Consider the following 144179-nt stretch of genomic DNA (forward strand, 5'->3'; position numbering starts at 1 on the left):
TATTAATGTGATAGGCAAAATTACAGAGAGTACTAAGACCCATCCCCCCCCCACACACACAGAGTGCACGCATGAGAGATAAAGAGAGAGAGAGAGAGAGAGAATCTTCCAACTGCTGGTTCACTCTCCAAATGGACATAATTGCCAGAACTGAGAGAATTATTCTCCATCTATTGATGTGTTGTAGGGAATTTGACACAAAACATGGCAGCAAACCTCTTTCTTGCCTCACATGAAAGAAGAATTTTCATGCAGACAATTGTAGTTTGCAAAGCTATGGGACCCCCTCTTGATCTGTGATAAGAGACCATGTGGCCACCTGTCTTTTTTTTTTTTAAGAGGTTATCCAGGGTGCTCCCAGGTCCTGCTGAAAATCTTGAGCTTTTTCATAATGTCTAGGGCAGTTAAGAATCTGTCACTTATAATCACCTGTTCTTCTCTACACAGTTAGGATCTAATAGAGTATACTTAAAGTCTTCCTCAGACATCCTGGGAAAGATGTTTGTTCAACTCAAAATCAAAAAAATTTAGTTTAGCAATCTTTATTCATGAATGTTTTTATCTATAGGCCAATTAAAATATACTACATAGCTTGCCACATAGACATGTACATGTATTTTAAGTAGTACATATTATAGAACAATAAAACAGTTTTAATAATAGCTTTTTAAAAAAAGATATATTTTATTGTATAGTCAGACTTACAGAGAGAGATACTGAAAGCTTTCATCTGTTCACTCCCCAGGTGGCCACAACAGCCCTAGCCGAGTTGATCCAAAGCCAGGAGCCAGGAATCCTCCAGATCTTCCACGCTGGTACAGCTCCCAAGTGGAGGCAGCTGCGTTTATAATTGGTGCCCATATCGGATCCTGACACATCCAAGGTGAGAACTTAAGCCACTAGGCTATTGTGCCTGGCCCTTTAGTAATAGCTTTTTAAAATCTCTTGAGTGGCTTAAAATTACCAATTATTTAGAATTATATCTTGCTCCTAGTAAACTGAATTAGAATACTTTCTGTTGGAGCCTATAGCTTACTGGTAAGCTTTATCTGCAATGAATACAATAGGTCTGTTGGAACCTAGCAGATGGAGCATCCATGATTGAAGTTATAAAATATCAATCAGCAAGCAGAGATATTTATATTTCGCACAGCACTGTGAAACCACCTGTAGGATTTTACGCATCCTAGTGATTTTTAGGCCGTTAGGTCTTGTTCATTAAGACAACAATTATGACTAATAACACAGCAGGGTCATTATACTTTTGTGGCTTTTGAACCAGCAACAGTTTGGTATTTCAACATTTTTTATAACTAAAATTTATACCACTTTACATCTTGATAGTATCTTTAATATAATCAAATATCCAATATATATCCAAATGATCATCTCTACAAAATGAGTGATAAATGCTTTGACATTTCTAGGATGCCTCACTGGAAATGTCAAGTTTCACAAATTTGGAAGTTTTTGTTTTTAAATGATTGTCAAGAATACCAAGAGGGCACAATATGGATCAATTAACTGACACAAAGTTATCATGCAAATATTTCCAACAATTATGCTACTTTTGCTATTTCTAAAAAAAAACTCAATGAAAGACAGAAAATGCAGATTTCCTCAATAGGGCGCAAAACTATATCTTTTTTTCATCAAAATAAAAAAGCTTGAATATGAACTAGCACATTAATTTGTCTCATATTTTAAGACAACATAACAGAGTCAGAACTAGAACTTACTGGAGTTAGCTAAAAGATTTTATCACCAATAAGATGAAAATCACTTAAAAGGTGACGATAAACTGTATTGCTTTAATAGAGGATCACAGTTTGGTTCCATGTAACAAAGATAAATATTTAGAAAATGCTGTAAACAATATGATCAATTATAGGTCACATCCTTTAAGAAACTGCTATTTTTCTGTAGAACAAAATGTCTTACAAACAATGCTCTTCAAGCAGGTAAGAACACATGTGATCATCCCACGACTTGGAACATTTTTATAAAGAGAAGAATCTTGATCAGCAAACATAGGCACTAGTATATATTAGCCGCTTTTGAAACTTTACCAAAGACCTATCTAACCATGTGAATAGTTGCTCCCTTTGGTAGAACATACAAGCTCATGGGTAGAATTCGCTTCTCTTTATAAAACAACTTTAGGTAAAAGCAGTGACAATAGATAACATACATTTGGCATAATTTTATAATCTTACAATGTACTTTGCATGGTCTAATTTAACCCAAATGACCACCATAGCATACAGGTTGAGTCTCATTCTTTGAGAGTTCTAGGGATCCTACTGGCATCCTCAACATTAGAAGACCTGGTTTAGAAATTTGAAGAATTAAGAGGTCCAAATCATTTGATCAAAATAAAATACAGTTAGCTGAGCATGTTAAGAAACGCTACAGGCCAGATCTGATCAGTTATGAAAATATTAGAAATAGGTAGATAACTAATTTTCTCTAGGATCATTAATGGTAAAAAAAAGCTTTGCAAGACACATGAAAGCTCAGTTCTGAGGTCAGTTACAATAGCATGAAAGGACCTTGATTCAGCGCAAAAACACATTATATTAATGAGATACATCATGAGACACAAAGGCATAACATTACCACCTCCTATAGTCAGGAGCCAGAGGAAATTGCAGAGAAAGGGGAAAAAGCTTCTCCCAGGCTAGAAAGGGTTACTGGATTCAAGCCTCTGCCCTACTGTGGTGGAGGAGTCTGGTCTGGCCAGCTGTAATTAGCAGCACTCTCTTTTGTCCTTGAGATCAGGGACCAAGGATAGACAAAGTGAACTTCTGTCTCCTATTAGATATTTCTGACAATGTCTGCAAGGGTGCAGTCAAGAGACTTTGGCTAAAAACAAGATAGAATGGAGAAGGGCCGAGGTGAATTCAGAAAGCCAGTAGTGTGGTCCTCCATAGAGATAGGATTGGTGCAACAGCAAAATTAACCCAATAAAGTTTTGCAAAGTGGGCTTGTTTAGGTTAATTCTCCCCGTTCTTTAGCTTACTAGCAGGGCAGGCTGTGGTGTAGAAAAAGAATCAGGCATTTTCTCTTTAGATTCTGAAAGTCAAAGAAATAAATCCCAAGGGGGTATTTTGTGGCAGATGGCTTGTTTCACATCTGAAATGAGAGAATAAAAACAGAAATGTCTCTTGAGCTGTAACTAGCCTGAGATGTTCAGGTGTGCACTGAAGGCCACAGGGAAGGGAGGACTAGACCCATGATCGCTCAGCCTTCTACAATATCTCTGTCAAAACACCATGTGCTAGGAGTGATCAAATCCTGTTTCCTGTGTCATTCTAAATCTGGGGCCCTTGCCAGGTCAAGTATATCCTTGCTTTGCTCTGTGGATATGATATACTCATTGGATCAGCAAGTGTTGGGAGTGATCAGTTTCCATGTTCTGTACCATGATGAATCTGGAACTTTTGCCTGGTTAAGCATATCTTGCATTTATTCTGGATATATACAAAGCAGAACAGTATGTGCTAGGAATGTTCCCATTTCTTGAGCCATGCTAGTGCTGGGACTCCTGTCTGGTCAAGCATATACTTGCTTTGTCTCTGATCAAAAGTTGTTCTAACCTTAAGCTGACAATAAGCCTGATTTCAATTAGCCTAATTTCAGCAACAGCGTATGCTCTGGGATTTCCCCTCCCCCAACTGATTTCCCCTATATGATTATTACAATAGTATAATCCTCCAAAAATGGTCATAAATCCATGATTCTGCTAACATTTAATCGTATCCTGGCATTGTAGGTATGGGCAGTAGCAAAATCCAACATCCTATTGTCAAGCTATATCCAAATATCTTATTGGGATTCCATCTTTGATTCGGAAGTAGAGGCATATCATATCACACCTTCAATCTTGATATGACAGTTTCTATTATATACCTCCTCTAGATGACTAAATGCACATTCACATTTGCCTATATATATATTGATCTTGTATTTTGTAGGAAGGTTGCCTTATATCAGAAAGCATGTATGATATTTATGCTTTGGGTATTGGCTTAGTTCGCTGAGTATAATGATCTCTAGTTGGGATCATTTTGTTCCACATCATAGAATTTCATTCTTTTTAACGGCAGAGTGGTATTCCATAGGGTAGTTTTTACCACAGATTATTTTTCCACTCCTTTTTTTGCACAGATATCTGGTTTGTTTCCATGTCTTTGCTATTATAGATTGTGCTGCTGTATAGGATTACAGGTTATTTTGTCATATGCAGATTTCATTTTCTTTGGATATATTCTCAGACGTAGGATAGCTGAGTCATATGGCAGATCAATTTTCAGATCTCTTAGCTCTCACCATACTGAACTCCATAGTGTTTGTACTAGCCTACTTTCCCCCACATCCACACTAGCAGGTATTGTTAGTAAGTAGATTTTTCAGTGTAGGCCAGGCTCACTGGAGTTAGGTGGAACCTCAATGTAGTTTCATTTGTATTTCCCTGATAGCTAGGGAGCCTGAGCATTTTTTCATGTCTATTTTAAAAGAAGGCATAATGTTTTTCCTTCCCTGTCACAATGAGTTACTTAATATAATGATTATCAAAGCACGTTGTAGGGAATTTTGAAAATACCTAAAATTGTTTTACAAGGTAAAAAAACTGATCAAAATAATTTTCTTTTTCATTACACATATTTATTTTTATATTATCCTTTTACATTTAAAAAATGTTGAATTTTATGCTATAATTCCATAGGGTCTGAGTTTCCCCCCCCCCTCCCCACTCCAAATATCCATTCCCTTGCTGATTTTCCCCATATTATTACAATAGTACAGTCCTTCATAAGCAGTCATAAGTCCATCAGTCTGTTATTTAAGTGTGCCCTGACATTGCCGGCACAGACAATTTCAGACAGTCTAGCATTCATTGTCTAGATAGGTCCAACAGTTTCACTGGGAGTCCATTTTTATTTGGAAGTAGGGATGCATACTGCATGGTATCTTCACATTTGAATATGATAGTCTCTGTTATGCCATCACTATATATTCCCTTAAATGAGAAGCCAAGAAAAAAAGATTAAAATCATTTTCAAAGTAATCCTAGGAAAGTATTAGTTGTCTTCATTAGGTTGTATTTGCAAAGAGGCTGTAATGGCTGTACCAGGAATAAGTGCTGGTGCTTCACAATGGACCACGTTGGTGAAAACAAACTGTTCTAAGGTTCTTCACTGCCATGCAATTACAGGGAAACATCAGTTTTATTTCTAAAACATCTTGGATAAAGAATTAAAATTAGTCATTTTATTTATTCTCAATCTGTAAGTATGCCGTTTCAATATTATGCAAAGTGAGGTAGAACAATATACATAAAGGACTTCTACTATATTGAAAGTGCATTGAAAGTATGATAACCTTTAATAGGTTCAGTTGTTGGGAGCAGATTTACCTCTTTTCTTATGAGGTGCTATTTTAGTTTAAAAAACTGTGTTATTCAGACCTGAGATTTTGGCAGCTATTTTCTTGAGAAATGGTGAAGTGAACCTGTCACTTATATGAAACCAAGTGACAGCATTTGTGGTCAATAAAAAAATTTTGAGCCTTCAAATTAAAATCAGAATTTTGAAAATGTGTATTATGACAGCTTCTCAATCTCAAAAGACAGGTTCAGATGCCTAATTTTACTGCTTGTGGCAAAATGAAAACAGGAGGTTTCTGGTTCAAAAAGCAGGAAATCATGTCATCGAGGACCTAAAATATTCAACTTTTCTTTTTCTTCCAGGGTCTCTTTCTTACTGCGACATTGTGATTTTTTTATTTGATAGTACTGTGTTAAACAAAATAAAATAGTAAATTGTTGGCTTGAATTTACCATTTGTCTTCATATTGTGTGGTGACAGGTTTACATGCAGTGTAAGAATATTTGATTTATAGGCATAATGTCCAATATTGCAATTTGTACTTCATAGCTCATAGATGTATATATTTGCTTTTTTTGCCATAAAAATGGTACGGATGCACAATCATATTCATTTGCTTGTATCATTGTTTACTTCCTTGGCTCTTGCAGGTCTACCAACATCATCTCCAGCTTACTTTTGATTAAGAACTGAAAGGTAAAGGCACTATGAATTGCCTTTTTTTTTTTTTTTTTTTTTTTTTTTGGTCCTTATTTTTTGTGGTAACTGTTGGTTATTACAGAAAGCACTGCCACACTGCCACAAAGAAGGATATTATTAGATTTCTTGATAGTACCTTCCTTCCGTTTTTTTAATATGTGTTTTCTCAGAATTGTTAGCCTTTTCTGTAAGCACAGCTTTCAGTTGTTACATTTTAATTTTCCCAAACATGCTGAAAACTAGATGACTTCCTAGCAGAATTAAGTGGCAGAACTCTACGAGCTAATCATGAGAATTCTGCTTTGATGAATAAAGCCTTTGCAAAAAGAAAAAAGTTGCTTTCCAAACTTGGGAGTAGGTTATTCTTCCCATGTTCTCTGTTTTTCCTTCTTTACCTGTCAACCATCCACTGACTCAGTGACAGCACTTTGCTTGAGGCTCCCGCATTAATCTTGGACTTAAAGTCACCATAATGGTCAAACAATAAATTTTTGTTCATTACAGTTCGTCCAGTGTGTGGCATTCAGTTAGAGCAGCAAAAAATGGACCAAGACACGTTATACTTTGTACCTTGAGGAACTCCCACACGTTATGAGTTACCAGACTTTTTGACTTGGGACATTGTAAACAATACATGCCAACAAGGTACCCAGCAAATACCCAGGAGAGAAAATGTATACTACAAAATCTCTTTTGCTTCATTGTCACACTGGGTTCTACTTATGCAACACAAATTATGAAAATTTTATGACAACAAAAGCAGAATGTTAGACTAAGCATGGAAGGCTTTTGAAAAGGTTATAGAGGATTTTTTCCTTCTATTTTGCATTTTCCAAATGCACATGTATGTTGCTAGACTTACCTCAGATATGTCAGCAGAAATATCATATCTCAATAAATTAATTACAGAAGCTGTTATGAGGATCCTGGTATCCTGTATTGTGTCATACATAAGGAAATGTTCAAAACATAAAACAAAACCATTATAATGAATATTTTTGCAATAAAGATACACTAAATGAGAGGATACACTTAAATAGCGAAATAATGGACTGTTGTTGAAGGATTTTACTATTGTAATATTATAGGGGAAATCAGTGGGTGGAGAGAATGGAAAATCCCTGGGCCTGTGCAATTGTGTCATTAAATAAATAAATAAATAAATAAATAAATAAATAACCTAAATAAACTCTTTCTAAATATAAAAAAGTACATTAAATGGAAAATGTTATTTAGATTAGCATACAATGGACTTGGTTTACATGAATGCAAAAATTAAACATTTGACAACCTCTGTTTTTATTTGGAATAGAGAAAAATGAAAAAGTCATAACTCAGGTAAGGAAAAAGTAGCTTTTTTGAACTGAGTGTTCAGGAAACATTCAGGAGTCTTGAAACCAAGAGTTTCAGAACCTCTTATCTGGTAGATTTCAGAACACATCATGAAATTGTTAAAATAATACTGAAACTGATAAAAAAATCAATGATTGGCATTTTTAAGAGCCAGCAGATATGTTACCCATCAAATAGCTTAATGGAGTGTTAGAGTAGTGTTTTTATAACAGAGCTGAAAAAAGTGGTATCAGCAAACAATCATGAAATTAACACTATCATAGACTTCACTAAGATATTCGTCACAACCTTTCAAGACATTCAGTGAGTTATTGTTCATTTCACCTTCATCCTAAATTTTAAAATTTCTCCCGATTTTAAAATAATGCATTTAGTATATAGAAAATGTACAGATACAAAACCTACCAACCTACTGACTTCTCTCACTTACAAGGTCTTTACTCCTTCTTTTTATTTTTATTCTCTACAATATGACAACAACGATTGTTAAAAACTTATGACAAAATGTGATATTGATCAATTTTTTATTTAATAACAAACTTCTGTTTTATGAGGTCTTTGTTAGGTTGTCATAAAAGATCTACTTATTGAAAGTATGCATTATATATTGAATAATGGATGACTTGGAACAAATTCATTACTTGGCTGACTGGTTGTTGTTTGTATGTTGCTCAGTACCTTCGTGGATGAGCCTTTCCATTATGAGTTTAATCATGATCAGTTAATAGCAATTTATTAATAAATTTACAATCTTTATTTATTACAAGGTGAAACATGTAGATGGTTTAAAATGAGCAATACCTAGTTTCTGATCTAAATACATGCAATCATATAGGAAAAATATAATTTATACGCATAACCATAATATTAGTGTGCCACATCCAATAACAACAAGCAAAAAGTGAGTCAGTATTTCAGGAACAAAATTAAACGATTAAAAAAGACCTTTGATAGGGCCCGGTGCAGTGGCCTAGCGACTAGCATTGTTGCATTGAATGTGCCAGAATCCCGTACGAGTGCGGGTTCTAATCCCAGCAGCTCTGCTACCCATTCATCTCCCTGCTTGTTGCCTGGGAAAGGAGTTGGGGATGACCCAATACCTTGAGATCCTACACCCATGTGGGAGACCTGGAAGAAGTTCCTGGCTCCTGGCTTTGGATTGGCACAGCTCTGATTGTTGCAGTTACTTGGGGAGCGAATCATCAGGTAGAACATCTTCTCTGTCCCTCCTGCTCTCTGTATATCTGACTTTGCAATAAAAATAAATAAATCTTTATAAGAAAAGGCCTTTGGTAGAAAATTTTAGCAATTTTCTAATTTTATTTGCAGAATAAAAATTTGGGGAGGTGCTTGCATCATGACTTGCCAGTGCTAACATGTAAGGTTAAATAAAAAATGTGATTGTGATTCAGTTCATGTTTTAATAACAGTTGTGGAAGACATGCTTTTTTGTATCTTTAGGAACAATATCTATAATTTGTGAATAAATATTTTTTTCTACCAGTCAGGATACCAATCTCTCCTTAGAATATTTGACATGAGACTGAATGAGATTAGATATTTACACAGGAGTAGAAAACTCACTACAAATCAAATTATTCAAATTAAAACATATCTCTGTCTTAATATGAAGTTGTGTTAAAGACTATTTCCCCACTTTTGCAGACATTGGAGCAAACCTGGTCAGTCATATACTGTACTTTCCTCCCATTCTTTTAGAGAAAGAAGCTTTGATTGATGTAAAGAGCTGTGAAAATATTCCTATTCATAGTACAAGAGTCTAGTGGAAACTTATCATGAAGAACTATTCAAACAGAAAGTAATGTATATAATAGTAAAGATATGTAAAATCATGGTAATGTGTTCAATAGTCAAATGATAGAAGCGAACAAACACTGAAGCTAGAATTGTATAAAAGTATGAATACTCTCTATAAATATCACTGGAGATTACACAGAAAATGTAAAGTTATGCTCGGGCAATAAGATTTTATTTAATTGTTTCCATTTTGTGCAACATTCTTTAGTATTGTTTTTTCTTGGCAAAACAAACACTTAACAACAACAATAACTACTATTACAATAATAATAATGATAATAATAAAACCTCAAGAAGGTTCCTGAAGCAATTACAGTATAATGAATTGTGCTTCAAATTCAGATACAGATTGGCAAACTGGCTGCCTCAACTATATATGTCGGACTGGAGATAAGTAATCTAGATTGGTGAATCTTTGTTTCATCGTCATAATTTAAATGCAGACTACTAGTCTGTATACAGCGTTGAGATTTATTAAATTTATGTATGTAAAATGTCCTGTTAAGTTCTTGACACAGAATTCGGCATGGCTTAGATGATTCTGAAAACAGAGTTAGGTTTTTTTTTTCCTTCCAGTCATTTTAGAATGTTAACAAACTTTGCCAAAAGTCTTAGCCTCCTGGCCTAGATAAGGTTACACACTTGGGGAATTTTACTTAATAACTGAACTTATTATTTCCAGGAGTTTTGTCTGCAAGTGCTTGAATAATTTTTAGGCAGCAAATTTCATCTTACATCCAGAGATTGTTTACTGTCCTACCTGAAATGATGAAATGAGAGTCAAATGTTTAGTCCAAGCAAAACGGTTTTCTTTATCAAAATCCAACTAACCTGCAATGGATTTAAGTAAGAGGATTTTCTATTTCAAATTTTGAAAATATTTTGCATTTTGTAAATAGTTACAAGGATTACAATTTTCTCAATGTATTTGACTTCAGCATTCTGTTGGAGTGTTGAGAAACCACATTCTGGTGTAGTGCAAATAGCATCAGAGTGGGAATGAGAAAGGCACATTGCTGTAAATTCAGCTTCATCTCTTCCCTCCTCAATCTGCAAAACCAGGGGTTGTGTTACTAATTATTTAAGATCATTTTCATTTCTCAAATTCTGTTATCTTAGGATTTCCTGCATTATCTATATCTGCTTATGTATTGAATCGTGATTTGTCTGACTAGCTAATGGTAGTTCTTTTTATGATGAAATATGCATTTATTTGAAAGAAAGAGTGGCTGACATGCAGAGAGAGAAAGAGGGAGTCTGAGACGGATTACCCATCTTCTGGTTCACTCTCCAAAAGGCTGTGATGAGTAATGCTGTGCCAGGCTTAAGCCAGGAGCTCAGAACTGCATCCAGGCCTCCTACATGTTGACAGGGGTTCAAGCACTTGGGCCATCTTCCTCTGATTTAACAGGTGGTTTGGAAACAGTATACCTGAAACTAGAATACTATTCTAATATGAGATACTGGCCTTTTAAGTGGTGGCATAACTTATTGCACCATAGCGTTGGCCACATTATACATTTTCAGTGTAGCGTTCATATTTAATAAGAGGTGGTGATTGCGTTAATTATTGACCTACAGTATACCCACATCTGGCAAAATATCAGGAATTAACCCTGTTAATAATTGCTGAATGATTACTTCATCTGGTGGTCTTTTTTGTTTTTGATTTATTTGTTTATTTGAAAGGCACAGTGACAGATCAAGAGGAGAGTCAGGCACAGAAATCTTCCTTCTGCTGATTCACTTCTCAAATGCCCATAACAAATGGGAATGGGGCTGGCTGAAGTCAGAAACCAAGAATGCCAACCAGGTTATCCATGTAGATGTTAGGAATGCAAGTGTTTGGGCCGGCACATTCTCAGATTCATTGGCAAGAAGCTGAATTGTTAGCATGGAGTAGCGGAAAATTGAACTAGGGATTCAGTATGCGTTGATAGTGTCTCAAGCAAGTTGTTAAGCCATTGTGCCACAATGCCCAATGCCACACCATAGGCAGCTGCATGCAACTGAGATAGAAAAAAAAAAAGACTCAGAGAAAAGATTAGATCTAAAGCAGTTGGCTGGAGCAACTTCTCCCAAGAAGCTGAAGGAGAGAACAGTTCTCAGCTTTTCCCAGCAGCTTTCATTCTCAGGGAAAGTGTTGCCAGCATGAACATTGATGCGTCTTCTGGACCACTGGGAGATTACTGTGGAACACAAGAAAGGAGAGAGATAGGATGGACCTCAGAGTGTGCAAACTCTTTGAGCTTGATGTCTTGAAAACGCTCACCTCCCTACATCCTGACTTTGTCAACTGAAGACTTTGTCAGAGATGACATGGCCTTGTGGGCTAGACTTTGCTAACAACAGACTGTTTCGTGGAGTTACTCTGGGAAGCTTCTGTTCCAAGACTCCGAGTTCACATCCTTCTCGTTACACTTCTACATAAATAGTTTCCTGATGACATTCAGCACCCACCACTGAATATGGCTAAATTTCCTGGACAGAAAGAGTGAGAGGGAGAGATAATGAGAAAGAAGAGAAAGAAAGAGAGAGAGAGAGAGAGAGAGAGAGAGAGAGAACCATCCATTCCTACTCTCCAAATAGCTACAGCAGGCTAGGACTGGGTCAGACAGAATCCAGGGGCTATGAGTTTTTTTCAGTGCTCTCCAACAAAGGTGACAGGAACTTACACACTTTGGCCATCTTCAACAGATTTTCCCAGGTCATTAGGAAAGAACTGGGTTAGAAGTGAAGAGGCTGAGAGTCGAACATGCACTCATGTGTGATGCTGGCAACACAGTTGGTTGCTTAATCTTCTTCACCATGATGTTGCCCAAAATATCCAACTCATTGTTATAGCAAGGTCCATGATACTGTAGCACAGTAGCATAGTCAACAAACCAACTTTGTAGAGATAACTAATTCCTTGCATTCTAGGTTTGTTTTTAGATATGTTACATACATTTTTGTATTTCAGAGTCAAAGTATTATCCCAGGCAAGCACTAATAAATACATAAGAAACACAAATTTTTCCTTTATTCACAGAACTAAATAGTAAAACTAGGTCAGAAATCTAGGTACAGCCTCATACACCTGAGTTCTGTAGTGTGGTGTCGTGCCTTAGGTGAGTTACTCAACTAATGATACTTTCCCTAAATTCCATTCATTCATAATCACACATATAAATATTCATAAGTGACTATTTTAAAAAAGAAGTTGAAATATATATTTCATGTTTCAGAATCCCAAGTTTTGCCAATGAAGGGAGGAAACAGAGAGGAAAGGAAGTTTTATGTCCATATATCAAAAGGCGGTAGAAATGGCAACATCTATACTAAAATGAGAAATTGGAGCAAAGGAGAAGATGCGGAGATAAGACAACGGGGATGTGATTGAGAACATGTGCTTGTTGAATTATTAGACAGGATTGGGCAAGAAGAAAAAAGGATGTTTCCACTAATGATGACTGATAGTTGGGAAAGATATTTCTGAAACAAGATAACACATTCTCCACATATCAAGTGACAAGGGCAAATCCAAATTTTAAGAGAAAATGTGCCCATGATAGAGTGTACTTGTATGAACATCACAGACATAGCTCTGTCAATTGATGCTTCCTGCAACTAAAGCAAGATATTACTGAAGCTGCACGTTCATCACTTTCTAAACTAGATGTCAGAGATCTTAAAACACTCCAGAAGGAAGAGTTCCATCTTTTATATTGTGAAAGAGATAAAGCACACAGCAGGGCTGTTCTCTTGAGGATACTTCCCAGCTGATTTCACAAGGCATAGCATTTCTTGTGTGATCTTACACAGATATCCTTCACAGAAATTTTAGCTTTTGGGTCCAATTAAAACCATAATTCATTATGCTAAAGTCACAAGGATAAAGTAGGTTGAACAACTTAGCATTGCTGTGAACTTGAAGCTTTGTGGCAAGTCAGATGTCAATCAGCAGTGTGCAATTAAGCCAATGATCATGTGCCATGGAGTATGGGACTTTGAAAAGAGGTCCATGGCCACAGATTTGGTCCACTTGTATGACAATCTTGTGAATCTTATGACTGTATGATAAACCCCTGCATCTTTCCTAAGTGTTGGTGTTGGAATTTTCTTCCTGACCTCAGAGCCTGATTGTCAGATTTCTCATTATCTCCTATGGGGAGATGAGAGAACATCACTTTTTTCTCAACTCTGACTATGATTTCATTTTAAGCACTCTCCTTTAGTCATACTCTTTTTGTTGCTGTTGTTCATATACATTGCTTGCTGCTTGAAATTTTACTTTCTTATTTGATAGTGACTGAAAAGAGAGATAGAGTAGTTACGTATTTCTTATGTTACTACAAAATTTTGTTTTGTCAAAGAACATAATAATCAATATTCTGAGTGATTTATCTGGGTGGTTTTGGTTTGGAATTTCAGAAAAGGTTGTAATAAAGGTACAAACTAGGTCTGACGTCATTTCAAGCTCACTTTGAGTGACTCCTTCCCAGGCTATACTTGTTGCTGTGCCCAAGCATCAAGAGCCACCTTCAGTGTCACACACAGCATAGCAGCTGGCTTCCTCAAATGCAAGCAATATGAAAGGGAAAAGCAAAAATAGCTGTTGAAAGTGAAAAGGTTATGATAAACCTTGTAATCATCTAATGAAAAAGACATATTTACATTTAGAATATCATTTCAAATTTTATGCTCTTCGTCTGTTGTCATAGATTCATAGTGTCAGAATGTGAATATCAAATTTTTGAAACATCAAAAATGGCAACCGAAATGCTTTTTTATTGAGTATCAAAAATATAGAAAAAGTTTATTCCGAATTACTCTTGTTAAAAAGTAAGCTATTCAACAGAATGTGTGTAAATATTTAGAAATTAATATGTAAAATATAAATTGGCAACATAAGTGCATTTATGAAAGCACATGACTAAGAACCCTAGAAATATGTCAACCAGGTATTTAGAACAGAAAATTAGAAGAAAAAAAACACACTGTGCAAAGAACAGAAGGGTAATAAAGATAAAAGCAGAATTCTATAAGACACAAGGAATCAGTGGATATTTGCTAACTTTCTGAAATACAAGTATTGTTTCCTAAATAAGAAAAAAAGCCAAAACTATGTGTAATAATAACTTTTATAGAAACATAAGTATTATACATTTCTGCTATGTAAGATTAAGTCGTGGTATGCATCTATAAAATTACCCTGTATTACTTAGCAATAATGGTTTGGAAGATTGTCATTTCATATGAAAACAATGTGTGTCAAAGCTTTTGCTGAAGTATATATATTTGATTAATGACACTAAGAGTTGATTATTTGCCTTGCTAAAATTATGTGACTTGCAAAAATTAATCAATTGAATGAATAATTTTGTTACAGCTAAGTCATTGGGTGGTCTGCTTTTAAAAAATATTTATTTATTTTTATTGGAAAAACAGATTTACAGAGAGGAGAGACAAGGAGAAAGATAGTCCATCTGCTTGTTCACTCCCCCAAGTGACCACAATGGCCAGAACTGAGTGGATCTAAAGCCAGGAGTCAGGAGCATCTGTTGGGTCTCTCACATGGGTTCAGGTTTCCAAGGTCATGGCAGAAAGCTAGATGGGAAGTGGAACAGCCTGGACACAAACTGGCACCCAACTATTGCACTGGGCCCATTTGCTCTCTTCTTATAGTGATTTCTTTCTTTTGTTTTTAAATTATGAGCTTGAGACTTCTACCTTCTGTAATGGTATGCTTAGGAGAACTGAAAATCTAGCCTTGAAGTTGAATTGAATTCTGAAAATATATAAAAACTTTGGTTGAAAGCAATAGGAAAATTGCATGAAGAATTGTTGGGTTAGTATACATGGGAATTTTACATGGGAGTGAATAGCATCCATGTATCTGAAGTGTCTTGTATGATAAGGCAGTTTGATATAAAAAAATCTAAATGTTTGGGGGAGGGATAATGCTATCTTAGCATACAAACTACTTTTACAAGCAACTTTTGAAATTATCTAATGAATTAATTAATTTATAGTTGAAGGCCTGATAGCCAGAATTTTTCATCTGAGGATTCACTCCCTAATGCTCTTAAGAGCCAGAATGTGGCCAGACCATAACTAGGAGCTTGAAACTTAGTCCATGCTTCTGATGGCTGTGCAAAGTACCTAAATATCTCATTCATCATTCCCACCTTCTTTGTTGCACATTGACAGGAAGCTTGAGCTGATAGCATTCCAGACACTTGAATTCAGGTACTCCAATATGGAATGTAGGGACCCCAATCAGTATCTTAACCCTCTGCCAAACACCTACCTTTACAAAGATTTCACAATTGGGACAAAATAAAAAGCTACCCATAAGTAGCACACACACACACACACACACACACACACACACACACACACAAAAGAAAAAAGAAAAGAAAGAAAAATATGAGTAACAACTGTCAGTAATGACAACAGTAGAAATAGATGGTTTGGAAATACTTGGACTGCAGAGAGTGGTATTATTAAGTCCAGGGGTTAAAATAAGTATGCTTATTGTCTTCAAGGAGTAGGGATAGGAATAACATTTTAAATTAGAAATGGGAAATAACCACATGGGGAGTATAACTGAAAAGCTAAACATCAAAACTAGAAAATTATCAGAACTTATAGCATGCCCACCAAGGAAAAAATTTTAGATAAAATTTAAGGTCAAAAATTAACTCCCGGCAGTGCCACGTTAGCCGTCGGTCTGGTGGACGTGTGCCGTGTGGGGCCGTAGGCGGGAAGCAGCGCCCAGGTTCTATTGTCTGTGATTGCCTGCGGGGTTTGGTCCGGAGCCCTCCGTAGCTGTCCCGGGGGTAGCCAAGCAGAGGCCACCCCACCCGTCCCTTCTGCCCCCGGCCCGGGGAGGGACCGAGCCCGCGTCACGCCCCTCAAGCGCTCGCCGTTCCCCGTCTATTGGTTGCGTCCGCCTTGTGTTCCCCGGAATCAGACGGTACCCCATAGATGGCCAGCTTTTCCCCGAGGGTCAACGAGAAAAAGATCGTGAGATCACGTACTATAGGCGAACTTTTAGCTCCAGCAGCGCCTTTTGACAAGAAATGTGGTGGTGAGAACTGGACTGTTGCTTTTGCTCCAGATGGTTCGTACTTTGCTTGGTCACAAGGACATCGTACAGTAAAGCTTGTTCCTTGGTCCCAGTGCCTGAAGAACTTTCTCCTGCATGGCACCAAGAATGTTACCAATCCAAGCAGTGTAAGATTGTCAAGACAAAATAGTGATGGTAGTCAGAAAAACAAGCCTCGTGAGCATATTATAGACTGTGGAGATATAGCCTGGAGTCTTGCTTTTGGGTCTTCAGTTCCAGAAAAACAGAGTCGCTGTGTAAACATAGAATGGCATCGGTTCAGATTTGGGCAAGATCAGCTACTCCTTGCTACAGGGTTAAGCAATGGACGTATCAAGATATGGGATGTATATACAGGAAAACTCCTCCTTAACTTGGTTGATCATACTGAAGTGGTCAGAGATTTAACTTTTGCTCCAGATGGGAGCTTAATCTTAGTGTCAGCTTCGAGAGACAAAACTTTCAGAGTGTGGGACCTGAAAGATGATGGAAACATAATGAAAGTGTTGAGGGGACATCAGAACTGGGTGTACAACTGTGCATTTTCTCCGGACTCTTCTATGCTGTGTTCAGTTGGAGCCAGTAAAGCAGTTTTTCTTTGGAATATGGATACATATACCATGATACGGAAACTAGAAGGACATTACCATGATGTTGTAGCTTGTGATTTTTTTCCTGATGGAGCATTGCTGGCTACGGCATCTTATGATACTCGAGTGTATATCTGGGATCCTTATATTGGAGAAATTCTGATGGAATTTGGGCACCTGTTTCCCCCTCCCACTCCAATATTTGCTGGAGGAGCAAATGACCGATGGGTGCGATCTGTGTCTTTTAGTCATGATGGACTGCATATTGCAAGCCTTGCTGATGACAAAATGGTGAGGTTCTGGCGAATTGATGAAGATCATCCAGTTCAAGTTGCCCCTTTGAACAATGGTCTTTGTTGTGCCTTTTCTACTGATGGCAGTGTTTTAGCTGCTGGGACACAGGATGGAAGTGTGTATTTCTGGGCCACTCCCAGGCAGGTCCCTAGCCTTCAACATTTGTGTCGCATGTCAGCCCGAAGAGTGATGTCCACTCATGAAGTCCAGGAGCTGCCCATTCCTCTCAAAGTTCTGGAGTTTCTCTCCTATCAGAGTTAGAGACTCTGCCTTCCCTACTCCAGGGCCTGGCAAAGTACACTTTACGCCAACCTCAAGCTTTACTTCAGTATCTGTTTTGGTGCATTTTTGTACTGCATTTTGATGAGTTTAAAATATTATTTATAGGGGACCGATTTCTGAACATATCAAATATAAATTTTTAAAGGTATAACTGTGAAAACTTGTATGCATACATGTACGTATTTAGATGTAAGCTACTGCGAGTGGAGTGGACTCTGGCTTTTCTTATTTCTAGTTCTGATTGTGGATACAGTGCTTCAGTAGAGCCACAGTGCGTGGCTTTGCTGTAAAGGAGAAATTAGATTTTTTAAATACTGAATTAGGAAAATTGTATTGCTTTACAGAAAATGTGTATGATTGTGGGTGCCAGGTGCCTGGCTGACCTGTGAGTGAGAGTCGTTTTTGTGTAGGAAAGGATTTTTTTCCCCTTAGGAATGGCAGCTGAGAGGTAGGGTTTAACATGCATAGTTGAGAGATAACCAAGAATGGTTTCTTTCCCCTGCTTCCAGTGCTGCTGTGGGCTTAATTTTGGAAAGCAGCTTGCTTTTTTACCCCTATGGTATAAAGTATTATACATTTTAGTCAATTTGAAAAATTCATTTACTCTGTTACTAAGTATTTTGTGTTTTGCTAAGGGACAGTTATTTTAAGGCCATGGATTTTTTGTTTTTTTAACAGTTTTTTTCTAAGTTGCTGAAGGCTCTGGTGTCAGTGATTTGCCAGTAGAAACAGTGCAGTCTGTGTGTTTTGGTCTGTTATTTATCTTACCTATAGATACCAAGAATGTATGCATTATGTAAAATGCTTGATTATATATTTTTGTTCAGTTTTTAAATAAAGTCTTGGAAAAAAAATTAACTCCCCAGTATGAAACAAAATTATACAAATGCAAAACAATACAAAAGAGAAAACGAAAAACAAGAGGAAATAGCATATAGGTCTGTGTAAATATAATTTAGTTCTAGAATATAAGAAGAGAGTGAATGAGGCAGAAATAATGTTTGAATGGATAATCACTAAAAATTTCCAAAACTGAAGAAAGGCATTAAGCCTCAAACTCTAAAAATCCTAAATCACTCAAGTATAAATGCTTAAAAGAAAGACTCATGTAAGTTTATAATATCACTAGTGAAATTTGATGGGTAAAGAGAATATTTAACACAATCCAGAGTAATACAGCTATGGCACTGCTGAAAGATAAAACATTTAAAAATGAGAGCTGAAATATAAACAGAAATATTGAGCACATGAAGACCAAAGAATGTTGAAAAAGTTATAAAGGGGTGTGGGGATCAAGACGGCTGAACACGGAAGGCTGGTGTAGCTGAGTGTGCAGAAAGATAGAAACAGGATTCAGTGGAGCAGAGAGCTAGAGTTGCTGGGAAAGGTGTCCAAATGCTCTGAAGTCTGCCGGATCAAGGTAGATGCCACTCAGATAAGGAAAAGCTGTGAAAAATGTGCAAGACTGTAACCTGCAGCCTGAGAAGGTGAAGGCAGATACCATCCAGGGCAAACAAATATTCCAACAAAACCTGGTGAGTTACAAACTGACACAGGGAGAATCTCGGCGGGAGTCTTCCTCTGCCCCTAGGACACAGAAGGAGGCAGAAGGATCCATAGGGCGGGACCTTGATGAAAGAAAGCCAGCTGGAGGAAAAATCCACAGGCACGGAACCAGGCAATCCCTACTGGACGAGGGGATGTCACTGGGGAGAGGGAAACTGGGGAGTGGACCATATGAGACAGAGACATGTGGGGCAAGGTCTGAACCCACCCACACTCAAAGGATCTGAAGCCTGAGCTCCCAGAGGGACACCAGAATCACCTGAGATGGAGATGTAGAACCCTTGGGACAGAGGTTTCTCTTGGTTGTCAAGGGGCGAAAATGCGGATTCCAGGAGCGAAATTAGTGGCAGGTGAAGCAAAGTCCCCAGCCCACCACTTATCCTTTGGGACTAAAGGATTCTCAGATGCGAGTGGTCAGAGTGCAGTCCCGGGAGTGTATAAAAGTGGTGGCTGAAACACACTCTCATTGCTGCTTTCCCGTTGGGGGCAAGGGAAAGCACGGGGTCCCCAGAGCCAGGCAGCGAGTAGTGGAGAGTGCACCTATTACTAGCACACAGGGCAACGGCTGAGACTCAGACACACTAAGAAGCCACCCAGCGGGCAGTTCGGCAGTTCGGATGTAAGGCAAATTCAGATCCTGGGACTGAACAAAAGCAGCAGCTGAAACACACTCCTGTTGCGCCTTACTCATCCCGGGTGAGAGAAGATGTGGGGTAACCAGATCCAGGCAGCAAGTAGTGAAGAGTGCACCTACTGCATGCACACAGAACAATGGCTGGGACACCGGTGCACTGAGTATCCACCTGGTAGTCCCAGGCTGCAGAATTATTTCCACTACATACCCGCTGGGTACAGGGCGAGCCAAGGGCCCTCAAGTGTAGAGGAAAGTGAATGCACCGGTCACCCAAAAAGCGGCAGGAGATGGCAAGCATTCTGGTTGCTTACCTGACTGGCGAGTGAGGATTGAAAAGCATTCTCATGACCCATCTGCTGCTTGAAGAAGGCGGGTCAGAGAGAAACCCTCACATCCAGTCCCAAGCAAGGACACAGCATGTGTATTCTCTGCCTTAGCAACCCCCAGGTCATCAGGCAGATACGGTTGTCTCAGAAAACTCAAGCAACACATTGGATAGTAAAAACTCAAAGTGACAAGAAAGCACACAGATATGGGACAGGCAGAAGAAAAAGAAATAATTCGGATGAAGGAACCAGCACTTCCTGCAAAATGATAAAAAGATCACATCAATCTCAGAGTTGCAAGATGAAGACATTGAGGAACTGCCAGATAAGAAATACAAAAAAGTCATATTTAAACTCTTCAGAGACAATAAAAAAAGTTGGGAAGAACTCAAGGAATTCAAGAATAACATCATCACAGAAATAAAACAGGTCCAAAATGAAATACTAGGGTTAAAGAACACAGTGGAGAGCCTGACCAACAGAGTGAGTGCTGCAGAAGAAAGAATATCAGAAATAGAAGATAACTAATACAAGAACACACAAGTAATTAAATACTGGAAGAAAATCTGAAAAAAGTCAAGAAATCTATACAAGAAATGAATGACACCATCAAAAATCAAATATCACAATTATATTAATTATGGAAGGTGTGGAAAGAGAGGCAGGATTGCAAGAGGTATTCAATGAAGCTATAAAGGAGAACTTGCCAAATATGGGGAACATAAGGGCAAGCCAAATTTAGGAAGGACAGAGAATCCCAAACCGATTCAACCCCAAAAGACCCTCACCCAGACATGTTATTATAAAGCTCCCATCAAATGAATATAAAGAAACAATATAAAAACAAGCACAAAGAAAAGACAAGGTAACGTTTAGAGGAAAAAAAACATTTAGAATCACTGCTGTCTTCTCAAGAGACCCTTATAGTAAGAAGAGCATGGAGAAGCATTTTTCACATCCTAAAGCAGAGCAACTGTCAAGCAAGGACAATATACCCAGCAAATCTCACATTTGTATTTGAAAATAAAATAAAATACCTCCATTGTAAAGAGAAGTTAGAAAATTGCATCAATACTAAGCCAGCCCTGGAAACACTCCTCTAAAATGTGCTGAAGTCAGAAAGAAAGCAAATAAATCATAATTGAAGATGGAAAGGAGGGAGATTTTCTTAGTAAAGCCCATAAAAGAAAACAAAATCAGAGACATCAACACACACACACACACACACACACACACACACACACTACAGGGCTAAGTCACAACCTATCAATTATTATTTCTGAACACAAAGGGCCTAAGCCCATCAATCAAAAGACATAAATTAACAAAATGGATCCAAAATCAGGACCCAACTTCTGTTGCCTACAAGAGAAACATCTAATGAAGAAAGATGCAAAGGAAGTAAAGTGTAAGGACAGAAAAGGACATTCCACGCCAATGGAAAGGGAAAAAGAGCTGTGTAGCTGTTATAATATCAGATGATATAGATTTCACCAGGAAAAACATTAAAACAGATAAAGATGAGCACTATATAATGATAAAGTGGGCCATTCACCAAGAAGAAACAACAACAATAAACGTTTACACGCCAATCACAAGAGCATCTATCTATATGAAACAATTATTGACAGACTTAAAGGGAGACATAGACATAAGGGGAGACATATAGATGCCAATACAATAATGGTTGGGGATCTTGACACCCATTAACACCAATAATATATCAGTGAGACAGAAACTCAGCAAATAAACAACAGAGCTTACACAAACAATAGAACAGATGGACATAATAGATACATGCAGAACCTTCCATCCCATGGACACGGAATAAGCAATTTTTTCAGCAGTACATGGCACCTTCTCCACGATTGACCACATGATAAGGCACAAAACAAGTCTCGCTGACTTCAAAAAATTGAAATCATACCGTGAATCTTCTCAGACCACCACTGAGTGAAACTAGAGATCAATAAATTAAAATACTCCAGGAAATGTGTAAACTCTTAGAAGATGAACAGCATGCTTCTAAATGATCAGTGGGTTAGAGAATAAATCAAGGAAATAAAAACAATTTCTTGAAATCAATGAAACTCAAACACAACATAGCAAAAGTTGTGGGATGGATACCGCCAGAGCAGTGCTAAGAGGTAAATTTACTTCAGTTAGTGCCTATATCAAGAAACAAAGACACTAGCAAAATAATCCCAATAATAACAACAGCAGAATAATTCCAAAAAGAACAGAAAGCAAGAAATAATCAGAATAATAAGAGAAGAAATAAACCAAATAGAAACCAAAAGAACAATACACAAAATCAATGAATGAAAAAGTTGGTTCTTTGAAAAAGTAAACAAAATAGACACCCCGCTGGCCCAACTGACCAAAAATCAAAAGCTGCGTCATAAACAAAATAATAATAAAAATTCTATAGAAATAACTGTCCATCCAGAATTGCAGTGATTTCACAATATACTTCAAAGAATGTAAGTAACATGAAGAAATTTTCTGACAAAATATGAGAGAGTTTTCAGTATAACAACATTAAAGAAAGTACCTTGATTTTAAAAATAACAATAATCCTAGCTAGAAATTCAGAATTATAAAATGAGATACAGTTCATTAGGAAAAGTATATAGGAATGTGGACAACAGTTCATCTACAAAGTATGGCACAGGAAGATCCATATTTTGTGGATCATAAAATGGAAATAAGCAAATTGAGTGGCTTAGTGGCATATAGTTCTGGAGGTGGGCAACTGGATTTAAGTACTGATATCTTCGAGGTAAGTAATTCTAAACTAAATAGCATCCTATGGAAGAAAATAAAGCAATTATTGAGATTTGGGCTTCTGATCTGGAGGAGTGAGTGCCTAATTAGAGGATTTCTCTCACAAATAAGGTATAAAAATTGAATAATGAAACAGTAACAGAGCTAAATCTAAGCTCTGCAAACTGGGCCCAGCACAGTAGCCTCATTGCTACAGTACTTGCCTTGTGTGCATCAGGATCCCATATGGACACTGGTTTGTGTTCCAGCTGCTCCAGTTCCCTTCCAGCTCCCCGCTTGTGGCCTGGGAAAGCAGAGGAGGATGGCCCAAAGCCTTGAGACCCTGTACCCGCATGGGAGAGCTGGAAGAAGCTCCTGGCTCCTGGCTTTGGGTCTGTTCGGCTGAGCTCTGGCTGTTGCTAGCACTTGGCAAGTGAACCAGAAAGTGGAGCATCTTTCTGTCTCTCCATTTCTCCGTAGATCTGTCTTTCCAATAAAAAACAAACAACAAACGAAACTCTGTTGGCTGAACAAAGGTGGGGTGGGTGGCTAGATAGTGAATTGGAGAAGAACCTTGCCACAGCATGCACAGAGAAGGAGTTACCCCAGATTTTGTGGATTTTCCTTGAAAGTGGCCACAGTCACTGCCCTGGCACTGGAAGCACTGAATGTTCAATCCTGTGATATAGAATGCTTGGTAAGAAGAGCCAGTCCCCAGGCCCGGCGGAGTGGCCTAGCGGCTAAAGTCCTCGCCTTGAAAGCCCCGGGATCCCATATGGGCGCCGGTTCTAATCCCTGCAGCTCCACTTCCCTTCCAGCTCCCTGCTTGTGGCCTGGGAAAGCATTCGAGGATGCCCCAATGCATTGGGACCCTGCACCCGTGTGGGAGACCCGGAAGAGGTTCCTGGTTCCCGGCTTCGGATCGGCGCACCGGCCCGTGGCGGCTCACTTGGGGAGTGAATCATCGGACGGAAGATCTTCCTCTCTGTCTCTCCTCCTCTGTGTATATCTGGCTGTAATAAAATGAATAAATCTTTAAAAAAAAAAAAAAGAAAAGAAGAGCCAGTCCCCAAAACACAAATGTTAGACATGCTCCTTCATCCATTATATTGCATCCAAAGAGTACAAAAGACATAATCTATACAAGGGAGATTGATGTTTTGAGATTTATTATTTGCAACCTTTGTCTTTACTCTGGAGGAATAGCAGAGTTTCGTTCATTCTTTTTCATTTTTTACTTGCTCTGTGTTCAAATCTGTTGTTAGCAAATATTATGTTAATGCTAATTAACATTGTGAGGTGAAATGGAAGTCTGCCAACAATAAAATTAAACAAACAACAAGAAAAAAGTAAAGAAGGAGGGGGTGAGCACAGAATGCAGGCATGAGGGAGAGCAGGATGGAAATAATCGCTGTCCTCTTAAATACATATCGAAATACATGCAATATGTTTGCTCCATATGAAAAGTCACCAAAAGAAAAAAATCCAAATAATTTTGGTCAGAGGTACTTATATTACCAAACTAGAAACAACAGTGACACAAAAGAATGTGGAGCATTTCAGAAAAGAGTTATAGAGAAAAGCAAACCTCATGGCTTGTGTTTTAAGTCTTAGCCTTTCTCTTCATAATTCCTGAAGCAGTTACGCATGGGGCTAACTGAACACATCTTGCATCCAACAATTAAATTTTTTCTCTCCATTGCAGACCATTTCTTACATGAGATATGAGAGTTGAAAATGATTTTAACCTAGGTAATTGCCAGGAACATTGTATTAAACAATATAATAAAATTCACAGTTTATACAAAATAACATAACTACCAAGATAAAATTTGAAAGTATTTGATTGTGTGTGTGTGAAGATAATATAACCTCCATTTTGAAGAAAAAGAAAAATAATAGATGACAAATTAGGAAGGACCTAGATATTGAAATTACATGACGGATGAAGGCTAGGTAGACCTGTAAACTTCCCTAGATTTATGCAGCATTATACTATGCTAATGCTAGTATACTATTTTTTTATACTAAAAAGCTGCAATCTGAATTACCACAAATAAACTAAAAGGCAAGAATGAAGTGACAGAAGAGGAAAGACTACACACACAACATAATAAAATAGACTAAAATCTAACCTGATATTCATATTTCATTTATTATTCAAATGATAGATGTTTTAAAAGGAAAAGATTTTTGCAATTGCAATGTTTCATAGTGTTTCCTATGTTTTCCTCTGATAGTGTGAAGATTTCTGGGTATAGATTTAGGTCCATAACCCACATAGTGCTGATTTTTGTATAATGTGAAAGGTAGGGGGTCTTGCTTTTTACTTCTGCAGGCTGCTATATAATTGTCCTAACAGCATTTATTGAATAGACCAGATTTTTTCTCTCTCATTACATTTTGATTTTTATTTATCTGATGAATAATGATATTGAGTAATTTATCATTTGTATGTCTTCCTTCAAGAAATATGTTTACATGTGTTGCTCATTTTTTAAACTGGATTACTACTCTGTTTCTGGGTTTGAGTTCATTGCACTTATTTCTTATTTACGATTTGGAATTTTTGTCATGCTATAGGTTATCTTTTCACCATGGTGCTTGCTCTGTTGTTTATTATTTTTTGTATGCTGCTGTCCAGTTGTCCCAACAGCATTTATTGAAGAGACCAAACTTTTTTCCTAGATTATTTTCAGTTCTCTTATTAAAGATTAGTTAAATGTGTATGTGTGGGATCTTTTCTGGGGCATTTTGCATCTTGCACCAAAATAATCTTGTCATTAAAAATCATCTATCTATCTATCTATCTATCTATCTATCTATCTATCTAAGAGGTAGGATGACAATTGACTGAGAGAGAGAAGACAATGCTCACCAGTTCATTTAATCTTCTGTGTCTGCAATTGTGAAGACCTAGTCAAAAGTGGCAACTGACAACATGGGTGGCAGAAATGCAATTGCTTTAGTCACCACCTGTTGCTACCCAGGGTGAACACCATCATGGAGCTAGAAATGAGAACAGAACTTGGACTAACACTACAGTGTGAGATGATGGAGTCCCAAGTGACATCCTAGCAACCTGGTCAAGTAAGTGCTTTTAAATTTACCATTTAATTCCATTTCCTATAAGAGTTTAGAAAATATATATTTCTACAATAATTTATTAAACAAATTGAATTAATAGTTATGGTATTCCAATGAAGAGAACTTCAGCCAAGTTGACTTCATTGGTGAATTTAAACAAGGATGTCCAGAAAAAAGTGAATTCAACTAATACACGTCATTTTAGAATATGCGACAGAATATTCCCACATCCACATTGGAGACAACATTAACACAAATAGTAAAACTAAGCAAGAATACCGAAGATATGAAAAGCACAGAGCAATGTCTTTGTCAAACAGTTACAAAAATCTTCAAACAAAATATTGCCGAGCAGTAGCAGCAATAGGTAACAATTTTGATATATAACAACATATTCTTTACATGAAGGAGAAACAATTTGTCATGTGAAAATCAGTTTATTTTTTTCATAATCACTTCATAGGGGAAAAGAAACCTGGTAGGATCACTTCAATCAATATGAAAAAACAGTATGAAAATCTACCTATCAAGGTTAGGGGTTGACACTGTGGTGCAAAGGGTTAAGCTGACACTTATGGCCTCAATGTCCCATATGAGTGATAGCTAGAATGTAGGTTGCTCATTTTCTGATGCACTTCCATGATAATCTACCTAGGAAAGCACCATAATACAGCTTAGGTAGCATATGGGAACCCTACTTGTTCCAGGCTCCCAGGCTTGGCCTAGCCCAGCCTTGACTCTTGCTGTCATTTGGGGATTGAAACAATGAATGGAGGATATCTTTTATTCTCTGTCTTTCCTTAGTCTGTGACTCTGCCTTTCAGAGTCAATACATTTAAAAGAAAATGAAGAAGAAATGAGGTACTGCTTGATCTGATAAACATGCCTACAAATTTTAGAGATAACATAATGCTATTGATATAATAGTATATACATTCTTCCTAAATTTTTAAAAAAGATTTGTTTAGTTTTTTTTTTTTCCCATGGTAGGAAATAGCTTTTTTTTTTTTTTAATTATTTATTATTTAACTTCAGTAATTACATTGTATTATGTGACACAGTTACATAGATACTTGGGTTCTCCCCACCCCTCCCCAAACCCTCCCACCATGGTGGATTCCTCCACCTTGTTGCATAACCACAGCTCAAGTTCAGTTGAGATTTCCCCATTGCAAGCGTATACCAAACATAGAGTTTTATTGCAAAGTCAGATATACAGAGAGGAGGAGAGACAGAGAGGAAGACCTCCCATCCGATGATTCACTCTGCAAGTGACCACGACGCCAGTGCTGCGCTGATCCAAAACCAGGAGCCAGAACTTCCTCCAGGTCTCCCATGTAGGTGCAGAGTCCCAAATCTTTGGGCTGTCCTCTACTGTTTTCCCAGGCCACAAGCAAGGAGCTGGATGGGAAGTGGAGAAGCTGGGATTAGAATCGGTGCCCATATGGGATTTCGGCGCGCTCAAGGTGAGGACTTCAGCCGCTAGGCTGCCATGCCGGGCCCTCTTGCTAACTTGAAGTATTAATTCTCATTTAGATTGAGCTATGAATAGTAGATATTTCAGTAAGACAAACAAAGCAGTTGCATTCAAAATGAGTGGAAAGACTGAACAAAACTGCTCATTTATCAAGATGGTAGGACGTGGGGTAGAAAGTGCTTAGGAATCTACATAGCAATTATTGGAACTAAGGACTGAATTTAGGGAGGTCATAACAAGGGAAACGTGCAAAAATTAAAAAAAAAAAAACTAGAGCAGGTAACAATTAAGAAATAGAAATTCCAAAGATTCTCTTAAAATACAGCCAAAAGCATAATATCCTTTGAAATAATGTCAACATAGCATATGTAAGGTTTTCTCATTAGTAACAAATGAAGATTTGAACGCAAAATTAAAGAAATACAAATAATGACAAAATAGACACCTGTTCAACAGTATTATTCATCAGATCATTAGAACCACAATGGGAAACCACTGTAAATCCACTTGATAGAGTGATCAAAAACAACTATTAATAATATGAAGCGTTGATGAAAATAAACAACTATAGATCACATGCAGAATATCTTAAAACTTTCTTTTCACCATTGCTAGTGAAAGTGTGCAGCAGTGTAGCCATTCTGGTCCTCATAAACATTGTTGAAGAGTTTGCAGCTGACAAACACGTGTATACCTTTCATTGGATTGATCTCTGCTGTGACTTGGGCAAGCGGCTTCACACCTTTGGATGCAAGCTCTCCCTGTCTGAAAACATAGATGCAGGTACTATTTGCCTCACAATCAATGAAACTGCCTATTTTCACTGATTCATTAACAAAAGTAAAATTCTGAAGACTAGAAATATGTGATGTGGAATACATTCTTTGGGCATTTTAAAATTCTACATTTATGTGATCTGACAGAAGCACATGTGTTTTGACACCTACCAAACACATAATTCTATTTTAAACATTCTCCTTGTCTCAGCACCTTTAGCGTTAAATGCTATGCTCCTGGCAATTTTTAATTTGTGATCACAGAATGTATTGCTTTAACCTCATGTCTCAAAGTATGTTTTTTTTTTGGTGGAAAACTAACCCTGTTCATAAATTACTCCTGTTTCCTCCACACTGTGCCATTGAACATTTGCTAAAGGTCATTGCTCAGGTTTCAGGATCAGGTGGCTGATTTTTCTGTTGTTTTTGCACTGTCAGGAGAAGGGAACATTCTGCAAAGGTTTGCTGGTCTCCTCTGTTCCCACTGGAGAATAAACAGAAAGCTGATGCCTTAAGCTTCAGAATCTTTCAGCTGCCTTCAGATTCTTATTTAGATATTAGCCCGTGTGATTTTCAGAGATCCAAAGAATATTAGAGAAAAATGACTGAGGGGTTATAAATACATTTTCAGAGGCTACAGTTTCTACTTACAAAACGAGAATGAAAAAGTATTGTTCCCACCTCTGAATACCATATTCCCCCCTCAGTATGCATCCAGTTTCTTTGAAAGCAATGTTCATGCTCATATTAGCATATTAGCTGGAATCTGGTGTCAGAGTCTCCGAGGATGAAGCCTAGCATCAGAAATCATGAGTAAAAAAGGCCACTGACATTTACCCAACACTGCATATGCTTTAACTTATGCCTCTCAATTCCATGAGGCAAATAGTACCAACATTCATGTTTTTAAACAGGAAGAGCTTGCACCCAAAGTTGTGAGGTGACCTGAACAAGTTACAGTAAAGATGAAGCTGACGAAAGGTATACACACGGTTGTCGGTTGCCAACTTTTCGGCTATTTTTGGATTATTTTGTTTTTGCTTTATTGTCTTAAGAATCTTTACCTTGGTGCTGATTTTTAGCTAATTAAAGTATTGTTCTTCATGAAATTAAATGTAGCCTTGCAATCGCTCTGCCCTGAAAAATGTTGAAGGCAGAGGTTGGATCTGACTTCAATTAATGGAAGCAGATCAGAGCCTCAAACCCTCAGTGGGTGTATGCTGTCAATAACATAAGCATGAGACATCAATTTGTCCAGTGATTGTTTCATCCACTCTGGGGGCTTTTAGCTGAATCCATAAGAAGTAGGTAAAGTGTTGTTCAGTTTAATTGATTCTGTAGACTACATTCTTTTAAGTAAATATTGTATGGGCTATAAAGTGAAAGTAAATAGAGCAACTGATACAAAAAGAGTATGCAATTCAATTTGTCATCTATTTCTCTGAAATATTGACATATTAATGATACTATGCCCATAATACGAATGAATTCTTTTAAAGAAAATTTCTGTGAATACTACACATCTACACTGTCTAGTCACTCCTACCAGTGCTTGTATCAGCACAGGAATTAAATAGAAAGTTGCAGTCCTGATTCCTGGTTCTGTCTATAATTTCTTGTGAGACATTGTTCAAGTTATTTAACCTTTTTGGGATTTTTATTTCTACATCTTTGAAACGGACGTTGTACTATTGACCTCACTGTGTAATTTGGCAAATAAAATGTTTAAAGGTACATGAGAACGCATTGTTAGCCATATGTGCAATTAGTTATTTTACACTCCCTGCTCATTTGAAACATGATATAATTTCTATATAACGATTTACCAGTAGTTCTTAAAGCACATTCCATAGAAATGTATTACCTCTAATGTTCTTTGGAAAAGTAGATTGAGATTTTTTTTTACTGAAAGTATCTTTTCCAACAATAATCATTTCTATATTCTGAATGTGTCACCATCAATCCCTAATGCAATTGTGTTGGGTGCAGGATCCTTTGGCAGCTGTGTTTTGGTCAGTAGTTCTCTACTTTCATGAATGAATTAATAATGTGATAAAAGCAGATTGTGAGTGCGGTTTCTCTTCTGCTCTTCCATCATGTGAGAATGCACTGTTCATCCTCTCCTCTCTTCTGCCTCCCACAGTGGGAAGATAAAACTAAAAGGTCAATACCAGAAACTGGTGGCTTCATCTTGGACCTCTCAGAATCCAGAACTGTGAAAAATAAATCCTTATTACTTACACATTACTCAGCCTGTGATACTTTGTTAAAGCAATGCAATGGACTAAGACAGTTGCTGAACCTTGCTAGATATTCTGTCAGTCAACAATGGAATAAAGCTCCTAATTATGTGCTTTATAGGATCATTGTCATACAACATGGTACTATTTTGTTTTGTACTCAAGTCCAAGTTTCTAAAGTATTTGTGCAGCCGTTTCTTGTATGCATCATTCACATTTCCCTTTGTTCTGCACTTTTGTCTCTTAAGCCTCTGTCTATCCACATCTCTCTCTTTTAGCTTTACACAGAATAAGAATGGATGAGCATAACATAATGGAGGAGAAGCATGTTAGCTTTTTCTTAGTCTCAAAAAAAGAAGCAAAAAGATTAACTAAAGCTGTGTTCTATTGATTTGTTTTTTATCCAAACAGCTTGGTCTATTGTTTGATTCTTCTTTATAACATTTCCAATAATTTTTCCAAAGTTGTTCACAAGAGAATTTTCTAACTTCCTTTATTTTCCCAGATCTGTCAATCTGAAATGTAACACTGTGAGTTTAAAAATCATTTATCTTCCATGTAAAGATCTGTTTTCTTCTTTTAGAAATATATGCTTGCTTCTGAAACAAACCTGACAATCTTACAGGGACAGAAAAAAACTTAAAGGCCAGGAAAAATGGTTTTCATTTTTGTATTGAAAATTCAATACTTCGGTTTGAACTTCCTGTGGATAAGTCACAGTTTAATGTTCTGGGACTGAATTACATAGCTTTGCTGCTATGCGTAATGTCAGAGCCAACATTCCAAACAGGTTCCACCCGGGACAACTCTATTGCTTGGAACAAGCTCCAAGTCTCATTGGCTTACAGCAGGAAATGTGTTACATTTTTGGAAGACCTTTCAATGCCTTTCCTCTGACAGCCTCTGAAGTTTTAGAGAAACAATCTACTGTGATCATGATTACCAAGCTGGGAACTCAGGACACTTGATACTAGGTTCAGTTTAAATATGGATCAACAGAAGCCAGATCATATAGTGATCCCTTGTTTCAATTATCTGCTTCACTCAATTATTTAATTTTATAAAGTATTCTGAAACCATTTTATGGACAATGCTAGAGGGATTTGATTATATACAGCTAAATGGCCTAGTTGTTGCAAAGTGAGGACCCTTGGGTCTTCCCTTGCTGCCACAGCAGAATCATGCTTTGCACTGTCTCTCCCGAGATCTCCTCTGAATTTTCTTCAGCATAACCTTCTGTGGCCGGTACATTTCTTCTGAGCAGATGTGCAACATATATGCACTGAATACCTCTGAACTGACCAGTAATGACAGTAATATCTTAGCGTTATGTACCCGTTAGAAGTGAGAATGTTGTAAATATCATTCTTTACAGAAATCTGAAAGGCATATACAAGATTCATTCATTTCCTTAAAAATGAGAGAACTGAGACTCAGAGAAGTTAAATACCTTAACCCTAGTCATGTTTCTGGCAGCTAGTACAGCTGGAGTTGAACCCATGTGATAAAAGTCTAGAACAAAAGCCCTGTGAGATAATATTGGGAAAGATTTTTAGATGTGAAGTTATCAATGAAGATTCTATAGTCCACTTTTCGGTGACACTGGTGAAAATTTGGTTGATCTAAAAATCTTGAGTTCTTTGTTTCCAAGTCATATTCAAGGTTAGACAGCTTAATAATTATAATGAGAATAGATGAATTCTGTCACATGGGTTGAAGGAAGATGAAAACGAGCAAACTGGTTAATACCTACAGAGGAATTATATACAAGGACATTCAATTGTATAATTTTACTTCATTCCTGTAGTAAACAGGAAAAGAGTGCAGCTTTTGTAACTTTGTACTGCTTTAAGAAATAAAATGATTTTCGGACATTAGTGGTGTGTTTGGATGGAGACCTTTTCCCCATTGGGTTGAAGTGAAGAAGAAGCTACATAGTAGAAACGTATGTCATGACTTTTCATGACCACTGTTAATGATGATCATCTTTCTCCTTTTGCCAGAAGCCTTTGTGCCTGTAGCACATAGAATTTCTAGATGAAGAAAAAAATTGATGCTATAATCTCTCATTTACATTTTCATAGCAGTTGAAACTTTCATATGATTTATCAGATTCTGCCAAAATGTACTGGTTAGTAACACCTTGAGCATATTGGTATGCAGAAGGAGAGAAAATAGTCATATTAAATTAATACATTCTTGATTATGCCAAAAGTTGGCACTGTAGTAAGGGCTTCTCAGGCTGAAGACACAATGAAAGACTCCAATGTAGAAATATGTGTAGGAGACAGCATGCAGATGCAGTGATACGAACTGTGCAGTATTTTGTGATTGAATAGAAAGAAGAGGCTCAGTGTGTGATTTTTACTTAAGTGTGCTGCAAAATTATGCCTCATTTCAGTCTAATATCATTTTGAGAAATTGGCTTCCTTCTGCCAGGCCCTGGAAGAACTTTGGGAATAAGTTCAGGAAATGACTTCATATTGATAATCATGTCTTTGTTACTTCAAGACCATGGATGATTTTGTGGTGTAATGAGTAAAGCACTGTTTTCCACAGCTGCATGCCATATCATTGCTGTTTTGTGTATCAACTGCTCAATTTTTAATCCAGTACACTGGTAGTAACCTAGGAAGGCAGCAGGAAATGGTTCAAATAATTGGACGCAGCCAAGTAAGATACTTGGATGGGGTTCCTGGTTCTTGACTACTACTATTTCAATGGATATAATCTTTATCTCTTTGTCATTCACTTCTCTCTTTGTGACTCTTTCAAATAAACAAATAATGAATAAGTACAGCCATACATATATAAATGAGTAAACCAATCCTTAAGGAAAGATTATGGAATGACAGGTTTATGAGCTTTTCTGATGGCTGATTTTAAAATGAGTAAATACAAAAGGTGGTTTAGAAAAGAAAAAAAATTCATGATCACGCAAATCGTTAATCACAAAAATTGTTTCTGCTGATGGACTCTCAATGATTCCCACTGGTGGTGGAAGTGTGAGTGAATGGGTGCTCAAATAACAATAAAATCACCAAAGAAAATTAAATCAAACAATGGAGAACTCAGTGCTTAACTACAGGACCGAATACTACCTGTCACTACTAGCACTGAATGCAAATGGTTTAAATTCACTAATCAAAAGATATAAATCAGAAGACTGGATTAAAAAACAGGATTAAAAACTGAATTAGGAAACACATCTCATCATCAAAGATATATGGAAACTGAAAGTGAAAGGCTGGAAAAGGATTTTCAGGTTAATGAGAAGGAAAAATGAGCTGGTGCATTCATTCTAACATCAGATAATGCAGACTTTAATGTGACAAGTTTAAAAGAGACAAAGAAGAATACCACATGATGATTAGTGTTCCACTCAAGAAGAAGAAATAATCATAATAAATGTGTATACACAGAATACCAGTACATCTTGTTATGTGAAGCAAACATTATTGGATTTAAAGGGATAAATAGACTCCAATGCTATAGTCATGGGGGATCTGAACACTCCACTAACTACAACGGACAGATCAACTAGACAGGAACTCAGGAAGCAAAAAACAGAGCTAAACCAGAGAAAGAGCAAATAGACTTAACTGATACCTACAGAATCTTCCATCCTACAGATACAGAACACACTTTTTTCCATCAGTACATGCAGCCTTCTCCAGGGTTGATCACATTATAGGTCACAAAACAAGCTTCAGCAAATTTCCGAAAATCGAAATCATACATGCATCTTCTTAGACCATTATGGGATGAAACTAGAAATCAGCAGGTCAAAGTATCCCAGAAAATATGAAAATGTTTGGAGATTGAACAACATGCTGCTAAATGAACCTTGAATTATAGGAAAAAATCAGAGGAAATTTTAAAAAATCCTTGAAACATATTAAGACATAACCACAATGTATTAAAACTTGTGGAACAGAGAGTCAAAGCAGTGCTAAGAGGAAAATTTATTAAAATCAGGGCCTATGTCAAGAAACTAGAAAGGCTGCAGGTAAAAGAGCTAACCATATATCTGAATGAGTTAGAAAAACAACAGCAAAATAATCCCAAGATAATAATAATAATAATAATAATAATAAACACAAATAAAATAGAAACAAAAAAGCATAAGATCAATGAATCAAAGAGATGTTTTATTTATTGTTTTTTTTTTTTAACAAAATCAATGAATAGATACTCCACTAGCCCAACTAGTCAAATGAGAGAGAAAGATAGGAGAAAAAGAGAGAGAGAGAGAAGACACAAATCAATAGGATCAGGAAAGATCAGGGAAGAAAATGGAACTATAACAGTGGATCTCTTGGACATACATAGAATAATCAGGAACTATTACAAATAACTGTATGACAACAATTCAAGAGATCTAGAGGAAATGGATAGATGCCAACAACATTCTTCTCAGAAATAGAAAATATAATACAAGAATTCATCCGGCAACACAAGTGATCACAAATAGCCAAAGCCGTCTTGAACAATAAAAGTAAAGTTGATGAAATCACAATTCCTGACCTCAAGACTTACTACAAGGCAGCGGTAATCAAAACATTTTCATGCTGGTACAAAACAAGAGATCAATGAGACAGAATAGAAACCCGAGAAGGGAGCCCACACATGTACAGCAACTAATTTTCAGCCAGAGAACTAAAAATAACCCAGGGAAAAAGGTAGGTCTTTTCAACAAATGCTGTTGGTAAAATTGGGTATCAGCTTGCAGAGATAAGCAACAAAGGCCTCCCCTGTTTCCTCATACAAAAAGTATTTCTAGGCTTTGGGATTCCCCCAACCTCTCCTGTACCCTCCCTCCATGGTAGATTCCTCCACCTTGTTGCAGTATTACAGTTCAAATCCAGTCAAGATTCTTTCCTTGCAAGAATCCCAGAGCCTATGAAACTGTGTCACATAATTCAATGTAATTAATAATAATAAAAAAAGCATTTCTAAATGGATCAAGGACCTAAATCTGCATCCAGAAACCTTCCGACCACAAAGGGAAACACAGGAGCATTATCAGGAAGGTTAGCTTAAAAGCATATAGGTAATTCTAGGTCTATATTCTAGTGGTACTCTGATAGAATACCATTGTATTAAGTTAAATGTCTGTTATCTTCATTGTCCCTGGATCTGCCTTTTATAATCAGTGGGAAGTTGATTGCATCTTCTATCAATTAGCTTCCTCATTTGAGAGATAATTTCATTTGAAGATGCTGAACTTGGGCCTGGCACGATAAGCGTAATGGTTAAGGTCCTCGTCTTAAGCTCGCTGGTATCCCATATGGGCTCCGGTTCGAATTCCAGCTGCTCCACTTCCAATCCAGCTCCTTGCTTGTGGCCTGGGAAAGTAGTCGAGGACGGCCCAAAGCCTTGGGACCCTGCACCTGCATGGGAGACCCGGAAAGAAGTTCCTGGCTCCTGGCTTTGGATCGGTGCAGAACCAGCCTTTGCGCTCACTTGGGGAGTGAATCATCGGACGGAAGATCTTCCTCTCTTTCTCTCTTCCTCTTTGTACGTCTGCCTTTCCAATAAAATAAATAAATCTCTAAAAAAAAAAAAAGAGGATGCTGAACTTGAATTCAGCAGAGAATGAATTTGCAGATAATTAGGGACGTCTCTGAGTCCATAAATTCTCACTACAAGATAAGGATTAGGGAAGAATTCAAAATAGAATACTCTACAGTCTGATTGTTGGCTCTTGGGGTCTTTAGTTTTGATATTACTTGATAGTCCTGCCTCTCCATGTATTTATTTTCTTGATATTTCTACAAAATTAGAAATTTATTTTCTCCCACATTTTGTTCCAAGATCTTGACTTTGGGGGAAATGACATTATATAAATGTGAATGGGATTTATTGCTGAGCTTATCTTGTTCCAATATATTATATTATAGCTAGGACTACATAGAGTCTCCTCATAACAGTTTTCTATATATCCCTGCATGAAAATTTACTTAGCTCAATAATTTGTTCAAGCCAGAAAAGTACTTCTCTAAAATCCTACTTCCTTAATAAGAACGACTTAAGCTTTAAGAATATGCCTTTCTGGGGCACTTACCTCATCTTTTTCTTTGATTGGTGATATTCAGTATTTTCTACTCTAGAGGTCAGTATAATGTTAAGAATGGAATTCCTTTTTTCCATGATAAAAATCTTAAAAAATAACATCCTTAAAACAGAATCTCAAATGAGGCAAAAAAAAAAAAAAAAAAAAAAAAAAAGAAATCTCTAGCCACAAAAAGCACTTGTATGATGATGACAAATGAAAACAGAAAGTTCAATGAAAATTAAACAGCTAATTAAGTATACAGAATACTCACACACTGTTGTGTAACCTTGGAAAAAAACAATATGTGATGAGAGAAAGGTAAGAAATAACATATGATAATGAGAAAACAAAACTATGATAAAGCATAAGATAGGGTGTGAACAAATATGTAAGGAAGTCACTTTGCAAAATCTAGAGATGCCTCCATATGTTTAAATGATAGTGACAAGAAAATAGGAAAGAAAAGGCTGTCTCTGCATTTCAAGTGTATTACACTTCTCCCAAATTGCAAATCCTCAAATCCTCATTTCACATCTACCTTCCAACTTTTAGACAATGGCCCTGTCACTTCCTTATCTGAAAACCTAAGTCCTAGCTGTGACAACATGCATGTCTTTTCTTTATTTTGCCCTACCAGCTAAGTTATAGTTTCCATCAAACTCATCAGTATCAGGAGAAAAGATGCTTTACTTTTCAAATTGCAACTCTCCCTCTGTGAACTCATCCTTTCCCATCTTGGTAAGTCTTGCTTCACTGAATAACTTCCTCAGTTAGTATATTTCATCATCTCATCTTTCCCACTCATGCTCCCTAGCCTGTTTTCCTCAACCCACAAACATGCTTGAGCAATTACTCCAAAAAGCAAAAAGAAAAATTAAAAAGGAACAGCCTTTTTTTTTGTCTGCATCTTCAGTGAGCACATGTCCAACTTTTCATATTGGGCCTTCCAAATCTCTCATAAAGTTAATTCGTCATTTCTCCAATTCATGCTTCAACCCATTACATTGTAATGCTTTGCCTCATTATTCCTGAGAACTTGGCCTTTATTGGTCATGACTGATCTTTTTTTGTTTGTTTGCTTTAAAAAAACAAGACTAACTTACTTACTTATTGCAAGGTAGAGTGACAGAGAGGGAGAGAGGCCAAGAAGAGACTTTCCATTTGCAGGTTAACTCCTGAAATGTCTATGTTGACCGGGACTGAGTCGGTCTAGAGCTGGGAGCATGGTACTCCATCTGATTTTCCCAAGTAGGTGGCAGGGCCCAGGTACTTGTACTCTATTCTGCTGCTTTCCTAGACACACTAGCAGGGAACTGAATCCTATATGAAATGTCCAGATCAGAAGCAGCAGCTTAGCCTGCTGTGCCACGTTGCTAGATCCAGCAATGATCTCTCTGAAGGTCTCTCATGTGCACAAATTTCAATATTTCATACCAAAGTACAGAGATTTTTTGGAATATTTATTTTGAAGGCAGTGTTATGAGAGAAACAGAGACAGAGACAACAGGAGAGAGACAGAAATGAGAGAGAGAGAAAGAGTCTTGCATCTGTTGGTTCACTCCTTAAATGATCACAATGTCTGGGTAGACCAGGTAGAATCCAGGAGCCTAGATCTTCATAACTTTCTAGATGTCCTATGTGAGTGAAAAAAATCCACTTGCTTTTAATATAAATAGTAATCAACTTTTAAAAAATAAGTCAGGGTGTTTTTGGTAATATTTATTGGGCTTTTCTCTTCTGAATGTCTCTCAGCACTCATGTAGAGATGATGTTTCCCCCCTTTTATTTTTTAATCCTTCAGCATTCCCCTGTTTTTCTAGAAAGCAACTTACTGGATATTTAATGGGATATGGGCAAAAAGGAAACCACATGAATACATTTTTGCATTAGAGTAATGGCATGCTTAACAACAATTTCTCTCCACTAAATGGTTGTGCTTTACATTTAAAATAATAATGTTAAATTTTATCACATTTTAAATGTTTTATGATGGCTTTAACCTTTAAGAATAAGTTTACTAATGTATTTAAACAAGAACATTATCTGGAAAAATGGAATGACAGGGCCCGGCGGCGTGGCCTAGCGGCTAAAGTCCTCGCCTTGAAAGCCCCGGGATCCCATATGGGCGCCGGTTCTAATCCCGGCAGCTCCACTTCCAATCCAGCTCCCTGCTTGTGGCCTGGGAAAGCAGTTGAGGACGACCCAATGCATTGGGACACTGCACCCGCGTGGGAGACCCGGAAGAGGTTCCAGGTTCCCGGCTTCGGATCGGCGCACTGGCCTGTTGCGGCTCACTTGGGGAGTGAGTCATCGGACGGAAGATCTTCCTCTCTGTCTCTCCTCCTCTGTGTATATCTGGCTGTAATAAAAATGAATAAATCTTTAAAAAAAAAAAAAAAAGAAAAATGGAATGACAACATGTCTTCCCGAGTGCCAGCTGAGCTCCCATGGACCTTGTTAGGGACCAGGCCTTTGGTCCAGCTTCCCCTTGCTTTATTGTCTCTGACTTCTCCTTACCTCCCTTAGCCAATTGCACAACTGTCCAACTCACTTTTAAATCCTCAGAACAGTAACTGCTTAAAGACAAAACCATGATCTCAATAATACAGTGTTACACAGAACTTTCTTCCCTGAAGTTACAGACACTGTAGGAATTCTGCTCAGGCATGGTTCCCATCTGTCACTGGAAAAAAAAAAAAAAGAAAAACATAAGAAAAAAGAAAATTCATTATGCTAAAAAGTGCATCGGGGTTAAGATAAATGATTTTGGTATCTGTATAAGAAACTTAACCCTCAAGCCTAAGCATCAACTATTCCTATCTAGCAGCCCAGAAACTTCATACAGATGTTTGTATATTTGGTCACTGTATGTCTTGCCACACTTATGACTCAGAATTTATCACTGGTATTGTAAGTTCCAGCCACTCACACGCCACTTCATACCACCAGGCCCTTTCCTAGCCTGTTATTCTCTGCCTTCTACTCATTCTTGTCTCTTTGTATCCTTTTTCATGTGGGTAACACACACTTCTCCAGAGCTTCCTCTGATTGCCATATTGTACTCCTTCAAATGACTTAGCTCTGCTTTCAATATTTCATCACACTATATGTACAAGTATTATTGGTTAACTAAGCTAGCTTTCCCACAGCCTGTGAATTTGAAGGACATATATATTTCTTTTATTTCTAAGTACCTAAATATAAACATAGAGCTCACACAAAGCTCAAGACTTGTTATTTGTAACCTCTATGCTTTCCCACTTTTATATAAATAATACATTCAGGCAGGCAACTACTATATTATTGCATTAGTGATCCTTTCATTATTGACAATACGGAAGCCATTGGTTCAAATTTACTCACTAGTTGGTTGTTTTTAGTGGGGGGGGGGGAGCAAGCCACTTATTTTCCCTGTAGATAAGTCTAAATGAAAATAACACTTACCTTGGCTTAAAGGTAGATGCCTTTTTGATAATTATTTATTTAAACAGTAAATTACATGCAAATGCAAGGTGCTTCCATTGATTCATTGATTTTTTTTCTCTGTTTTTGTCATCTTTCTTGAAAGCAGAATTGGAGAATTGCTGTGAAAGACATTCCTTTGGTGCTGAGGAAGTCTTGAAGTTAAATCTGCCCATCTCCAAGATACAAGAATTGAGAATCAGTGCAACAGTGGCCTTTCTAGAGTCATTTGAGCAGACCTCGCTGACACATTTTGTGGCCAGATCTTAGCCACCAAAAATAGCTGGTTGTCTTCTCCAGCAAGGCTGGTGATGAGTTCTGACCAAAGAAATGCTGTGGAAGTGATGCTGATTCTATATTTGCTAGCTAATTTCCAACGATAGAAATCTGGGATTGAGATAAGAAAGCCGTCTTGTGGAAGAATCTAAAAAGGGGCAACCTTCCGGCCAAGAGGGATCTTTATTCATCAGACTGTGTTCCCTGAGGATAGCCACTAAATGGTCTGCCATGGGGGAAAAAAGAAGCAAAATCCTAATTTCTCCAGTGCTCCACTCCTCATTCTTCATGTTTATATTGCAGGGGTGGAGACAGAGCCAGGACTCGCTGGGAGTCCTGTGAGATGCAGATTTCATCCTGGCTTCCCAGCCAGCTTCCATCTAGTCAAAGGTATTCTATTTAAAGTGTTTCGAAGGCGCCTATCTTTGCAGTGCTCAATTAGATCTGGCCGAGTCTTTGTAGCATATCAGTGTGCACTGCTGAACAGCTGCTGTATTCCAACAGAGGGTGAAGTCATTTCTATATATAGAGCATGGCATACAACAGAGAATTTAAACTGGCAAAAGCACACCTGAGCTGTAAGTCAGTACCTGTCCAGTGTGACGGAAGGATCTGAAAAAAATCACTATTTCCATATGTTAGAACTAGCAAATCAATCAATAAGTAAGAAGACCACAACATCTTTTCTTAAAACAAACAAACAAAAACCATGATTGTTTGTTGTAGTTGTTCTAAAAATTACAGCTTCTTCAAAATTTTTTTCCTGTCAACTCCATAAATGGTAAACTAAATTCACTTTCTGCAGAGCTAACATTATTTTCTTGCATAGTTGTATTTTCTTTGAACAACTTATGGTTTGTTTATTGATAAGAAGTTCATCACATATTAGCTGTTATTCAGCATATGCTTATTTGTCAAACAGCACTTTTAGAATAAAATCATTGTGTGTTCAGTCATTTAATGTTTATCTTCCCTGTTAGGTTTTATGTGTCTTGCCCTGACTCAAAATATTTGAATAAATACTTAAGCACTAGGTGTTATAACAATCAATAATCCATGATGAAATATGATGCTTTCTACTTAACCAAAAAGCACAATTAATACCATTTCCAAAATGTTTTGGAAAAAATGTGAAAACACATTTTTTAATGTCTTTAGTTGAGTTTCAGAGCCTTTTACTACCAATGCAGCTACTTATCCCTGCTTTCAGCAGAATGTCAGCTGAACCTCTAGATCTCCACCTCATTTGACTGTGTCCAGGTTGCCTTTATTTGGAGGTAGGGATGGAACAACTAGCTTATAGTGCAAAGAAGCTCAATAACACAAATAATATGGACTTGGCATCTGAGGCTCCATAACTTGATTCTGGCTCAAAAACTTACTAGCTGTACTACTCTGGGAAATCCACCAAAGGCCAATGGCTTCCAGTTCTGTCAACTGAAAAACAGAGATAATAATACCTCCCGTTCTTTCACAATAGGAGTGTGAGAATAGTCTCTTGCAGAAATGCACTTACAAACGCTTTGCAAATTGCACCATACTTAGACGTGAAAGGCATATTCTTATTTTTGTTGCCTTTTGCTCCTGTATCAACCACAAATCAGGTAGCCATATGAGCATTGTGTTTGGATTGCTGCAGCGAACAGCTTCATTCCTTCCATTTCTCCTTTAGTTGTCTGCCATGATGTGTCAAGAGAGCAGTTGGCTTCCACACTTCCAGATATTACAAATTACTTGAGAACATAGAGATGAAGGTTTGTTTGTTTGTTTGTTTGGCTAGCCCTACTTCATTCTGCCTTTCAGTATTTCACAAAATCAGAAAGAAAAAACGAAGAAACAAACAGACAAAAACTCCTTGGTGAAAAATATCTGAAGAGAATAATTCATTTTTGGTCAGTGCCCTCCTTATCTCTGCTGCTGCCTTAACTGCTATTAAACCTAAAGCCTGTTTTGGAGAAGATAAGTTACCTCCTGAGCATCTTGGCTGTCCTTGATATCAGAACTCAGATCTTCTAATGAAGAATTCATAACATGAACTTTGATTTCTGTGAGGCAAGTTAGATGCACACTTTTATCTAGTGCTGATTTGTGGTGCATATCCAGTTTTTCACCATTTAGTCATTGAAAAATATCAGAGTGATGTGCTAAGAGCAATGTGAAGTAAGAAACCCAGAGCAATGAATCGGGTGAATGACTTCCTGAAACTGGTTATGAAATTCTGCCATGGGATATGAACACCTATTTTCAGTGATGGAATAACCCCATATAAGCAAATGCCTTACAAATGCAAACTCTTCGTTACCTCCAGGATCCTTGTAGCTATGGATGGCACATCTCACTCCCTATTGCCTTTTAATTTTTTTCTTACTTACCTCTATAGAAATTCAGTTTGTGTATGTTCTTCTACATTACTGAAATTGCTGGTCTGGTAACTCTACTCAAAGGCAGGATGGAGCGAAACAAAACTGATTACCTATTGACTTCTGCCTGAATTAAATAGATTCCAATATTGCTTTAAAATTTGTAGTTCTCTCTTAGGCATCCCTCCTGGGTTTTCATGGTTTCTATATAAATAAAGGCAATATGACAAATTTCTTTCCAAAGGCTTGGATGTTGGGAACTCCGAGTTTTTATTTAATCATGATGCTGAGTTACTGTCTGGCCTTGGATATGCTATTTTACATTTCAAATACTCCATCTGTAAAGGATGAATAATAATTCTTACTGATCTCACAGGGAGCTTGGAGATGATAGATTATAATTTTAGAGAGCTTTGGACATACCCATTGCTAAACAATTGGTATTATTAGATTTTCTCTGAACTGGCTATGGGTTCTAGGATAAACTAAAGCTGAAGAATTGGCCAGCTGACCTGTTGCCTTACCAAGTCTCTTGAGATGACTCTCTGTCACTCACTGAGGGACGGCTTTCTATATGTTTGGTAGTAAAAGGAATCTGGGCCATTAAGTGCATTTCCAAATACTGTAGTTCTTCATTCCTTGTCCTATTTTATGAAGACACAGATCTAAACATCACATCAGTATATATTCCTTTATATAACATATGTGCATCCAAAACTATTTTTATCATGGATGGTATTATGTTTTATCTGGAAATAGACTGGTAATTAGGGTAAGAGGCCTGTTGCAAAGTTTTGCAGACTGACTCTATCTTTGAGTTTTACCGCTTCAGTGATGCTGACTGAATGCTAGGATTTAATGAGGAACCTTGGCAACTTGCTGTATTTTGTAGAGAGTTTTCATTTGTTGACACATATTGCATTTCTGCCATGAGTCAGTTTCTCATTAGAAGTTAAAATAAATATCCATATCACACATATTGACTCTATTGCAGAAGAGTTCATAACACTGGGAAATGATATATATTTATTGATAAGTGAAATGCAAATAGAATATAAACAAAATACTATATACACATGAATAAGGATTACTATTTCCTTGGGGATACAGAAAAGTTTCTTAGACATTGAGGAGCTTTCAGTAGGAAACTGAAAGTAAGATCTTCCAGACATTTAAATAGAAAGGATATAAAGTGTAGTTCTTTCTTGTAGAAACTGTAGCATGTATTTTAAATGTCTATTAGATTTAACTATCAAGTTTCATTTAGCATTCGGGAAGGGAATCTTTTAAGTTCATTGATCACAAATTAACATCTTTTGAAGGAAGAGTTCTTTTTTAGGAATATCCTGCAACACAAGACAATTTGGCTTTTCTGATGCATACAGTAAGAAAGCAGAGGTTGAGAGCTGCATTCCCCACAACTACACATAATTGCTTTCTCTGGGCCCTTGCACCTTCAAGTATTGGAAAGGCTCACAAGGAACCCTTTGTAACGCATGGCTGCTCCTCACCAAGCCCACACTGTCTCCAGCTTAGAGTGCTGTGTGCACTACCGCAAGCTGCCAGGGGTGTTTTGGGGTTTAGGGAGCATAAACTATGAGGGATTTGGCAGAGCTGCATCATTATATGTGTGATTCTCCATGCTGCATTAATCTTCAAGGGTTGGATATTGCACAGGGTCTTAAGATTATGAATACAAATAAACGTTCCACCTAAATCTTTTGTTGTACTTACTATGCAAGTTATTGCATTAGGTATTTTTCATATACGTAGCTATTTCAAAAGTTCATGGATAATACAACTAAATTGGTTCACATAAATTCAGTATCATTAGGTGTTAAATGTTGATTCTGTAATCTTGTAAATTTTTTTAAAAGATTTATTTATTTGAAATGTGGAAATACAGAGAATAAGAGAGATACCCAGGGCCCGGCGGCGTGGCCTAGCGACTAAAGTCCTCGCCTTGAAAGCCCCGGGATCCCATATGGGCGCCGGTTCTAATCCCGGCAGCTCCACTTCCCAACCAGCTCCCTGCTTGTGGCCTGGGAAAGCAGTCTAGGACGGCCCAATGCATTGGGACACTACACCCGTGTGGGAGACCCGGAAGAGATTCCTGGTTCCCGGCATCGGATTGGCACGCACCAGCCCGTTGCGGCTCACTTGGGGAGTGAAACATCGGATGGAAGATCTTCCTCTCTGTCTCTCCTCCTCTCTGTATATCCAGCTTTCCAATAACAATAAATCTTAAAAAAAAAAGAGAGATATCCAATCCACAGCTTTACTCTCAAAATCACTATGATAGCCAGGGGTAGCTCATGCTGAAGCCAAGAACCTTAAACTCCATCTGGGTCTCCCACATGGGTGCCATGGTCCAAAGTATTTTGACTATCCTCCATTACCTTTCTAGGTGTGTTAGTAGGGAGCTGGATCAGAAATGGAGCAGGCAGGACTTGAATTAGAGAAAATCAACTTTTGGAGGACAAAATGGTATCAAATATATTGATGATATAAACTAGCTGATAAATAGACTGAATTTTAAAAATGACAAAAATACCTCCAATATTTATCAGAATCATGCTTGTTTCTGATATTTTCTGCAAGGAGTTGGAGGAAATAATACCTCATGAGGAACAAAGCAATCCTTTAATCCAATTAAAGCTATGGTAAAAATAGGGGCCATCAAAGAAAATTGATATGGACACTTGTCCTTGAGGATATCGAAGAGAAATTAGGGTTGTCTTAAAATTGCAAATTATTTAAGATATGTGAGGCTTTTCAGGAAAACAGAGGAAATGATGTGTTTGGGGAAGGACACAAGTGGGCTGCTGTCTTGGGAGTGTTCACAGGGATGGGAGGCTCAGGTAGTTTTGGAAGCTGGAGAAGAAGGATATCTGGTTTTGTGTAATAGAGAGGTCTGTTTCTTATAGCTCCAAGAACTTATATCTCATGAAAAAGAAAACGTCTTGAAAGGCAATGCTTTTAAGGATAATGAGTGTGAATAGTTGGATTTCCCAGAAAATGAGTAAAGAATGAGGAAAACAAATCCAAAAGAGAATGAAGATTCTTCATAGACTTGGAGGATCAATGGTCATGAAGGAAAGAGATAGCTTGTCAGAAGTGAAACTGAGATTAAGGTATTAGGAGGAATCTGCTCAAACCACATATACTCAGAGAGGATGAAGACAGCTTAATGCTCTTTTGTAAATGTCAAATCCAAAAGGACACCATTGGTGTTTAGGCCAGTGGGCTTCAAGAAAAATATCTCTAGCTAAGAAATTGAAAAGCATTTTGCTTTGCTAACGCTGTAGTTGTTGAATGACATAACTTTTGAAAGGGCGTAGCAGCAAAGGAAAAGGGAGTTGTCGGTGATGTAAAACTTGGATCTTTTTGTACTATCAAGGGTTAATTTATGCATTGTTGTCCCCTAAGTTTTCATCAATTGCCATAAGTAACTCATTACTGAAGCTTAGCACATATGTCGTGGCTTAGCACATAAGGCTGCCACCAGTGGTGATGCCATCACCTGTGAATATTGATTCAGGTTTAGGCTGCTCCAGTTCTGATTGAGTTGCCTGTTAACGGCCTGGAACACACAGCAGGAGTTGACATAAGTGCTAGGACCCCTGCCACCTAAATGGGAAATCCAAGTGAAGATCCTGGCTTCTGGCTTTATCCTGGCTTATCCCTGGACATGTCGGGATTGAACCAGTGAATGGGAGACCTTTATCACTTCGTCTTCCCCTTTCTCTTTCTGTAGCTTTGACTTTTAAATCAGTGAATAGACAAACAAATCTTCAAAAATGGAGAAACTGGTTACTGAAGAATGAATGACAGAATCCTATTCTTTTCTGAAGGTGTGGCCACTTGGCATCGGACTGGTTAAAATGAAAAGAAACCTGCTAGGAGGTGTTTTTGATGTTTTTGACATAATTTCCATGATTTCCTGGAATCTTGGGGGGAAAACACCTTTAATCTATTTTCCAGTTGTCTTCTTTATTTATTTAATAGGGGATATATAACTTTAACTTGCTGCAATGGTACTTGTTCTAGGATGTTTGAGGACGTTTATGACATTGAATTATAGACCTGTGTGCCTCTTTCTCTCCCCAAGAGCTCCATGAAATTAAGAAGCATGTTATTTTATACTGGTTTCAGCATTTACCATTTATGTGTTGGCAACAAATATTTTCCAAATGGGTAGGTATTTTCAGCATATCAGCATTATGTAAGTCTAGCTCTTTCAAGTCATGAAACTCCTATCAAAATAATTCAGTAAACAATTATCCTACTCTGAGTAGATGGAGCAGTATAAAGATGGTTAGAGACAGAGAATCTAAGGATCTTACTAAGGATTGCATCTAGATTTAAACACAAGGTTCAAAGAATTTTAAAAAATGAGTAATTTTAAAGGTTTATAATAATTAGAAGCATTGCCGTGTTGTATTAGCCTTGGCATCTCATATGGGCACCAGATCAATTTCTGGCTGTTCCACCCCTATTCAGGCTCCCTGGTTATTGTATGGGGCTTATTGTGTGGGAAAGCAGTAGAGGATGGCTCAAATCCTTTGGACTTTGTACCTATGTGGAATAACCAGAGAAGGTTGCCGAATCCTGGTTTCGGTCTTAGCTCCAGCTGTTGTGGCCTTTTGGGGAGTGAATCAGCAGATGGAACCTCTCTCGTTCTCTCTTTCTCTCTCCTGCTATGTGTAACTCTGCCTTTCACAAACACACACAGAGAAAATGTTTATATATATAAACATTGAAAATTTGTTGTTACTGGATTCAGCAGCCACATGACTACAGGCTATTGAGATTAACAAACATTGAATTTACCGCTAGAGATTTCAGTTGCAGGACCTAAGCCCTGTTCAGCATATGCTCCTAATCTAAAGAAAGAGAAAGAAATACCAACAGGGATTTTCTAGATAATGAGTGAAATACTAACAGAGGTGAATACAGAGGGCCATTTGCAAATAGGGGAAAGGACTCACTCAGCCTAGTGTCAGAATTGTTAGGTGAGGCTAGCAAAAACATTGCAATTTGTGCCCCTTAGACAAAACAACACAACACAAAACAAATAAACAAACAAAAATGCTTTTCTCATTTTTGAATGACATCTGTTGATACTAGTATGGATACTGCAACCAGATATTGTATGGAGAAAATGTGACAACTAATTTTCTCAAATTTTCTGTATCTCTTCACGGGAGAGGCACAGATGTCCCCAGTGTTACCCCATTACTCTGCCAGGCACACGAAACACTGATTCCTCCCTCCTCTTATTTTGTTCATAAGCTCTGCCTTTTCACACTGCTGTACTAGACCCCCAACTTTTGTTGTTTCAGCTAATTTTCATGTCACTCAGGATGGCTCATTTTACTACTTCAATCTCATTCGAAGCTTTAGGTGTTGGTAAATCCAGAGGTAAAAGTAAAAAATGTGAGAAGGCAGCCCATGAGCCAAGAACAGGAAGTGAAAACACAGGGAATGAAACATGGTGGAACCAAAGTAGCTTCAGTTATGGAAAGAAAGGCTTTAGGAGTCAGGACTTGTGGATTCACTACAAGTCCAGCGGAAAGCAAAAGGGCGGGATTCTGGCTGGCTGCCAGATGTATTCTCTGTTTTGTGTAACTGTACTTTTGTTCCATATGGGACACAGGGCAGGCACAGAGAGGAATGAGTGAATTTCACTATATTAGTGGATTAATTCATTAAGCTGTAACTGGCATATTTAGTGTTTAACTTTCCATTGATTTGTAATTTCCCTTTTAAAAATAAAATTTTAGAAGAAAACATTTAAATGAGATATGAAAACCCAATGATTAAATTATAAAAGTGGCTGACGAACTGAGGGAGATAGGAATGAGGGAGACAATATGCACACATCATCAGACCATAGCCTACATTTACAGATTGCGTTATTTCTCAGTAGTAGAGGTCTACAAACTAGCCTCTTGAGCCTTACTGAATTTCTGAACATTTTCTTTAAAACTCCATTCCTAAGAACTATTTCTGTATTTCTGAAGAGTAGTAAAACACATGCACACAGACACAAGCACCACAGGAAAGGTGGGGTAGACACTTTACGTTACATGAACATTCTAAAATGAACTCTCACCTTTTACACAGGGAGCTGGACGACCTGGGTCTATAAAACAGCCCTTGCAAAGATCCCCTATTTATCCTCGGCTCCCTCCTGTCAGACTTGTTGGAAGCCATTGCATTTCGGGGCTTTTTTCTGCTCCTACCTTGCTGTACAGCATTGCTTGACAACCTATGAGGCAAATCTGCAAACTTCATTTCAGCACTAAATGGACTGTGACATGAAAACCACAAGTGCAAATGAGGAGCTTTCCAGCAGTCCCTACAGATTTGAACAGCTGCGGAGACCAAAACACTGTCCTTGTGTGTTGGAAGCAGCTCTGTCCTACAGCCGCCACGCGATTTAATTGCATGTGCGTTTTCCTAGAAATAAACAGCTGCTGACACTGTCAGTCTGTCACCTTCCATGATTGTGAAAATCACGAAGAATTTATAACAAGCCACCATTAATGTCATATATTTTCAAAGAAGCTTTTTAATCAATTCTGAAACTGTTGCATACAAATCAAAACATGGAGAATTTACATATCTCCTTTCATTGATAATGAAGCTAGTTATTGATGTTTATATTACTGAAGTTTTAAATATGTTGTTAATAGTTTATACATGTATATACAGATATACACATACTGTATATGGATACATATATTTATACATTGAGACACATAATGACACACCTAATGTATATCTATATGTGTATACATCTATATATCTGTGCATATCTATATCTATATCTGTGTATATCTATATGTGTATATATCTATATCTACATCTAATAATAGATATATACACACAAGTAGATATATCTTTTATAGATATATAGATATAGATATATCTTCTATAGATATAGATATAGATTATACACACAAGTAGACCAGAATAGTTTGGAAACTTAAGTATCTCATTTTATCCTAAAAATTATAATACTGATGTTAATAATGGTAGCCTACTATAACGTCTTATGGACAGAGTATCACAGGTCTCCATTCGCTCGTCTTTTATTTCACATGTGTTACGTGAGTGGTAAGAAGCAGCAGGTACTGTTTAGTCTATTTATCCCACAGAGTGACTGTGTTTGGCAAGTACAATATTGAAGAACTTAAATCCAAGCCTCTTAAGACGGTAACAAAAAAACAACATTATTTGGACTTCTGGTACATCTCTATTATATTGTATACATTTTAACATTATAAAAATTATAGAATTGAAATGCTTAAAAATGTGTACTAATAATTTTATTATTATGCACTGATAGGCACTTTCCTGAGTAGGCTTGAAAACCAGAAAGTAGAGTATTAAAGTGTTCTGTATAGATTGCTTGCAACTATTTGTTCTCAGTAAATATTTTTCCTTCTTCCATTGTCTGTCAAAAGAGAAAAACAAGTCTTTTATTACTTTCTTAGCCAGATCCCTCTGGGGTAGTCATCTATCTCACAATCACCTAAGGCCATGATCCAGGCTTAAGAGATTCTTTTCTAATAAACTTCAAAAACAGTTTTTAAATCCTGTCAAATTCCTTAGTAATTTATTTTGGAGTTAATGGCAAGGTTCCATGATTCATGGTGAATTCAAATCTGTCATACATTATCAACTGAAAACTGAAAGTTCAAAAAAGTTATTAATTTTTTTCAACTAGCAAATTGAATTTGGTTTTAATTTTTTCCAGTTTTAATTATTGCTATCATTTTATGTTATAGTTCCATAGGCCTTGGTATTTGTCTTGCTCCTTCCCTAAATATACTACCCCCCTCACTGAATTCCCCTGTATTAATACAATAGTATAATCCTTCATGAATAGTCATAAGTTCATTATTGCTGGCATGGACAGAATAAAAAAAATTTTTAAAAAATTTAAAAAATTAAAAAAAAGATATACTTAACAGTTTTATTGGGAATTCATCTTCGATCTGGAAGTAGATTGTCGGCCCAAGATGACATACTCAGCAATGCTTTCCTTCATCTTGGAAAATGAAATAAAAATCTTTCACAGCAAAGAAAAGTTAAAAGGATATGCCTGTTCTAAACCTGACGTACAAATGATACGTAAATGTGTTCTCTTGACAGAGAAGAGGAAAAGCACCCACCAAAACCAAACGTAAAAATGAAGAACATCTCAGTAAACTAACAACAGAAGAATAAATAAGTTAACAGTCCATTGTTAAAATGACAGGACTAAATTTCCACCTATTTATATTAACCCTGAATGTAAATGGCTTAAACTCATCTATCAAACATCATAGATGAGTAGAGAAAACTATATCCCATGGATTTTGATGTTTTTATTTTTGGTTTCCTCTCTTCAAAATGTTTTCTTATTAAATTTTTCATTGATTCATAGATCACACAGTAGCACTATTTTTGTCCATTTTATTATATTTTTTACTATTATCATTTTATGATACTGTTTCATAGGCCTTGGGATTTACCTTGGCCTCTCCACAAGTTCTCTTCCGCCCCCAATTAGCTCCCATATAATATTACTATAGTATAGTTCTTCATGAATAGACATAAGTCCCTCATTGTGGTGTCGAGAATACAGAGTCTAGCATTCCATTATGAAGACATAGTTAACAATTTCATTGGGAGTCCATCTTTGATCTGGAAATGGAGATGTATTGCATCTTCACATCTGGATATGATAATCTCCATTAAACAGTTACTATACATCCCCTTAAATAAAAAGCCACAAAACAAACTCAACAATGGGAAGAAAAAATAGAATATACAACACCATAAAGTTAAATAACATGCTCCTGGATATGATAGTCTCCATTACACAATTACTATACATCTCCTTAAATGAAAAGCCACAAAACAAATCAAAAACAGAAGAAAATAAGAAATTAAAAATGCTATGAGTTAAATAATATGCTACTGAGTTAAATAATATGCTACTGAATGACTAAGGTGTCACTGAAGAAATGAAACAGTAATCAAGAACCTTCTTGATCTACTTTATGATCTATGAGTCAGTGATGAATTTAATAAGGAAGAAAGTGTTTGAAGAGATTAAATCAAAATTAAAAAATGATACAATTGAAGAGAGCTAGATTATCATGTGTCATGCTGAAGATTGCTTTTGTTCAACCCTGTTGGGAGTTCTGTGCCCCTCCTGGATGTTGTTTTCTAATTCTTCCTCTAGATTAGTGAAATTTTCCCTTATTATTTTATTAAATACATCTTTAAGCCCAGCTTCTCTTTCTGCACCTTCTGGGATTCCCATAACTCTTACATTCGGCCTTTTAATAGTGTTTTAAACTTCTTGAATCCTTTTTTTAGCTTAAACCAGCTCTGCTTCTAGCTTTTTGCTTGTTTCCCCCGGTGACAGAAAATATTTTCCACTTCTGAAATTTTTATTCTGCTTCACTCTTTCTATTGTGGAGTCTCTCCATTACACTTTCAATTTGTTCCACTGTATTCTTCATTTCTGATATATCAGCTTTCATTTGATTCATTTCCTGAGTGAAATGTTCCTTAAATTTCTTGAACTAACATATTACATGCTTCTCATTATTGATAAGAAGCTTTATAAAAATGTTTTGAATTCTGTATGCCCCATTTTCTCAATGTTTTCCTCAGTTAACTTTGCAGGGGAGTCTTCAGTAATATTTATTGTGCCTTTGTCTCTTCTTTTCGTCTTGGTCATTGTACTTCTGCTTATCATATCATTCTCTTTGGAGCAGGTTTCTAAGCTCTGTCACCCACAGGTCTACAGTTCAATATTTCCTATTGTGGTTGGCCCATGTCTGTTTGTTTGCAGTCACTTGTGCTACTCCTTCCAGTGATTCCAGGTCACAGCAGGTAGAAACTGTGTAACTGTAGAGACTATTATATCCAGATGTGAAGATACAATGCATCTCCATTTCCAGATCAAAGATGGACTCCCAATGAAATTGTTAACTAAGTCTTGATAATGGAATGCTGGACTCTGTATTCTCCACATCACAATGAGGGAATTATGGCTGTTTAAAAAATATTTATTATTTTGAAGATTATCTATAGTTAACTAAAAATGCAATTTCAATAAGTTATTTTAATAATCCATGTCAACAAGACATACATATGAAGTCTGCAAATAAATAATTTACTGTGTTTTCACTTAGTGGTACAATTTTTAATGGAAAAGTAATATATTGACCAAAAATTCCAGCATGATGGCTCAGCGACTAAACCCTCGCCTTGTACATGCTGGGACCCTTCCTGGGCACTTGTTTGTGTCCTGGCTGCTCTGCTTCCCAGCCAGCTCCTTGCTTGTGGCCTGGGTAAGCAGTAGAGAATGGCCCAAAGCCTTGAAACCCTCGAAGAAGCTCCTGGCTCCTGGATCAGATTGCCTCAGCTCCCACCTTTGTGGCCACTTGGGGGAGTTAACCAGTGGACAGAAAATGCTTCTCATTGTCTCTTCTCCGTAAATCTTCCTTTCCACAATATAAATATAAAATATTTAAATTAATAAATAGAACCCATTTTAATTGCATATTGGAAGCGCAAAAAAAATAGCTTGCAAGCATGGAAGAGAAAGGGCAAAATATTTTTAAGTAAGACATTTTGGGTAGTACTGATTTTTAGATAAAATAATATCCATAACACTTATCACCACCTTATTAGAATATAAAAAATTTACATAAAATTTGAAATCCAATGGCTATCTAAGTTAACCATCCTTGATGTTTTATGAGCCACAAGTTTTTTTTTCACTAGCTTTAAATTTCATAAACCCTAATATAACTACTAGATAGCTTCATTATTTTGGCTAAATCATTCTTTAATAACTTTTCTTGGATTTAGAGAACTAGAATTCAACTTACAATGCTGCATTCTATATATTTTTATGAGTTTATTAATGTTCTAAATGATTATTCTAGAATTTCACAAGCACAATCCTTGAATAGCATCAACATCTCGAGTATTTAAAAATATCAATTTTATATTGTACATGGTATTTGTCCCTTGTGTCAGATTTTATCTGGCTTCTCTATATATACTCCTTGATGTTGAGCTGGTATTGTCCTTTATGAAAAGAAAATCTTAAAATTAGAAACACATATTGCAAATCTTGCAAAAATTCTTAATGACATTTTGAAAAAATAGAATGTTTATAAGAGACAATACATTTAATATAATTAATATATAATATCAATATAATTAATATAAACAAATAAATGTAATAATATATAATATGATATATTATATTAATTATACTTATATATATCATATCATATATGATATATAATATATATAAGTATAATTAATATAATTAATATAAATTATTTGTTTTAAATGCTACAGGAAGAAATATGAGATGGCAATGTTTTTATAGTATGTGTATAAATTGTACAACAAGCTGCTGTCTCTTATTTCAGGGAAAGAATGTGTGATCTCTGTAGCATCTAACTTACAAAAAGTTTTCTAACACTGGCAATGGAATTTCAGCATTCCATTCAAATTTTCTTAAGCAATCTTTCTTCTGGCAAATACGTGGCCAAAGATTGTATATTTGCAAAACGGAAAAACATCATTTAACAATGCAAACAAATTCATGGGCTAGTAAACACATCAAATCCTTCCACCCTAATTAAGCAGGCCGAGGAAAGCTTAGGCTAGAATATATCCTGGACTTCACAATCCTACATCCGGAGACTGTTATAAATTCCTACAAATACACATGCTATATTGTGGATTTATTTTCTTTTGCAAGATAATATAAAACCAAGATACAATGAGCATTGTTTTGGTTGCTTTGTCAGCTAAGCAATTCCTTCAATTCCTTTTTTTTTTTTTTCATGTTTCACCTTTTACAGGGAAAAATTTCTGACCAAACACATAGGTTAGATCTCATCGCTCCTTATAAACGATCTTTAATAGACTATTATACTCGGTTACTAATCTTGCTTTACAGATCCAGTCAATATTGTCCATTACTATATTTCTTACATATAGCACAGCCCTTGCTACGGCAATGTAAATGTTTTTGGATGAGTGAATGATGATGTCGAGTATGTATATGGTTCATTCAGATCTTTAGGAAATTAACAATAAATAATAAAGACTCAAACACTCAACCTTAGATGCAACTCTTGATCAACAGCTGAACTCACACACTTGTAACTCACTTAAGTCTTAGAACAGTGTTCTCAAAGTTTGACCAAAATTTTTACAAGTGTACAAATCATATTCTGTCTCAAGGACACATGGATAGTTAAAGCTGTTATCTATATGCCGCTCTTCATACTTGTTTTGTAGTTAGGAGTGAGTTATTTAGTCTCTAGAAACCTCAATTTTATCATCTTTAAAATGGACATTGTAATTTTGTGTATTAAGTCATAAGTGTTCTGAGAACGTTAATGAATTAATTTGCATAAAAATTAGCGAGCTCTACAGCTCTCTGGGGCTGTATAAATTGTGATTATTACATGGTATGATTGTTGTGTCAGAGATCTGTAGCTATAAAGCTGTCTGTTTAGGTAAAACTTTTAATTTCAGAGATACTGCACTCCAGGTTTCTACAAACTACTGAGATTTGTATTAAGTGAATCTCCAAAGAGAATTATGCCACAGAACATTTAAGCAAGATTTACCTGGCTGGGAGTCATGCTAAGGAGTAGAATTTGTCACAGGCTTACAGGTCCAAAGGTTCTGAAGGAAGAAATGTCTGCCTGGAAATATATTACTGTGCCATGAAAGATGATGCCTTCCATGGTATCAATTTTAACTGTGCACAATCCTTTTAAAAAAGTCTTTGAACATTTATGCAATTAATTCAAATGCAAAACCAATTAACTGCACATCCTGTAATCAAATCAGTTTCAAGTGAGTGTCCCAATTTTCAAGAGGCTTTGAAAGTACTACCAAAGTGAACTGGAACAAATGATGTCAGCGAAGAAAATTTTTTTCATTAATTTTTTAGGCCACAAAACAGCTGCATAATATTATGCAGTTTATCAACTAAGCCCAGGTTATTCTAATTATTACATTTTGTTTTAACAGGATGACTATATCCTTGGTATGTACCAAATGTAGGGGTCATTATTGGAAAAAAATTAATTTTCTTGTGGGTATCAGAGTTCTGCTGAATTATCTGTTAAGGGTAGGGACCAAAATGTTGGCCTGGTAAGATGCTGCAGTGAGCTTCTCTCCAGTGTGACACTGATTGAAACAGGTGCTCAACCGACAAGTTACCTTCACAAGAGCCAATTAAGAGACCTTAGTGCCTAGTTTTAGTGTGATAACATGAAAAGCCACTCTGAAGAAAGCAGGGAAGAAAGAGTTGTCTGTGTCACCCAATTTCCAGCTCTAATTAGTGCTTCATAAAAACAGACACTTCTTGCTTGCAAGAGGTAAAGACAATTCAGTCTAGATGTCATACAAGGATTTCAGTGCCAAGACCACTGTGATGAAATTCATTTGGGTTGTTTCAAATTGATCTTGACTCCAAACTCATGCTTTCAGATCAATATTTGTGTCCTGTATTGCCAAGTCGCCAGCATACTGCCTTGGCACCCCTTTCCTCAATTCTGGCAGAGAGATTAGGAGTTAGACAGGAGAGGAAGTGTAGGACTGCCTTGGAATTCTAAGCAGTGAGACTCAGCACCTGATCTACCCGCATGTCAGTGCTCATTTGACACTGGATACTACAGAGAGGCTCTAGAGTTGCTGTAGCATCTAGCAAAAACCTGTGCTGTCATATAACTGATTCGATTTGGCCAGTGACCACCAACCTCAAATGGGAAAGGAATACACCCTTAGCAGACCCTTCATAGGGTCTGGTGGGATTCAATTGTGACCAAACTTCGTGAATGGTAAGAACCTACAAGACTTTTACATTGGGTCTTAGGGTCAGGTTGCTAAAATTCATACTAGGCAGATCCTAATGGTCCCCCTCTTCCAGATCAGAGACTGCGGACAGAGCCTCAGCAATGCCTTAGTGCCAACTGGAGTTCCACGGCTGCCAGTCTTACACCTTACTCAGCATCACTATTAAGAAGGGAATAGGACCATGGGGCAGAGTAGCTATCTTAGTAGTAGACATATCACTAGCTGGTGGGCTTCAATCTTGTGTCTCAGATGAGTAGTTTCAGTGAATTATGGGCTCCCAGTGTGACCTTCAACTGTTGCAGTGATGGTCAGTGCATGAGACATTGTGGCTAGCTGCAGTCCCAGGAAGATTTTAGGGACAGATAACCTATTTTTTAGACAGTTCTTTACTTTATTCTGAACAATACATCAACTCAAAACTAGGGACAAATCTGTGCTTATTGATTATTTTGAGTGCAACAATGAAAATGCATCAGCAATGCATCTGTAATGAACCTTGACGTAGTATTTCATATGGGGTTGAAACAGCAGAAATGTGCATAGTATCAGAGAACACAGGTTGCTTAGAATTTCTGGAAGAACAAAAATAAAGCAACATTATTATTAATAATCCTTCAGTACACAGATATATACCAACAAACAGGAAGAATTTTGGAGGATCTTAGATCTCACATAAAAAAGTAAGGGGCCAGAAATCAGCATTTAGGAATTAAAAAATTTAAGTGCTTTTGCAAAATTTTGAAATAGTTGTTTTATAGAAACTTGTTACCCCTCTAGAAGACAGGAAAAAAAGGTAATGCACTAAAAGAGAAACTTGACAGAAATGTCAACAAACAAGAACTTTCCAATAGAAAGCTGTATTAAGTAGCATTAAAAATATGATAGTATGCTGTTAGAGCAACAATGTTCAAATAGAAGAACCAATGAATTTGAAGACAATCTGTCTGAAAATACATGGTTGTAAAAAAAACAAACAATCAAGGGGAATGAAGAAAATAAATGGGAACCACGAGGCTGAATGGAAACGAAAAAAAAAAAAAAAGGTGAACTATTGGGGCCCAACAGAGACTCAAAAGCACTGAAAGGTCAAATGTTTGTTGGAAAAGACAATAACAGAACTTCCCAAATTCAAGGAATATACAACTACACAGATGCAGGGAGGTCAAAGGTCAGTAGTCAGACTCAACTTATTCAATTCCTTTTTAAGATATGCTATAAACAAACTCTCTAAGATTAGAAACTCCTCAATGCCACAAGGGCAATTAAATAAGTAGCACATAAAAGAATCTGAATTCATCTGACCAAAGACATAATAATAGTCCTGGCAGAAATACAAATAAAAATATTAAAAAGAAACAAAGCTGAGGTGATTTTTTTAATGAGATGAATTGCTAAATTCTTAAATTAAAAGTAAAATCAGAGATGGTTGTCACTACAGAAATATGAAGGATTGCCAGACTCCTACAAATAAGTATGTGGTAACAAATTCAGTCATACGGGAGAGATACACAAAGTCCTGGTCACACACAGCTTACCAAGGTTGGTCATGAATAAATGAAATAGTAAAACAGAACAATATCAAGGAGTGACATTGAATGAGAAATATATTTGTAAAAATCTCCCATTTTGTAAAAGTCCAGGATGAAATGCCTTGACTGCTACAGTCTATTTACATAAAAAATAAATCACCAATATTTTTAAAAGGATTCTGTCAAACTCGTTTTATGAGATCAACATTATGTTTTTTACTAAAGTCTGACAAGATGTAACAAAAAAGAAGTTACAGATCAAAGTCACTGATGAATATAGGTGGGAAACTCAACAAAATACTAGTCAATTGATTCCAGCAGCACATTAAAAATGGAGAACAGAACATAGGGACAATTACCCTGGCCAAATGATGACAGTAAATATCTGGGCAGCCAATGGATATTGGAAGGGATTCCTCATCCATAGATGGGCAAGATCGATAGCATGTCAGTATTATCACATCCATCTGGGAAGAACCCTCAATGAATGTGCCACATTGTGACCCTGGGTTATATCGGGTGGCCTTTCCCCATTTTTGGGTGCTGGGATGGTTGACAGGCTGGGTATGACTTATCCTCTTAATCTTCCCCCTCACCCCAGTTGTGGGAAGAAGAAATAAAAAGTATGGAAACCATGTTCACACTCAATTCTCCCTAACCCTAGATCCATCCCGTCCTGATCAACCATGTAAGCATCATCTAAAAGAATAATAATAATAGTGTATTAAAAATGGTTATTCACCATAATCAAGTGGGATTTATCCCCCGTATGCAGGTCTGGCTTTAACATATAGAAATCTATACCTAGCATGAAACGTATCAATAGAATTAGGGACCGAAGTCATTTGGTTATCTCAAAAGATGCGGAAAAGATATTTGATAAATTCAACAACTTCATGATAAAAAAAATGAACAAATTCATAGTGGAACAAATGTACCTCAACATAATAAATACCACACAACAAGTAAGCAGTTAATATCATTTTGAATGATACTAAGTATCAAGCTAAAGTATTCCTCTCCACGACCTAGAAAGTAGAGGAAATATATTTACCAGCTTTATTCAATCTAGTGGTTATCATATTCACCATCTTTATTCAACCTGGGACTTGAAGTCCTAGTCAGAACAATTTGGCCAGGAGAGAAGTAGACATCCAGATTACAGAGGAGGAATTCAAATTGTGATTGAATATACATGACATGATTTTATATATATAGACAACGCCTCAACTCCGGTGTGAAGCTACTGGAATTAGGAAGCAATTTCAGTTAAGTTTCAGGATACAAAATCAATATATTTTTTTTTACATCGATAATAGTTATCTTAAGAAGAAATAAGCTCCATTTTCAGCAGCAACAAAAAAAAAAAAAAATACCTGAAATCAAGTTAATAGAAGAAGTGAAAAATTTTCACCATGAAAATAATAAATCATTGATGGAAGTAATTTAAAATGACTTGAAAAAGTGTGAAGACATCTTGTGTTCATGGATTAGAAAATGAACATAACTGATGTGCCCATACCACTCAAAATTTACAGATTCAGCGCAATTGCCATATATATCTATATATATAGATATATAACCAAAAACTATATGTATATCTATACACACACACACACACACACACACACACATAACCAAAAACTAAAAACCAAAATGACAGGTTTTACAAAACTTGGAAAAACCTCCTAAAATTTTTATAGAATCAAAATGACTGCAAATAGCCAAAGCAATCTTGAGCACAAAGAACAATTTAAGAAGCACAGCCAGCTTGACTTTTAAAATATACATCACAGCTATGATAAAGCACAGCATCAGCGTAAATCTAAAGGCATAAGCTAATGAAACAAAATAGAAATCTTAGCAGTAAACAATATATACATATATAATATATATATATACGTAGAAAATACATATTCTACAGCCAAATAGTGTTTGATACAGATGCTAAGAATATGCATTGGAAAGTGATAGTCTTTTCAACAAATGGTACTGATAAAATTAAATACCCACATATAGAAATATGAAACTAGACACTAGTTTCTCACCCTGTACAGAAAGTCAACTCAAAATATTTGGAAAATCTAAATTCAGTTGAGTTTGAAACTACTTAAATAATACAAAAAGAATGTCTTAGTAAACTGAAATGGGCAAGACCAAATTTTTTTTTTAATTTGTCATGATTTAGTTCCATTGACTCAGGGATTTCCTCTTCTACCATTCGTCTTCCTACTCACTGTTTTCTCCTATTTATAACAATAGGGTAGTCCTTCAGCAACGGTCATCTGTCCTAATGAAACTGTTAAATATATCCTGACAATAGATTGCTTGACTTTCTACCATTGTCTATACCTACAAAGTCAGGATACACTTAAATAGCAGAATGATGGACTGGTGACTGTTGTTGGGCAAGATTTTAAGATAAGACCTCAAAAGTTCATTCTGGGGAAAAAGCAAAAATAGATAAAAAGGATTTCCTAAAATTTATGAAATGCACTAAAAAACATGACAAAAAGATAATCTACGGCATGAAAACATTCCAAGTTATAAATAAGACAAAATTTTAGAAATCAGTATAAGAAATTCAAGCAATACATTAACCGAAGAAATAGTACAGTTTTAAAACTGAGCAGTAGGTATAAAGAGATATTTGTTTTGTTAAGATTTATTTACTATTTTTATTATAAAGTCAGATATACAGAGAGGAGAGACAGAGAGGAAGATCTTCCGTGCAATAATTCACTCCCCAAGTGACCGCAACGGCCGGTGCTGCGCCAATCCGAAGCCAGGAGCCAGGAACTTCCTCCAGGTCTCCCACGCGAGTGCAGGGTCCCAAGGCTTTGGGCCGTCCTTGACTGCGTTCCCAGGCTACAAGCAGGGAGCTGGATGGGAAGTGGAGCTGCCGGGATTAGAACCGGTGCCCATATGGGATTCAGGCGTGTTCAAGGTGAGGACTTACTTTAGCTACTAGGCCACTGTGCCGGGCCCAAAGAGATATTTCTTAAAGGATGACTTACAAATAGCAAGTAAATGACAAATCACTCAATATAATTAATCATCTGATACATACAAATCAAAATGTTGTGAGATACCATCTTGTTGCAGTTATTTGGCTATTAGAAAGATAAAATGTTACAAACATCGGTAGAGTAAAAGAAATCGTTACATACTATTGATAAGAATGAAAATCAGTACAGGTGTATGGAAACCAGCATGAAGATTTCTGAAACAAAAACAAAAATAACAACAAAAACAAGACAATCATATAATATAGCAATCCTACTGGTAAGGGTATGGCCAAGGGAAATGAAACCATTCTGTGGAAGATATAGCTATACTCCGATATTTACTGTGGATTATCTATCCATCACAGCCAAGTAACAGAAAGAATCTGGGTTCGTCTACCAATGAATGGATAAAAAACATGGAGTATATGGATAAAGGAATGTTGCTAAACCATTAAAGGATATTATCCCATCATTTGGAAAGACTTGAAGAAACTGGAGTTCTTTATGTTAAACGCAGTAAATCAAAAACAAAAAGAGATGTATCATAAGATATCACTGACTTGTGGAGTGTGAAATAATATTCATCTTTGTAATGCAAATTCATTGTATATGCTAGTTATTTATTTATATAAAATGAACAAACTTTAAGTATTTTTCCATACAGGTAGTGGTATTGCCTACCTAACTTTCCTCCTGCCTACATTCCATAGCCACCGTCTTCATACATCATTTCTTAATTTTTCCAATTTTTACAATAGTATGCTTTCATTTCACTGCGCAATAAGAACATTAACTCTCTATTATGTAAAAATAGTAACATATAGAGAGTAGGAAACAAAGCAGCAGTGCTGTTTCTCAGGAGAGTAACAGAGGCCACAAAAAGAGTGATGCCAATCTTATTCATACAGATCACACTTTTTGTGCTGTGTTAGTTATGACAGGTCAGTTAAAAAGTATAATATATGTATTTTTGGAGCCAGCTTGTTTGACTAAGCATAATGGTTTCCAAGTGCATGTATTTAGTTGCAACAGATGAATTTCATTCATTTTATGGCTGAATAGTATTCCATTGTGTGTGTGTATATATACATTTTATTTGTCCAGACATAAGTTTATGGGCATATTAACTCCAGATCTTAAGCTATTATGGTCAAATTTCTGTAATTATGAGAATACAGATAACTCTTTCATATGCTGATTTCTTTTATTTAGATAAATCCCCAGGAATAAGGTGGCTGCTAATATGATAGCTCCATTTTCTAATATCTGAGGAATTTTCATACTGTTTTTCATAAAGATTGTACCAGGTTCCATTCTCACAGGCAGTGGATTAGGGGACTTTTTCCCCCACATCCTTGTCATAATTTATCGTATTCTGATGTTTGTATGCTAGCCATTCTAAATGGGGTGAGGCGAGGTGAAACCTCATTATATTTTTTATTTTAATTTTCCTGAGGACTAGTGAATCTGAGCTTTATTTTTCATGTCTGTTGATCTTTTAAAGTTCATCTTTTGAAACATGACTGTTCATGTCTCTTGCCCATTTCTTAACTGGATCATTTTTTTTCCACTTTGTGGAGTTTCCTGAGTTCTCTGTAAATCCTGGATGTTAATTCTCTATCAGCTGTGTTATTTGCACATATTCTCTCCCTTTCTATTGCCTGCTTCTCCACTTTGCTGTTTCCCTTGCAATGTAGAAGCTCCTTAACTTGATACAATACCCTCCCCTTTTTTCTGCCTGTGCATATGTCTTTGTAGAGTTTTCCTCCGATTTTCCTATAGCAATTTGATGTTATCTAGTAGCAGATTTAAGAACGCATAAGGCTGGAGTCTTATTTCATAGTTTGGCATACATAGATCCAACAGTCACAGCACCATGTGTCGAAGAAACTATTCTTTCCCTCAGATTGATTTCATTTCAATTGATAAAAATTGTCTGGAGATAGGAGATTTGGGAATTAATTTCTGGTGTTTCTACTTTGGTCCATTTATCTTCATTTCTCTCTCTCTCTCTCTCTCTCTCTCTCTCTCTCTTTCTTTCCCAAGTACCAGACTGTTTTGAATAAACCTAGCCCATTGTTTCTCCTGAAGTTTGGCTTTATGCTATATTGCTGTTTAAAATTGCTTTAATATTAAATAATTAAAACTGGTTTAATACTCTTGTATTTTCTATGAATTTTTGCATCATGTTTTCTAGCTCTGGGAGGATTTATCATAGATGACTTAATTGAAATTACATTAACTCTGTAATGTTCTTTCAGTAGTATGCATACTTCAGCATATTAACTATAATAATCTATGAACATAGAAGATTTTTCCATGTTTTGGTGCCTACTTACCTTACTTGTTTTATGTTTTGTAATTATCCTTCACTTCCATGATAACTTATTCCAAAGTATTTAATTTTTAATTTTTTTTGGCTTCTTTGGTGAATGGGGCTGATTTGTAAAAACATTTATTTATTTGTATTGCAAAGTCAGATATACAGAGAGGAGGAGAGACAGAGAGGAAAACCTTCCTTCTGATGAGTCACTCCCCGAGTGGTCACAGTGGCCAGAGTTTCGCCCATCTGAAGCCAGGGGCCTGGAGCTTCGTCCAGGTCTCCCACACGGCTTTGGGCTGTCCTTGACTGCTTTCCCAGGCCACAAGCGTGGATCTGGATTGGAAGCGGGGCCGCTGGGATCAGAACTGGTACCCATATGGGATCTAGGCACATGCAAGGTGAGGACTGTAGCAGCTAGGCTATTGTGCTGTGCTGGAATGGGGCTGTTTTTATAATTTATTATTCAACCATGGAATTGCTTTTGTATATAGAAGCTCTTAACTTTTGAGTGTTGAGTTTATGTTCATCAAATTTACAAAACTCTCTCTTTTTTTAAAACATTTATTTATTTTCGTTGCAAAGTCAGATATACAGTACAGAGAGGAGAAACAGAGAGGATGATCTTCCATCCGATGACTCACTCTCCAAGTGACTGCAACGGCTGGTGATGCGCCAATCTGAAGCCAAGAGCCAGGAGCCTTCTCCAGGTCTCCCACACGGGTGCAAGGTCCCAGGGCCTTGGGCTGTCCCCAGCTGCATTCCCAGGAGACAAGCAGGGAGCTAGATGGGAAGTAGGATTGCCGAGATTAGAACCGGCGCCCATATGGGATTCAGGCAGGTTTAAGGTGAGGATTTTAGGTGCTAGGCCACTGCGCCAGGCCCACAAAACTTTCTTATCAGTTCTAATAGTCTCATTAGTAGCTTTTTTTCATTCCCCTGTCATACTCCCAGTCATGTCATCTGCCAACTGGGAAGGCTTGACTTCCTCATTTCCAATTTGTATCTCTCTTTTAGTATCTTTCTTTCCTGATAGCTCTGAATAAAACCTCCAGAGCTGTACTGAATAGCAGTGGTGGGTTTGCATAGTCCTGCTTTATGTTCTGGTATGTGGTCTATCCTAAAATAGATTCCATGAGGTGATGTAAGGAATGTGTATTCTGCAACTGTGTGAGGGAATATTCTGTAAATATCATAGATTCATTCGGTCCCTAGTATAGATTAGTTTTATTGTTTCTTTGTTGATTTTGTGTTTACTTGATCTGCCCATTGATGACAGTGGGGTAAAGTCCCCCATTTTGTTATATTGAAGTTTATGTTTCCTTTAGATCCTATTACAAGTGTTTTAAATATCTGAGTATCCTGGCATTGAGTTGTAATGTAAAATTAAAATATGATATATCAAAAACTGAGAAAAGTCAGAGAAAAAGGGAAAAGAAGATGGAAGGGAGTGAAGAAGGGAGTGTCTTTATATTCTAATGATTGCATCTACAAGTCTTGCTAATCTACTAAAGATTACAATAAAATTAAAAATGAAAACAAATGAATGTTAAAAATATTGATATCATAGGAATCAAAACATAACAGTAGTTATCAGTGGGTTGAGGTTTAGGAAAGAATGTGCAAATGTTGGCTAATAAGTGCTAGATTGTATTGAGATAGAATTAAGAGGTCTGGGGTTCTACTGAACAGGAGAGTGACAATTAATAGAGTATAATGTGTATTTCTTCATAAAAAATGAGGATAAAATTTGAATGTTTTCAACATAAAGGCAGGTTAAATTTTGAATGTTTTCATCATAAGGATGAATTGACTCTTATTGGGTGTTACATAATATATGCATGTGTCATATGATGTCCCATGGACATACATAATTTGTATGTTTAATATGTCTATCTAGTTGTGTACTCTTAGGAAAATTAATCCATTTATGGTTGGGGTTGTTTTGAGAAAAGTGTCAGGAGTGATCTCCACCTCTGCCCCTACACTCTGTACTTGTGCATCCATTTATGGAGTAGACAGAAGCACCTAATTGTGAGTGAAACTTTGGGAATGCAAATAACTCTGTCACAGTGACCCTTTACTAGCAGATGGTGCCTTTGATTGAAATTTTTGTTTCCTATTTTTTTTTGTGTAACCTAATGATGATTGGGTTGCTAAGTTAACTGAGTGCAAACGCAAAAGAATCCAGTTGTATATGTGACTTCAGAAGTTTGGGGGCTGTCCATCTACCATGGAGCATCAAAAATGCTCTTTTCTGTCATCCTGATTGATTGGTAAAGCTGAAATAATATGCTAGGTTGTGTTCTTCCTTTTGAGAATGCAAATGTCCTGACTAGTGTTTCCGTAAAACAATCAATTGATTGACTCATCAATCTTTTTTCAAAGGTTTTGATAGGACTGTGGAAACAAAGATTGTGTGTTGTAGGCATGTAAGAAGAGGGCATCCTGCCTAATGGTGTACAGTGTGTAGCACAGGAGGCTGCACTGGCATCGGAAACTCACTTTAGCTTTATCATTTCAGTCTTCTGATTTCATTCAAGGAATCAACCTAAGTGAACGTTAGTTTCCTTGTATTTAGAATGAGAACAATAATATAGACCTAATTAAGTTAACTCATGTGACAAGATCATATTTGTACTTGGCACATGTAAATATTGGGTCTATTGGGTATTTTAGGTATTTTTGAAGTGGCAAAACTACTTTTTCTTTTTTCAAAGTTTAATTTTGGCAGCCATGTTTAGGCTGTCAAGGTGCCGTTCTTAACAAAAATGTCCAATTTCATACTGTTGGATGATCAGTTACTTTTGCTTCTCCTTAATCACTATTTCTCAAGGCCAATTATTTTGAACTAACTTGAACGAATTTTTCAGTTGAAAACATTTTGGTCGATAATAGTAATTGCAAGTTCATTAAAATGAATGATATTTTGAACATAAAGTTTTTACCTGATGTTATCTTCTATTTTATTCTTCCACATCCAGCACTATCTGTTTAATTTAACTATGTATGTTTAATTTCTTTCTTTAGAAGTTATCTTATTTTCATATTTTATATTGAAGTCACCTACAGCTGAACAGCTTTCATCTTTCTAGCCAAATACATAGTTATACCTTCTTCTGTAGTTGTTGGGAAATAGTTTGTAATTTATACTGATGAGAAACCATTCACTGGGCTCTAAGTAGAATGATTTGCAAAACACTTTCTTAAATTTAAATATGGATGTTCATTATTACAGAAGCTTAAACATGAAATGATCAGAAAGCCCAGCAGGAAAATTTCCCTGTAGCTGGACAGTCATGATTTGGAAAAGCAAGCTGATGATATGTGGCTTATTTACACTTTTATCTCATAGTGCTCTGCTAGCAAAACACGAAGTACAAAACTTTGGATACAGCAGTTTCCACCATCCAGAGTAAAAAGGTACATGCTGAACAATGAAATAATCAGGTAAATGCTAAAGTTGCAAGGTGAGAATTTTGTCAAGTAGTTAGGATTTTACTTGGGATGTTTTCACCCTGTGTGGGAGTGCCTAGGTTTAAGTCTCCACTTGACTTCCAATTCCAGATTCCTGCCAGTTCACACCGTGGCAGGTAGCAAGTGACTGGTCATTAGCTGGCTTCCTGCAACTCCTGGATTCCTGGCTTTAGCCTACCCAACCATAGCCGTTTGGGGCAACTGGATGATGGACCAGTGGATGAAAAATATTTCTATCATTTTCTCTCTTTCATTCAAATACACATAGACAAGTACAAATTTAATAATTATGTATCTATTACAAATTATGTCTATATGTTCAAATTCTGTTTTCTTTTAGTTTCAACAACTTCATTTCTTCTAGTCTTTAATCATAGAGTAATTCATTTGTTTATTCATTAATTTTCTCATAAGCATTTATTGAGGCAAAAGATGTGTGTGGTAATGAAAATAATCATATTTGTGGTCTATATTCTTAAGCAATCCACTCTATAAGAAAAACCAGATATATTAGATTTTGAAATATACAGTGATAAATTGTACTCCTCCTGAGAAGTGTGGCCTGTATTGACTTAGATAGTGGAGCAATGGAAGCCTTTGATGAGTCAATGATTTCTGAAATACTGGTCTGCTGTCCCACGGGGTATAAACCCATGGAAGGTGTATTGACCTGAGAGTGGAAAATGTGCATTTCAGCTTGCTTCTTGGTTCTTGTTTCTTGTCTGTGGTTTGAACTGCACTATTGTTAGTCCAATAGGGAGAGAACATTGTAAGAATTTAATACCTCTGGTAATCCCACTTCATATTATGATGATAAAAGGTGAGTGTTCTAATGGGGAAGGAGTTACCAGGGCTCATATAGTCATCAAATAAAGGAGCCCAGAATGCTATGGCTAAAATTTCCTGTTTGCCAGTTTAAGGTGTTTTCTTCCAAGCAAGGTATTTTCAATTTTCCCTTTTGGTTCTCTGAAAAGCAGACTTGGTAAATATTGAGGATTTGATGCATATTTTTTGACCACTAAATACTTTCATTTGCCCATTATTTTTTCAGTCTCATCTTTTTGTGCAAAATAGTTGAGACTAAGAAAGAAGACACAAATTATTGTATGTGTCATGCCATTGTCAACAAAATGACATGTGTCCCAAACCAGGAAGTTTTCCTTTAAGATTCGTACATTTCAAATTAATTTTTCTGCCTCTTCACATCAAAATGAGTCGTACTGTTCCTCTCTTGGGGATTTCGTCATCTAGGAGAAAGGTACAAGCAAACAAAAATAAACTGAAGAAAGGAGATACAATTCTAATCATAAACCATCAAATAAATTAAGAGTGATAGGAGATTTTTAGGAGTGCGGAAAAGGAATGTGAATTAGGGATGAATTTGCAGTAAAGATGATTCTTGCACTGATTTACAACCATGATTTGGTTGTAAACATGGCATGAGAATGGGAACAAAGGTTCTGAAGAACTACAGTATTCCTATCCATAGAGTTACTAAATTACATATCTGTGAAGAGACAAGGTCATTTTTAGAGGCAAAATGTTATATATAATAGATGTAAAGAGAATAAAGGAAACATGGCTGTAGGCTTTGGCCATATTTTTCTATTTTACTTTGTGTTATGGAAAACCTTATAGATGAGTTTAAAAAGAGAAATAGAGTAATTCACAATGTGTTTGGTACTCTTCTACCCAAATAAAAAATAATTTCATCTAAAATGTTGTTTATGTTTAAAGTCTATTTCTTAGATTCTTGTTTTCAAATTACTTTGGTTTGTTCAATTTGCATTTAATACAGTGCTTAATGCCTTGCAAGTTTTAAGCTCCTTGTCTCAGAAAGGCTTAGGTTTCTAGACACAAAGAGTAACTGGCTCTTATTGTAATAAATGGCAGAACCAGGTCCTACTCCATGTGTTTGATTTGAAGGTGATTGTTTATTCCTTCCCTCACCTAGTCTCATTGTTATTATTTGAGACATATTCTACATTACATATTTCTGTGTAATGCATAGGGGCCTTCAAAAACAAACTATTTCACAAAAAGCTGAATTTTAACAAAGTTGAATTCTGTTTAACATCAAATTCAATGTAAGTATGAATTGCGATTAAGGCTAGGTTATTTCATCAATTTTACTGCTTTTTAAAAATGATAAAAGAGAAATTAACATGGGATTCATTTAGTGAGTTATAGGGCTATCTAATTTTGTGCAGCAGACAGAATGCAGAAAAAGATGTAGTTCATTCTGGAAAATAATAAATAATAACAAACCTTTACTGAGTGCCCTCTATAATCTGGTCCTACGAGAGAAGTCTCACCTATATTGACAATGATTTTCATCATAATCGAAACAAGTGGTATTTTAATTACTACCACCCACAAGCAGGTTAGGATTCTAGGAGCTATATGATTCAATTTTCCCTTTTTGGAACTGAGTGACAGAGCTGGGGCCAAACCAAAAATAAATCAAATTTCAAATGTTATGCTTCAGTTACTTCTTCACCATACCTCAATTATTATCTGAAATATATTCTACCTTGTGCTTTCTGTGCAATCCACAGAGGCCTTAATAAACAGACTGTTTGGGGGACCTGGCACAGTAGTCTAGTGTCTAAAGCCTCGTTTTGCATGTGCTGGGATCCCATATGAGTGTTGCTTCATATCCCGGCTGCTTCACTTCTCAGCCCATCCCTGCCTGTGGCCTGGAAAAGCAGTAGAGGATGGCCCAAACCTGGGACCTTACACCTACATGGGAGACCCAGAAGAAGCTCCTGGCTCCTGGCTCCTGGCTTCAGAATCAGCTCAGCTCTGGCTGTTGTGGGCACGTGGGGAATGAATCATCAGATGGAAGATCGTTCTCTCTGTATCTCCTTCTTTCTGTATATCTGCCTTTCCAATAATAAATAAATAAATCTTTTAAAAAACTTTAAAAAAGCCAAAATTCTGATTTTGCTTTAGTAACAAAATTCGTGCTGTTTTTGACATGCTAGAATTCCACATTTTAGTGTAAAAAACAAGAATGGCCATTGTATTTATTTTTACTATTGTCACTTTGGATTTTCAATGAAACAGAAGGCAGAAGTAACACAATTTTATAATATTTGAGAGTTATCAGCATGCATTTTAAAAACACCTTCCTGGATGTTATAAGATACTTCAGATTGGGTTTGACATTATAATACATATTGTTATGGCCTGTGGCGATTTCTGGCCTGTCATGATGCCACTCAGTTTCAAAATCAGTATTCATAGATGTTGAGAATATATTTTTGTTGAATAAAAAGGCCATTTTGGAAATGTGTGAAGGTTAATATTATGCACATAAAATTGTTCAGTTTTCTCACACCCTGTCAGATCTGAGCAATTATTCTACCATCTCTCTGTGTGTTCCCCGCCCCCACATCATTTCCTTAAATTGCTATGGAAATTAAGTCGTGAGAGATGCTTTTCTTGCAAAGATGCCTTCTTCCGAATCCTCTCTGCTTTGCTCTAGCCTGTTTGGAATGGAAAATCAGCCCACATTTCCATTGAACTTCGCAAGGCCTGAGCCAGACCTGAAAGGCATAATCTGCCTGACATCTGTGTTCCAGTGTCATGTTGCATCAAAACAATTCGTAATGCTCAGATGAAAGTAAGCATCCTGTTGTGTTAAGCGAAGCATTTAACAATCTAATAGCAGTCACATTCTATTCTCTCATCCATAGGATTACATCCCATAAGGATACTTATAAAATGTCCAGTTCCCTTCATGTTATTTCATGGTAACACTGATATGTTGCTATTAATTTATTTTTACTCATTTGTTCCAAATGCAAGTTCAACATGGCTGAGGAATTTTTTAAAAAAGAGAAATGAGATGTCTAAATAGTAGTTCAAGTGCCTATTGATACTTTGCAGGTGCTGTCCCTTTGTCATTCCTACTCAATGCCAGAATTTGGTGGTGGATTTTCAGGCCTGTTCTGTAGCTAAATAGGTAGCCAACAATGATTTAATCCTAGATGTTGCAATGGCTAGTGGGAGCCAAACATCTGGGTAGATGACTTTTCATTGCTAAGTTTATAGGCAAACTTTGTTTCAAAAGTTTTGGAAAGACTCACATTTGATGCTTTAATGGTAACTGGCAGTACTGTTACATTTCTTAATCCTGCAATGATCTTGAAGTTTCAGTTCGTTTTCCCATATAACTTAAAATTGTCAGTCCCTAGTACTCTTGCTCCAAAAAATCTAACTGCCATGTGCAACAATGGGCAAAGAAACAATAATTTGAATAGTAGGATTCAATCTACAAAACAGACAGTGTTGAATCATCACACTCAAGAGCTATACAGAATAAACAACTGGACTCAGGAGGCATTTAACATGTGGCATTCTAGAGCAACATAACAGAGCAGAAATGGATCTACCTGGAAAACTGACTGAAGCCTGCTGATCATCAATGAAAGTACAGTTTTGGTAACTCCTGTAAAACAAGACGTCACTGAACATTTGGCAAGTGCCACAATTCAACTCAATATCTTTATCCTTTCAGGTTTATAGTGGGCTGAAATGTTCCTGAGTCCCAATTTGAAAGGTTCCAGCTATAACATAACTAAACATATAATTTAAAAAGTAACTTTTTTTGCAAAAATGCAGTGGTAAGAACAATAAACTAGATGATGGAGCCTTACTTTTCGTAGCTTGCATAAAAACAAATAATTTGATCCTAATCATTTGGATTTGATTTTCTTCACATTTTCAAATTATGTCATTGCAAAAACAGAGTATGACTTAATTATGAATTTTTCTTCTCAATTCAATGGGACTCTCCATACTTTAAATTAGATCTACTATTATCCATTTTTGCATGGACTTTTTTCAATGTTCTTTTATTATTATCAATATTATTTATTTTATTTTATGACACAGTTGCATAGGCTCTGGGATTCCCCCAAACCTTCCCTAAGCCCTCCCCCCATATTGATTTCCTCCATATTATCACAGCAGTACAGCTCAAAACCAGTCATAATTCCATCATTGCGGGCAGGGACCATGCAGGGAGTCCAGTATCTTATTGTCCAGATAAATTCAACAGTCTCACTGTGAGACCATCTTTGATTTGAATGTAGATATGGCAGAATATCATCCCCTCCAATGAAGAGCCAGAACACAAAATCAACAACTGAAAAAAAAACGTGGAAATTTACAACATCATGAAGTCAATTAACATGGTACTGAGTGACTTCTCAATTTTAGTTTATACATAACCAACTGCTATAAACCTTAAAATGGTTATAGGGTACTATTCAGCTATCTCGTGTCTTTTTTTTCCTTCATATTTCTATTTAGCAGCTTATAGTATTCAAGCATGATTTTTACTGAACTTTGTGAGTTTTAGAATAGTCAAAACAGGCTTATAACTCAAATAAGGCATATGTTAACGATTGAGGAGCAGAATAGTTTTAGGAGGGGTGTGCAGAGAAATCTTCAGTACCTTAGTGAGGAGTAACTGATCTTTATGTCCTACCTAGTAAGGTGTATAAGAGTCCAAACTGACTTTTTCTTGTCTGTTCTAAGCTTTCCTTGTTGGTCTCTCTGTCTCTCTGATCTAGTTTATGGGGCTCTGGAGTGACCCTAATGGTCATTGCAAGAAAGGGTGGGGAGCCAAAGTTGGAGAGTAGTAAGGACCAAGAAGGCTCACCTTCCAAGTCCCAAAGGAAGTTGACTGTTCTTCTGTTTCTGAGGACCGCTCGGGGATCCTGGCTACTGTCCCAATATCATTAGACCCTGTGAGGAGGGTTCTGGGCTTCTTCCATCCCGTGTGGGAGATCTGATAGGGAATGGTTCTGGGCTTCTTCCATCCGGTGTGGGAGATCCGATAGGGAATGGTTGACCTCAGAGTTCTTGGTCTGCGAGGGCACTGCAATTCCATGTGATCTCTTTGGCAGTCTGGATGTAGTCCTTTGTGTCCATACTGAGAATCCTTAGTGAGGATCCAGGAGTGTTTGGGGTTGGCATACAAACCACCGCCTGTCCTGCTCTACTTTGGGATCTCTTCCCACCCTGTGCATTTGACCTCCTATTAAGAGGCTGTCAGGATCGCTCTTGGATCCCACTGTATGTCTTTATAGTTTTTACTAATGACTAATGGTGATTCGAGTCTGCTGTTTATAAGTTACCTGCTACAATCTTGATAGATTATACTTAACATCTTCCTCACACACTCTAAGAAGGGGAAGATTTCTCTGCTCTCCCAACCCATTGCAGAATAACATAAGGTATTAAAAGCATAACAGGCTTTTCAGCTCTTTGATGTAGATTATAAGCAGTCTGTCTCTCAATGATTATTGGTTCATTAGTTACATCACAATATCTTATTGTGTGTGATACAGGCTGTTTCAGGGTGTAATAATATTTCAATTTACAGACACTATTTTTAAGATTTACATAGTTTCATCTTATATTAGGGCAAACATGTGGTATCTAACCTTTTGGAATTGGCTCATATCCCTTAGCATAATGGTTTCCAATTGGGTCCATTTGGCCACAAAGCTTCATTTTTTTTTTTTTTTTTAAATAGCTGAGTAGCATTTCATGGATTAGATGAGCCATAGTTTCCCTATCGAGCATTCTGTTGATGGGCATTTCTGTTGCTTACAAGTATTTGCAATTAATGATTGTGCTGCTATGAACATAGGGGTGTATGTTGGTTCCTCGTGTAACAGGTGTTTTGGATATATTCCTAGGAGTGCCATTGCTGGACCATATGGTATGCAGATTTTCAGTGTTTGAATGTTCTCCATACTGATTTCCTTAGTGGTTGTACCAACCTGCAGTGCCACCAACAGTGGAGAAGGGTTCCCTTTTCCCCATGTCCTCGTCAGCAAGTGTTGTTGGTTTTTCGTATGAGAGCCATTTGTTCTGGTGTTAGGTGGTACCTCATTGATGTCTTAATTTGAATTTCCCTTATTGCCAGGGACCTTGAGCATTTTTTCATATGCTTATTTGACATTTGGATTTGTTCCTTTTTAAAGTGCCCATTTCCCGTACTCATTTCTTGAGTGGTCTGTTTTGTTGTTTTGTTTGCTCTGGAGATCTTTGTATATTCTGGAGATTAGCCCCTTATCTCCTTTGTAGTGTGCAAAGATCTCCCATTCTGTGGGTTGGTTTTTTATTTTGTTGATTGTTTCTTTTACTGTACAGAAGCTTCTTAGTTTGATGTAATCCAATGTGTTTATTTTGGTCTTGATTGCTATTGCTTTTGGTGAGTTTTTAGGAAGTCAGAGTCTACACCTAAATCTTGCAGGGTGTTTCCAACATTTTCTTCCAAAAGTTTGAAGATTTCTGAATGTAAGTTTAGGTCTCCTATCTATTTAGATTTGATCTTAGTGTATGGTGAAAGATGTGGCTCTAACTTCTTGTTTCTGCAGGCTATCAACCAGTTGTCCCAACAGCATTTATTAAAGAGAACTTCCAATTTCCCTGGATTGTCCTCTGTGCTTTTTTTTTTTTTTTTTTTGGTCAAAGATTATTTGTTCTTAAAGTAAACTCACCACCACATTTCACATTTCAGTACATTTCTCTTGGGCCAACCAAAGTCTGGGAGCTGGTAAGAAAGATAAGCTTATTGGTGATAACCATGCCTTTTTTTTTTTTTAGATTTGTTTACATTTATTGGAAAATCAGATATACAGAAAGGAGGAGAGACAGGAAGATCTTCCTCCCGATGTTTCACTCCCCAAGCGACAGCAATGGCTGGAGCGGAACGAATCTGAAGCCAGGAGCCAGGAGCTTCCTCCGGGTCTCCCACGTAGGTGCAGGATTCCAAGGCTTTTGGCTGTCCTCAACTGTTTTCCCAGGACACAAACAGGGAGCTGGATGGAAGTGGGTCCACTGGGATACGATCTGGCACCCATAAGGGATCCTGGCATATTTAAGGTGAGGACTTTAGCTGCTACACTATTGCGCCAGGGCTGATAACCAGTTTTAAAGTTCGTTTCCCCAACTCTGTCTTTAAATCCAATCATCCCCATACAGACACTGTCGTTCTGTTGGCTCTGGTCCAATATTCCTGACAGGCTTTGGGTAACAGGATAGAAATCATTACTCCTGTTTTGCTTTTTTTTTTTTTTTCTGAAATATCAATACACGCTTTTAAAAAGATCATTGGCAATGTTGCTTAGCACTGCAGTATTCAAAAGTTTCAGGAAAAACCTTTCTGAGAGTAACACTGACAACAGAATAACTGATACGAATTCTAAGTCATCAAACCACAGCTGAATCATACATGGAAAAGAGAGTTGCAATTTGGCAATTTTGTGATAGAACTAGTTTTACACTAAACCTTTTTAAATGAATGACAATTCAAATTTTAGCAGTTATTTCCCATATTTTCTTTGATTTCCTTGACTTCCTCTTTAGCATGAAGATTATCCAAATTGATAAACACTGCCTTATTTTTGTTTCTGTTTAATGACTCTGTTTGCTGCATTTTGTGCATGAAAAAGATTCTAAAATTAGTAATTTTCTTTGATACTTTAAATCTTGAAAAAAGGCAGATGTTATCTGAAATTCAGTTTTCACTTTAAAATGATTAATTTCAGCTCTGTGTTTTGGGTAACTGATTTTAATTGCCCAAGCCTCAGTTGCTTTATCTGTAAGATAAGAATATTGCAAGAGCATAAAATTTTTTACCTGCAAGATTCCTTATATGGCAGAAGTTTATTTTATGATTTTTAGTGACAGGTATAGTGAATGTGTAGGTCTGAATTTGCAGCACAAGCAGACCTGCACTATATTGCTTTCTTCTTTCCTTCCTTACTTTTTCTTTCTTTCTTTCTTTCTTTCTTTCTTTCTTTCTTTCTTTCTTTCTTTCTTTCTTTCTTTCTCTCTCTCTTTCTGTCTTTCCTTCCTTCCTTCCTTCTTTCCTTCCTTCCCTCCTTCTTTCAAATCTTGGTAAAGAAACAAAACAGAGTTCTTATTTTCTTCCTAAGCGCCTCGGTAGGAGGTAGCACATACCAGTTTTTTGTGATCATTCCTTCACAGAGAATCAAAACATGGACAAATATTCCTGTGTACAAGAACGGCTACAAATAGTCTCTGTACAGAGACTATTCCAGAAAGAAAAACATTTTTTTGTGTACAATATGAATCTTAATTTATTGTTATTACTAAATTTCCCATTTTCCTTATTACAGAGTCATCTTTAAGATCTTAGCAGCAGAATAAGAAGGAATTCCAAATGAACTGTGACAGGCAAATGGGCTTCTTTCTCAGACATCACATTCTGAAGTTCATAAATCCTGTCTTTATATTTGACTATGCACCAATATATAGTAAGCTTTTGACAAACACTGTGCTAGTATAAAGTAGATTAGAAATGCTTAGGGGTAATATGGTAATATCCCCTTCCCTTTAAAATGTTTCTGATGCGGTATGCATTTCATAATTTATGATAGAAGAATTTCTTGGTTCCTCATATTTCATCAATATACTTGTACTTAACGTATTTATACTTCTACCTTAAGTTTGTTACTTTTCTACTGAGCTAAAGCTGTGTTGTTTTGTCTGTATTTTCTTTATTTTTTTCCATTCTGATTTTCTACTTTTTGGTATATCACAAGAGCAATCATATGCTTCAAGAATTTTATTGCATTTCTTAAGCTCTCTGTCCTATTTTCAGAGGATTAAAATGTTCTTTGTTATTTTTGTTTTCTTTTTTGTGATTATTGCCCACATTATATTTGTCAATAGCATCTATTAGCAAATGTGCAGGTAGCTGAATCATAACTGATTTAAAAAATCTTCTGCAAGTTTTTACTCTGACATACATGTGAAAGTATTAGGCATTGGAGTATACCAGCTCTTGTCTATCTTCGTTTGGAACGTGTCAGGATGTTTTCTCCTGCTGTGGGAATCATTCTTTTCTTTATTCACACTGCCACTGGAAAATTTATCTTCTGAAAAAGAAGGGATGGGAGAAGAAAATGATTGCCAGCTGAGATATGTTTTATTCAATTAAGTTGAGCAAGCATTATTGAACTCAGTTGCTGGGCCAAATATTGTGCAAAAGTAAAGACTATCCATTTTTAAAAATAAATATTTCAGCATTGCTACTGTCTGTAGCTCTGTCTGAAAGAAATTTATTCCAGGTGTGAAGACAAATATGGTATCAATTGCAATATTCCCCCAGAAAAACTCTAAAACTGTTTTATATGAATTCAATGGTAGACTACATTCTAATATTTAAAAGCCCCACAAACCCCCAAATTATCAGCACAATGAAACATTACCACACACAGCTAAATGACCAGACCCCAAATTCCAAGTATTTGGGAGGAGTTGGAGAAAGATGAATTTTTGTTCCTCATTGGTGTGGGTGTGCACTATCTCATTGAGGGAAAGAGTTGACACTTTCTGCTAACATGCTACTACTTAGTAATTTTGTTAGAAATATTTGCATAATGGCATACAAAGATGTACTAAGTATCTATAACTGGGAGACAATGGGATAGAACTCAATGGAATAGAGAGTGTATTACATCTTCAGTTTTATGAATAGTCTTTCAAAGTGTTTCATTGGGCAAAGAAGAAATGCCTTTTGTGAATGAACAAATACCATGTTACCCTATTTATAAAAAGTTTTAGATGAGTTTAATGTGATCTTCCTGGAAAAGTATCATAACAATGATTGTCTGCAGTAATAGGTGTGTGGGAGAATGGACTGAAAGGATATTTTTGGAGAGATTAGGATGGTTCAATACTTTGAAATGTGGGTCATACATATATGTGAGTTTGTCAAATTTCAATAAATGATTTCTGACCTTTACTCAGCTTTTATTAGCTTTTCTTTTTAATCTCTATTTATTTTCTTTTTTAAAGGTTTATTTATTTATTTGAAAGGCAGGGTTATAGAGAGGGGGAGGCAGAGGCAAACAGAGAGAAATCTATCCATTGATTTACTCCTCAAATGACCCAGTGGCCAGGCATGGGTCATGCCAGAAACAGGAGCAAGTTGTTTCAACCAAGTCTCCTACTGAGTGCAGGGGCCCAAGTACTTAACCCACTGAACCACAGTGTTGGTCCCAGAGATGCTCATTTCTGAAGGAATGTTGTGTATTTTTAATGATGCTTACATGTGCGCTATGAAAGCATATGGTATTACTAATTAGGTGAGTATTAAGTCTCCAAATAAAGCAGATCTCTGTGCTTACGCATGTGTCCACCTTCAGCCCTAAGCTTCAGGTTGGCAAATATCCTTGGACACATAAGCAAATTAATTTTTTTTTTGTTTGACTGCAGATCTACAGAGAGGAGGAGAGAACGAAAGTTCTTCTGTCACCTTGTTCACTCCACAAATGCCCATATGGCCGTACCTGAGCAATCCAAAATCAGGAGCCAGGAACTTGGTTGGGTGCAGGAACTCAAAAACTTTAACCATCCCCAGCTATCTTCTCAGGCTACAAACAGGGATATGAATCAGAAGTAGAATAGCCAGGCACAAACCAGTGCCCACAGGGGATGCTAGCACTGAAGGTGGAATATTAATATCTATGCCACTACCTTGGCCCTGTTACTTCTGTTTCCACATTGAATGTTGGTGTTCAACCTTTCTCCAACAACAGATGACGCATTTTACATTTGAAGTAGGACCTCAGGACATAAACATTACAAACAGAGACCAAGATTCTCTTGTGGTTAAGGAGCAAAAAAAAAAAAAAAAAGTTGGAGGGTTAGCTGCTTTCTACCTTCTAGAGGTGACTGCAGTTCCCAACGTGTACCTTGAGAGCTTCCTTCATTCTTTGAAAGTGATCTTTGTATGTGTACACTAATCATCTAAAAACTTTATAACCGTAAAGATGCTGATTCACTCTATCTGGAGTGTTATTTGGGAGTGTGTGTTTCCATCAAGCTCTCAAGGGAAGACTGTGCTGTGGAACACATATCTCACTCAGAAATTAAGGCCCTAGATTTCCTATGTAATAGATCTGAATGTGGGGTTTCAGCTAAATATATCCTATTGGACATTCAGAATTCTTTGTCTTGAGTAAAATTTTTGTCTGTTCTAAGATCAAGAAAACAAATATTTTACTTTAGGTCCTGTATAATTATTCCATTTTGATTATTTCCATTTGGATTTGGACACTGGCTATGTAGAATGATCAAGGAGATTATATGTTACATCTTTCCTAGGAATCAAAATTAGCAAACTGGAGAGAAAAACCTAGAAAAATAAGGTGTAGTTACAAAAACAAAATCAAAATTATTCTGGGAAATTGAAACCACATTTGGAATTGATAACCTGCAGGCTCAGTCACAGGAAGTCTTGATAAAGGCACTTGAACGATAATATAAAAGGTCATCAAAAATTTCATGAAGCTGTGTACTATGAAAAGACAATGCAGGCATCTCAACAGTGCTTTGCACAAAAATAAATCTGTTTTTCAACAATGTTTTTGAACTCCTGTCATGGTTTGTTTACGGCTCCTCTTGGACTCAGAGTTTAGCCCTGGTCTTACTTTCATAACCTAGAACGATTGTTGCTGGAGAAAATGCTAGTGTCAAATTCTGGGATGTATGTGGTCTCTTTAGGCTTTACATTTCCAGTTCAATGACAATTTTTTTTGTTATGTCCCTCCCACAATCATGTGGAATACTCTATGAAAGCAGCAATAACAAGGAAAAACCTGAAGGAATTCACAAAAGAGGTAAGTTTTGGAATCTCCAGATTTAGAATAAAAGATAAACTACACACACACATAAAACATGCAACCCGGGCCCGGCGGCGTGGCCTAGCGGCTAAAGTCCTTGCCTTGAAAGCCCCGATATCCCATATGGGCGCTGGTTCTAATCCCGGCAGCTCCACTTCCCATCCAGCTCCCTGCTTGTGGCCTGGGAAAGAAGTTGAGGACGGCCCATGCTGCACCTGCATGGGAGACCTGGAAGAGGTTCCTGGTTCCCGGCATCAGATCGGCGCGCACAGGCCGTTGTGGCTCACTTGGGGAGTGAATCATCGGACGGAAGATCTTCCTCTCTGTCTCTCCTCCTCTCTGTATACCTGACTTTGTAATAAAATAAATAAATCTTTAAAAAAAAATGCAACCCAACCTTCTAGAGATTAAACATTAATTTAGAATCATGTTATGTGGGCTTGCAAAATTAATAAAAAAATAATTTAATGTTTATCCCGAAACTATAGCTCCGAGGCACAAGACAGAGCGTTGTTGTCTCTGGGAATTGGAAGAAGTGATAAGAAGTGATGGAAGATTGTTGTTAGCTTGGTTACAGGTAGTGTTGTTTCTGTTGAGTACTTGGATAGGGATAAAGAGGCTTGATTTTTTTTGTGTGTTTTGCAAATGCTACATATGACATAGAGAACATTTGTAAAGTAATAGGAGGAAGTTTAGAAGATTCTCTGATTTCACAGATATTAGATGGAGATATTGAATCAGAGTTAGATGAGGCTACAAGAAAGACTGCTGCTGGAGATACTACTAAAAGGCTAACAGCCATTTCTATCTGTGTGTTCCACCTGCCAATAAAACAGTGTGTGAAATAGACCCCTACTTTATCACTGAGCAGTCTAAATCAGCTTCTTATGGAAGCCCTCTCCAAAATGCCGGAACAATCTCTGGCGACACAAAGCTGCTCTTGTTCACTGTGGTGAGAGTACTACCTCAGTAACTTTCGATACATCACAGCAGGGTGGTGGGCCACTCCAGGAAACTTATTGAGATTGTAAAGTAGGATGCGAGCAAGTCTTCAAAGGTGGAATTTGGGTGTTGGGTATTTGGGTATTGATTGGTAATTTAGAACTGGTGAACATGGAAAGATTTCATAGAACCTGTGCTTCAGTGCTTTTTATTGACTATTTCAAGTTCCTACAATAAACACTATGGTAATCTACAACATCTACTTTTTTAAAGGAAAGATTTGGGCCCTGTGTGGTAGCCTAACAGCTAAAGTCCTTGCCTTGCACCCGACAAGATCCCATATGGATGCCAGTTCTAATCCCAGTAGCCCCACTTCCCATCCAGCTCCCTGCTGGTGGCCTGGGAAAGCAGTCAAGGAGGGCCCAAAGCCTTGGGACCTTGCACCCGTGTAGGAGACCTCCTGGCTTCAGATCAGTGCAGCTCTGGCTGTGGCGGCCATTTGGGGAGAAAAGATCTTCCTCTCTGTCTATCCTCCTCCCTGTATGTCTGCCTTTCCAATAATAATAATAAATAGTAAAGATTTATAGTGATACTGTGAAGTTTTGTTAATGAGGACAGTGGAATGGTAAAGTCACATTGACAGAGAAAAAGGAGTATGAGCAAATGGATTATGTAAATGAACGGAGCCCATTTATTTTTTGTCTTCTAAGGTTGGTTCTGAAATTGAAGAAGAAAAGTGTATTAGTATTAAGGTATATGTTCACTCTTACTTCTATTCATCTGTTACCCCTCTACTGGTTATAAATTCATCCCTGAAAGCTGTCACATGTTTCAACATGTCTTGTTCAGATCGTTTATGTTACCTTGGTCAAAACTTCCAAGGTAATAATGAAAGTTGTGAAAAGAAGAATCAAGGGCTACATTCAACGGAACGTGGAACAATGACTATTGATCTTAGATTTAAGTTCCTCCTGGAATTTGTCATTTCTGCCGATGAATTCAGCTTATTCGGTATTGTGATTGACTGAGAGGTTCAGAGGAAGGGTCTTTCCTTTTCTTTTAGGGAGGGTGTTAGCATTCAGAACGAGCTAATTCTGCTGCAGTTACGCTGAATGAGAAATGGTGATTCAACTGCCGCAAAACTTTGAAAGTGTTCATGAATTCAGGCTTAATTAATGCAGATTGACAAACTTTTATGGAGCTTTTGTCATCAACATGAATACCATACATTCATTATAGTCCCGAATTTTGAGGCGAATACAAATGAATTTTGATGACCAGAAAACCTAAAAAGTTACCCCAATCAAATAGCTGTGGATATATAGAGGGTGAATCAAGTTGCCGAAAAACATGTAAAAATGTTACTGTATAATCTAGGACATAAATGCAGAGAAGATGTCACCATTTTATTAGCATTATCACTAATTTTCTCATAACCAAATTCTGGGAAAAAAAGAGAATTTTTCTAATTCCTCACTCAATGATTTATGTATTCTTAAAATGTTAGAACTCTGGATTCTTCATACTAAAAATGAAGTCTGTGATTTCATGGATATTATACCTTGGACTCAAACATCTTTCCTTTTGTGTGAAATGGAATAGCTAGCTGTTCATGCAAGAATCTCAAGCTGCATAAAGTGAATGGCTGTAAAGTAAGTCAGTTCATTTCACAATTACACAGTTTCATCAAATCCTAGGTTTATGTACCATTTTCCAGCATTCAGCAGACAGAAGTTTGCCATGGCAACTGCTGAATCCTTTTAAAACATACATTGCTACAGACTAACAGGAAGGAACTGTCATGTCAGATGCTCTTCCAATTCATATACATAGATATATATATACACACATATATAGAATACACACACATACATATATAGATATATAGACAGAGATTAGGGAGTTGCTAGATTTTTATTGCTGTTCATTTCTTATGAATAATTTAGGCAGGATATTCAACAGTTTTGTCACCATTTAAGTTTGTAATCATCCTCATGAATATTGCCCTTGAAGAATGTTGCACATAACTTCTGGGTATATTTATTGTGATAAAATATACATCAAATTAGTAAGCGTCAGCTCAGCGTCATGAGGACAGTCAGATTTTTGGGTAATCAGCCTCATCGGCCATCTGTGTAACTGAGACTCTGTGCCCACTGAATGAAACTGCCTACTGCTTTGTGCCTCAAGCTCCTAACACTCATTTTTCTACCTGTATGGTTTTGCTTACTGTAAGAATGCCGAATTGTACAATATTTGTCTTTTGCTGTCTGGCTTATATCCAGTGGTGCAATGTCCTCTAGGTTTGTCCACATCGTATCAATCTAGTTTACTATAAAAGTATGCTTTTTGGGACCAGCACTATGGTGTAGCAAGCCTCTGAGGTGCTGGTACCTTATACAGGTGCCAATTCATGTCATGATTATTCCACTTTCAATCCAGCTCTCTGTTTATTGCCTTGGAAAACAGTGTAGTACGTCTCAAGTCCTTAGACCCTGTGCCGTTGTGAGAGGTCTTGAAGAGATTTCTGGCTTCCAGCTTCAGGTCCACACAGCTCTAGCTGCTAAGGCTATTTGGGGAGTGAGCCAGTGGATGGAAGATCTCTCCTTGCGTCTCTTTCTTATTACTCTTCCTTTCAAATATATATATTTGAAAAAGTATATGTGTTAAGATGGTATGAAATTGGAAAAATGTTTCAAATGATTCAAACACACCACCCAGAAAAAGACACATGGGGATATAATCAACTGATTTTTGGAAAATAAAAAGTCAATACAATGAATAACAAATAACCTCTTCAACAGCATTGCAATAATTGATAGCTGGTATATATACGCAAAAGCATAAAGATCTTGCACTTACAGAAAATTAACTCAAAATATTAACTAACTCAAAATATTTTGTGAGACAAAAATATCAAACTCCGCATTTTAGTAATCAAGTAAGAAAATGTACTAAAAGAATCAATGTAACTCTGTTTGGTAATGCATTTTTAGATTCAACACCAAAAAGTACAATCCATAAAAGAAAGAGAAATAGTAAATTAGACGCTATTAAGCTTGAAAATTTCTGTCCTACAAAAAGAAAAAAATAAACTAAAACTAAAAAACAAAATGACAACACACACACATACACACGCATTGAATGAATTGAAAGAGTGAGACACAAAGAAAAATACCTGACGAAGGAATGGCATCCACAGACAGTTACAAAAGATTCATGAGACTGTGTGAAAAGTAGACATGCAACCCTGCGAAAACTGGAAGGATCTAAACAGAGATCTCACCAAAGACGGGACATACATAATGAGTAAGTATGTGAAAAAAAATGTTCCACATCATGCAAACTGTCAATTAAAGCAAAAGCAAGATGTTGCTTCCTATTCATACAGATATTTAAAGTCTAAGGATCAGGGCCGGGTATGGTAGCCTAGTGGCTAAAGTCCTTGATTTGCATGTGCCACGATTCCATATGGGTGCCTATTTATGCCCTAGCTGTCTGAGATCCCACCCAACTCCTTATATGTGGCCTGGGAAAGCAGTAGAAGATGGCCCAAAGCCTCGGGACCTGGGAGATCCAGAAAGATTTTTCTCTTTGTCTCTCCCTATAAACATGACTTTCCAACTAATAAAAATAAATCTTAAAAAAACCTAACAAAAGATACTTCCATCTTTCACTTTCCTAGCCAAAAAAAAAAAAAAAAAAAAAATGCTGACAAGCGTGAGATAATAGGAACTTTCATTCATTTCTTTTTTTTTTAAGATTCATTTTTATTGTAAGGCGGATATACAGAGAGGAGGAGAGTCAGAGGGGAAGATCTTCTGTCCGATGTTTCACTCCCCAAGTGGCTGCAACGGCTGGAGCTGAGCCAGTCCGAAGCCAGGAGCCTCTTCTGGGTCTCCCACACAGGTGCAGGGTCCCACAGCTTTGGGCCGTCCTGGACTGCTTTCCCAGGGAGCTGGATGGGAAGCAGGGCCGCAGGGATTAGAACAGGCGCCCATATAGGATCCCGGTGCGTGCATGGCGAGGACCTTAACCACTATGCCATCGCGCTGGGCCCACTTTCAATCATTTCTGATACCAGTGTGAAATGATAGGACTACTGTGGAAGAAAGTTGCCAATTTCTTACAAACCTATAAAATGTCTTATCATATTCTTCAACAATTGTGTTTTTAGATATTTACTGAATTAAGTTCAAAAGGGAAATTTCAATATGAAATGTTTGTAATAACATTATTAATAATCAATACAACCCGGAAGCAACCAGGATGCCCTTCAGTAAATAGCTAAGCAGTGGTACATGCATATAATCGAATATATTGAGATAAAAATAAATTATTTACCAAGCTATGAAAAAGTAAACTTGGAAAACACTTAAACGCACACTGCTAAATGGAAGAAGACACTCTGAGAATGCTATAGATTGTCTGATTCCAATTGTATGACATTCTGGAACAGGAAAAACTATACAAGGATAATTAGCTCCCGTGGAGTTAATGATTTTTGTGGAGCAAAGCGTGTTTTTCCTACCATATCCATAGTTCCAATCTTACGCGAAAAACAACAAATGAATTCTAGTGGAAGGCATTCTTCAGACTACCTTACCAGTACTCTTCATAATTATTAAGATTATCAAAAATAAGGAAACCCTGAAAAATTTATAGTTCAGAGAATTTAAGGCGATATGATATGGAATGCTCTGATGGATCCTTCAAGAGAAAGAAGGCAACAGGTAAGAAACACAGTGTGGTGGTTTGGATGATTTGACTGTTTTGCCCAAGAGTTCACATACTGAAATTTAAATCCCATTAGGAAACATTAAAAATGTAGGAGGCTGATTTGACTACAGTATTTAGAGAGATGGGAGTTTTAAGAAATGATAAGGATTAGATAAGGTCTTCCTAATGGACGGAGGCCCATTACTGAATCCTGTGCGATTTGTAAAAGCAGCAGAAAAGGCAAGCGTATTCCCCAATACTTTGATATACCATTCTAAGTTGGAATTCTACTAATGTGAAGATCAGTGCCAGGTATGCATTCTTTTTTTTTTTTATATATATATTTATTATTTAACTTCAGTAATTACATTGTATTATGTGACACAATTACATAGATACTTAGGTTCTCCCCACCCCTCCCCAAACCCTCCCACCATGGTGGATTCCTCCACCTTGTTGCATAACCACAGCTCAAGTTCAGTTGAGATTCCCCCATTGCAAGCGTATACCAAACATAGAGTCCAGCATCTTATTGTCCAGTCAAGTCCAACGGCTTCTTAGGTATACCCTCTCTGGTCTGAAGACAGAGCCAGCAGAGCATCATCCCAGTCAATTGAAAGCTCCAACATACCATCAGCAAAAATTTACATCATTATGGAATTAATTGACATAGTAATGAGTAACCAACATGTTAAAAGTAAATGCGAGTTCCCAGTCACCTTCTGTGACCACCTCACCTATACTTCAATCTTAGTTTATACACAACATATAACATTCAAAACATAACATGTTATACATAACATCATATCATCTTAAATTAAGGCAAACATGTGGTATTTAACCTTTTGGGATTGGCTCATTTCCCTTAGCATTATGGTTTCCAGTTTGGCCCATTTGGCCACAAAGAACTGCATTTTGTTTTTTTTAATAGCTGAGTAGTATTCCATGGAGTAGATGAACCATAGCTTTCTTATCCAATCCTCTGTTGATGGGCATTTTGGTTGCTTCCATGTTTTTGCAATTACTGATTGTGCTGCTATGAGCATAGGAGTGCATGTTGGTTTCTCATAAAACAAGTGTTGTGGATATATTCCTAGGAGTGCTATTGCTGGATCATACGGTATGTTGAATTTGAGTTGTTTGAATATTCTCCATACTGATTTCCATAGAGGCTGTACCAGCCTGCAGCCCCACCAGCAGTGGAGTAGGGTTCCCTTTTCCCCGCAACCTCGCCAACAAGTGTTGTTGGTGCTTTTATTCATGTGGGCCAGTCTTACTGGTGTTAGGTGGTACCTCATTGATGTTTTAATTTGGATTTCCCTTATTGCCAGGGAACTTGAGCATTTTTTCATATGTTTATTTGCCATTTGGGTTTGTTCCTTTGTGAAGTGTTTGCCCATTTCCCGTGCCCATTTCTTGAGTGGCTTGTTTGTTTTGACATTTTGGTTGTTTTGTAGCTCTTTGTATATTCTGGAGATCAGCCCTCTATCACCTATGTCGTGTGCGAAGATCTTCTCCCATTCTGTGGGTTGCCTTTTTACTTTGTTGATTGTTTCTCTAGCTGTACAGAAGCTTCTTAGTTTGATGAGGTCCCAATTGTTTATTTTGGTCTCGATTTCTACTGCATTTGGAGTCTTTTTTAGGAAGTGAGGGCCTACCCCTAAGTGTTCCAGTGTGTTTCCAACATTTTCTTCCAAAAGTTTGAAGGTTTCTGGATGTAGGTTTAGATCTGTTATCCATTTAGATCTGATCTTAGTGTATGGTGAGAGATGTGGATCTATTTTTTTGTTTCTGCAGGCTATCAACCAGTTGTCCCAACAGCATTTATTGAACAGACCTTCCCATTTGCCTGGATTGTCGTTTGTCTTTTTGTCAAAGATTATTTGGCTGTATCTGTGTGGGTTTCCTTCTGGTGTTTCTATTCTGCTCCATTGATCTTCCTCTCTATCTTTGTGCCAGTACCACGCTGTTTTGATAACCACTGCCCTATAGTATGTCCAGAGGTCCGGAACTGTGATTCCCCCTGCTAACTTTCTGTTCTTCAGGATGGTTCTAGCTATCCGTGGTTTTTTGTGTTTCCAGATGAACCTTTGGATCATGGTTTCCAGTTCCATGAAGAATGTTTTGGGCAATTTGATTGGGATTGCGTTGAATGTATATATTGCTTTTGGCAGTATAGACATTTTAATGATATTGATTTTACCTATCCAGGAGCATGGGATGTTACTCCATCTTTTGAGGTCTTGTTCAATTTCTTTTTTAAGTAGTTTGTAGTTTTCTTCAAATAAGTCTCCTACATTTTTGGTTAGATTTATTCCCAGATATTTCATACTTTTCTCTGTTATTTTGAATGGTATCTTGCTGGTTAAGTCTTTTTCCATCTTGGGGCTGTTCGCATACACTATGGCTGTTGATTTTTGTTCATTAATTTTGTACCCTGCCACTCTACCAAACTCTCGTACAAGTTCTAGCAGTCTCTGTATTGAGTCTCTTGGCTCTTCTACATAAAGAATCATATCATCTGCGTATAGTGAGAGTTTGACTTCTTCGTTTCCCATTTGGATTCCTCTGATTTCTTTTTCTTGTCTTATGGCCTCAGCGAGTACCTCTAGGACTATGTTGAATAGTAGTGGAGAAAGTGGACATCCCTGTCTTGTTCCAGATCTCAGTGGGAAGGGTTCCAGTTTTTCTCCATTCAGTATGATGCTGGCGTTGGGTTTTTCATATATGGCTTTAATTATGTTGTGGATTTTTCCATCTATGCCTACCTTGGTTAGGGTTTTTAGTAGGAAGTGGTGTTGGATTTTGTCGAAAGCTTTTTCTGCATCTATTGATACTATCATGTGATTCTTGTTTTTCAGTTTTTGGATGTGGTGTATCACATTTATGGATTTGCGAATGTTGAACCATCCCTGCATTCCAGGGATGAATCCTACTTGATCTGGATGAACGATCTGTCTGATGTGTTTTTGAATTCTGTTGGCTAGGATTTTGTTGAGAATCTTAGCATCAATGTTCATCAAAGAGATAGGTCTGTAAAAAACAAGAGAAGGCAAGAATTACCAGCATCAAAGATGAAAAAGGCAACATAACAACAGACACCGCATCCATTAAGGCCATAATTAGAAATTACTACAAAGCACTGTACTCCAACAAATCAGAAGATCACCAAGAAATGGAAAAGTTCTTAGACTTCTACCACCTGCCAAAACTTAGCCCAGAGGCAACAAACGACCTGAACAAACCCATAACTGAAGTAGAGATTGAATCAGTGATTAAAGACCTCCCAACAAAGAAAAGCCCAGGCCCAGACGGCTTCACTCCAGAATTCTACAAAACATTCCGAACAGAACTGACCCCAATCCTCTACAAACTCTTCAAAACAATAAAAGAAGAGGCAACCCTTCCAAACTCATTCTATGAAGCCAACATTACCTTAATCCCAAAACCAGACAGAGAACTAACAGAGAAGGAAAACTACAGGTATGCATTCTTGAACCTTTCTTGAATGATCGCTTGTAAACAGTTCTTGATGAATTGTGAGTCATGGGGCCAATGTGGTGGCTCAATAGGCTAATTTTCTGCCTTGCAGGGCCAGCAAACCATATGGGCACCAGTTTATGCTCTGGTTGTTCTACTTCTAATCGAGATCCTTGCTCATGGCTTGGGAAAACAGTGGAGAGTGGCCTGAGTCCTTGGGTTCCTGCACCCTTGCAGGAGACCAGATTAAAGCTCCTCTTGGCTTCTGACACTGGTCGTTTAGGGAGTAAATCTGCGATGGAAGATCTGTCTGTGTCTCTCCTTCTGTTTGTAACTCTGCCTTCCTAATGGACATAAATAAATCTTTAAGAAAAAATAAAAACGGGGGTGGGGGGAGTGCCTGGCATTATGTCCCTGTGGCTAAATCTTCACCTTGCTTGTGTGAGTATCCCATATGGGTGGCAGTTCATGTACTAGCTGCCCCACTTCCCATCCAGCTTTCTGTTTGTGACCTGGGAAAGCAGAGGAGGACAGCCCAAAGCTTTGGGACCCTGTGCCCAGTGGGAGACCCAGAGGAGGCTCCTGAGTTCAGATCAGCTCAGCTGCAGCCATTGTAGCCAGTTGGGGAGTGACCCAACAGACAGAAGATCTTTCTCTCTGTTTTGCCTTATCTCTGTAAATCTGACTTTCCAATAAAAATAAATAAATCTTAAAAAAAGAATTGTGAATTTTATAAACATTTTTTTGTTAAAGGTATTAGCCATAGCCTCAGATATTTTATTCTAGCAACAGCCTAAAACACAAAGACAATCTGAAAAAACTATAAATTTTAGTTAATTATACTATATCGGTATTGGCAGACTAATTCCGGCAAGTGCACTGTATAAGTCTCAGATGTCAATTATAGATATCATTTTGATGTAGTGAAGCCTGTGAAAGTCACAAATGCTCCTGTATTTATCATTTTACTTCAAATCTCTGAAGTAATTTTTCTGCACTTCAAGGGAAACCTATTGATGAGATCCACAGCCAATCTCTCCTCCTATCACAGCTGGTTTCCATACCATAGAAGCCTAGAGGTAGAACATACTCTGTGTTCAGATAGATGTTAATATGTATTAAATATTTGAATGCCATAATTAATTCCTCCTATTCTCTTCCTACATCTACTTCAGTAGTTTTAGCACGTCTCTTCTATTACCAATGCAGCTGATGGTGTCCTTTCTATGTTGCCATTCTAGACAGCTAACAAATCACTACTCATACTATTTTCCTGCTTTTTAAAAAATATGTATTATTCATTTAAAAGAGTTATAAAAAGAGAGAGTTGCAGGGATGGAGAGAGACAGAAGAAAGAGAATCTTACATTCATGGATTTACTCCTTAAATGTTCACAGACAGCAGCTGGTCAGTCCAAAGCCAGGAGTCAGAAACTTCTTCCAGGTCTCCCACATGGATGCAGGGAATCAAGGACTTAGGATCGTTTTTGTCTGTCTTCCCACGTACATTAGCAGGGAGCTGGGTGAGTAGTGGGGCAGATAGGACTCTAACCAGTGCCCATATGGGATGTCAACATTGCAGGCAATGGCCTTACGTGCCACACCACAGCACCTACCCCTCTGTTTCCTATTTGATTGTCTGGTTCACTCACCACACTATAAGTGCCCACTCCTTGGGCTTGATGATCATTATAAACCCTAGACTTGCATGAGTATACCTCACAGCACATACTTGATGGATGCTTTAGGAGAAAAGCCTGAATTTAGCTAGGGTCTTCCTAGGAAACCTCAGTGTATGGCACCTACGAAAGTGGGTTCTTCTTACTTGTGGTGGCTGTGTTTCACAGAACTGCAGCTAACAATAAGTTTGTAAGTACTGAACAGTTGCTCCCATGAGAAATATTTAATTGGATTCCTGAGAAATTTTGGTAATGGCATTTTTGCCAACTGATCAATATACAAACTTGTTATATGTGTTTCTGTTTAAAGACACCTTATCTGGTTTGTGCTTGTTTCTTAGCGTTGAACTCAGGGTTTATAAAGCTATAACTCAGGGCTGTATGAATCTTACCTCCTAGGTATTTTCTTCCTGTGTACGCCACTTCTTTCTTAACAATACTAGAGGAATACTAGACAGCATTTCAATGATATGCCGTGCAGAAAGTCACCAAAACAAAGCACAAAGATGTAAAATCCATGAGGCTATCTACACAATATAGGAGCTAAGATGAGAAGGCAGGGTGCTATCCTGTGCTACCATCACTGGAGATGTGTGTGTCTGGGGACACAAATATGCTGTTTCTCTGCGCATGCCTATAGGGGGAAAAACTTCAAAAGTACTGATTTACAGATTACAAATAAGGTTTAGTGAGGAAGTGAATTCATATTTATGGAATCTGTGAATAAAGAAGATCTACTACATTTCATAGTTCGTAGAACCTAATTGTCTATGAGGTAATTTCTTGTATGCTGTTTAGTGAACCTTAAAGTGCCAGCCAGACTGCGGGTAGGGAAAAGCATCGGCACAAATCATCAGAGAGCTTTGGCAGTGGCACTTTGCCTCACCACTCTTTAATAGATTAGATAGCTCTCTTAGATCCTCTGTTTCTGTTGCCCCAATTTTCTGTTTCCCATGTCATAATAACTGAAAGAAGAAAGAAAAATGTGAGGAGATATGCATATTCTTCACATAGGATAATATTAAATTATATGGTCTTATAATTTTACAGACTCTCAGAGTTCATCTTATTTCCAACATTTTAACCATCATAGAAACTGAGACTCAGATACCCCAAGTGGTTTGCTTGTTCTTATTACTTCAACAATTTCAGAACAAGCATTGTATCTCATTGTTTTACATTATGTTGCTTGCTCATAAGCTGCATCCTGTGTTTATTTAATTACTGTTACGGGCAGTTTACCATGTGCAAAGAAATCATATGGCCGCCTGTCCTCAAGAGAACTGCAATGTAGGGACTATCCTTAGATGACCCCCAGGGTCAGTCTTTGTTGATACTCTGGCAAGTTCTTTGTTTAGCTATAAGTTGACTGGCTTGTTTCATATCCTGGTGTCTTGGGTGATGCCTATCAGATACTTAATGTATTTATAGTTGACATTTGTAGTTACCTACATTTACTCTGGTAGTATTCATGAACCATTTTCTCCTTTCATTCTGTAGGCTTCCCTAAGTCACAAACTTGAAAATACACTTTACTCCTTGGAATCTCCGTGAGATTAAAACTGGGCTATGCAATTGTGCACATGTCTTCTCCATTCAGATGTCCTATAAAAATCTCAAATTTAACAGTTAAAACAAAAGCTGTTTTTTTTTTTTTTTAATTTCACTCTTCTCCAACATGCTCTAGAAATCTTGGAGCTCTGAATACTTACTTTTCTTATACTACTCACGCCAACCACATTTCTAAGCTATATTTTGAATCATGCATATTTTCCATCTTAATTTCAAATATCCTAAACTATGCATTACCAATTATTCCCTACATTATTGTATAGCTTCTTAACTGGTCTTCCAATTCCATTCTTCTTGTTGTTCCAAAATATTATCCACAGTGTTTATTGAGTGATTTTTTAAAGAAATACTAAATATTTATTTATTTTTATTGGAAAGACCCACAGAGAGAGAAAGAGAGAGCGAGACAAAGATCTTCCATCTGCTGATTTACTCCTCAAATGTGGACAACAGACAGAGCTAAGCTGACTCCAAGCCAGAAGCCTGGAGCTTCTTCCTGATTTCCCACAAGAGTGTAGCATCCCAAGGATTTGGGCCATCTTCCTCTGCTGCTTTCCCAGGCCACAAGCAGAAATCTGGATGGAAAGTAGAGCATCCAAGATATGAACTGGGACCAATATGGGATACTCATGCTTGCAACGGGAGAATTAGCCAATTGAGTCATTGTGTTAGTTCTGAAGTGATCTATATCTATATCTATATCTATATCTATATCTATATCTATATCTATATCTATATCTATATCTATATCTATATCTATATTTAGTTTTAATTGTAAAGGCATATTTAAGATGAGAGAGGGAGAAACAGAGAGAAAGATCTTCAATCTGCTAGTTCACACCCCAAGTGGCTGAGATGGCTGTAATTGAGTTGGTCCAAAGCCTCCTTGGGGTCTCCCACGCAGGCACAATATTTCATCCTCTGTTGCTTATGCAGGTATCATGCAGGGAGATAGATGGAAGTAGAGAAGCTGAAACATGGACCACTGCCCATATGAGATTCCAGATATGAGAATTTAGCCACTAAACCATAGCACTGGGCCCAGCAGTGATGTTTTTAAATTGTAAATTGTGGGCCTTGCGCAGTGGCCTAACAGCTAAAATCCTCGCCTTGAACATGCCCGGATCCCATATGGACGCCAGTTCTAATCCCAGCAGCCCTGCTTCTCATCTAGTTCCCTGCTTGTGGCCTGGGAGGGCAGTCGTGGATGGCCCAAATCCTTGGGACCCTGCATCCTCATGGGAGACCTGGAGGAAGTTCCTGGCTCCTGGCTTCGGATTGGCGCAGCAGCAGCCATTGCGGTCACTTGGGGAGTAAATTATCAGATGGAAGATCTTCTTTTCTGTCTCTCCTCCTCTCTATATATCTAACTTTGCAATAAGAAATAAGTAAATCTTTAAAAAATAAATGAATTGTAAATTGTATATTATATTCTGGTTTTAAAATCTTCAATATTGCCCATGATAGTTTAGAAAAGGTCTAATTTTATAAAATGATCTTCAAATACTTCTGTGTTGGCCCCTGCCAGCTTCTTCAACATGAGTTATTGCAGTTTGTCTCCTTATTCACTGTCATTTAGATATTGTGGCCCACTTACATATGCTCAGCTACCCCATGTATTCTCCCAAACCAGCACCTAGAGAAGTGCCACTCACTTTGCCTAAAATGATTTTTCTAGAAGACTTTTTAAATTTTATTGGAAAGTCAAATGCACAGAGAGTAAAAGAGACAGAGGAAGATTTTCCCTCCATTGATTCACGCCTCAAGTGGAAACAACAGCTGGAACTCGGGCAATCTGAAGCCAGGAGCCAGGAGCTTCCTCCGGGTCTCCCATGCGGTTGCAGGATTCCAAGGCTTTGGGCCCTCTTCAACTGCTTTCCCAGTCCATAAGCTGAGAGCTAGTTGGGAAGCAGGTCTGCTGGGATTAGAGCTGGTGCCCATATGGGATCCCAGCATGTGCAAGGCAAGGACTGTAGCTGCTAGTCTTTCTCTGGGACAACCTGAAAAGATCTTTACCAGCTTATCCATCAATGGGGCCTGGGCAAAGGCCCAACACCAGTTCACAGCTTTGGATTAGCACATCTTTAGCCATGTGGTCATTTGGGGAAAGAAACAGTGGATGGAAGATCTCTCTCTCTCTCTCTCTCTCGTCCTCTGTAATTCTGCCTTTGAAATTAAAAAAAAAAATACACATTTTTAAGTGGAAATATAAAGTATAAGCATGATGAAATATATTATCATTTCCTATTTAAAGATTTATTTATTTTCACTTGAAAGATAGATTTTACTGAGATAGAGAAGGAGGGATATAGAGGAAGTCTTCCATCTGCTTGTTTACTCCCAGAGCTGAGCTGACCTGAAGCCAGGATCCAGGTACTTCTTCTGGATTTCCCACGTGGATACAGGATTTCAAGAGCTTGGACCATCCTCTGTTGCTTTCCTAGTCTGTAAGCAGAGAGTTCCATCAGAAATGGAGCAGCTGAAATTCTAACCAGTGACCATATTGGATGCTGGCACTGCAAGCAGAAGCTTAGTTTGCTAGTCCTTGTAACTGCCCCAACTGATCTTCACTTTTATGTCATTTCTTTAACAGATCATCTCTAACTCTTCCAATATAAATTATGCTTTCAATGTTCACACATGTTCTCTTATTATAGCACTAATTCTAATTTTAATTATAAATTGTTTTAATATATACCATGTAGAAATTATGCCATACTCATTTTTTAACATAATTCTTAAGTCTTACACAGGACTTTTTCAGGATATGTACTCTGAAAGTAATTGTTGAATTTATAAGCCGGTGCACACATTATTTTTATTTAGTTACAAAATATAAAATGAAGTGTATTCAATGGGCAATCTTACGGATACAACTTTTTGACTTTTTATATATAAAATGTACTTTTCTAGCTTAGTTTATGTACTTGGCTAAAGTTAAAAACCCTTAAAATTTTATTATGATATCTATTCCTTAACTTAAAAATGTTGACTAAGGACTTGTGCTGCATTACATAGTAGCTTAAATCAACGTTTCAAGCATTAATAAGCAAGCACGTCACCTGGGGATCCTGTCTAAAAGGAGATTCTGAGGTTGAATTCAAGATACTGAACCTCTAGCAAGTGTCTTGGTGGAGCTGGTGTTATGCATTAGTAAGAGAAGTAGAATAAGCAGGATACGTACTTGCATGCTTATATAGATTTAGTGTTTGGAACTCTCTTATATGAAAATGGAGATGGAGAACTCTTAAGATCTGCTATGTGCAAGATAAAGTCCTAGGAAAACCAGTGATGTGCTTCTATTTCATGACCAAATTCCAACAACCAACGAGTTAATTTAATTATTTCCTCAATTCTTCCTTTCACTTCATTCATCTCTTCTATTTAAGAAAAAAGTGTTTGTGTTGGGATGAACTATGTAGGACAATAGTTAGTAAAGTGTAGGGGGAAAATGAAGACTATCAAAATTAAGAAAAACGATTAAAAGATCTAATGGATAAATGCTCATTGAATGTCTTCTTTCCTGAAAGGACAGAATTTGGTGGAGATAAATGAATAATGCTTGAACCACTAGTAGTTTACTAGGGAAACTCAAAACTCAAGGACATCATTCCTATTCAATTTGATTAGAGTCTTGTAAAACAGACTCAGCATAATCCATAATGCAAAAAGACAATGTCAAACTAATTTAGTTTCAGTTCTTTGCACATTTTTCTCAAATGCAAAATTTTAAGCTCTTTTACATTTTCCATTTGGTTTAGCAGAGAAAATTCAACATGATTTTTAGGGTAAGGCACAAATTTCTCTTTCTAGCTGTTGAAGCAATTCGCAGATGAACTGCTCCTCTTTCTGGTCATTAATCTCCACAATGCTCACTTTACCAGCTTTGATTTGGCTTTGTCAGGTTCATTTCTACAATGAAGTTATGCTATCAAGTACTCCTGTATCTTTTAGCAAGCTATTCTCTTTGCTTGGAGTCTATTCCTCCTAAGTTCTATTTTTAGGAGTCACATTAAGCATCTTCTACTCCAGGAAATAAACAAACACTTTTCAATCTGAGTTACATGCACCTTACTTAAGTTTTTGCGTATATTTAAGCCATGATGTGCAACAATGTGAATCTCAAGCTAAATGGATAACTTATGCTTAAATACAAGCTTCTTCTCCCCTGAGTTTTATCCAGGCATAATTGATAAACACAAATTCTACATTTCTAGGGTGAACAAATGGGTGGCTTGATAAATGTATAAATTATGAAATGGTTATTACAATCAAGCTATTTAGCATAGTTGTCATATAACCAGTTTTCTTTTAGTGACAAGGACATTTAAGAGCTATCTTAGCAAATTTTGAATTTATAATATATATCAATAACTTCAATTAAGGTGCTCTAGAATAAATTCATAGAATTTCATAATCCTGTCTAGCTGAAATTTGGTACTTTTTAAGCAGTGTTTCTCCATTTCTCCCAATCCCCAGTCCATAAAAACTATTGCTTTACTGTCTTGCAGAATTTGAATTTTTAGGTTTCACACAAAGTGATGTCATATAATATTTTTTATTTTTACCTGAATAATTCCTCTTAGTTTAATGTCCTCTGCATTGATCTTCATTATTGCAAATAACAGGGTTTCTTTTTATTAAGCACAAATTATGTGTGTGTGTGTGTGTGTGTGTGTGATGTTATTTATTCATCAATTGATGGATACTTAATGTTGATTCTGTAAGGTGGCTATTGTGATTAATGCTGCAGTGAACAAGTGAGTATAGCTATCTGTTTGATACACTGATTTCATGTCCTCTGTAAGCTTAAAGGGTTTTCATAAAAGCTTGGCACATTTTCATTAAATAGAATTATATCCTTATGGCCTCAACTTTCTAAACTTCACTGCCACCCAGGTCTAAAAGTTGTTGTGATGATTAAATTAAGTGCTGTGTGAGGTGACGAGGGCATTGCTTTGCAAAGGATGTTTTTTAGTTTGCAATAGCTACTTTCTTGCTCCTTATTTTTGATCAAACATGCTTCCTGGTAAAGCAAAATCAGAACAACTGATGTGCTAACACTTTCATTTTCAACTGATTATTATGGGCAACACAGAAAACAACTTTAACAAAAGATCTTTAGTTGGTACCTAAGGAACAATTTCCAGGTGGCAATTTCAAAGTTGAGTTTTGGATCACTGCCATTTTCATCTCCCTCTATTTTTTCCTGAAGTAAATGCAGACAGTCACCCATGGCTTGTAATAGGTCAGGAAGACTGAAATAAGAAACCAGGTACAATTCTAATACAAGAATATTCATTTCAGGAAGGATGTCATTTACATACACATTGGAAGTTTCCTATTTTAAAACATCTGCGGCAGAATTCCTGCAGTGTCACCAATATCTGTGTATTGCAGAAGCAAACTTGTTTACCAAATTCTGAAAAGGAAAACAAGATGTTCTTGTGCAGGATTGCGGAGAACTGTAGTTCCTGTTTCTGCCTGAACCTCAGCCTTTTCCACCCACACAGAGTCTGGAGAGTCAAGTTTGCAACAGAAACGCTAATCATCTCTACACTTAATGCCTGTATTTTCTCCACCAAAAAAAATGTTTGAAGACTTTTCATGCTGAAATCTAGAGATGAAATTTGCTGTTTCAACTTCTGCTTGTTAGCTGACTTCTTATGATTTGTGGATAAATATGGCCAAGGTTGCATAATATAAAAATCACTTAAAGACTGAGCCGGAAGTTTGATGTGGTACATAATGGTTTACTTCTTTTGAAGCATGTATCTCATTAGGTTGTCACATGAATTCCGGTGACCAGAAAAATAAATTCTGACCTTGTGCCCCCAAATTATGAATTAAATGGATCCTTTCTTTGTGTTCTCTAAGAACGTATTGTAGCTCTTGGAGTTGATCTGGCGGTGTATCAAACTAAGCCTCTATCTTCAGTGTCTACACCCCTCTTGGGCATTGGTTTGAATCCTTGTTACTTCAGTTTTGATCTAGCTCCCTGCTTACATGCTGGGAGGGCAATGGAGGATGACCTAAGTCCTGGGCTCTCTGAACCCATGTAGGAGACCTGGAAGAAGCTCCTGGCTCAAGAATGAAAGGAAGGGAGGAAGAGAGGGAGAGAGGAAGGTGGAAAATAATATATTGTGACTTTCAAACATTTTAAAAATATTTACATTGATATCTTCCTAGGGGAATATGTAATAGACCACCTACATACCAAATTAGAGGATGATTCTGAGATTATTTTATTTTAACTAATTCAAAGGTAGTATCACAGATAAAGGAGAAAGAGGAGGAAGATATATAGTGAGGCAAAGACAGAGAAATTCTTCTATACCTTCCACTCACTGGTTCACTCCTCTAAAATGTATGAAAAAGTCAGGACTGGGCCAGGAAAAGTCAGGAGCCCAGAACAACCTGGACTTGAACCAGCATTTATATGGATTGTGGCATCTCATGCAAAGGTTTTACCTGTTATACCATACACCAACTCCATGATTCTGACCTACAATGTGCCTAAGAGCCAAGCAGTAACTGGCTCATAGACTGTTACCTATCAAAGTATTATCAATAAGCAGTTTTTTTCGAGATTTACTTATTTTTATTGAAAGGAATATTTACAGAGAGAAGGAGAGACAAAGGGAAAGATCTTCCATTCCCCAAATGGCCATGGGCTGAGCTGATCTAAAGCCAGGAACCAGGAGTTTCTTCTGGGTCTCTCACATGGGTGCAGGGTCCCAAGGCTTTGGACCATCCTCTACTGCTTTCCCAGGCCACATATAGGGAGCTGGATTGGAAGTGGAGCAGCCTGGACAGAAACCAGTGCTCATATGGGATCCTGGCAGTTGCAAGATGAGGATTTAGTGACTAGGCCATAACACCTGGCTGGGATAGATAAGTTTTGAAAAGAAATAAAGTTTAGGAGCAGAGGATTCTTCACCAGAAAAAAAACTACCACTAAACATTAAATAAGTGGTACATGGGAGAATTTTAGACTGTTGGAAGAAGTTTTGGTGTGCAAAATAAAATGCAAAATATAAGGTGTATCATTAAATAATTTTTATTAGGTATACTCAAATTTACTTGACATTAATTTATGTTTTGATTTGGAAAATAAGCATAAAATTCATGATATTCTGGGAGCTATTTGCCTGGGATAATCATGTTCCATCTACTGATTTTATAAGACAGCAGTTTTCTCTAGGCCCTAGCAACCAGGCTACTGAGACTATGATGACTTCTGTTTGAAACATCTGTGCTGAATTATTTAGTCCTTCCAAAGCCGTTGCCTATTGCACTATTACAGCACTAACCAGGATTTGGCATTCTGCTGCAATAGTTAAACTGCTGTTTGATAGGCCTCCACCCATATTACAGTGCCTGGTCTGGGTCAAATCCCGGAGGTTAGCATTTCCAATCCAGTTTCTTGCCAATGTCCCTGGAAAGCAAACAGAAACAGAATAAACACCTTAAGAGTAAGAGCTACGTTCCATTCACCTTAGGTTTTCTTTTAACCTATTGTAGAATGTGATATACATTGAAATGTTTTTAATGAAAATAGCTATATTAATAAATATTCATATTCTTGATTCATTTTTTAGGGTGACGTGGATATAGAAAAATATAAACAAAGAAACTTTCTATAAATTGCAGCTATTTACTAACAAAATTTCCAGTAATTTATTGTTGACTCTTTTAGGCTGTGTAAGCTGAAATATTTAAGGGTGAGAAACATCAATATGGCTCATGGGATTTCCTATTTTGAAGAGATACTTCTTAAGACTCGGCATTGGCCTCTGTAAGGCAATGGCACTTCAACTTAGACATGATGGTAGAGATAGATCAGGCAAATAAAATTGGGATAAGGAAGACTGGACAGAGAGTGAGTCATTGGTAAAAGAAAGTGACAAGAAGTGAAATTTAGCCTAACGAGGGAGGGATATATGGTACTTTGTGTAATGTTGAATATAGAGCGAGGGAGACAGGGAAGAGGGAGACAGAGAAGCTCCAAAATCCTTTGAGCTTATCACCATGCAATTGGAGGTACTATTTCCCAAAATAACAACTTGGACTGCAATGGATTTGTGGGGGAAAAGATTCATTTTGAGATACATTATTCTTGTAAGACTTCTAGGTAACAGTGTTAGGTAAATACTTGGGCTGAGAGTACAAAAGTGATGTCAAGGTTGGGGATGGTTATTTTCAAGTCTTTGCACATGAAGAGCTCAGCACTAAGCCCCAAGTCCAAAACACATGCAGATTAAAGCATGGATAACCACTCCCATGTCTGCGTGCCTTCTTTTGCTGCATTCTCTGCTAGTTACCTCATTATTTCTAACTATACAAAGAAAAACTCATAGTAGCATTTTCAAGGCAGAAAGTAGGGTCTGACAAAGCTGAAGTATCACTTGATAGTCAATACCAGAACCGAGAATTTGAAGTCTGTTTTGTTCCAAAGCACCAATGTCCAGGAATGAGGACGATGTGCCATTGCTTAATCATTTATTTAATATTCCATGTGTATCATTTATTTTCATGTATTCAACCTCATTTAATCTTCACTATATCGCACAGCATTCCAAATAGAATGTTATTTTTAGAATGGAGTCACACTCATTCATTGATTCGGCTAATATGCGATGGCTAGTTCTTAGCAGTAAAATTTTCACCTCTGACCCCTTGAACTCACATTGCCACTCTGGCATCTCTGGCATAGGAAGACAATTTTAAGATCTTATAGATGAGTATGTGGAATAATAGATGCCTAGTAATAGACTGATACAGAACTTCGTTGAGGAATCAAGGATTGCAAATTTTATAAGAATTAGGACAAGATTATCAATTCCCTATCTGAGAAACAGTGGGATTTTTGAAGACTCTAATTTTGGGAGCAATATTAAAAAGTACATTATTTTTTAAGATTTATTTATTTTTATTTGAAAGGCAGTTTTACAAGGTGAGAGAAAGAGAGACAGAAAGATCTGCCATCTGCTGATTCACTCCCCTTGTAACTGCAATGGCCAAAGCCAGGCTGATCTGAAACTGGGAGCTAGAAGCTTCCCCTTATTCCCCCATGTGGGAACAGGGTCCCAGGGAGAAGTGGAGCACTTGGGCCATGAATCAGTGAGGGATTCGCAAAAAACACTGAACCACATTTTTGAGACTCATTAAGTCAACAAATCTAGTCTCTGAGCCTTAATATTCTATAAAATAATGTTTTGGGCCTGGCGGCGTGGCCTAGCGGCTTAAGTCCTCGCCTTGAAAGCCCCAGGATCCCATATGGGCGCCGGTTCTAGTCCCGGTAGCTCCACTTCCCATCCAGCTCGCTGCTTGTGGCCTGGGAAAGCAGTTGAGGACGGCCCAATGCATTGGGACCCTGCACCTGCGTGGGAGACCCGGAAGAGGTTCCTGGTTCCCGGCTTGGGATCGGCGCGCACCGGCCCGTTGCGGCTCACTTGGGGAGTGAATCATCGGATGGAAGATCTTCCTCTCTGTCTCTCCTCCTCTGTGTATATCTGGCTGTAATAAAAATAAATCTTTAAAAAAAATAATGTTTTAATAAAATATTCCCAATAGCTATAAAAACACTATATACCTACACGAAACTCAAATGTCTGTTACATACCTTCTCAATTTACCGGAGACAGAAAACCCTTCCAATTTTACATAAGGCTTGTTTTTGAATCCCAGAACAATTACAAAATAATCACATGAATGAGGATTAGCATACTCTTCCTAAAGAAACCTTCATTTCTCAGTGACTCTATTCTGTTTATGCAAAATACAATGTACTGGAGAGACACAGTTATGCTTACACAGCTAACATAGACTATAATTACGGTAAGTATCACTCATTACTGCAGAAACAGTGCTGAAGTTCAGAAGAATGATTTCATTCTATGTCTGTGCCGTGGTGCCATACATTTCTAATCATGCAGCATAGTGAGAGATTTTGCTGAAAGGTGAGTTTAATTACCTTTGATAATTGGAAGATCTCAAGACACTGTTAGATGACTGACATTCATTCTCTGTTCCACACAGCACAGCACAGAGGGATTAAAAATGGGAGCCTAATATTACACATAGTTGCTACTGAGCAGAAAAACACAGAAAATAAACTTGCATTGTTTTCCAGCTAAACCATAAAAATCATATAATCTCTCCCTGGACAGATATCCACCAAATCGTATGGTAGTCTTTGGATAGCTTTGAACCTAGAGTTACTGACAGGGATAAATAAAAACTACGCGTGACTCAGTTTGATCTATTGACTCTCATTCCAAAAACATGCTCGAAGGAGGAAGAGAGTTTTATCAACATTAAAAAGGGCAAACTTTTCAAAGACTACATGAATACAGGACCTTGATATTGAGCAAATCAGAAGTTCCATATCCCTTATGCAGAGAAAATATTTACAATAAAACCCACATTTTAAATTATAATTGAGATAAGCATTCAAAATGAGAGAGAATAACATCAATACTTTGTATGCATAATCTATCAAATTACTTTTCCCACCTTCTGAATAGATTGCATTTCAATGGCATAATTTGCAGTGATACTGGATACAGAGTTGGAAATGGATATGAAGATTTTGTTTGAATGCTTAACCTCAGCTCACAGATTACCAATATCCAGACTGCTAACAGGCAGATTTTAAAGATTGTACGAAAGCATACATATGGTGATTTCTGAATGTAGTCACTGTTTAATATGCATATGCACTTCAGTTGCTTTAAGGCACCAACTCCTACCGTCAGTCCTTCAGAAGAGTTTCATTATGTACCATATTTTGTCTCATATTAAAATATGTATAGGCATAGGCACTATTGTACCAGTTCCATCACTTATACAAATGATTGTCATTTACGTCCTATTGCATGCTGCCCATGGACTACTACTTATAGCTAATGTTTACAGAAGTGTTGCTCTTGTTGTATAAGGTGAAGTCTGAAGAATTTGACCCCTGGTTTGTAGTCAGTAAATGGTGAATTCATTCCAAAGGAGAGCCCAGCAGAGGGTCCCTGGATGTCATGCTGGATGAAACCATGGTACATGGTATATTGCAGCATTCTCTGGGTGTTTGGCTCTCTGTATCTTCAATATATTAAAAAATAAAATTTAAAATTCAAAAGTTGGTCTTATAATGACATCTACTGCCTTTTTGTTACTGAAAACATAAATTCATTTATTGTCACCCTACTTCAACTTGAATCCAGAATTTAATGTTTAACTTCTCCATTCTCCTTTACACCCTTTTCTCTTGATTAGTAAACACCTGACTTTTTCTTTTATCTCACTAATCACTTTTCAGTCGCCTATGTCCCTTCCCCCACTTCTTCTCAAGCACTCAGTACCAGAGTGTCTTGGATTCGGCACTTTGCCTCTTCTTATACATATCTGCCATCATTCCAGGTTCATACATGTGTTAATGACAAATGCAACAGTTCCAGATTCATGCTTCCAACAGAGGCTTCTTTCCCAAAGTGCAGATTTGAACATTTAACCTTTCCTTTGTGTATATTTACTTGTTTGAAAGAGTTACAAAAAGAGAGGGAGAGACATAGGAGGGAAAAGAGAGATATCTTCCATCTGCTAATTCACTCCTCAAATGGCTGCTATGATCCTGACTGGGCCAGGTCAAAGGCAAAATCCAGGCTTTTCATCTGCCTCTCCAGCTTGGTAGGAGCTAAAACACGTGGGCCACCTTCTGCTGTTTTCCTCAGACCATTAGCTAGGAGTTTGATCAGAAATGGAGCAGATAGGACATGAACCATTACCCATATGGAATGCTCATGTTACAGAAAATGGTTTTACTCACTACCACATTGCCAACTCCTGACCTGTCTTGGATAAACAGTTTGAAGCTCACAACTGAGTTGAAGACTGACTCTTCCCCAAATTGTACCTTTCATCATCTCAGTCAGTGGTAACCATTTCCTGCAGTTGCTCAGGCCTTGATATAATCCTGTCACATTCTCCCCTCCTTTATGAGTTCAGTCAGGAAATGGTAGTGGCTCAACTTTTAAGTATATTCAGTATGTCCCTGGATCTTGCTGTCTGTAACACTGGCCCAAGAAGTCATCATCTCCTCTTTCTTTATAGAGCATCTAAAAATGAAGTCAGCCCATGTTACATGTCTGCTCAAATCTGTAAATAGTGATTTCACTCCCCAAGTGAGCAAATGGCCGGTGCTCAGCCAATCCAAAGCCAGGAGCCAGGAACTTCCTCCACGTCTCCCATGTGGGTGCAGGATCCCAAGGCCTTGGGTCACCCTCGACTGCTTTTCCAGGCCACAGCAGGGAGCTGGATGGGAAGTGGGGCTGCAAGGTTTAGAACCGGCATCCATTGGGGATCCAGGCACTTCAAGGTGAGGACTTTAGCTACTAGGCCTCTGCGCTGGGCCCTTAAAGAAAAGAATCTTAAGGTGAATAGTAATACTTTGCCATTTGACTTATTTTTAAGAAATGGGCCACTGGTGGGGTTATAAAATGGGAGAGATCTTTAGGAATCCCCACATAGCATCCACTTGTGCTTGATCTTCCTTCAAACGGTATTTATCTGCTTCATTGTGGTGTAATTGGATAGAAGCGTCTGTTTTTCAGCCTTCTGTCAGCAAGAGTACTTGTCATATAAATTGTCTAAAAGCTGAATTTTTAAAGAAAACACAAAATATAGAGACTTGTCTCCATTTCTAGAGTCATTAGCTCATATGTTTTTCTTTAAGCTCTTTTTGAAAAAAAAATTAACTGGAAAGTCAGATTTACATAAAGGGAGACAGAGGAAAAGAGCTTTCATTTGCTGGTTCACTCCTCCTGGCCACAAAGGCTGGAGCTGAGCTGATTCAAAGCCAGGAGCCAGGAACTTCTTCCAGGTCTTCCATGCATGTTCAGGGTCCCAAGGCTTTTGAGCCACCCTCTGATGCTTTCACAGGCTACAGGCATGGAGCTGGATGGGAAGCATAGCAGCCACGACATGATCTGGTATCCATATGGGATCCCCATATATGCAAGGCGAGGATTTAGCCACTAGGCTATTGCATCAGTCCCTAAAGGTATTTTAATTGTCATTAAATTTTATGTATTTTAAGATATCATATGGCATTTTTTAAGATCCTATCATTTTAAACTTATCTGTCTCCTCAACCACTTTACATTTCTTTTTAAATGAAATTTGTGAACTCTAAAGGTGGTGCAAAAAGATTTGGGGAAAAAAGGAGTTTTCCCTACTCTATGGCTATTTTTCTGCTTAGGTAATCAGTAATTACCTCTTAAGGCAAGCCGTGACATAGTCAGCATTTAGGGAAGCAAACAGACAAATATGGGGGCACTTCACAAGATTTATGCTAAGATGGAAGTAAGTAAGAGTTTATTTTTCTGTAATTTTCATCTACCTTTTGAAAACTCCTCATAGTTAGAATATTATTTGTTACAACCTCATCTGGATTTTATTCAATATTTCTCCTTGCTATGCAGATTTCCACTGCTATGTCTGCTTGAGAGAATCATCTTGATGAAAGAAAATGATCGGGAGTGCATTCTAAGCAAGATGGAAATGATGCTTGTTGGAAGTAGGGAGTAAGCTAATGACATGGAAAGTGGCCCTGGCTCTTTAGCGCTGTTTCATGGCTTCCTTGACTTTATCACCATTTGGCAAGTGAACACATCTTTTTGTTAACTGCCTGTCACCTTAGAAAAACTGAAACATCAATTGAGTTTTAATTTTTAGAAGCTGTTCATATCCTGAATGCACAAAGCACTTGCCACCTGTCTAGTAATGCAAAAAGAAATTAACCCAACATTAATATATGCAAATGCATCTTAGTTCATGTCCTAAGAACTTTTTTTCATGAGTCTTATCACCATGGTAACTGTGGTGTGTGAAGATTGTCCCATAATCTCATTAAGGCAGAGACTGAAGAGCATCATCCAAATGCTATTATTTTTGTATCTGCAATGAACATCAATACCACTAGGAAGGATGTGATTAAATATGGATAACTTTTTTCTAGTGAAAATAAAGAAATTTCTCTATACTTTTCTTTTAAGTTTTAATCAATCAATTTTACTGATATATCCACTAATACAAAGGTTTATACAAAGTTTCAGACACCTGGGAATTTCTATCATGTTCTAGAATTTTTACCAGGTGGTTGATATTCAATGATGAGTGAATTTCCTCTCATCAAGGAAATGACAACTCCTTTATGAGAGTGAGGTACAAGTGCTAAATGTAACACAATGTGACATTTTCACTAATAGCAGCATAGCCAAGATCTAGTTGTAGCACATGGAAAAAAGAACTCACATAAGATGTTGACATTGGTGCCACAGAGCAGGATGCATTTGACTATTTTACAAAATACATAGGAATCTTTTGCAAACGATGCAAGGTGCAATGTTTATAACAGGGGTGAATAACTTTAATTGCATATATCACTTGTATGAAACATAGCGTGTTTAACTTTCACCTGTGATCCCGCATCCCATATGTGTGTCAGTGTGTGTCCAGATTGCTCCACTTCAGATACAGCTCCCTGATTTGGGCCTGGAAAAACAGCTGAGGATGGGCCAAATCTTGGGCCTCTGTATCCAAGTGGGAAATGAAAAGAATCCTCTGGCTCCTGAATAGTTTTAGTTCCTTCTGTTGTGGCCATTTGGGGGGAGGGAATCAGAAAATGAAAGATCTCACTCCCTCCTTTTTTCTGCAACTGTGCCTTTCAAAAAAAAATAATAAATTTTAAAACAACTAAAAGCAGTGAATTTGTACAGCGGCATTAAACGCTTCATAGACAATAAACCCCCAGAGAACGAACTCATGCTGCCACATTATCATTTTCCTCTTCTTCCTCTTCCTCAACTTCTTCAGACATTAGTGTCCTGCTTCTCCTTTTTCTTACTCTTGTCTGTCTTGATGATTTCTTTGTTTGCTATGTCAGGCTTTGCTTCAGCCTGTTATGCAACAATATCCTTTTCATCTTTTTCCTTCAGCTGAGTTTACCATTTCATTGTTATGGGCAGCAACGTCATTCCACATTGCTGCCAATTTCTTTGCAACATCACCAACGAACAAGCCAGGAAATTCGGTGATTTTGGGAGAGTACACAAAAAGAAGAGAACAAGAAAAAGCAGAAGGATGCATCTTCTTGTATTGGAATCTTTGAAACTTTTTTTTTATCTCCTTAAAAGGAATGTAGATTTCATTTTTCTTTCCTAATTAGTCTTGTATACCATTGTTGTGCTTTCAAGTCTTCCCTTCTCTTAAGCAGACATGGTATTCCACCTCTCTGAGCACTTTTTAGAAAGCTCCGAAAAGGTGATGGAAGCCATCTGGGTGCTTTTCTTTGCTCCTCCAGGCAAGTTTGCACAAAGAATGCACATGATTTTGTCTCTCCGCTCCCTAAGCTCTCCTTCCCCATGCTTACATATTTTTTTTTTCCTGAACAAGACAGAGTTGCTGAGTGTGCTATAGCTCTCATTTTCCCCCATGTTGTCTCTGTGGAGCTCAATGAACTGTCATGGCTGTGAGAGTGAGACCTTTCCTTTCTTTTAAGCTATCTGATATTGATCATTTTTAAGTTCTGATCTTATAATAATAATAATAATAATAATAATAATAATAATAATAATAAAAGAATCATAAGCTCTGAAAGTGTTTTCAGCCAAGTATCTAAATGTATTTAATGTTTCGGAGTGCTTGTAATGCTCATAGAATATGAGCTGTGTTTTACCAGTTATTAAACCAAGATGAGTGGTAAGATAGGCGAACCAATTTACCTTGACCTTGTGTCTTCACAACTGAATCATTGAGAATTTTAAATTCTTCCACTTCATCATGGATACACTGAAACATACTCTACAAGATGTATCCTGGATATGATGATTTAAGGAGCTTTACACCCAGAGTGGAAAACTACTCATAACTGCATATCATATTTGTGGAAGTCTGGCAACTAGTTGGGAAAGTAAAATGAGCGTTTAGCGTGGGTCAGATATAGCTGTAGAAAGTTGGAAGGGCTAGGATAAATATTTTCAATATTAGATAATAAAAAATGCTTCAATAACCAAAAATTTTTCAATACCTGGCTTAGTTAGGTGCATGAATGAAAAAATGTCAGTAACTAGGGATCAACATAAAAGGCACTCAGATCAAAGATCCTCTGGAAATAGAAAAACCCCCTAGAAATGTGAGAAGGCAGAGTGCCTGGTATGTGGAGAAAGCAGAGGGAAGTTATAAGAACTTGCTGTTCTGATGCTATGTGCAGATACGCAGCATCAGCTACTACTGCTTGCTAAAATGCAAAATCTCAGACCCCAAACAAACATCCTGAATTAGAACACTCATTTCAAAAAGCCTCAGGTGACACCTATGTTTGTGAGGGAGAAAACACTGAAAAGCTGAAGCCAGACTGCACAAAACCTCAAATACAGAGTAGTGATACTCAGTGATTAATTGTGTAGATGGAATACGGCACTCCTATTTTCCAAATGTATATAATCAAATCTTTACCTTCAATGTGATGAGCTGAGGAATTATGGCCTTTGAAAAATAACGGGATATAAAGATGGAGGCTTCATTGAGTGGAGTTGGAGTCCTTCCAAAGGCTTTTCAGAGTGTTCCCTTGCCCTTTCCACCATGTGAGGACATACTGCCTATGGACCAGGAAGTGAACTTTCATCAGATGTGAAGTCTGGAGACACCTGGAATCTTTAACCTCCTTCTTCCAGAACAGTGAGAAATAACTTTCTGCTATTAATAAACCATCAAATTATGATGATTTGTTAAGGCAATCAACAAAAGCTGAGGTGAGCAATGATTCCATTCCAGAATCAAGAAATGGGTTATTATAATATACTATCTTTTATGATATAAAGGGCATTTAAAAGATTGTGTAGCCCAAGGTAAAGAAAAATGTTAGTAGTCATTAATTCTGTCCTATCTGTAACTGTCTATTTTTCTGAAAAGTAAGCTAAATTTTTTTGGCTGTAAAATACTAATTAAGCATAACTATCATAAATACATACTGATCTGTAAGCTAATGAAATTGGGCATAGTCCTTAAATCATTGAGATGTCCATATACTAAGCTTCTCGTTGTCAAGACACTCTGCAAGCTAGCCCATCACAATTTAAGCTTTCCTATTTCATTATCCAGGTTGTAATTTAAATTTGGTTATTCAAATAGGAATTTAATTTAAATTCAATTAGACATTTATTACATAAAGTGCTAGCCAAATGTCACCTAGTTACTTAAAATGTATTTAATGAAGTTTGTCATCCAAGTAATCATTACAGTATATTACTTAAACTAAAAAAATACATATGTGTAAATCATATTTTAGCATTAAGTAATGGGAATTAAAATATACTCTAAGATGTACTTTAAAAGAAATTCAATCATTCTATTATTAGTTGACCTAAACATATGTGTCTGAAAATATTTACAACTAATATTTTTATAACCTTTATCTAAACTATAGTAGTAACATTACATCCTCCAAGGAGAGGAAATAGCACGTAACAGGTACTTGAGTTCTTAATATCCAAACAACACACGTTCAAAGCCCAGTTATGATAATTTCTAGTCAAGTCACTTCCTGAAGTTTCTTAAATCTCCAACTTTCCTGTTTCTCATTTATTAAGCAAATATGTTAACTTGCACCGTAGAGAACTGATTATTAAATAAAACATAAGAAATTTGCCTAGTACATATTATGTATATATATTGCTTATAATTATCATGCAAAATCTTAGCTAAACAAAAGTATTGTTAAGCACATAAATAACTGATTCACTGAATTTTTTTTCTGATGCATGATTTTCAAAGTATAATTTTGGTGTGTGTGTGCTGTGTGCACATGTGCATAGTACAGTTTACTATTTGTGAATTATTTATAGTAAATACTGAAAGGATACCTAATGATTCATTATTTAGTATGGTTTATATTAAGTCCTGTACTCATGCACCCATAATCATATGTATAAAATGATGTTTCGGGCCCGGTGGCGTGGCATAGCAGCTAAAGTCCTCGCCTTGAACGCACCTGGATCCTATATGGGCGCTGGTTCTAATCCCGGCAGCTCCACTTCCCATCCAGCTCCCAGCTTGTGGCCTGGGAAAGCAGTCGAGGACGTCCCAAAGCTTTAGGACCCTGCACCTGTGTGGGAGACCTGGAAGAGGTTCCTGGTTCCCGACTTTGGATCCGCACGCACCGGCCATTGCGGCTCACTTGGGGAGTGAATCAACGGATGGAAGATCTTCCTCTCTGTCTCTCCTCTCTGTATATCTAACTTTGTAATAAAAATAAACAAATCTTTAAAAAAATAAAATGATGTTTCATAATTAAAAAACTCTACATTGTTTTGCAATTTTAGTTTTTATACAATAACTTTTCACAAAGGAAAGCACAATTGATATTCTTTTCTGTTATCCCCTTCAAGCTATCAAAAATTACTTTTATTTCTGATTCTAATTCTTAGAATGTATTCTTTATCCACAAAGATTTCTCTGGGGTAACCTAGAGAGCTTAACCTTCTCAGATGAGAGGCAGACTCTTCTTGTTTAAAAAAGAAAAATTCAAATTGCCTTCTTTTCTCTGAAATTAAAAAATAAATAAGTACATAAAATAAACTCCCTTTTAGGAGCTTAAGAATCACATTGATCTTTCCTGCTGTGGTTAGGGTGGCTGGGTTCAGGCTATTGCATCGAACACAAGAGAAGAATTTTAGGACAAGATCTAGGTCAGCAGAGGAACGGGATTTGTTTACATGCCAAGTGAAAGTACATGTTCAAGAAGAAGTGCAGACATGATGAGGAAAGGATTGTGTTGCAGGAGGTTCAGGTACATTCCTTCAAATCATCTGGAGGCACCAATGTGCTCGGGCTCAACTGAACATTCAAAGAAGGTGGAGTTCATAGATAGGCTGTGAACACCACATGTGTCCTTGCACCTTTTCGGAAATCCTGTAGATGTCATCGCATCACGTTCATAATGGGAGTGTGGCAGCCCTAGTAATTTTATAGGAATGATTTATCAGCAAGTGATCATCACAAGAATGCATTGGGTAGCCAGTTGGTTATTTGTAGCCCTGCAAGGGAGAAGTTTTCTGCTTTATGCAGAGTCAGGGATGTGGGGGCTGGGTTGCAGTGCAGTTAAGGCTAAAGAGAGGTGCTGGTGGGCCTGGCACGATGCTCAGTGGCTAAATTCTTGCCTTGCATATGCTGTGATCTCATATGGGAACCAGTTCGTGTCCCGGTTGCTCCAGTTTCCATTCATCTCCATGATTTGTGGCCTGGGAAAGCAGTAGATGGTGATCTAAAGCCTTGGAACCCCAAACCTGCCTGGGAGATGGGGAAGGGACTCCTGGCACCTGGCTTCACATCAGCTCAACTCTGGCCACGGAGTGAACAGGATGTTTCTCCCTGTATCTCCTTCTCTCTGTAAATCTGCTTTCATTAAAAGTAAAACAGTTGTGAGGAAAATGTAGGAAAAAATTAGTGTGACTTCTGAAATCCAGCAATTACACAAACAAGCTTTAACTGGGTAACAAATGAAATATAATCAATGTCCTCCTTGGTAGGAAACATGATGTCTGTGACCTTATTCTGATCCATTTTGTACAGACATAGACGATGAACTAATTATTTGCTTTACTAATTTCTGGTTGAACGAACAATGATTCACGCTATATGTGTATTTCTATATCACAAGTGTAAGGGGTTTCATTTCATTGTTGAGCTGTTATTATGACTAAAATAGACTACTCTAAGTTGGTGGGAAGTGCTTACTTTGTGTAGGAAAGTAACTAAAAATATAAAATCCAGTTTTTTCTCTTAGAGTCTAGATGTGAAGAAGGGCATGTAACTGGATTAAGACATTTCAAAGGAAATGAAACCTGCAACAATTAAGCAATGTCATTCGTTAACCCATTAATGATGTTACTTTTTGTGTTTTTGCCAGTTAGGGTTGAATACTTACATGTGGAATGGGGGTAGATGAGACTGGTGAGTAAACCTGAAACATGCCTGTGTGAAAGCCCTTAAAATACAGACAGCTTAAAATGTTTAAGAATAAGGTTTAGTGGTTAGTAACCTAAGGAATTTATCAGACATTATTAAGCCCAAGAAGTTTCTCTCTTTCTTAAGGGAGATAAGGCAACAGAGTTACCCTAAGCTTTGAAAAACTTCACATTTAAGTTATTAATTCAGGCATCTATAAAAATCTCATACTTGTATAGAGTCTAAAACCATCCTGAGGTTTTTATTATTTACATAGTCCATTCCCATGTCTATCATACCTATAATAATCTTTATATAATTTAGAGCTATTTTTTAAAAATACAGCAGGTCTCTCCATTACTTTACTGTAAACAGGCTAGATATTATTTTATATATCGACTATTTGTGTATATTACTGTACGTATGGATTAAACATGTGTGAAATACATATTTAGACCATTTGTATACATATGTCTGTATGTATGTATAACATATGTATATAACACATCACAAACAGCTTGAATAGATAGTAAGTCAATAAAATTATACCTTGAATGCCTGTAGAAAAATAACTTTCAAGAAAATATGAATAATACCTGTAAGAAATGCACCTGTTAGTTATTGTAGATAAGACTCCAGATACTATATTATCCACTAATTCTTAGGTATATTCAAGCATTTGACAATCTTCGATTAAATCTTTTTCTTTTCTTTGGCAGGATTTAAAACACTGACAGAAGCAATTTCGTAAGGGAAAAAGTAAAAGTATGCATGGCATTTGAAGTTGTATGCATGTCTGTGATTTGCAGTTTATTTTGTGTTTGACTGCTGTAGTACACAATAAGAATATGACACCTTTTCTTATTTTGATCTATGATTTAAGTAAGGTATAGAGAGAACAGACTTTATCCTACAAAGTGGTTATGTTTCATTTGGCAATAGTTTAGATTATATAACTATTCTCTGTATACTCGGATAGATTCATATAACTTTTTTAGGATGTAGAGTAAACACTAAATCAAAGTAATAACAAGCACAGAAACTACCTGTGGCCTATCTATATTAATTCATGTTAATATTTCAGCCAGTGTGTATAAGCAGTCTCTGGTGTACCAAGAATTGTTATGTAGACCAAGCCTGCAGTGAAAGAAGAAATCAGGCCGAGTTTCGAAAAACTATAGATGCAGTAAAACCAAAGAATCTGGTAGCTGCAGGATGGCTTAAACGTAACTATGCAGATTTGGGTTTTCATTGAAACCCTAATATTCCCTAAAAACAGTGCGCGTGTGCGCACGCACACACACCAATAACTATTTAACGTGATTGTCATGTTAGTTTATTCGATTTAAACTTCTGTTTATGTCCAGGCATATAACTCAAAGCCTGCTGTTGTATAAGATAAGTAAATAAACATACAAATAAAATAGACATGAGTAATCAAACAGAAGACACCAAACTAGGCAATATGTGATCTTGAACAATTATTTCAACTGCTATACTCCCCAGTGTTTCTTCCTTGTTGTTTTAGAAAATAATCCCGTATCCACAGTTGTGGGGGACACAAAGCAGAATATTGCACCTGGAAGTTGTTATAAATGGCCAAGTATTCATCAAAATAAGTTGCCAGTTCTGTTCATCTTTAATTTCAGTGTTTAGGGGCAAAGAGGAATACCTCTGAGAAAATCCAAGATTTGTAGAAAGGGTTGTCTTTCACAGGACAACGCGGAATGGAAGGATTGTTTTGCTGGGAGTTGAAAGGTGTGCGGTTATCATTGTACGGAAAGACAAAAATTCCTACCATGGGGAAGTATGTGTTCATCAGGCAACACAGTAGCAGATGGCAGAGATTCTGTTTATCAAACGTTTTATATTTTATCAATAACTACTCTGGAGACCTATCAGTTTGTCACTGCATTCATTGAATTAAATGCATAAAATCGTCCCTTCAGACATAACAAAAGCAGGAACAAAATCAGTATTCTAGCAGTGTTAGTGGCATTCGGCTTGATAAGCTGCGTGGGAAGTTACTTGTCAAGACACTGTGATAATGGAAATGGCTCTCTTCACATTACAAAGATATTTCTTATCTCATAATTTGAAAAGCTAGAAAAAGTCTACATTTTTCATATTTACATTCTAGTCTTCCACATATCATTTAAGTGCATGGCATTTTGTTTCTGCAATTCTTGCCAAAATATATGAAAGGATATGCGGGTTGCTTTTAACGTTCTATTTCAGCACAAGTCAAAATTTGGTTGCCTGCAACTTTAAAAGATTTTCTCAAACCTCAGACTTCTTAGATCCAACTGTTGACCATTGTTCCTCAGACTATAGACCATGGGAATAAATTTCACATGTTCTGCCTGACATTGATAAGGCACTTTCCAGATACCAGGCTTCTGGGAAAGTGCAGTTTTACCATGAACATAGATGGTAGGCATGTGTTAGCTTATTTGAAAGTATGTAACCATGAGAGACCCAATGGAGTTGTTTTCTAAAAGCAAGATCAAAGGAATGTACCCCAAAGAGGCTTTACACTGTTTTTGGAGCATTTTATACTTTTATCGAAGGGCTTATTTCACATGGAGACCATTTCTATATAAATAAAGAAGTAAATTTTGGGGAATAAAAACATATCCCAATAAGCATTTATACAAATTGCTACTGTTTTTTAATGTCCTGATTTATGAAAAATCATTGGAAAAATATATTTACATAGTCAAATAAATGTTTACTGATCATTTTAATAGTATATTTTTGATTCTATTTATTTGGCAGGCGAAGAGTCAGAGAGAGACCAACAGAAGGACATCTTCAATTCAATGGTTCACTTTCCAAATGCCTTCAATAGTATAACGGGCCACACAGAAGAAAAAATTTCAGAACTCAATCCAGTTCTCCTGTGTGGGACAGGTTTCTAGCTACTTCAGCCATCACCTACTATCTCTTTCAATGTGCAATGGCAGAAATTTGGAACCAGAAGCAGAGCCACAACCTGAATGTTGGTACTCTGATACGAGAGGTAGCAGTCACAAGGGCATTCTAACTACTGATCTAAACACTTTCCTCTTAACTGAGCATTTCAGAAAATAACGTCATATGTAAGTCTATTCTACATCAAAGTATGTAAGTCCATTCTTTCTACATCAAAGTCAGCTAACTCACGAATGCACCAAGTTTTTCTAAAATAGCAACAGTTTAGTAAATTCTAAGTGCCATGTAATTCAACATAATATTTTACTCACTTATTGTCACATTGAATCCTATAAACAAACCTATAGAGTTGCAAAGATTATATAACATGAACGCTCAGAACAAAAATTGAGTAAGTTATTTAGCATCATCCAATTTTGTAATAGTAACCCCAGATTCCACTGACAAAAACAAAATCACAGCTGCAATTAATGTATTCATATACATAAACACATGGAAACTTAAAGCCAACTTTGTTAGCATTATTTTGCAAAGCAGTCTTCCTTTTTCCACAAAAAATGATTATCACGTATTATATGATATGTTCCAGTCTCTGTATTTCTAAATATTTATACCTATATCTGTAATCTGTTATAGCTTTTTATGTATGCATTCCACAATATTCATTCTTTTTTCCTACAAGTGTTTTTAAAAATGTGTACTTTAATTTTCACTGTTGAATAGGTGGTGCTCCATGGTATAAACACTGTACTTAAGTTTTTCCGTCTTCTGGGACTAATGTTGTGGTACAGTGTGTTAAAGCATGAGTTGTAATGCCAGTATCTTATGTCTAAGGGCTGGATCCATTACTGCCTATTATACTTCAGATCCTGGGAAAATGGTTCAAACACCTGGGCTTTTGTCACCCATGTGTAAACCTCTCAGGGTGGTGGGATTCTGGGTGCAGCCTTCTGTCTGGCTTAACCTGGCGACCATTTTAGCCATTTGGGGTGCTGAAATAGCTGATTTTTCTTCAGCTCCATCTATTTTTTTTCACTATTACTCTGCCTTTCAAATAAGTGAATGAGTAAAGAAGTCTTATTGTTTTTCATTTATTATTGACAGCCCTTCCTGGCTTTTCAATTGCAAGTGGTCTCAGTGAACATTCATGTGTGTATCTCCTTGTATGTGTGTATGAGTGCTTCTCCAATCCATTCCTTTTGGTAGCTGAACCAGGAGATCACAAAGTAACATCTTCAAATACTGTTATGATGTACATCAAAGGCACTTTGTAAATTTATGCTACCGTCATTATTTGACAAGCTAACAGCTTTGGTGGGATAGCTTGTTGTTTCAGGATTTCCCTTTTTTTCTGAGTAAATATCTAGGAATAGAATAGCTGAATCCCTGTGTTCAACTTTTGAAGAAATTACCAAATGTTTTTCAAAGTAATTATATCCTTTCACACTCCCATTATAAGTGTATGAAAGTCTCAATTTTTTTCTGTTTCTGTTTTATCTAGTTTTCCACATTCCAATTACCACAATGCATAGCAGTCTATTAGTGTGGTACTGATATATAAATGTACCTTTTGATGACACCTGTATCTTTTTCACTGATTGTTCCATTTCTGCTTTTAATGAAACAGTGTATTCCTGGAGCATTATAGATCTACATGTAATTGTCAGGCAGTGCATGTATCCTTAGTCCAGCATCCTTAATTGGTAATATCTTGTGAAACCTCATTCCAATACCAAATTCAGGATATTGATATACTGAAGATTAAGAATACTCCATCATCCCAACTGCCTTTCACATTGCCTTTTGAAAGCCACAGATTTCCTTCCATCTCCAGCCACTTTTTGGTAGGGAAGAGATGTAGCAGTCAGATTTACAGAGAAGGAGACACAGAGAAAGATCTTCCATCTATTGTTTCACTTCTTAAGTAGCTGCATTGGCCTGAGCTGATCCAAAGCCAGGAACTAGAAGCATCTTTCAAGTCTCCCATGTGGGTACAAGATCCCAAGGTTTTGGGCCATTCTCTACTGCTTTCCCAAGCCACAAGCAGGGAGCTAAATGTAAAATCAAGCAACCAGGACAGGAACCTGCATCCATATGGGATTCTGGCAATTGCAAGGCAAGGATTTAGTCACCAGACTGTCATACCAGACTCTCCAACCACTTCTTGCAACTGGGCAACCACCAATCTCTCCTTTAATTTATGTTTCCCAAAAGCTCTGTGCAAAAAATAAAAATAAAAAAAAATAAATCTGACAATTGGAAACGAAAAAAGAGTGTTATATGTATTAAATCATATAGTATGTGCATGTGAGGATTAGCTAATCCTCACTGAGTATAAATCTCTGGAGATACTTCCATATTGTAAAGATGTTACCATTTAATTCTATATCCAGTTGAAGATCATTTTGAGTAAATCTACTTCAACTTTTATGTGCAGTTTTTTGTGCGAACAATACCTTCTTTAATCAAAAAGCACAGGAGTGCAATTACTTGTCAATTGCGGTTGTGCAATTAGCATTGTAAAACACTTTCTACATGTTTTCCAGCATTACTCTATACTTCAATTCCTGCTACCTTCATGAGTGGTCCAACTGCTGTTCATACTTGTTATGAGGTATTAGTGTTGTCACTATTATATAGGTAATCTGTTCTGATAGTAATGTTGATAGCTATGGCGGTTTTATTTGCAATTCCCTTACATTATTACAATGTGGAACATTGTTCTCCTTATATCACATCTTTAGTAGAATATTTCTTCATATCCCTAATTTCTAAATAAAGCTTTCACATTCTTTTTAAAGTTAATTAATTTATTTTAATTTTTGATGATGTTTATATAGTTAATCAGGGTGGGACAGGTCTAGGATTAGAGGCAGGTAGGTTAGACCGTTGTTTCCAAATTCTCTTTTTCTTCTACCTATATGTGGGGTGGAAGGGGGAAGATAATGGGAGAAGCTGCAACCAGCCTCCCAACCACCTCAGTACCTGGGAATGGGGAATAGCCACCTGACGTCATCCAAGGTCATCGATGTGCAGCATGTTCCAAGGGTTCAACTCAAGTAGTTTCGATATTTCTGAAATACTGTGGATGTCACCAATCCAAGGAAGCGGAAATGCTTCCAAGGACCATTGGTTAACATAGTTCACCTTAGAATCTCCATTTGTCCAGATATTTGTTGTCAACGCTTGACTGGGGTAGTTGATTAATCTTTTTCCTTTCTCCTTCTTCTGCTATGGTACCAGGTGTCCTCTGCAGGCCCAGTAGATGCCAGATCCTCCATGTGCATTTGTGCATGTTGTCTGCTGCTCTGCCCAAGCCACTGAGGAGGCCAGTTCTGACACATGCACTCCTTGGTTAGTCCACAGATCCTGCAGTTCTCCACAGGCTTTCACATTCTACCGTTAAGTTTCTGGGATTTCTTTCTAGAATGCAAGATGCTAACTTTCTAAGGAATGGAAATATTTCTTTTATTTTGATGCCTGCTTTCTACCTTTTTAATTTAGGTTTCAAAAAGGAAAATAAAGATTTGTTCATTTTTATTGGAAAGGCAGATTTACAGAGAGAAGGAGATATATAGAGAAAGAACTCCCCCCACTGATTCACTACCCAGGTGGCCACAACAGCTAGAGCTGAGTCAATCCAAAGCAAGGAGCCAGAGCTTTCAGATTGCCTGGATTAGTGCAGGGTCCCAAGGCTTTGATCCATCCTCTACTGCTTTCCCAGGTCATAAACAGGGAGCTGTATGGGAAGAGGAGAAGCTGGGACATGAACTGGTGCCCATATGTGATGATGTTGCACAGGGTATTGTACAGAATCCCATGAGTGTAATTTGAACATGTTCTTTTCAGAAGTATGGTTATAGTGCTGTAATCTTCCATCACAGTATTATTTTATGTTTTCATTCTAGTGTAGTTCAATATTTTATGTTAATTTTCTCTGAAATTTCTTCCAAGAGTCATGGATTACTTCGTGTTTTGTTTAGAAGTGTTTATAGATTTTCCTGGCTTCTTTCTGCTACTGAATTCTAGTTTGCTTCCATTGTGGTTGGTGAACACTCACTATTAAGATTTGTTTGAGTGTATTTTCCATGGTTACTTCAGAATATGAATTCTGCTGGTTTAGGTTAGAATGTTTCTTAAATGTCGGTTGGACTTTTATGGTGTTGTTTAGTCACTGTATGAGTATCTTCCTGGTTATCTATTTATGCCACCAATTTTAAGTGAAAAGTGTTGAAGTTTCCAACTGCATTTATGCATTTTTATGTCTTTGCTTTTATTCCTATTAATTTTTGATGCACATATTTTATAGCTCTATTTTTAGCACATGTACACTTAAATTTGCTCCATCTCCTAGGTGGACTGACACATCATGATTAATTCATTCCCTCTCTGTCCTTGTTACATTTGTTTACTCTGAAGTACATTCTGTCTGATATTAATATAGCTCCTGCTTTCCATTGATGGATATTTGCAAGATTTATTTTTCAATATTTTTTTAATTTTAATCCACATATATTGTTATTCTGCACACTGTGACACTGGTGAATTTTGATGGTTCACAATACAACCAGAACACTGTCAACTTACTGCTGGGAGTAGTTAACACAGGAAACAACAACTCAGTGCTTGTTGGGAGCTCTCTAGATATGTGTCATGTGTCTTTCCCTCGGATGCTTTTGTTTCACACCTTCGCTGTAATTAATCATGGGTCTGTTCAGGCCATTCTAACGCAATACTGTGGACTGAATTTTCATTATAGACAGATTTTATTTCTTTGGTTAAAATTAATTCCAAGCATTTTAAGCCATTGAAAATGTAATTGTTTTCTTGACTTTTGATTTATTGGATTTTGTATTTTCATTTCTAAACCACAATTATGCTAAATCAGTTTATTAGTTCTAAATTTTTATTACATTTTTGGTGCTCTTTATGTATAAGATCAGCTCATCTGCATTTGAATTTCTCCTTTCCCACTTTGGTGCCATTCATTTTTTTTCTTGTCTAATAAATCTGGCGCAGACCTTCAAAACTATAATCAAATAGAAGAGGTGAAAGCAGCCACTTTTTTTCAGAAATCAGACAGAAATTTTCCAATTTCCCCTCTAAGTATGCTATTGCTCACTGGCTTGTCATATGTCCCTTTTATTATGTTGTGGTAAGTTTGTCTTGTAATCCTTTTGTTCAGAGTTTATATTAGGAAGTAGTATTGAAGTTTATGAAATGCCATTTTTGCATCTTTTGAGATGATCATTAAGATTTTTGCCCCTTCATTCTGTTGATTGCTAATGTCATTTCTACTGATGTTCATGTGCTAAATGACCTCTTCATCCCTAAAAAGAATCTCAGTTGGTCATGGTGTGCAAATCAATTTATTTATTGTTGCATTTGATTTGTTAGTATTTTGCAGAGGGTTTTTTGCACGTATTTTTGTGAGTAATATTGGCATGTAGCTTTTTTATGTATTATGTCCTTTAATGTTAAGGTATATATGATATATAATAAATACATTATTTGTAATATATATGTCATACATTATATCATTATATCATGTATCAAAGGATAGCTGGCCTCATAGTATTAGTTTATAATTGCCTCTTTCTCTAATTCTTTTTTTACAATCATTTGAGAGAAATTAATGTTACTGTTTCTTTAAATTTTTGGTAGAATTCATTTAGTCCTGTACTTTTATCTGAAAGGATGATTTTTGGAAAAAAAATTAAATATTTATTTGTATTTTGGGAAGGCAGGAGAGGGAGGAAGCCTCCATCTGTGTTTTTCATTCCTCATGCCAATAGTAGCTGGAGTTGGCTAAAGTCAAAATCAGGAACCTGAAACTCAATCCAGGCCTCCTGTGTGGATGGCAAGGACCCACTACTTGTACCCTCACCTGTCCCCTGTCAGAAGCTACAATAACAGGAAGCTGGCATCAGATTCAGAGCTGCTGCGGGAACCTGAGCACTCTCTTATGGAATTTGGGCAGTTTACTTTCTGGAAAAAAAAATAGCTGCTCCTGATAGAATAATTCCTTCATTGTTTCATTCTCATCACTTGTTAACTGGAATTCTATTTCTTCATGACTCAGTTTTGGTATGATGTGTATATTTATTTCTTCTTCCATGAAATGTGTTGCCTCACAATTACTCATCAAAATCTCTAACATTCGTTGAGTTTCTGTAGCATCATTTGTAGTGTTTCTCTTTTTCATATCTGATTTTACTTATTTTCATCTTCTCTCAATTTTTTTACTGTCTTATGTATTCAAAGGATCACTTTTTTATTTCGTTGATTTTGTATTGTTTATTGTGGCCATTTTAGTTATTTAGTTTTTGGATTTTTTATATTATTTGTTTTCTTCTACTCATTTTGGGTTTATCTGTTTTCTTGAGATATATGTTTATTTGATACCTGTCTGCCTTTGAGAAGAGATTAATTCCCGTTACCTTCCCTCATGTAGTACTGTGTTCTGTGGATGCCAACATCTTGTGTTTTCATATTGTTCATAAGACAAACTTAATTCTCCCCTTTATTTTTTTTCCTTGCTTCCTTGGTTGCTCAGGATTCTGTTGTTTGGTTTATGAAAGCCAAAGCATATATAATTTCCAATGGTTTTTTTGTTATTTTTTCTACTTTTATTGTAGTATGGCCAAAGATGATGCTTGATGTGCTTACATTTTTTGAAAATAATCAAAACTTCTTTTGAAAGAGAAATATGAACTAATCTGGAAAAATTTTTAGGAAGTGCTGCGACATGTGCCTGCTGTAGACGGTGTGAAAAATATTCTTTTTTTGACTTAGAAAAATCACTGCTCCTCAAGCGTATAGGTAAGGGTTACAAACAGAAGTCAAATCTCAAAATGCTGACGTCAATTATGTACATGACGTTTTTGGCAATTTGTCTATTAGTGATCACAAATCAGGTGAATTATGATGCTTGTCTTTTTTGATGTGTATATTTATTTCTTCTTCCATCAAATGTCACTAGACATGCTATATGGAATACTCTATAGCTCCCATAAGGTCAATTGATCTAAAGTACAATTTCTGGAAGTCTAGTATTATAAAATCCTCACAATTGTATTAAATCTAGTACTTGGTTTAAGATATTTTAATGTTTGTGTATGTGGTTGAGTGTGCCAATACTGTATTTATCACAGCTATTTCCCCTTACTGGATCAGACTTTTCATGGTTATATCAAAACCTTCTATGTCTATTTCTACTGATTTTTACTTTAAGTCTATTTTGCATAATAAAAACTCCAATCTTTCTCTGGGATCCATTTGCACAAAATATTTTCTGTCATCCCTTCATATACAGCTATTTGTGTTCTTTTAGATGACATGACTTTCTTGTAAGCAATATATAGTTTGATTTTATTTCCTACCCATTTATCGTATTATCTTAATTGAAACTTACAGTATTTATTCATAGGTAAGGTTTTACTACTGTCAGTGGATATTTGTTTGATATCAATTGTTTTTATGTCTTGTTTACAATATTAGCATATTGTGAATTTGTATAGTTTCACGCGCCAGTGAAGCAATCCATCCACTGATATATTCCTCTTGATCAATACTAAAGCTTTCTTTCAGCTTGAAGTGCTCTTAAGCATATTTATTTATTTATTTATTATATTTTTGACAATGTTTACATAGTTAATTAGGGTAAAATGGTTCAAGGGCTATAGGGAAGTGGGTAAGACCATTATTTCCATATTTTTTCCTTCATGTATCTAAGGTACAGGGAGGTAGTAAGGGAGAAGCCCCACCCAGTTTCCCACCCACCCCAGGTCCCGGATGTGGGGCATGCTATGAGATTGTTGCTCAAGTGGTTTTGACAGTTGACCAGTTATGAATCACTGCCAGTCTCGCCACTCCAGACACAATGAAGTCATTGAAGAATCCGCTGAATGTCATAGTCCATCATAGAGTCTCCATTTGCCCAGTATTTCATTACAAATGTATAGCTGTGATCATCCCCAAGTGGTTTTAATAGTTCTCCAGTTATGAATCGCTGCCAGTCTCGCCACTCCCAGCTCGATGAAGTCATTGCAGAATCCACTGATTGACACAGTCCATGATAGAGTCTTCATTCACCCAGTTTTCGCTGCCAACATATTGTTGAGGTGATTGATTGACCCGTTCTGTCCTCTGTCTTTTCTTGGCTAGGGTTCTGAGTCCAGCTGTTCGATTCGGGAGATCCCCAAAGAAACTCTGAGGCATTCCCACACCAGATTCATGTATGTTCCAGCAACCACAGGGCCCGGCACATTCCATCGCCACAATCAGCTGGTGGTTGCAATCGCTGGGCTGGTTCTGTTTTCAGTCCTGACTTGCACTAGAACCAGTGGGTGTTGCAGACCAGCCTGGTTCTGCCCAGCATGTACTCGGCACGTACATCAACCAGTGGAAGCTGCAGCCTAGTCGGGGCGAGCCACAATAATCCCCACCAGGCCCACCCCCTATCCTGGTTTGCCTGTATGTATAGCAGACTAGTCCAGTCTGTCCCACATCCCATTTAGCTCTTGTATTTGTCCCTGGGTTTTAAAGCTTAGTTCTAACTAACCAACTCAACGATCTAGCCCCCACAAATGTTGTTGAGTGCCTCTCTGTCTAGCCACCCCGGCTCCCATCCTAGTTTTCATGTCCTCCTGCGGGAGTGGTGACCCAGGAGGGGGGAACCCATTATTTCCCTCCCGGGTCTCTCTCTGTCCCGGTTTATGCCGTCTTTGGGTGGTTCCGCGATTTGACTTGACAGAATTAGCCCCCAGTGCCAGCTTCTGCCAGCTGATGTTGCGGCTAAGCTCATACAACCCTCATCCATTCTAATTTATTCTTGCCCCAGTAGGCATAATTTGCCCAACCTGGCTTTTCCCTGATCTAATCCCCATGTGGCGCACAGGTGTTGTAGCCCTGCTTAGTGTGGTCTGTCCCCAACTGAGCCCATGCTCTCCAGTGGGAGTAGCTGTCCGGTGAGGGGACCAGCCCCTAAATCCCTGTGCCGGCTCTGCCCTTCCCTTCCTGGTTCTCATGCGTGCTAGTTGGGTGCTGCAGTCGAATGCAGTACAGGCAACCTTGCCCTGACATTCCATATTGTGCACTGGTTTTGTTGTGTCCAAACCCGGCCCGGCCCACACTCTGTTCTGGTGTTTGGATTTGCCAGTGAATGACATGTACTGACTCAACTTGGTCTGCCCCTGTCTCGTGCCAAATGTATGCCAGTGGGGAACTTTCCATGGCCTATTCTGGGCTGTTTCCTATCATGCTTCTTACGCTAACCTGGAGGGTCTGTATCCTACCAGAGGAGTTGCCCAGGCACCTCCCTCTGAGCCTCACCCAATGCCAGATTTTGCACATACCAGGGGGTTTTTGAGCCAGCTCTTCTCAGTTCACCTCCTGTCCAAGCAGGAACAGTGGCTTTGCCTGGCTAGCTTTCACCCGATTCTGGTTCTTCTTATAGGATGTTTCAGCCCAGCCATGGCTCATCTACACCCACGTACAGTTCACAAATGGCTCAGTAGGGGGTTGAGACCTAGCCTAGTCAGTCTCACATTTACCCTGGTTCTCCAGGACACCAGACGGTGTTGGGGTCTGGCACGGTCCAGTGCATCCAATCCCAGCCCACACTAGTGCCTTGTGCCTTGGGAGACTACAACTATTAAGTTAGGACGCAGCCCTCATTCTAGCACATGCACCCCTTGGAGGGAGCCTCAACCCAGTTAGGGTATCCCCTTGGCTCCCAGACTGGGCCTGTTACTAGCCATAGATCATACGCCTGCCAGTGGTTGCTCTAACTCAGCTTGTTTCAGTCCCTCATTTGTCCTAGCCTCTGCCTTAGACACAGTGGCTTCGCATCATTGATTCAAGCAGAGTAGCAGGTGCAATGGCCTCACTCGGCTTGACCTGTGCTCCATCCTGGCAGGCCCGGGCACAGTTCACCATGAGTACCTGGTGGCTGGAGTCGGGTTCTGAGCAAGACGCCCCATCCTGCGCTGCCCCCCCAGCAACCTCCTGGTTGCCGGAAGTTTAAACACCCGGGCCCAAGGTCGCGCCACTCCCCAATCCCATTCACCATCCAACTAGGGCGGTGGGTGTGTTGTCCTAAAGTTTCAAGCCTCTGTTCCTGGATATTGCAAGGAACCCTGTCGCCCCTACACTAAAGTTGGGCCTATTGCTGGGTGTCCCCAGATAGCTTTCCATATCGTAAAAACCTCAGAGCTCGCCGCTGGGCAGCCAGCAGGCAGAACCTGGCACCACTTGGTGCACTGGCCGCCCAGAAAAGAGGACTCGCCCATGGCCTCATGGCTGTGGGTTTGGTGCGAGTCTGCGGCCGAATTCCACCGAGTAGGGGCACCCCCTGCAGGCCACCACCCTGCCAAAGTTTCAATCTGCCCCCGCCCTAAGAATGGAACTCACCCGAGTTGCTCTGCCTCCAACTAGTGGTGGCAGGGCGGAGCTCAGATCTTAGCCTGGCTCTAAAGTGGCCCTCATGGCTCTTTTAAGCATTTTTAGTAAGCCAGATTTGGTGATAAGAGTTTCTATCTCATATCTGGAAAAAAGCTTTGCTGGGTAGTCTTCTTGTCTTGTCTTCAGTACTACAAAAGTCTTATCTTGCTCCCTACTGGCCAAAAGTGTTCTCTTTAGAAATCTGCAGTCTGGTGGACTCAGGCCCTTACATGTGCTATTTGCTCTCTCTCTCTTTTTCTTTCTCTCTTTTTCTTTCTCTCTTTCTCTTTCTCTCTTCTCTCTCTCTCTCTCTCTCTCTCTCTCTCTCTCTCTCTCTCTCTCTATCTCTCTCTCTCTCTCTTATTTGAGAGTCCTCTCTTTGACTTTAACTTAGACTTGATTCTGCCTGGTGACTTCTCACCTTCTTGTGCCAAGATAGTTGTATCTTTCTGTAGGCTTGGGAAGGTTGCTCTTAAATATTGGAATATTCTTTCTATAGTTTGAATTATTGAAATCCCCCTTGCTCTTCAGTTAATTTGGTTGTTTTATCCTTTGATGCTTTCCTAACACTCCTATAGGCCTTCTTCTTTCCCCTTGACTCTCCTTATTTACCATTTCTCTTTTAAATAGCCTATTTTCACCATTACTGATGTTTTCTTCTATTTGCTCTACACTGTTACTGATGCCTACCATTCCATTTTTATTTCAATTAGTGTAATTTTCAATCTAAGGATTTCTGTTCCTTCTGTTTAAATGTTTCCGTTAGAGCATTAGATATTTTATCAGTGTTCTCTTGCAGTAGTGTTTCTTTCATAGGATTATTTTGAAATTTTCATCAGAACATTTGGAAATATGAGTTTGTAGCTTGTTGGTTTCTGCTTTTTTTATTAATTAAATGAGGTCATGGTTCCTTGAAAAATTTATAACACTTGTTAGTTAGTGTAAAATGTCACCTGAGCATTAAAAGACCAAGTGGCTTTGTTGTTTTTAATCTGTATTTTGTCCTATTTGTTTTTCTCAGTCCAGAGCTCCAAAGCTACCATGTAGTCAGGCACGACTAGCCTTAATTCATGATTTTCACAGAGGTGATATCAGTGTTTTGCATATTAAGAGATGACTCATTATACAATTGATTTGTTGTTCAAAATGAATTGTGTAAGTTAAGTAGGTTAAATGGAGTCTTGTGTTTCTCTGAGACTTCCTGGGACAAAAAAGGGCCCCGATGCTTACTACTGTGGCTATGTCACATTGTCAGATCATTTTTAGAACATGCAGCTGACCATGACTGGAACAGCATGGACGCTGATCCAATGCCTGTATAATTATTTTCTGTCTGCTGGAGCGGACTCACAATCTGGGATCCCCGCAGAAAGCACAGTTGGTGTTGACTGGAGCTGCTTTTGGAACTGGGACAGCCTCAAAGGCTCCAGGAAACATTAGAATGGGAACCATTAGGATCTGTCTAACATTGGGATTTATCACCCTGGCATAAAATCCTGAGACATATTTGAATGGTTCCGTGTTTGTTTTGGGAAGTGGGGGATAAAGACAATACCTTAGCTGCCTAAACAAGCGCAGGCATTGATGCCTGCCAAAAACATCTGTCCCACTGGAGCTCAAATATATGACTTATGCCAGAGGAAGTCTAAATGTTCTGTCTACAGTCACCAAACAATGGACAAGGGCCATTAAAATCTTTCTACTATTGAGTTTTATCAGCTCAGAACTGACAAAAACCATCCCAAAACTCAGTGCTGTGGTTCCTTTTTGTCCTCCAAGATTGACGGGTAGGTGATAAAGTTTGAGGGAATGGTCATAGAAGAGTAGTCATACAGGGTGGTATTAAGAGGACCATATCTGGGCCTCCTAGTCATGATATCTTATACTATTTTAAGGGATGCACACCAAGCCCTCAGGAGGATGGTACTACTATATGATAAAATGAGTATACTCCATCAGGGCACTCATTCCTGTTTGGAACTGGGAAAATTCTGGAGGCACTGAATTGTGTTTGAGTGTGGGTCCAAAGCAGTGGGTACAGGTATGTGCTTCAGTGAAAGCTGTAAGCTCCCTTTCTTTCCTCACTAGTCAGGGTCTGGAATTTTGCTCTGCTTTCTGATGGAGGTTCCAGAGGATTGTGGAGACTCTCTCTTTGTTGCTTGGCTAAGGAGGGTCCAAAGAGCAGGGTCTATAGGCCCTGTCCAACAAAGATTTTTATCATGATGAGGCAGGTACTGGGTTTCAAATTTATGCTCTGAATTTCACTTCCTATCCCTCTACCAAGTGGAAGGTAAGGTGTCTTTTTCCACATTGTACTGTTTGATTTGGGGGAATGATAATACAAATCATTTTTCCTTTCTGCTTTATTCAGTGCTTCTTCTCTTCTTATTATCTAACTAGTGCTTGGTCTCCTACTTGGCTTTTGTTACACCTGTGATGGTTCAAATTAGTGTATGTGTTAGGAGACAATTCCTAGAGTGTCTCACTCAGCTGTCTTGCTGAAATGCCTAGCATTTCTTTACAAACTCCTGCCTCACTTGCCAAATAAGCTTATTTAAATGCATTGGGAAACTTTAATAATCAAACATTGGAACTTTGATAATGATAACAGGATGGGACTAACAGTTTTATATTTTATACTTTATATATAGCAAATTATGAGGCACTTCCACCTATGTATCAGTTTTAAGAAAGAAGTCTTGTAACATCTGGTCTAAGGAAGGTTGATAACCATTTAAAAAAGCTTACAAAATATGCATGTATATGTACATACATAAACATTTTAGTATGTGTACATAACTGAACCAATCTGAAGTATCTGGATGGGGAATACCACATTCAAATATGTGCAGAAAATTGTTGATAGAAAATCAAACATGAAAGGTGGAAACCTTGTGACTAGACTGTTTCTCTTCCATTATCCTGGAATCTAGTACAAATTAAGACAATGCAAACATTTCAGAATGATCATGAAAACAGTGGCAATTTTTATGCCCCTTAATTTTTTTGAATATTCACAGTTCTCCCAAATTTGATGGCCCTTCAGTCACAATAATTTACTAGCAAAATTTCTTTTGCAATAATTAGACTCATGAGTAATTCTTTTAGTTTATATTTTCATAACGTGTTTATTTCTTCTTCATTGTTGATATTTTCCTGGACACACAGTTCTGGTCTTGTAGTTAATATAACAAATTATGGATATTTTTACAATGTTTATCCTTCACAGTTTCTGGTGAAAATTCTGAAATATTTTAAATATGATTTCCTAAATGTTTTCATGCTTTCTTTGTGTATATGTGTCATTAGTTTATGATATATCTTAGGTGTTGTTACTTGTGCTTATTAACCTGGAGATTTAGAGTTTCTTGAATTTATATTTCACTGATTTTATTAACTCTCTACTCATCATTTCTTCAGCTAGTTTGTGCTGCCTTCACTCGTTTCCTTTTTGGATTTTAATTAAGGGTATGTCTGGGGTCAGTGCTGTGGTTCAAAGAGCTAAGCTACCACCTGCAACAACATGGTTTGAATAGTAGCTAATACATTTCTGATTTATCCCTATAAAATACACCTGGGGAAAAAATATAGGAAAATTTAAGCACTTGGGATCCTGCTCCCCATTCGGCAAACACAGATGAGCCTCCTGGTTGCTTGGTCCAACCTTCGTTTGGCCCAGTCCTGGACATCACATCCATTTGTGAAGTAAGTCATTGATGGAAGATCTTTCTTGAAGTTTCTCTCTGTCTCTCTGTCTCTCACCCGTAACTCCATCAAATAAAACAAAATCATAAAAATTGCAAAATGTATTTGATTTTTTATATATTCTGTTTTTTGTGTTACTTTAGTTCTAATATTTACCTTTTTTCTTCTTATAGGATGATTCTTATTGATCAAGTTTATTGAACTTCAAATTCACTGATTTCATCTTCATCATTTATATTATTAAGCTCAACCAGCACAATTTTGATTTCTAATATCATGCCTTTTTCTAAAATTTCTATATTTTAACATATTCTATTTGCTTCTATTTCTGATAGTTTTCATTGACTATAAATATATTTTACTTTGCTTGACCATATATTTGCATACCTGTTTTCATGATACCATAATTCTAACTTCTAATCATCTGAGAGATGAACTCTCCTTCCTTTGAAAATGATTCCTATTTTCTTGTATATAAACATTATTAGGTTTGTATCATAACCAGGGTAAATTATACATTGTGTAGATTCTGGAGACAATTCTCTTCCTCAGGAAAGTTCTAATTTTTTTTTTTTTTTTTTTTTTTGCGGTATCTGATTTAGATTCAGTTTGCAAACTTTTGCTCAACTTTCAGTTTGGGGGAAAGTGATTAACCTCAGCAGCTAAAGCATCAACTAAGAAACTTTTATGTCATCTTGGGTCCCTGGATTTATCTTCTAGTTATTACTCCATTTAACACACCCCCCAGGAGGAAACAGTGATTGCTCCATCAGTGACTTCCTCAGAAGTTAGGAGAGCCAGACTGATATCCCAGATTCTGTCTTTGACCCCATCCTTAGGACATCACTGGTATTTGGGAAGTGAACAAGAGGATGCAAGTCTCTCTCTCTCTCTCTCTCTCTCTCTCTCTCTCTCTCTCTCTCACACACACACACACACACACACATACAGACACACACATACAGACACACACATGCATACACACACCCTCAGACAAGTAAACAAATACTTTTCTAAAAATCCTAGTTCAGTTTTTTTACTTCATTTTATGACACAGTTCCATAGGCTCTGAGATTTCCCCAAACCTTCCCCAAGTCCTCCCCCTATATTGATTTCCTCCATATTATCACAGCAGTACAGTTCAAAACCAGTCATAATTCCATCATTGCGGGCAGGGACCATGCAGGGAGTCCAGTATCTTATTGTCCAGATAAATTCAACAGTCTCACTGGGAGACCATCCTTGATCTGAATGTAGATCTGGCAGAATATCATCCCTTCCAATGAAGAGCCACAACACAAATTCAGCAACAGGAAGAAACATGGGAATTTACAATATCATGAAGTCAATTAACATGGCACTGAGTGACCAATGTGTTAGAAAATGCAAGTTCTTAACCACATCCTCTAACTATTTCATTGACTTCTCAATTTTAGTTTATACATAACCAACTGCTATAAACCTGAAAATGGTTATAGGGTACTATTCAGCTGTCTCGTGTCTATTTTCATTTTTTGTATTTAGTAGTTTGTAGTTATGAAGCATAATTTTTACTGAACTTGGTAGATTTTTGGATAGTCCATGCTGGCTTATAACTCTAACAAGCCGTATGTTAATGATTGAGGAGCAGAATAGCTTTAGGAAGTGTGTGTAGAGAAATCTTCAATACCTTAGTGAGGAGTACCTGAGCTTTGTGTCTTACCTAGTGAGGTGTATGGGAGTCCCAGCCAGTTGCTTTTTTTTCAGTTTGAATATACTGGTAGTTTTCCCTCTGAATTCACTGTTCAGCTATGGGATCCAAGACAGAGTTTTAACAATTAATATAAGGATATTTTGCTTTTGGATCTCTCTGTGATTCCACTCATTTTCCCACCATATTTGGTTGTTGGCCCTTTTCTTGCTTCCTTTGGACAGAAAGATGGTGATGGTACATTTATTACAAAAAGAAATTCATTTTTAATCTGGAGTGATTTGGGAAGGGGAAAACAAGTGATTAAAAATATTTATTTGTTTATGAGATTTAACACTTTTTAACATTTTGCATAGTTATTTTATATACAAAAATTGAATAAATACATATACATATTATTTTTCTTGAATGTTAGATGTTGGTATTACATAAAATGAGGTTGATCGCAAGGGAAAGAAAATGAGAAAGGGAGGGCATATCATTATGTAAATAATATGACTATGAGGGAAATATGGATACCTATCAATATACCAAATAATTTGCATATATTTTTGTGTTTGGTCTTTTCACTTAAAATAATGATTTTAATTTCCATTTTGTTGCAAGTGTCAGAATTTCGTTGCATTTATGACTGATTATATATCTATAAAGCATTTGCTGCTGAGACAGCAGTTAATGGGCATCTATGTTCTATATTTGGGGTGTCAAGCATCTGATGGCATTCTAGTTTCCAGAACATAGGTTAACATGCTCATGTATGTATTTTTTCATCTCCCCAGCCTGAGATCCAGATGCAGCAGAAAACTGCCATTGCCCCAAGTCTATGAAGATATTCCTGTTGTTTGGCATCATTGTGAAAATTGTTCATTTTTCCCCCAATTAGGCATGGGACTTTGGGGCTCAAATAAAATCTAGATGTTAGATTCTTTGAGCTAAAATCTTGAGTTTAGGTGGAATATTTTTGAGTCTCTTTCAGCTAAGAAATTTAAGGTTCTCACAATGTTAGAACTGAAATATCACTGAGAAAAAGGAGATGATGAATATATCATCTACGTATTGTAACAGAGTACGATTTTAGAGATTGTGTACTCTTAATTTTATTGCTGGGAATTTCCAACTTGAACCTATTTCTCAAACCCTGAGGGACCAGTCTAGGTTTCTTTCATGGCTTCAGGCACAGCTGAATTTCTCTGGTTAAAGACAAAAAGTATTAAAACTCTAGAAAGGGAACCAAAAACTAACCCCTTCTGACTTCAGTGTAAGATATCGAAGGCTCCTCCACCACAGTAAAAAATAACAGTTCTGTGGCCTTGCAACTAAATTTTGTGACTTTCTTCTGAAGTTTCAGGCCGACAGAGTGTGACTATGCGTAGCAAACGATGTTTAGTTATCATCAGAGTCATTATCTCTATTAGAATATTTCTCAAAGACTTCAGCTAGCCGCCCAAATTAGAGATCTGGGCTATTTTCCTTTGCTGAGTGATCTCTTTAACTTTGCCATGCAATGATAGACTACTACATACCATCTTCTTTCCTGTTGTCATAGAGATAATAAAGCATGCCATCCTAGTGATAGTACTCTTCTCTTTGTAATCTCATTAAGAATTTTATTTGAAAACATTTCTTGATATACTAAGTTCTTGAGATGAGTGGAAACAGACTGTTGGATGTTTTCAAGCCTTCTTGATAATATGTTCTCACCATTAGTTTAAGCAATTAGTTGAAATAACAATGATATCCTACCAGGTAAGTGACCAGGTAATGCTTAGCCTGATAAATCCATCCCTAAACTTCTCAAAGAACCAAACAAGCATTTTTTTTTTTTTAACATGATCCTTAGTTGGCTAGGGACAAAATGACATGGGTATGGTTACTCTGCTTTCCACACTTGTTACTTCTCTTAAGAAAACAACTTGGGATTGAATAGGTTGCATGAGTGGGGCAGAGACTCAGTGCCTGAATGGAGGCTCACTGGGGAATCTTCTAATGTTCTTTTAATGGTGGTTGAGATAGAGTGGAGGGATTAGGGCAATCACTAAGATTTCTTCCTGAGATGCCCTACAAGATGAGAAGGTTGGAGCAGTCTGTTGGGGTTGACGTGTTGAGGATCTAAAGATAGAGCCAGTAGGAAGATCAGAATCTGCATGTGAGGGTGACAGGATATCTGCTATTCAGACTTCACAGGACTTGTGAAGTTTTGAGCTGTGATAGAGCTTCCTAAAACCCTGAACACAGGCGGTCCCTCAACATTTTCCTTTAAACTTGCAATACAAATTGATTCGGAAATGATATTGTTATTCTTTAACATTTCTGAGCAACATCCCCTAGTTTGTCCTGAGCCCAAATAGTGTTGTAAGATGTTGCTGTTCATTTTTTTAAGCCTTACAAATGATATTTTTCCCTAATGTCTTGAGTCCCTGTGAATACCTGGAAGTTCCTCTTTATGGGCTTTTGATGGAGTTGATGGCCTGCTGTTAAAAGTTGGAGTTGGGTGCAAACCTACTAACTGGGCAGCTATCAGTATACTTGAGAGCTTTAGGTTCTGACCCACCTGCAGGTAACAACTGGTGGGGAAGAAAGAGAGGCAAAATTGAAGAGGGAAAAGGCAGTTTTGCTGGGTTTGTTCAAAGGATCAGAAGCAGAGACGTCAAAGTCACCTCTGTGGACTCCTAACCAGCATGGGTTTGATCCACTCTGTTTCCTCATTGATCGCTGTCAAGCTATAACTACCTGTGGTTTCAATCTGCACAGCTTAAAAGGTAGTCTCTAGCCACCTCTGTGATTAAAGAGAACCATGACTGGTAGAGAGGACTCAGTTGATATTCCAAAAGGTAAGAAGGTAGAGTAAAATATGAGGCCTGGGGAGTTTACAGAAAAAAATTAAACCAAACCCAAACCAAACGCTGCAATCCAGGAGTCAGTCATTTCAATCCATCTTTTTATGGATGTCTGTTGGGATGTCTCAAATCAGTAATCCAAGGCCCATGAAGAGGTGCAACCTGCTTGTCAACTGAAGAGATCAGAACCTAGGCTGGATCCTGTTGGATCAGCTTATCTGGCTTGGATGTCTACTAAGATAACTCAAGCTACTAAACCAAGACAATCAGCCCTGAATCGATAAAGAAGAAAATGGTAGCGGAAAATAGAGAGCAAAGAGATAATGTTGTCTGTGTAGGGATGAACATGCTCCCAGGACAGAGAACTCATTACTCAGACACTGAAGATAAGAATCAGGTGGTTGCTTGGCCTGGGAGAGGGGTTTCTTCTATCAACCCCACCAATCTTCATTTTCCTTGAGGGGAAACATGTGTTTGTGATCAACAGGATTATGACACCGATCTCAGGTTTTTGACTCCCTTACAATGAGGCCAAGATGCAACTGAAACAAGATGTACTGGGGGCACGTGTTCAGAGAGAAAACGTAACCAGCTTAGTGATAGGAACTGTGTGGGGATTTATTCTCGGTGAAGAGACATTGTGGTGCCCTTAACACACAGTTCTTTGATCTGTACCAGGCCTGGTGCTCCAGCACTTCACCACAGAATAACCATCTCAGCTTGCACCCACGCAATGTTCTGTACAGGTGTTGTGTGTTTTCCTGCTATAAATGGCAGTTTTACTCACACTTGCCATCTTTAAAGGTCACTAATAGGTTTCCTTGGGCTTGCCTACCGTATGTAGGATCCTTTTGCAGTTAGGACATGAACTGTCCCATCTCTTTGTAGCTTTGAAGATGAGTCTAGCAACTTTTAGTCAGACATGACTAGTGTGCAGTTGGATATGTGTCAGGTTGCAAAGGCCTTGATGCTTCCTATTGCTATCTTGTCTAAAGGCAATAAAAATATAGCTTGCATTTCCTGGTAAAACCAGTGTCAGTATAAGCAGAGAAAAAGAGCCAGTGATTTCTGTATGTATGCACACAGAGGCCGGGAGCACACAGTGAAAATGTCAGCATCTACCAGCCGGGAAGCGAGGCCTCATCAGAAACCAAATCTGCCAGCACTTTGGCCTTGGACTTTCAACCTCCACAACTGCTAATCCACTATTGTATTTGATGAGGGAAACTAGGGTAGGTTATGATAACATTACCTGCTTGATTTATGTGTTCAGGGTCAGACACTCTATATGGCATATGAAACAATAAAAAAAAAAATTGGGGGGAGGAGAATAAGGAAACACATAACATTTTGTACAATGGCAGCACACTCAAGAGTAAGTAAAGTATCTTAACACAGCCATACTTTAAGTCATACTTTGTTGTGAATCTCATTTTTATGTTATTAGGGATCGATAGATAGATAGATATAGACAGATAATCTTTTAGTGTCGCAATATGAGACAACTTATACATCTCAATGTGTTTCTTAAACTGCAGAATGCTTAAAATGTCAGTTGATAGACTTGTCAAATTTTTCTCTCTGCAAGCTTTCAACATGTGTGAGTTGCTATTTTAGGTAGATATTTATTACCATGTTTAGGAACCCTTTGACCTCAGGGTGAAAAGATATTATTTATTTGGCTTACATCTGCACGGCTGTCATGAACCCACAAGAGAAGTTACTTATGGAGCTTAGGAGAGATAAGAAAATAATCACTCATTACTCTGCCATCTAGCAGCTGTGACCTCAGTGGTAGGTGTTTGTATGTGTGCCTGTGTGTTTAAATTTGCTGAAGGAATGGAACAGTAAATCACCAACAATAACAGGAGGATCAATACACTCCCTCACCTCTTTTGTGAGATCTGGAGCATGGCCTGAATCTGTCAGATGGAATTAAAGGATTCAGGGTGTCAGAGACGATGCCAACAAATAGACCTGCCATGCTGTCCATTAACAAAAGCTCCCAGATCTCTGCCATAGCCATTGTTATCACATTAAAAGCGAGACATTTGGGACTTGCCACATTTTAAATAGAAAGTGGTCTCGTTATTTACAGCAGAGATGACTTGCATTTATAACCAATAAAATGTTTGCTAATTTGATGATAGCACTGAATAAACTCAGTGAAAAAGAGGAATCACTGTGCTTTACCGTGAAGGAGAAAATAACATTTGATCAAAAAGCAGATACAGTCGGTTACTGTCAGACAGAGGAACACAGCCTATGGCTTTCTTAAAGTTTCCATCACGTGCCCAGTTTTTCCTTTGGCAAAGGCTCATGCCTGGGGCTTTCTGAGTTCTTTTGTCTTTGTACAACAACAACAGCACATCATGCAGCTGGCTGGTTGTATAGTGGGACACCACGGGGAGGATTTCCATCCCAGCACCAGCTGGTGATGATTTTATGGCTACCAGCATGAGGATTGATAGCTTCCATCAATCCTCATCTAGCTCATGCATCCACAGATGCCATTCTTATTCTTATCTTGAAACTTTACTAAATTTTAGCCTGAGAAATATCCTGCAGCACTGAGTTCTGAAAGCTGATTATGCATCGCATAAAAAAGTCTTTTTATCCATTTTCAATCTGCTGCTTTTTGAATTCCATCCAGTTTCTGCTCATTCTCAAATTAAGGTGAATGGGAGTGTAGTATATAATTAGGCCATGTTATCCCATTCATTACTTTATTCACCTTAATCTTATTATCTCTACAGATATGCTAGGTCAGTGCCAGCTGCATTTGAACAGAAGATGTGGTTAATTTTTAATGAACTGAATATAAATAATAATATACTTGATTGAGATGAACTCTAAATCGAAGGAAACTGTGATGGGAACTTTATTAACATTGGCATACATTCCTGGGAACAGTGCTGGTGCCAAGATATCATTTCATATTTGTGAAGAGCTACACAGATGTGGGAAAATGCATAAAATGCATTCACTTTGTCTTAATTTTAGGTGAATAATAGATTGTAAAATTTAAATTACATAATTGCGAGGCTTCCAAAGGATGAATCTGTAGCAGATGTCTGTAATAGATCAAAATCGTAATAGAGAAAAGTATATTGTCAGTCATTTCTAATAGTTGGCATTTCTAGAATGCAGTTATCAAAAATACAGTATTTCAAACATACAGTGTGAAGAATGTAACAAATACCTATACATTTCCCTAATTTAAATAGAGTATGGTCGTTCCACAGAAAATTGAAATCAATATTTTGAAGATAATAAACCTTGTGTTCACCATATATACTAAATATGTGCAATTTGTAGTTTGACCTAATTATTTCATTAGTGATAGCAGTTCAGATCAAGGCTTTTGAATAAAATCTACTATTGATTAACTATGGCATCCTTTTAACTGTTTATCCAGAAATTTTTGGAAATTTTAATCTTGATTCCTTTTATTTATTTATTTTTTTACACCTCTCTTTCTGTCTCCCTGTCTTTCTCAGCTGCTGTGGTAAAATACCATGCAGTGGAAGATGAGAGGTCCAAGATCAAGACCCTGACAGATTTGACATCTGGAGAAGGGGCCATTCCTGGTTTCCCCTGTAACTTGGCATGAGAGAAGAATTACAGAATTTCTGATGTTTTCTTTCTGAGGGCATCCTAGTCACTTTCATGAGGACTTCTCCTTTGTGACTTCATGGTCTGCTACAGTCCCCCATCTCCAAATTCCCTCACCTTAGGAGTTAGCATTTCAACACTGGAGTTTAAGGGCAACTCCAATTCAGTTCACTCCTATCTCCTTCACCACCACCACCCTTCCTTGGTGTCATCACATAGGAGATTGAAGAAATCCATGCTTCATATTTACCGATTTCTTTGTGGCGTTAGTTTATCTGCTTTGCTCCATGGATTCTGAACTGGGCAAATTCTCAGACTGGTTTCTAATCTAGCAAAGAGTGCACATTAAATCTTCCTTTTGAGGAAACTGACTCTCAAAATCTCCTTGCTTTCAGCTACATCATTTCATTCTTTCTTGCTTTCTGAATTTCCACCTGAGCATTTGACCATTACCTAGTTTTGTTCTTTAGCCCTTTCATCCATCTGACTTTCCTTAGTATCTATTCCACTGCGGAGTGTTAGCTAATTATAGGATTCACCTAAATATTAGAGTTGCCTTTCTTACATTATCAGGTACATATTTGCTTGGTGTTTTATCTGTCTAGTGTCTAATTCACCATTTCACATAAACTCCAAGTTCATGCTAATGACCTGATATTTCAAGTGTAACCCACAACTGAACAGTCTTGATTTTTCCAAGGTCGCTTTACTACCTAAATGGTTAGGTAGCTGCTGCTGGACCAAACTGAATCCAGCAGCCTCAAATGCATGGATGATATCCCACATGAGTGACAGAGACTCAAATACTTGGGCCAATCTCCAGTGTATGTCCAGGACATTGGCTGGGAGCTGGACCGACAGTGGACTTTCCAGGACTCGAACGTGTGCTCTGATGTGTAATGCCAACATTTTAAGTGTCGGCTTAACCTACTGTTGCAAAATACCAGCCCTATAAATAAGGCTTTAGTAAAGATTCTGAGATTTCAATAATTGCTCATGACTCACACACTTCTTTCAGAGTAATATATCAGATTAAAAGGATGTTTTGAAATCTGTAACTGTTTCTGAATCCTTTAAAATACATTGCTATGTTGTACCAAAGGAATCAAGCAGACATAACCTTGGAGACCTATGTCCCTTAGACAGTGGAACGTGTTTATACAGTTGCAGAAGTAGAATAAGCAGGCAACTTGGCCTTCTGTATTTTTCCATGTTGTGGGAGAAATGGTTTCAGCAAATTGAAACTCAAAATTGATTCTTTAATAATTAATATGCCATGCTGTGCTTTTCGCTGAACTCATGATAAACTTTGTCTTCTGTATCCTTTTTTGTTTAATGTGTAGCTGCATTATATAGTCTGGACTGTCCCATATTTTTTACCTTCTCCCATATATGTCTCTGTTAAATGGCTGTGTTGCATCTTTGCTTTCCTTTGTGCTCCATCTCTCATTCTGATTGACCCACACTGCATGTCTATTTGTCAACCATTTTACAAACGATTTATTGTATTTGGGTCTCAACAGTTTCTGATAAGAAATCAAGGCTCAGTCAGATTATTGTGTACCTATAAGAATTATATCATTTTCTATGTCTCTAAGTTAAATGCTTTTATTGTTATTTTAGGTGATATGGCTTTGTAGATAAAAGGATTACTCACTCTCCCCTCACTTCCTCCCTCTCCATTTTCCACCACTTCCCATTTCTCCCATATTATTACAATAGTATAGTCCTTCAGCCACAGTCACAAGCTCAACATTTTGTTATTTAAGTGTATCGTCTCATCGTAGGTATTGCTGATGGTGGAAAATCTAGTATAATTTTGTCAAGGTATACGTAGTATATGTGCTGCTCAAGTGAGCACTGCCTAGGTATATTTAACAGTTTCATTGGGAGTCCTCTTTTTATTCAGGAGCACATATGTATACTGCAATGTATCTTCATTTCCTGGTGTGCTAGTCTCCCTTATATAGTTATTTTAGCTGAATATATGTATATGTACATTTACCTATATACCGATTAATCTTTTTTTAAAGATGTATTTATTTTTATTGCAAAGGCAGATATATATAGAGAGAGCAGGAGAGACAGAGAGAAAGGTCTTCCATCCAATGATTCACTCTCCAAGTGACTGCAATTGCTGGTGCTGCACCGATCCAAAGCCAGGAGCCTGGAGGCTCTTCTGGGTCTCCCACACAGGTGGAGGGTCCCAAGGCTTTGGATCGTCCTTAACTGCTTTCTCAGGCCACAAGCAGGGAGCTGGATGGGAAGCAGGGCCACCAGGATTAGAACTGGCGTCCTTATGGGATCCCGGCGTGTTAAAGGGGACAACTCTAGCTGCTAGGCCACTGCGCCGGCCCTATACCTATTCATCTTATATTTTGCACTTGTTGACTTCTATCAGAAAGAGCACATGATATTTGTCTTTGGGGGATTGGGTTTTACACTGAGCATAAAGGTCTCCAGTTAGAATCATTTTGTTGCAAATGGCAGAATTTCATTCTTTTTAATTGCTGAGTAGTATTCCATGGAAGAGGTATACCACCATTTCATTATCCATTTCTCCTTTGACAGGCATCTTCGTTGTTTCCATGTCTTTGCTATTGTAGATTGTGCTGCTTTAAATATAGATTTAAAGGATTACAGATCCCTTCTCATATGCAGATTTTATTTCCTTTGAATATTTTCCCAGAAGTAGAATAGCTGGGTAATACAACAGATGGATTTTCAGTTCTCTTAGCACTCCCCATGCTGACATTCATGGTGACTGCACTAGTCCACGCTCTCACCCACAGTTTATTAGGGTACCTTTCTCCACACATCAAAACCAGCAGGTGTTCTTAGAGTTCTGAATATATGCCAATCTCACTGGAGTTAGGTTAAACCTCATGTGGTATTTTATTTGTATTTCCCTGAAAGCTAGGGAGCCTGAGCTTTTTAAAGTATCTATTAGCCATTTTAATTTGTTCTTAAGAAAACTGTTTGTTCCTTTAAGCATTTCTACACAGGGTGTTTGTTTTGCTGTCAGTGAACTCCTGAAACTGTGAATCCTGGGTATTAGTCCCATATTGGCTGTATCATGTGCGAAGATTTTCTCCCAGTCCATTGGTTGCTTCTTCAATTTGTTGATGTTTCCTTTGCTATAAGAAGCATCTTAGTTGGATGCAGTTCCATTTGTATGTTTTGGCTTTGAATGTCTGTGCTTTTGGTGCATTTTCTAGAAAGTCTTTCTAAAAAGTCCTATGTTTTCCATTAAATTTTTAATGGTTTCTCCCTGCAGATTTAGATTTTTAATTCATTTAGAGTTGATTTTGTGTAAAATGAAAGCCAAAGGTCTTGTTTCTTAATTCTACAGGCTACTATCCAATTGTCCCAACAACATTTGTTGAAGACACCAGGCTTTTCTCCTGGAATTACTTTCAGTTCTCTTGTCAAAGATTAGTTGGTGTAAATGCATGGGCTCTCTTCTGGGGTTTCTATTCTGTTTCACTGATATTCTTCTCTGGTTTTGTATCAATATCAGACTTTTGTGATTACCACTTCCATGTAGTATGTCTTGAGGTCTGGAATTGTGGTTCCTTCAACTTTATTTTTATTCTTCATGATAGCTTTGATTATTCATTGTCTTTTGTGGTTTTAGATGAATTTTTGTATGCTCTTATCAGTTTCTGAGATGATGTTGTTGTGATTTTGGTTGGGATTGCTTTGAGTTGTGTATTACTTTTGATCATATGGATATTTTGATGATGTTGATGCTGTCTATCTAGGAATATGATAAATTTCTCCATCTTTTAATGTCCTTTACTTATTTTTAAAAAATATAATTTTCATCCTAGAGTTTTTCCACAGCTTTTATTAGTTCAATTTTAAGGTATTTAAGATGCTTGTCTACTATCTTAGAAAGGACTGTACTTAAAAGTTCTTCCTCTGCCATGGAGTTATTTATAATATACTAGGTCAATAGATTTATGTTCAGTAATTTTGTATTGTGCAACCTTGCTAACATCATATTAAACAAGGAAAAGACTGGAAACTTTCCCACTAACATCAGGAACCAGACAAGGATGCTCAGTTTCACCACTGCTATTCAACACAGTTGGAAGTCATAGCTAGAGCTATTAAGCTAATTAATTAATTAATTAATTAGAAAAATTAAAATCAGAAGCATGGAATTAAAGTTATCCCTGTTTGCAGACATCATGATTTTCTACACAGGAGAACCAAAAGATTCAATCTGTTGTCTCCGCGCTGGGTTTCTATCTTGTCAATCTATGTACTGAGGTTAGTGTGGGTATTAATGTCTCCGAATATTATTGTATTGGAATCTATTTACCCTTTAAGTTCATTAATATTAGTTTCATGTGGCAAGGTGCCCTTGCATTTTTGGTGTATACATTTATTATGGTGATTTATTCTTGCTAAATGGATCCCTTGATCATTATGGTGTACTTCTTCATCTCTTTTAATAATTTTCACATCCTAATTTCTATTACCTGATATGAAAGTAATTACACCAGCCTATTCTTCCTTTCCATTATCCTGCAAGATACTTTTCCATCCTTTCACTTTCAGTTTCTACATAATTTTGTTGATGAGATATGTTTTTTTGTAGGAAACATACTTGGGTTTTGTTTTTTTGATCCACTCTGCTAATCAATTATGCATAACTGATACATTTAATCCTTTTATATTCAGGGTTAATAACAATAGATAGTGACTTGGTCCCATCATTTTAGCAATTGGTTGTTCATTGTTTGATTTAGTCAATTTATGTCTTTTTCTATTGGGATGCTATCCATATTTACCTTCATCTCCATAAGTGCTATTCTTTCCCTTTGTCAGTGGCACATCTTCAAGTAACAGTTGTAGAACACTTCTAGTAGAGGCAAAAATAGTTTTTGTTTGCTGTGGAAGAATTTCATTTCATTTTCTAAGACACAGGAAAGCTTTTCTGGGCTAACAATTTTTTTCCTTTTAGAATATGAAAAATGTTACTCCACTCTCTTCTGGCATGTAGAATTTGCTGTGAGAGGTCAGCTGTGAGTTTCATTGGGCTTTCTCTATATGTTAATTGATTTTTCACTTTCATACTTAAGGATCTTTTCCCTGTGTAAAGTTGAGAGTTTGATTATCATTGTGTCTTAGATCACTTTGTCAATGTTATTGGGTTTTCTGTGCCCCTTCTGTGTCTTGATTCCAATTGTTTCTCCAAATTAGGGGAATTTTATTTTATTATTTCACTGCATGAATTTTTTAAGCCCAGCTTTTCTTTCTGTGCCTTCTGAAATTTCTACAACTTTCACGTTTGGTATTTTGATGGTGTCCCTTAATTTCTGAATGTATTTCTTAGCTTGACTTGGTTCCTCTCCCAGCTTTTTTGTTGTTTCAGCATTATTCAGGAAACATGTCCCGATCCTGAGAATGTTTCTTCTGCCTCACTAACTATATTTCTGAGGCTTTCCACTACATTTTCAATTTGCTGTATTGTGTTCTTCATTTCTAATAATTCAGCTTTAACTTGGTTCAATGTTGCTATTTCTTGTGTAGCATATTCCTCAAATTCCCTGAACTCCTGTATGTTTATCGGTGTATTTTAATGAACTTTGGAACAATTTTTTAAAAAAAATTATTTATCCCCCAGTTTCTCAGTGTATTCTTTTTTTATTGTTTGATAAAGGTTTTTTTTATTAATTATTTTGCATTATGTGACAGTTTCATAGGCTCTGGGAATCCCCCCACCCCTCACCATGCCCCTCCCCGCTGGTGGATTCCTACATCTTGATGCAGTATTACAGTTCAAATTCAATCAAGATTCTTTCCTTGCAAACGTATACCAAGCATAGAGTCCAGCTACTTATTGTCCAGATGGGTTGAACAGTTTCTTGGGGGGACCATTTCTGGTCCGAAGTTAGAGCTGGTAGAATATCATCCCAGTCAATTAAGAGTCCCAATATAACATCAACAGCAATTTGCAATATTATGGAATTGATATGGTTTTGAGTAACCAGTATGTTTAAAAAAAAAAGCAAGTCCTAACCACAACCTATGATTAGCTCATTGACATTTCAATTTTAGTTTATATACAGGACCAGCTGCTATATACCTTCAAATGGCTATAAGGTACCATTCAGCTGTCTCGTGTCTATTTCATTTTAGTATTTAGCCATTTGTTGTGTTGAAGTATAATTTTGCTGATCTTGGCAGATTTTAGGATAATCTAGACTGGCTTGTAACTCTAACAAGACATTTGTCGACAATTAAGGTGCAGAACATTTTTTTGGGGGGGGGGTGGTGTGCAGGAGAGGTGTCAGCAATCTTACTACTGTGCCTGCATCTCTTCTTTTGTTCCTAGTCATTGCAACTCCAATTAGCAGATTCTTCCCCTACAGATTCATTTTCTAGGCTATGCTGTCTATAGGTTTACAGGTTGACTTTGCTACTCCCATAAGTGCTGGGTTCTTCACTTGCCATCTTTCATGCCACTCCCTAAGGAGTTTCATTTCCAGAATTCCATGTGAGGTGTTTATCATAGCCTCAGCAGCCCTAGCTCTCAGCTCACCAGTCTCTACTCCTTGTGATCCTTTGCTGCAGCTATACAATCACTCTTTCTCCTTCTCCCGGTTCCATCATTTCCCAGGTTTGAATACAACCTATGACTTTAATTGAAGTCACACTGTTATCTTTCAGGGAAATTATGAGTTCCAGGCATGTTAAGAGGAGTCTTGATTAAAGGGATAAGAACCCAGTATACTTCTCAGATGTAGAAATCAATATTAAATAGAAAACATTAATATTAAATATTTAATATTAAATATTAATATTAAATATTAAATAGAAAATTCTGGAAGAAATTTGCAGAGTATAAGAAAAAAACATAGATTGATTTGCTTTTATTGGAGTGTTATATTTACAGGGAGAAGGGGAGACAGAAAGAAAGATCTTCCATCCACTGATTCACTCCCCAAGTGGCCTCAATGGTTGGAGCTGAGCCAATCTGAAGCCTGTTTCATGCCAGGAGCTTGGAGCTTCTTCCAGGTTTTCCATATGGGTACAGGGTCCCAAGGCTTTGGGCCATTCTCCACTGTTTTTCT

General features: G+C 37.3%; 1 protein-coding gene across 1 annotated transcript; it reads left to right on the forward strand.

Annotated features, from left to right (window-relative positions):
- The first annotated feature begins 15960 nt into the window (after nucleotides 1-15960).
- LOC101531025 (WD repeat and SOCS box-containing protein 1-like) lies at nucleotides 15961-110975 on the forward strand. The gene is made up of 2 exons (XM_012928728.3): nucleotides 15961-17805; nucleotides 110956-110975. The coding sequence occupies exon 1, from the start codon at nucleotides 16233-16235 to the stop codon at nucleotides 17496-17498; it is 1266 nt and encodes a 421-aa protein (XP_012784182.2). The 5' UTR covers nucleotides 15961-16232; the 3' UTR covers nucleotides 17499-17805; nucleotides 110956-110975.
- Nucleotides 110976-144179: the final 33204 nt, after the last annotated feature.

Source organism: Ochotona princeps, chromosome 3 (assembly GCF_030435755.1).
Source record: "Ochotona princeps isolate mOchPri1 chromosome 3, mOchPri1.hap1, whole genome shotgun sequence".
NCBI classification, from domain to species: Eukaryota; Metazoa; Chordata; class Mammalia; order Lagomorpha; family Ochotonidae; genus Ochotona; species Ochotona princeps.

What these genes read in the sequence shown, in the direction of transcription:
- LOC101531025 (XM_012928728.3), top strand. Translation starts at nt 16,233, where the DNA reads ATGGCCAGCTTTTCCCCGAGGGTCAACGAGAAAAAGATCGTGAGATCA.